We start from the raw sequence: 144,179 nt of genomic DNA, 5'->3' as shown, positions 1-144,179 counted from the left end.
AAGGTGAACCTACGCCACAGTCTGAGGTCCTGAGTGATCTGGAACAGACTTTTCATCAAGGATATCTCTGTACTTTGCTCCATTCATCTTTCCCTCGATACTGACTAGTCTCCCAGTCACCGCCACTGAAAAACAACCACACAGCATAATGCTGCCGCCACCATGCTTCACCGTAGGGTGCCAGGTTTCCTCCAGCCCTGGCGATTGGCATTCAGGGCAAAGAGATCAATCTTGTTTTCATCAGACCAGAGGATCTTGTTTCTCATGGTCTGAGAGTCCTTTAGGTGCCTTTTGGCAAACTCCAAGTGGGCTGCCATGTGCCTTTTACTGAAGAGTGGATTCTGTCTGGCCACTATGCCATAAAGGCCTGATTGGTGGAGTGCTGCAGAGATGGTTGTCCTTCTGGAAGGTTCTCCTATCTCCACAGAGGAACTCTGGAGCTCTGCCAGAGTGACACACACACACTACAGTCTCCTCCAGACTGGATAAGTCCACACCAAGGTTAATACACAGGGCTTTCGGAAAGCATTCAGACCCATTGACTTTTTCCACATTTCATATACGGAGGTGAAGCCTGGGGGTGATATACAGAGGTGAAACCTGGGAGTGATATACAGAGGTGAACCCTGGGGGTGATATACGGAGGTGAACCCTGGGGGTGATATACGGAGGTGAAGCCTGGGGGTGATATACGGAGGTGAACCCTGAGGGTGATATACGGAGGTGAAGCCTGGGGGTGATATACAGAGATGAACCCTGGGGGTGATATACGGAGGTGAACCCTGAGGGTGATATACGGAGGTGAACCCTGAGGGTGATATACGGAGGTGAAGCCTGGGGGTGATATACGGAGGTGAACCCTGGGGGTGATATACGGAGGTGAACCCAGGGGGTGATATACGGAGGTGAAGCCTGGGGGTGATATACGGAGGTGAACCCTGAGGGTGATATACGGAGGTGAAGCCTGGGGGTGATATACAGAGGTGAACCCTGGGGGTGATATACGGAGGTGAACCCTGGGGGTGATATACGGAGGTGAACCCTGGGGGTGATATACGGAGGTGAACCCTGAGGGTGATATACGGAGGTGAACCCTGGGGGTGATATACGGAGGTGAACCCTGGGGGTGATATGAAATCTTCTCAATACGCATTGTAATTCTCAACTTCCATGAAAACCATATTATTACCGGCCAAAGACGTACAAAGACGGTATTTCAGGAAGATCTTATGGTGGGATTGATTTTACATTGTATTGGGGTAGAATAGGGTAAAACGTGATCTCAGACTGGAACAACCCTGGGAAAGCTCATGCCTCCTACAGAGTTAGCTAGATCAGCTCTGACACTTCTCTCAGAGGCATTCATCCAGGCCAGGACATTTCAATCCTATCATTGTTTCATTACTGGCCTGTTGTCATTAGATTTACCTCATAAATCACGCTCCACTTAAACATGTGTTTCCCCTCAACCCTCTGATGTTACAGGGGCACACTGAGTAAAACTCAACCTTCTGATGTTATAGGGGCACACTGAGTAAAACTCAACCTTCTGATGTTACAGGGGCACACTGAGTAAAACTCAACCTTCTGATGTTATAGGGGCACACTGGGTAAAACTCAACCTTCTGATGTTACAGGGGCACACTGAGTAAAACTCAACCTTCTGATGTTATAGGGCACACTGAGTAAAACTCAACCTTCTGATGTTACAGGGGCACACTGGGTAAAACTCAACCTTCTGATGTTACAGGGGCACACTGGGTAAAACTCAACCTTCTGATGTTACAGGGGCACACTGGGTAAAACTCAACCTTCTGATGTTATAGGGCACACTGGGTAAAACTCAACCTTCTGATGTTACAGGGGCACACTGGGTAAAACTCAACCTTCTGATGTTATAGGGCACACTGGGTAAAACTCAACCTTCTGTTGTTATAGGGCACACTGAGTAAAACTCAACCTTCTGATGTTACAGGGGCACACTGGGTAAAACTCAACCTTCTGATGTTATAGGGCACACTGGGTAAAACTCAACCTTCTGTTGTTATAGGGCACACTGAGTAAAACTCAACCTTCTGATGTTACAGGGGCACACTGAGTAAAACTCAACCTTCTGATGTTACAGGGGCACACTGAGTAAAACTCAACCTTCTGATGTTATAGGGCACACTGAGTAAAACTCAACCTTCTGTTGTTATAGGGCACACTGAGTAAAACTCAACCTTCTGATGTTATAGGGCACACTGAGTAAAACTCAACCTTCTGTTGTTATAGGGCACACTGAGTAAAACTCAACCTTCTGATGTTATAGGGGCACACTGAGTAAAACTCAACCTTCTGATGTTATAGGGCACACTGAGTAAAACTCAACCTTCTGATGTTATAGGGCACACTGAGTAAAACTCAACCTTCTGTTGTTATAGGGCACACTGAGTAAAACTCAACCTTCTGATGTTATAGGGCACACTGAGTAAAACTCAACCTTCTGTTGTTATAGGGCACACTGAGTAAAACTCAACCTTCTGTTGTTATAGGGGCACACTGAGTAAAACTCAACCTTCTGTTGTTATAGGGCACACTGGGTAAAACTCAACCTTCTGATGTTATAGGGCACACTGAGTAAAACTCAACCTTCTGATGTTATAGGGCACACTGAGTAAAACTCAACCTTCTGATGTTACAGGGCACACTGAGTAAAACTCAACCTTCTGATGTTACAGGGGCACACTGAGTAAAACTCAACCTTCTGTTGTTATAGGGCACACTGAGTAAAACTCAACCTTCTGTTGTTATAGGGCACACTGAGTAAAACTCAACCTTCTGATGTTATAGGGCACACTGAGTAAAACTCAACCTTCTGATGTTACAGGGGCACACTGAGTAAAACTCAACCTTCTGATGTTATAGGGCACACTGAGTAAAACTCAACCTTCTGATGTTATAGGGCACACTGAGTAAAACTCAACCTTCTGATGTTATAGGGCACACTGAGTAAAACTCAACCTTCTGTTGTTATAGGGCACACTGAGTAAAACTCAACCTTCTGATGTTACAGGGGCACACTGAGTAAAACTCAACCTTCTGATGTTATAGGGGCACACTGAGTAAAACTCAACCTTCTGATGTTATAGGGCACACTGAGTAAAACTCAACCTTTGATGTTACAGGGGCACACTGGGTAAAACTCAACCTTCTGATGTTATAGGGCACACTGAGTAAAACTCAACCTTCTGATGTTACAGGGGCACACTGGGTAAAACTCAACCTTCTGATGTTACAGGGGCACACTGAGTAAAACTCAACCTTCTGATGTTATAGGGCACACTGAGTAAAACTCAACCTTCTGATGTTATAGGGCACACTGAGTAAAACTCAACCTTCTGATGTTACAGGGGCACACTGAGTAAAACTCAACCTTCTGATGTTATAGGGCACACTGAGTAAAACTCAACCTTCTGTTGTTATAGGGCACACTGAGTAAAACTCAACCTTCTGTTGTTATAGGGCACACTGAGTAAAACTCAACCTTCTGTTGTTATAGGGCACACTGAGTAAAACTCAACCTTCTGATGTTACAGGGGCACACTGGGTAAAACTCAACCTTCTGATGTTACAGGGGCACACTGAGTAAAACTCAACCTTCTGATGTTATAGGGCACACTGAGTAAAACTCAACCTTCTGTTGTTATAGGGCACACTGAGTAAAACTCAACCTTCTGATGTTACAGGGGCACACTGGGTAAAACTCAACCTTCTGATGTTACAGGGGCACACTGGGTAAAACTCAACCTTCTGATGTTATAGGGCACACTGAGTAAAACTCAACCTTCTGATGTTATAGGGCACACTGAGTAAAACTCAACCTTCTGATGTTACAGGGGCACACTGGGTAAAACTCAACCTTCTGATGTTATAGGGCACACTGAGTAAAACTCAACCTTCTGATGTTACAGGGGCACACTGGGTAAAACTCAACCTTCTGATGTTATAGGGCACACTGGGTAAAACTCAACCTTCTGTTGTTATAGGGCACACTGGGTAAAACTCAACCCTCTGATGTTACAGGGGCACACTGGGTAAAACTCAACCTTCTGATGTTACAGGGGCACACTGGGTAAAACTCAACCTTCTGATGTTATAGGGGCACACTGAGTAAAACTCAACCTTCTGATGTTACAGGGGCACACTGGGTAAAACTCAACCTTCTGTTGTTATAGGGCACACTGAGTAAAACTCAACCTTCTGATGTTACAGGGCACACTGAGTAAAACTCAACCTTCTGATGTTATAGGGCACACTGAGTAAAACTCAACCTTCTGATGTTATAGGGCACACTGAGTAAAACTCAACCCTCTGATGTTACAGGGGCACACTGAGTAAAACTCAACCTTCTGATGTTATAGGGCACACTGAGTAAAACTCAACCCTCTGATGTTACAGGGGCACACTGAGTAAAACTCAACCTTCTGATGTTACAGGGGCACACTGAGTAAAACTCAACCTTCTGATGTTACAGGGGCACACTGAGTAAAACTCAACCTTCTGATGTTATAGGGCACACTGGGTAAAACTCAACCTTCTGATGTTACAGGGCACACTGGGTAAAACTCAACCTTCTGATGTTACAGGGGCACACTGAGTAAAACTCAACCTTCTGATGTTACAGGGGCACACTGAGTAAAACTCAACCTTCTGTTGTTATAGGGCACACTGGGTAAAACTCAACCTTCTGATGTTACAGGGGCACACTGAGTAAAACTCAACCTTCTGATGTTATAGGGCACACTGAGTAAAACTCAACCTTCTGTTGTTATAGGGCACACTGGGTAAAACTCAACCTTCTGATGTTATAGGGCACACTGAGTAAAACTCAACCTTCTGTTGTTATAGGGCACACTGAGTAAAACTCAACCTTCTGATGTTATAGGGCACACTGGGTAAAACTCAACCTTCTGTTGTTATAGGGGCACACTGGGTAAAACTCAACCTTCTGATGTTATAGGGGCACACTGGGTAAAACTCAACCTTCTGTTGTTACAGGGGCACACTGGGTAAAACTCAACCTTCTGATGTTATAGGGCACACTGAGTAAAACTCAACCCTCTGATGTTACAGGGGCACACTGAGTAAAACTCAACCTTCTGATGTTACAGGGGCACACTGAGTAAAACTCAACCTTCTGTTGTTATAGGGCACACTGAGTAAAACTCAACCTTCTGATGTTATAGGGCACACTGAGTAAAACTCAACCTTCTGTTGTTACAGGGCACACTGAGTAAAACTCAACCTTCTGTTGTTATAGGGCACACTGAGTAAAACTCAACCTTCTGATGTTATAGGGCACACTGAGTAAAACTCAACCTTCTGTTGTTATAGGGGCACACTGAGTAAAACTCAACCTTCTGATGTTATAGGGCACACTGAGTAAAACTCAACCTTCTGATGTTATAGGGCACACTGAGTAAAACTCAACCTTCTGTTGTTACAGGGGCACACTGAGTAAAACTCAACCTTCTGATGTTACAGGGGCACACTGGGTAAAACTCAACCTTCTGATGTTATAGGGCACACTGGGTAAAACTCAACCTTCTGATGTTACAGGGGCACACTGAGTAAAACTCAACCTTCTGATGTTACAGGGGCACACTGAGTAAAACTCAACCTTCTGATGTTACAGGGGCACACTGGGTAAAACTCAACCTTCTGATGTTACAGGGGCACACTGGGTAAAACTCAACCTTCTGATGTTATAGGGCACACTGGGTAAAACTCAACCTTCTGATGTTACAGGGGCACACTGAGTAAAACTCAACCTTCTGATGTTACAGGGGCACACTGAGTAAAACTCAACCTTCTGTTGTTATAGGGCACACTGGGTAAAACTCAACCTTCTGATGTTATAGGGCACACTGAGTAAAACTCAACCTTCTGATGTTATAGGGCACACTGAGTAAAACTCAACCTTCTGATGTTATAGGGCACACTGGGTAAAACTCAACCTTCTGATGTTATAGGGCACACTGAGTAAAACTCAACCCTCTGATGTTATAGGGCACACTGGGTAAAACTCAACCTTCTGATGTTATAGGGCACACTGAGTAAAACTCAACCTTCTGTTGTTATAGGGCACACTGGGTAAAACTCAACCTTCTGATGTTATAGGGCACACTGAGTAAAACTCAACCTTCTGTTGTTATAGGGCACACTGAGTAAAACTCAACCTTCTGATGTTATAGGGCACACTGGGTAAAACTCAACCTTCTGATGTTACAGGGGCACACTGAGTAAAACTCAACCCTCTGATGTTATAGGGCACACTGAGTAAAACTCAACCCTCTGATGTTATAGGGCACACTGGGTAAAACTCAACCTTCTGATGTTACAGGGGCACACTGAGTAAAACTCAACCTTCTGATGTTATAGGGCACACTGAGTAAAACTCAACCTTCTGATGTTATAGGGCACACTGAGTAAAACTCAACCTTCTGTTGTTATAGGGCACACTGAGTAAAACTCAACCTTCTGTTGTTATAGGGCACACTGGGTAAAACTCAACCCTCTGATGTTATAGGGCACACTGAGTAAAACTCAACCTTCTGTTGTTATAGGGCACACTGGGTAAAACTCAACCTTCTGATGTTATAGGGCACACTGGGTAAAACTCAACCTTCTGATGTTACAGGGGCACACTGGGTAAAACTCAACCTTCTGATGTTATAGGGCACACTGAGTAAAACTCAACCTTCTGATGTTATAGGGCACACTGGGTAAAACTCAACCTTCTGTTGTTACAGGGGCACACTGAGTAAAACTCAACCTTCTGTTGTTATAGGGCACACTGAGTAAAACTCAACCTTCTGATGTTATAGGGCACACTGAGTAAAACTCAACCTTCTGATGTTATAGGGCACACTGAGTAAAACTCAACCTTCTGTTGTTATAGGGCACACTGAGTAAAACTCAACCTTCTGATGTTACAGGGGCACACTGAGTAAAACTCAACCTTCTGATGTTATAGGGCACACTGAGTAAAACTCAACCTTCTGATGTTACAGGGGCACACTGAGTAAAACTCAACCCTCTGATGTTATAGGGCACACTGAGTAAAACTCAACCTTCTGATGTTATAGGGCACACTGAGTAAAACTCAACCTTCTGATGTTATAGGGCACACTGAGTAAAACTCAACCTTCTGATGTTATAGGGCACACTGAGTAAAACTCAACCTTCTGATGTTATAGGGCACACTGAGTAAAACTCAACCCTCTGATGTTATAGGGCACACTGAGTAAAACTCAACCTTCTGATGTTATAGGGCACACTGAGTAAAACTCAACCCTCTGATGTTATAGGGCACACTGAGTAAAACTCAACCTTCTGATGTTATAGGGCACACTGAGTAAAACTCAACCTTCTGATGTTACAGGGGCACACTGAGTAAAACTCAACCTTCTGATGTTATAGGGCACACTGAGTAAAACTCAACCTTCTGTTGTTATAGGGCACACTGAGTAAAACTCAACCCTCTGATGTTATAGGGCACACTGGGTAAAACTCAACCTTCTGATGTTACAGGGGCACACTGAGTAAAACTCAACCTTCTGATGTTACAGGGGCACACTGGGTAAAACTCAACCTTCTGATGTTATAGGGCACACTGGGTAAAACTCAACCCTCTGATGTTACAGGGGCACACTGGGTAAAACTCAACCTTCTGATGTTACAGGGGCACACTGAGTAAAACTCAACCTTCTGTTGTTATAGGGCACACTGAGTAAAACTCAACCTTCTGATGTTATAGGGCACACTGAGTAAAACTCAACCTTCTGTTGTTATAGGGCACACTGAGTAAAACTCAACCTTCTGTTGTTACAGGGCACACTGAGTAAAACTCAACCTTCTGTTGTTACAGGGGCACACTGAGTAAAACTCAACCTTCTGATGTTATAGGGCACACTGAGTAAAACTCAACCTTCTGTTGTTATAGGGCACACTGAGTAAAACTCAACCCTCTGATGTTACAGGGGCACACTGGGTAAAACTCAACCTTCTGATGTTATAGGGCACACTGAGTAAAACTCAACCTTCTGTTGTTATAGGGCACACTGAGTAAAACTCAACCTTCTGATGTTACAGGGCACACTGAGTAAAACTCAACCTTCTGATGTTATAGGGCACACTGAGTAAAACTCAACCCTCTGATGTTACAGGGGCACACTGGGTAAAACTCAACCCTCTGATGTTACAGGGGCACACTGGGTAAAACTCAACCTTCTGATGTTATAGGGCACACTGAGTAAAACTCAACCTTCTGTTGTTATAGGGCACACTGAGTAAAACTCAACCTTCTGATGTTACAGGGCACACTGAGTAAAACTCAACCTTCTGATGTTACAGGGGCACACTGGGTAAAACTCAACCTTCTGATGTTATAGGGCACACTGAGTAAAACTCAACCTTCTGATGTTACAGGGCACACTGAGTAAAACTCAACCTTCTGATGTTACAGGGGCACACTGGGTAAAACTCAACCTTCTGATGTTACAGGGGCACACTGAGTAAAACTCAACCTTCTGATGTTACAGGGGCACACTGAGTAAAACTCAACCTTCTGATGTTATAGGGCACACTGAGTAAAACTCAACCTTCTGTTGTTATAGGGCACACTGAGTAAAACTCAACCTTCTGATGTTATAGGGCACACTGAGTAAAACTCAACCTTCTGTTGTTATAGGGCACACTGGGTAAAACTCAACCCTCTGATGTTACAGGGGCACACTGGGTAAAACTCAACCTTCTGATGTTATAGGGCACACTGAGTAAAACTCAACCTTCTGATGTTACAGGGGCACACTGAGTAAAACTCAACCTTCTGATGTTATAGGGCACACTGGGTAAAACTCAACCTTCTGATGTTATAGGGCATTCTGAATGAGACTCAACACTCTGATTAAAGCTTTGGGACAGAATAAAGTATTGCACTGATCAAACCCCTGGAACCAATCAGAATAAAGTAGTGCACTGATCAACCCCCTGGAACCAATCAGAATAAAGTAGTACACGAATCAACCCCCTAGAACCAATCAAAATAAAGTAGTGCACTGATCAACCCCCTAGAACCAATCAGAATAAAGTAGTACACTGATCAACCCCCTGGAACCAATCACATGGTAAACTATATTCCCCTCCCCCGTATTCTTTATTTTTCTTTATCCCTGTCTTTTACTGCCGCATTAAACTTTTTTGTCACTTTCTGATCAGCTGTAAGACATTTTTACGATTAAGAAAAATGCAGATTAGTCACTCTTTTTAATCTCTGTCTTTCTATCTATAACCAACATTTCTCTCTCTCCTAACCCATAACCACACTTCCTGCCATCCTCTCTCTATCTCCCCCTCTACCACACCTCCTACCTTCCTCGCTCCCCCCGCTACCACACTTCCTGCCTTGCTCTCTCTATCTCCCCCTCTACCACCCTTCCTACCTTCCATTTCTCTATCTCCCCCTCTACCACCCTTCCTACCTTCATCTCTCTATCTCCCCCTCTACCACCCTTCCTACCTTCCACTCTCTATCTCCCCCTCTACCACCCTTCCTACCTTCCTCTCTCTATCTCCCCCTCTACCACCCTTCCTACCTTCCATTCTCTATCTCCCCCTCTACCACCTTTCCTACCTTCCTCTCTATCTCCCCCTCTACCACCCTTCCTACCTTCCTCTCTCTATCTCCCCCTCTACCACCCTTCCTACCTTCCTCTCTCTATCTCCCCCTCTACCACCTTTCCTGCCTTCCTCTCTCTATGTCCCCCTCTACCACCCTTCTTACCTTCCTCTCTCTATCTCCCCCTCTACCACCCTTCCTACCTTCCTCTCTCTATCTCCCCCTCTACCACCCTTCCTACCTTCCTCTCTCTATCTCCCCCTCTACCACCCTTCCTACCTTCCTTTCTCTATCTCCCCCTCTACCACCCGTCCTACCATCCTCTCTCTATCTCCCCTGTCTACCACCCTTCCTACCTTCCTCTCTCTATCTCCCCCTCTACCACCCTTCCTACCTTCCACTCTCTATCTCCCCCTCTACCACCCTTCCTACCTTCCACTCTCTATGTCCCCCTCTGCATCGTCTCACTCCATCTGGCCAGAGTGATCTGAGGCTAAAGAGGTCTGCTGTGTAACTTCACTGAGATGAACATGATAAGGACATGCAGCTATAGGAGAGTACAGAGAGAGCGAGAGCAGAGAGACAGCAAAGAGAGAGAGAGAGAACAGAGAGTGAACACAGAGAGAGCAGAAAGAGAGAGAACAGAGAGAGAACAGAGAGCGAACACAGAGAGAGAGCAGAGAGAGAGAGAACAGAGAGAGAACAGAGAGCGAACACAGAGAGAGAACAGAGAGAGAGCAGAGAGAGAGCAAGAGCAGAGAGAGCAAGAGCAGAGAGAGCAAGAACAGAGAGAGCAAGAACAGAGAAAGAGAGAGCAGAGAGAGCAAGAGCAGAGAGAGCAAGAGCAGAGAGAGAGAGAGAGCGAGAGAGAGAGAGAGCAGAGAGAGCAAGAACAGAGAAAGAGAGAGCAGAGGGAGCAAGAGCAGAGAGAGCAAGAGCAGAGAGAGAGCAGAGAGAGAGAGCGAGAGAGAGAGAGAGAACAGAGAGCGAGAGAGCCAAGAGAGTGACTGACCCAAAATTAAGGAATGCTTTGACTATGTACAGACTCAGTGAGCATAGCCTTACTATTGAAAAAGGCTGCCGTAGGCAGACCTGGCTCTCAAGAGAAGACAGGCTACATGCACACTGCCCACAAAATGAGGTGGAAACTGAGCTGCACTTCCTAACCTCCTGGTATGACCATATTAGAGACACATATTTCCCTCAGATTACACAAACCCACAAAGAATTTGAAAACAAATCCAATTTTGATAAACTCACAAATCTACTGGGTGAAATACCACAGTGTGCCATCACAGCAGCAATATTTGTGACCTGTTGCCACAAGAAAAGGTCAACCAGTGAACAACAAACACCATTGTGAATTCACCCCATATTGAGAGAGCAGAGAGAGAGAGCAGAAAGAGAGAGAGAGAGCAGAGAGAGAGAGAGAGCAGAGTAGAGAGAGTAGAGAGAGCAGAGAGAGAGAGAGAGCAGAGTAGAGAGAGTAGAGAGAGCAGAGAGAGCAGAGAGCAGAGAGCGATAGAGAGAGAGCACAGTGAGAGAGCAGAGAGCGAGAAAGTGAGAGAGCAGAGAGAGAGCAGAGAGAGTGAGCAGAGAGCAGAGAGAGAACAGAGAGAGAGAGATAGAGAGCAGAGAGAGAGAGCAGAGAGCGAGAGAGAGAGCAGAGAGCAGAGAGCGATAGAGAGAGAGCACAGTGAGAGAGCAGAGAGCGAGAAAGTGAGAGAGCAGAGAGAGAGCAGAGAGAGTGAGCAGAGAGCAGAGAGAGAACAGAGAGAGAGAGATAGAGAGCAGAGAGAGAGAGCAGAGAGCGAGAGAGAGAGAGAGAGAGCAGAGAAACATTTTTCTCTGTAAAGAGAGAATCTGAATGAAAGTGACTAAAGAGGGCCTGAGACTCTTTTTTTTCAACCTGTGGGACGTATAAATTATGAATGGAAAATTGCGTTGGTTAAATCATGTGTGTCTGTAAATGTGTATCTCAGTCAGTAGGACTGTTTGTATTGGATTGTAGGCAGAGACTTGGCGGAGCCAGCACACATATTTAACTCACAGATCAGTCAGAAATATAGCACAGTCTAATCTTATGTAGAAATCACAACCCATCACTGTGACTCCTCTTGCGTGTTGAGCCTCTGTTGCTGAGTCCTCTTTAATGTCCTCTCTCTGACTCCCGGTCTTTGCAGGAGAAAGGGGGGACAGGCATTGTAGCTCGTCTGTAGGGGGACCAGGGTGGGGTCTACGTTGAGAGGGAGCCAAGTGCGACATGTGTTTCTGATCTTAACTCTCATGAACGTGGGCGCAATGACCCAGAACGAAGGAGTAAATGAAAGCTTCCCCCTCCACCTGTCCTACTCCCCCTCTCCTCCCCAGTGGTCCTCTGGGGTCTAATGGTCAATAAAAACAGCTCAGACTATTACAAACATTAACGGACATCAAGGACGTTCTGGTAGTGGTGCTGGTTCCTCTCTTCTTCTTTCTCTACTCTTTCTCTCTCTCCACCCACTGGGCACAGACGTCAATTCAAAGTACGTGGAAACAACATTGATTCAACCAGTGAGTGGCCAGGGGGGGATCGCTCTTTCTTAATATTTCACTTTGCCACACTTCCGTCTCCTCTCTCTCTCTTTCTCTCTGATTTCATTTATTTATATTTTTCTCCTCTACATTTCTACGCCACAATAATCTCCCCAGATTTCTCCCTCTCTCCTCCATCTCCCTCTCTCCTCCATCTCCCTCACTCCTCCCTCACTCCTCCATCTCCCTCTCTCCTCCATCCTCCCTCTCTCCTCCATCCTCCATCCCTCTCTCTCCTCCGTCCCCCTCTCTCCTCCATCCCCCTCTCTCCTCCATCTCCATCCCCCTCTCTCCTCCATCTCCCTCTCTCCTCCATCCCCCTCACTCCTCCATCCCCCTCTCTCCTCCATCCCCCTCTCTCCTCCATCTCCCTCTCTCCTCCATCTCCCTCACTCCTCCATCCCCCTCTCTCCTCCATCTCCCTCACTCCTCCATCTCCCTCTCTCCTCCATCTCCCTCTCTCCTCCATCTCCCTCCTCCATCTCCCTCTCTCCTCCATCTCCCTCTCTCCTCCATCTCCCTCTCTCCTCCATCCCCCTCTCTCCTCCATCCCCCTCACTCCTCCATCTCCCTCTCTCCTCCATCTCCCTCTCTCCTCCATCCCCCCTCACTCCTCCATCTCCCTCTCTCCTCCATCCCCCTCTCTCCTCCATCTCCCTCACTCCTACATCTCCCTCACTCCTCCATCTCCCTCTCTCCTCCATCTCCCTCTCTCCTCCATCTCCCTCACTCCTCCATCTCCCTCTCTCCTCCATCCCCCTCTCTCCTCCATCTCCCTCACTCCTACATCTCCCTCACTCCTCCATCTCCCTCACTCCTCCATCCCCCTCTCTCCTCCATCCCCCTCTCTCCTACATCTCCCCTCACTCCTCCATCTCCCCTCTCTCCTCCATCTCCCCAGTGTTTCTGACCTCTATGCTCCACTCTATCCTTAAAACGGTGTTCCTGATCTCTACCTTCCACTTATCCTTTAAAGACTGTGTCTCCTCACCTCTACGTTCCACTTATCCTTTAAAGACGGTGTTTCTGACCTCTACGTTCCACTCCATCCCCCAAGACAGTGTTTCTGACCTCTACGTTCCACTTATCCTTTAAAGACTGTGTTTCTGACCTCTACGTTCCACTTATCCTTTAAAGACTGTGTTTCTGACCTCTACGTTCCACTTATCCTTTGAAAGACTGTGTTTCTGACCTCTACGTTCCACTTATCCTTTGAAAGACTGTGTTTCTGACCTCTACGTTCCACTTATCCTTTAAAGACTGTGTTTCTGACCTCTACGTTGGAGCTACAACCTGAGATAAAGTGTTAAAGCCATTACCACGTCCCCAAAGCGATACAACAGGTGAGGCTGGAGCTTTCCTCGGGAAAGAGGCCATTTGGAATAAATTCTGAGTGATGGAAAACTCCAGTGTTGACTTTATGGCTATTTATGACACAGACGGAGATAACTTTCCATATTCAGGATGGGATGAGAGGGGAATTTGGGTTCTCTCTAACATCATCTCCTCCAGCCCTCCAACCAGCAGATGAGATAAGGTTGTTTACTTTCAGTAAAATGAATGAAACTGATTTGTTTAGTTGCAATTCTTTATCCTTCCTTCCTTGTGTACTGTGCCTCTCTGGTGTTGGAGATATTAGCTGGGCCGTTTCTTGGGGGTGGCGTAAAATTACACTCATTGTCAAGGGGATTCCTAGTGGAAAATATAGTACGCCTGAATAAACAAACAGTAAGACAATAAACAGTAAGCAATCAGCATGAAATCCAATTGTCACGCCCTGATCTGTTTCACCTGTCCTTGTGATTGTCTCCACCCCCCCTCCAGGTGTCGCCCATCTTCCCCATCATCCCCTGTGTACTTATACCTGTGTTCTCGGTTTGTTGGTTGCCAGTTTGTCAAGCTTACCAGTGTTTGTCCTCTTCAGCTCCTGTCTTTTCCCCATCCTCTCTTTTTCTCATCCTCCTGGTTTTTGACCCTTGCCTGTCCTGACCCTGTACCCGCCTGCCTGACCACTCTGCCTGACCCTGATCCTGAGCCTGCCTGACGTCCTGTACCTTTGCTCCTACTCTGGATTATCGACCCCTGCCTGCCTTGACCTGTCGTTTTCCTTCCCCTGTTGTTACATTAAACATTGTTACTTCACACAGTCTGCACTTGGGTCTTACCTTGATATCTGATACCCATGAGGTTTATTAATGCTTGTGTCTTGTACTGTGTCTTGTACCGTGTCTTGTATTTAGAGAAACGAATAAAAAAAGAAAACAAGAGAATGTTTGATTATGGCCATTTTATTACCAGATTTTTTAAATTTAATATATTTCTGATTTATTTTAAGTGTGAGTTTATTTGGTAATTGCAAACATCATGAAAATAATCATCTCAAAATCCCCCGGAAATATTTTTCACAAGCAGGAATTTGGAGAAGAAAGCTGTTTTCAATCACTAGGATAAAAGCATTACCTTACAAGTCAGTTACTACAAAAGAAGCCATGTCTCAACTGTATCCCTGCACAGACCAAACTACCCCAGCATGGTTTGTTACTTAAATGACCTCAACCTCTCCAGCTAGTGTTTGTATTTCACCATGACCCATCGTTGGCCCTTCGTATCATCACAGGACCAGATATGAGTGTATCAGCCTGCTGTAATGCCAGAACTCTGTCTTTTAAGACACACATGGTGCTAAAACAGATCAGAAGAGATTCTCTTTCACCGTCCTCTTTCCAGCCTGGCTGTAAACGCTGACATTCCTTCGTGTTTAGAGGCTGACTCAGTTTATCCTCAATTCAACAAGAGAGAGGGTGTGTCTGTCTGCTCAGGGATGAAAACAAATGAATACCTTGAGTGACCTTGGGGATATACAAAAGGGAAATTGGGAATTGCATCATTTTCAGAGATGTTTTGGTTCATCCTCTTCAGAGTTGTCTTGGTTCATCCTCTTCGGAGTTGTCTTGGTTCATCCTCTTCGGAGTTGTCTTGGTTCATCCTCTTCAGAGTTGTCTTGGTTCATCCTCTTCAGAGTTGTCTTGGTTCATCCTCTTCAGAGTTGTCTTGGTTCATCCTCTTCAGAGTTGTCTTGGTTCATCCTCTTCAGAGTTGTCTTGGTTCATCCTCTTCAGAGTTGTCTTGGTTCATCCTCTTCAGAGTTGTCTTGGTTCATCCTCTTCAGAGTTGTCTTGGTTCATCCTCTTCAGAGTTGTCTTGGTTCATCCTCTTCAGAGTTGTCTTGGTTCATCCTCTTCAGAGTTGTCTTGGTTCATCCTCTTCAGAGTTGTCTTGGTTCATCCTCTTCAGAGTTGTCTTGGTTCATCCTCTTCAGAGTTGTCTTGGTTCATCCTCTTCAGAGTTGTCTTGGTTCATCCTCTTCAGAGTTGTCTTGGTTCATCCTCTTCAGAGTTGTCTTGGTTCATCCTCTTCAGAGTTGTCTTGGTTCATCCTCTTCAGAGTTGTCTTGGTTCATCCTCTTCAGAGTTGTCTTGGTTCATCCTCTTCAGAGTTGTCTTGGTTCATCCTCTTCAGAGTTGTCTGGGTTCATCATCTTCTTGGTTCATCCTCTTCAGAGTTGTCTTGGTTCATCCTCTTCAGAGTTGTCTTGGTTCATCCTCTTCAGAGTTGTCTTGGTTCATCCTCTTCAGAGTTGTCTTGGTTCATCCTCTTCAGAGTTGTCTGGGTTCATCCTCTTCAGAGTTGTCTGGGTTCATCCTCTTCAGAGTTGTCTGGGTTCATCCTCTTCAGAGTTGTCTTGGTTCATCCTCTTCAGAGTTGTCTGGGTTCATCCTCTTCAGAGTTGTCTGGGTTCATCCTCTTCAGAGTTGTCTGGGTTCATCCTCTTCAGAGTTGTCTGGGTTCATCCTCTTCAGAGTTGTCTGGGTTCATCCTCTTCAGAGTTGTCTGGGTTCATCCTCTTCAGAGTTGTCTGGGTTCATCCTCTTCAGAGTTGTCTGGGTTCATCCTCTTCAGAGTTGTCTGGGTTCATCCTCTTCAGAGTTGTCTGGGTTCATCCTCTTCAGAGTTGTCTGGGTTCATCCTCTTCAGAGTTGTCTGGGTTCATCTTTTGTCTCCTCTTCAGAGTTGTCTGGGTTCATCCTCTTCAGAGTTGTCTGGGTTCATCCTCTTCAGAGTTGTCTGGGTTCATCCTCTTCAGAGTTGTCTGGGTTCATCCTCTTCAGAGTTGTCTGGGTTCATCCTCTTCAGAGTTGTCTGGGTTCATCCTCTTCAGAGTTGTCTGGGTTCATCCTCTTCAGAGTTGTCTGGGTTCATCCTCTTCAGAGTTGTCTTGGCTCATCCCCTTCAGCGGTGTCTTGGCTCATCCCCTTCAGCGGTGTCTTGGCTCATCCTCTTCAGCGGTGTCTGGGTTCATCCCCTTCAGAGTTGTCTGGGTTCATCCCCTTCAGCGGTGTCTTGGCTCATCCCCTTCAGCGGTGTCTTGGCTCATCCTCTTCAGCGGTGTCTTGGCTCATCCTCTTCAGCGGTGTCTTGGTTCATCCTCTTCAGCGGTGTCTTGGTTCATCCTCTTCAGCGGTGTCTTGGTTCATCCTCTTCAGCGGTGTCTTGGTTCATCCTCTTCAGCGGTGTCTTGGTTCATCCTCTTCAGCGGTGTCTTGGTTCATCCTCTTCAGCGGTGTCTTGGTTCATCCTCTTCAGCGGTGTCTTGGTTCATCCTCTTCAGCGGTGTCTTGGTTCATCCTCTTCAGCGGTGTCTTGGTTCATCCCCTTCAGCGGTGTCTTGGTTCATCCTCTTCAGCGGTGTCTTGGTTCATCCCCTTCAGCGGTGTGTTGGCTCATCCCCTTCAGTGTTGTCTTGGCTCATCCCCTTCAGTGTTGTCTTGGCTCATCCCCTTCAGTGTTGTCTTGGTTCATCCTCTTCAGTGGTGTCTTGGTTCATTAAAACTCTAAATTGTGCATCCACATGAGATGAGATTTGTAATATGTAACATGGTCTAACTTCATCAATTCAATAAGAGATGTATAACATGGTCTGACTTCATCAATAAAATAAGTTATTTTTTAAATGGTCTGACTTCATCACAAGAGTAAGATATTGGTTTTAGAGTGTCTGACTCATTGGACAGCTGTCACAAACACAGTGTTGCTTCAAGCATGTCATAATAGCAAAGCCAGGAGCAGCTGGGGAGAGTGTCTATATTTCCACTACATTCAGCTCCAGAGGACAGAGCCTCTATTATACAACTGTGACATTGATTTGGGAGCGACTTATGGATGATGGAAAATGATGGTGATATGCTTGACCATCAACATCCATACTAAAGTGGAAAACTAAACCCCCAGATGTGTCTGTAAAGGAGACTGCAAAGTGTACTGTAAATGGGACTGTAAAGTTGCCTGTAAAGAAGACTGTAAAGAAGACAGTAAAGAAGTCTGTAAAGGGGACAGTAAAGGAGACTGTAAAGTGAACGGTAAAGGGACTGTAAATGGGACTGTAAAGTTGCCTGTAAATGAGACTGTAAATAAGACTGTGAAGGAGTCTGTAAAAGAGAATATGAAGGGGACTGTAAAGGGGACTGTAAAGGACACAGTAAAGGTCACTAACGGGGACTGCAAAGGAGCCTGTAAAGTGAATGGTAAAGGGACTGTAAAGATGAATGTAAAGAGGACCGTAAACGGAACTGTCAACAGGACTGTAAACGGGACTGTAAAGGAGAGTGTAAAGGAGACTGGTAAAGGAGACTGTAAAGTGAATGATAAAGGAGACTGTAAAGGGGATTGTAAAGGAGACTGTACAGTGTACTATAATGCAGACTGTAGAGGAGACTGAAAAGTGAATGGTAAAGGGGACTGTAAATGGGACTGTAAACGGGACTGTAAAGTTGCCTGTAAAGTTGCCTGTAGAGGAGAATATTAAGAAGAATGTAAAGGGGACTGTACAGTGTACTGTAACGGAGACTGCAAAGTGAATGGTAAAGGGGACAGTACAGTGTACTGTAACAGGGACTGTAAAGGAGACTGTACAGTGTACTGTAACAGAGAGTGTAAAGTGAATGGTAAAGGGGACTGTAAATTGACTGTAAATGGGACTGTAAAGTTGCCTGTAAAGTTGCCTGTAAATGAGCCTGTGAAGGGGACTGTAAAGGAGAATATGAAGGGGACTGTGAAGGGGACTGTAAAGGGGACTGTGAAGGAGAAGTGCAGTGTGCTGTAACAGAGACTGTAAAATGAATGGTAAAGGGGACTGTAAAGGAGGCTGTAATGGGGACTGTAATGGACACTGTAAAGTTAACGGTAAAGGAGACTGTGAAGGGGACTGTAAAGGAGAATATAAAGGGACTGTAAAGGGGACTGTAAAGGGCTGTAAAGGACACTGTAAAGGCGACTGTACAGTGTACTGTAACCGAGACTGTTAATGGTGAATGGTAAAGGGACTGTGAAGGGGACTGTAAATAAGACTGTGAAGGAGTCTGTAGAGGAGAATATGAAGGGGACTGTAAAGGGGACTGTAAAGGACACTATAAAGGACACTAAAGTTGACTGTAAAGTGAATGGTAAAGGGACTGTAAAGAGGACTATAAAGAAGACTGTATAGGGGACTGTAAAGGGGACTGTAAAGGGGGACTGTAAAGGGGGCTGTAACGGGGACTGTAGAGAAGACTTTCTTGTGAATGGTAAAGGGGACTTTAAAGGGGACTGTAAATGGGACTGTAAAGTTGTCTGTAAATGAGACTGAAGGGGACTGAAAACGAGAATATGAAGGAAACTGTAAAGGGGACCGTAAAGTGAATGGTAATTGGGACTGTAACGGGGACTGTAAAGGAGACTGTAAAGTGAATGGTAAAGGGGACTGTAAAGAGAATGGTAAAGGGACTGTAAATGGGACTGTAAACTTGCCTGTAAATGAGACTGTGAAGGGGACTGTAAAGGAGACTGTAAGGGAGAAAGTAAAGGGGACTGGTAAAGGAGACTGTAAAGGAGGCTGTAAAGTGAATGGTAAAGGGGACTGTAAATGAGACTTTACAGTGTACTGTAACAGAGGCTGTAGAGGAGACTGTAAAGTGAATAGTAAAGGGGACTGTAAAGTTGCCTGTATATGAGACTGAAGGGGACTGAAAAGGAGAATATGAAGGAGACTGTAAAGGGGACTGTGAAGGGGACTGTGAAGGGAGACTGTACAGTGTACTGTAACGGAGACTGTAAAAGAGACTGTAATGGGGACTGTAATGGAGACTGTAAAGGAGACTGTACAGTGTACTGTAAAGGAGTCTGTAAAGTGAATGGTAAAGGGGACTGTAAAGGGGACTGTAAAGTTGACTGTAAAGTTGCCTGTAAATGAGACTGAAAAGGAGAATATGAAGGAGACTGTAAAGGGGACTGTGAAGGGGACTGTGAAGGAGACTGTACAGTGTACTGTAATGGAGACTGTAAAAGAGACTGTAATGGGGACTGTAATGGAGACTGTAATGGAGACTGTAATGGAGACTGTAATGGAGACTGTACAGTGTACTGTAAAGGAGTCTGTAAAGTGAATGGTAAAGGGGACTGTAAAGGGGACTGTAAAGTTGACTGTAAAGTTGCCTGTAAATGAGACTGTGAAGGGGACTGTAAAGGAGAAAATGAAGGAGTCTGTAAATGGGACTGTAATGGAGACTGTAAAGGAGGCTGTACAGTGCACTGTAACGGAGACTGTGAAGTGAATGGTAAAGGGGCCTGTAAAGGGGCCTGTAAGGGGACTGTAAAGGGGACTGTAACGGAGACTGTAACGGAGACCGTGAAGGGGACTGTAAAGGAGAATATGAAGGAGACTGTAAAGGGGACTTTAAAGGACACCGTAAAGGAGACTGTACAGTGTACTGTAATGGAGACTGTAAAGTGAATGGTAAAGGGGAACGTAAAGGGGACTCTTAAGGGGACTCTAAATGGGACTGTAAAGGAGACTGTACAGTGTACTGTAACGGGGACTGTAAAGGGGATTGTAAAATGAATGGTAAAGGGACTGTAAAGGAGACTGCAAAGGAGACTGTAAAGGAGACTGTAAAGGGGATGGTAAAGTGAACGGTAAAGCGACTGTAAATGGGACTGTAAAGTTGCCTGTAAAGTTGCCTCTAAATGAGACTGTAAAGGAGACTGTAAAGGAGACTGTAAAGTAAATGGGTCTGTAAATAGGACTGTACATGATACTGTAAAGGGGACTGTAAAGGGGACTGTAACAGGTACTGTAAAGTGAATGGAAAAGGAGACTGTAAAGGAGACTGTACATGGGACTGTAAAGGAGACTTTACATGAGATTGTAAAGGGGTCTGTAAAGGGGACTGTACTGTGGACTGTAAATAAGACTGTAAATGGGAATGTAAAGGAGACTGTAAAGTGAATAGTAAAGGGACTGTAAAGTGGACTGTAAATGGGACTGTAAAGGAGACTATAAAGGAGACTGTAAAGGAGACAGTAAAATGAATGGTAAAGGGACTGTTTAGGGGACTGTAAAGGAGACTGTAAACGGGTTCTGTAAATGGGACTGTAAAGGGGACTATAAAGGGGACTGTAAATGAACCTTTAAAGGGGACTAAAGGGGATAATAAAGAGGAATGTAAAGGGGACTGTAAAGGAGACCTTAGCAGTATACTGTAAAGGGGACTATAAAGGAGACTGTAAATGAGACTGTAAAGGGGACTGTAAATGAGACTGTAAAGGGGTTATCAGTAAGTGGTCATCTGGGGTCATCATACCTGCTTCAATGGCCTCTCCAGTAACCCAGGGCCTGGTTTGAGGATTATGTTGCATTGTGTTTTGGCCTCTTTATAGGGGGGAATAGAAGAAAGTTGTGATGGACATAGATTTCCCTGCTGACTCTGTTGTGCAGGAGACATGTTGCTGTTGAGTTTAGTGTTGGGATTGGAATCAATCCGTAGGAATACAAGACCCTGGTGGTATTCAGACTCAATGGACTAAACAAATAATCTTCCCTCACTTGATTTTTGGAAAGGTGAACTTGGATATTATTCCATTGGTTAAGCTTGTTTTTTTAATGTTAGTCAAAGTGAGGGCCTTCTCAGTGTAATCCACAGCAAACATGTTTACAATCAGTTTCTGCGTATTTTGATGAAATAGTCAGTCACTCACACGTAAACCATCAAAGGGAGACTATGAGAACAGGAAATATGAGCGATGGTTTCATGTCTGTCGCTTGATAGATTTCTAATGTCACATCAGCTAAAGCTCAGACAAACAGATGATCCCTTCAACCCATCACCTCTTTAACCACATCAGGACTGAAACAGATGATCCCTTCATCCCATCACCTCTTTAACCACATCAGGACTGAAACAGATGATCCCTTCATCCCATCACCTCTTTAACCACATCAGGACTGAAACAGATGATCCCTTCATCCCATCACCTCTTTAACCACATCAGGACTGAAACAGATGATCCCTTCATCCCATCACCTCTTTAACCACATCAGGACTGAAACAGATGATCCCTTCATCCCATCACCTCTTTAACCACATCAGGACTGAAACAAATGATCCTTCGTCAGGACTGAAACAAATGATCCCTTCATCCCATCACCTCTTTAACCACATCAGGACTGAAACAGATGATCCCTTCATCCCATCACCTCTTTAACCACATCAGGACTGAAACAGATGATCCCTTCATCCCATCACCTCTTTAACCACATCAGGACTGAAACAGATGATCCCTCGTCAGAACTGAAACAGGTGATCCCTCGTCAGAACTGAAACAGGTGATCCCTCGTCAGAACTGAAACAGGTGATCTAGAGGAGGAGAGGGATATGTATGTGCTTCAGGGGGTTGATTGGCTTGTGACTCACCCCTACATCCCCCTTAATCTTAGCAGAGCTCTGCATTAATTCACCGATAAACTCTGCCTTAATTCACTGATGCCGTGATACATTATTGCCCACAAGGGAAGGAGGAAGGGAAGGTAGAACGGAGAGAGGAACGGGATAATATTAAGTCCTATCTGTCCTGTGGAGTATTGATCCTGATGGAACGGGGTAATAGTAAGTCTTATCTGTACTGTGGAGTATTGATCCTGATGGAACGGGGTAATAGTAAGTCCTATCTGTACTGTGGAGTATTGATCCTGATGGAACGGGGTAATAGTAAGTCTTATCTGTACTGTGGAGTATTGATCCTGATGGAACGGGGTAATAGTAAGTCTTATCTGTACTGTGGAGTATTGATCCTGATGGAACGGGGTAATAGTAAGTCTTATCTGTACTGTGGAGTATTGATCCTGATGGAACGGGGTAATAGTAAGTCTTATCTGTACTGTGGAGTATTGATCCTGATGGAACGGGGTAATAGTAAGTCTTATCTGTACTGTGGAGTATTGATCCTGATGGAACGGGGTAATAGTAAGTACTATCTGTACTGTGGAGTATTGATCCTGATGGAACGGGGTAATAGTACGTCTTATCTGTACTGTGGAGTATTGATCCTGATGGAACGGGGTAATAGTAAGTCCTATCTGTCCTGTGGAGTATTGATCCTGATGGAACGCGGTAATAGTAAGTCTTATCTGTCCTGTGGAGTATTGATCCTGCACTCTGCCATGGTGAATCTCTCATGTGATTACTCAGACTGGACATGTAAGCAGTGGTGTAAAGTACTTAAGTAAAAATACTTGAAAGTACAACTTAAGTAGTTTTTTTTGGTATCTGTACTTTACTATTTATTTACAACTTTTACTTTTACTTCACTACATTCCTAAAGAAAATGATGTACATTTTACTCCATACATTTTCCCTGACACTCAAAAGTACTCGTTACATTTTGAATGCTTAGCAGGACAGGAAACTGGTCTAATTCACACACTTATCAAGAGAACATCCCTGATCATTCCTACTGCCTCTGATCTGGCGGACTCACTAAACACATGCTTCGTTTGTAAAATATGTCTGAATGTTGGAGTGTGCCCCTGGCCATCCGTAAATTTCAAAAACAACAAAATTGTGCCGTCTCGTTTGTTTAATATAAGGAATTTGAAATGATTTATACTTTTACTTTTACTTTTGATACTTAAGTATATTTCAACCCAAATACTTTTAGACTTTTACTCAAGTAGTATTTTACTGGGTGACTTTCAATTTTACTTGAGTCATTTTCTGTAACCTACCTGTTGGGGCTACAGGTTAGCAATGAACCCCGAGTCGGGATTGCTAACAAGGCTGGAAATTCAAAACATCAAAAATCTAATAATTTCAATTTCTCAAACAATCAACTATTTTACACAATTTAAAAGATAAACATCTCCTTAATCTAACCACATTGTTCGATTTTCAAAGAGGCTTTACAGGCAAAAGCATAAAGTTAGATTATGTTAGGACAGTACATAGCCACAAAAGTACAAACATCCATTTTCAATTCAAGGTCAGGCGTCACCAAAAGCAGAAACCAGCTAGAATTATGCACTAACCTTTGTCAATGTCCATCAGATGACACTCCTAGGACATTATGTTATACAATACATGCATTTTTTGTTCCATCAAGTTCATATTTATATCCAAAAACAGCATTTTACAGTAGCGTGAAATTCAGATTTTTTTCTTCTCTGAAATGCTTCCGGTGAACATAACAAAATTACTATTCGAAAACATTGGTAAATTATAATATTGTCATTCAAAGAATAATATATTATCATCTCGTAATTGCTACCGAATGGCCAGATCTCAAAATAACTTTACTGGGAAATCACATTTTGCAATAAACGGGGTGCTATGCTAAGAACAATAAGCTATGCTATACAGTTAGCATCATCTAATATCGATAATAACATTGTAAATATCCCCTTACCTTTGATTATCTCCATCAGAAGGCACTGCCAGGTATCCCAGGTCCGGAACAAATGTGGTTTCTTTTGAAAAAGTTCATAATTTATGTCCAAATAACACCAAGTAGTTAGCGTTCATTATGCTCCCACAAAACGTGGTGGGGGGGGGTTGTAAATCACGCCGAAAAGCAAAAAAAACTAGTAAATAATCTATTTACGTTCGTTCAAACATGTCAAAGGTTGTTTAGCATTAATCTTTTGGTCCATTTTTAACGTTAAACATCAGTAATATTTTCACACAACCTATCCTATGTCTTGATAAACAATTAATGACAAACTCACGCTTCTCAGATTTATGCGCAGGTGCAAAAAAATGAAGTGATGACATGTCAACTTCCTTGCATTCTAATTTGCTCTCTGTTTATCATAGACGCTTCAAACAACTTTATAAAGATCGTTGACATCTAGTGGAAGCCGTAGGAGTTGCGAAATTAATCCTTTCTCACTATGGTATCTATAAAACAATGACACTAAATAGTACAGTCACAAAATTCACATTTTTTTAAATCTATTTTTCACAGGTTTTTGCCTGCAATATGAGTTTTGTTATACTTACAGACACCATTCAAACTGTTTTAGAAAATTCAGAGTGTTTTCTATCCGAATGTGTTAATAATATGCATATCCTAGCTTCTGAGTTGGTGTAGGAGGCAGTTAAAAATGGGCACATATTTTTTTCAAAATTTCTCAATACTGCCCCCGAGCCCCAACAGGTTTTAAGGTATCTTTACTTTTACTCAAGTATGACAATTGGGTACTTTTTCCACCACTGCATGTAAGGGCATCAATGTGACTACTCAAACTGGACATGTAAGAGTATCATTTCACAGTAGTCAAAAAGTTAAAGAGCACTGTACAGTAATGCCATTATTGATGTACCCATAAAGAAAACATTCCTTACAATATGGCTGAACTCAATCAAACTGCTAAGTGAATGAAGTCCAATAGAACAACAACATTATGATGGAAATAGACTGTGGTAGTAGTGTGTTTTAACAGAGTTGATATTTTACATATGTGTGTTGCCTCTGTTGAATCTGTTCTGATTTGTTAGAGCTCTTGAAGCACCATGATTCAACCCTGTTTTTTTTTCTTTCTCCATTGATATTACTCATTCACAAACCTCAGCATGAGTAGCTGCCTGTGGTCAAGTGAAAAGTGAATGTTTAGCCTTGAGTGGGGAAGCATGGATGTAAGGAGAGAGCACAACACCTGTTTACTCAGAGGAAAAGGGTCATCCTGGTTCTTAAAGCGGTAGTTCTCAGCGTTGGGTCAGTGCCTCTGTGAGCGGTACAGAAGCTCAGGACGGTACAGAAGCTCTTCAGGAACAGGGTTGGAGTTTAAACCTCCAGGACGGTACAGAAGCTCTTCAGGAACAGGGTTGGAGTGAAAACCTACAGGAAGGTAGCTCTTCAAGGACAGGGTTGGAGAGCCCTGCTTCAGACAGACAATTCTGTTAGGAATATAATATAATGATAGCGTTCTTATTAGGCAACAAAATGACATCACTTCTGAAAAGGATACAAATTAAAGTGTCTGTTGGCTGAGACAGCAAGGTCTCTTAGACAGACGGTCTACAGACCTATCCACAGCTTACGGCCAAGGTGCCCTCTTGCAATAAGGACAAGAGCATTAAATGATTGTCAGGATATGACACTGATACCAAAATAGTATCTGTTCATAAAGGATGATATGGCTCAGCTTTAGTCAAGTGGAACATGTTTAAGACCACATTTGGCCGAGAATCTTACACTTCGTTTAACATCTTGAATCAGTCAGGATAGATTCCTCTGTGTGCTTAATAATGTTATGTCATTTACCAAGGTCAATCTGCTGGAAAACACATTTTACTTCTTTCAATGGAGCTTAAGAGTCCTTTAGAGTCCTTTTGGGAGAGTTCTCTCACACACAATGTGCTTTAATGTGAGGTTCACTTGTGAGGGGCAAGGACTGTTATTAGTACCAGATGACAAAAAGAGTTTCAGTATGGTGAGAAGGAAAATAGACAGTACATCTCCCAAAGAATCACCCTACACCATTAAACAGAAACACGATCCATGTAAGGAGCCAGTATTTGCCCACTGTGCCATTTTCCATCATGGTTACTGTTATTGTAGCCTCTGTCAATGAGTTCTAAGAAGTCTATTCTCTTTCGCGAGACCAATTCAATTTCTCAATATAAACACAACATCTAAAGTATAGGTTTCATGAGCTCAAATAAAAGATCCCAGAAATGTTCCATACTCACAAAAAAAGCTTTATTTCTCTCAAATGTTGTGCACAAATTTGTTTACAACCCTGTTAGTGAGCATTTCTCCTTTACCAAGTGAATACATCCACCTGACAGGTGTGGCATATCAAAAAGCTGATTTAACAGAGTGATCATTACACAGGTGCACCTTGTGCTGGAGACAATAAAAGGCCACTCTAAAATGTGGAGTTTTGTCGCACAACGTGATGCCACAGATGTCTCAAGTTTTGAGGGAGATTGCAATTGACATGCTGACTGCAGGAATGTCTACCAGAGCTGTTGCCAGATAATTGAATGTTCATTTCTTTACCATAAACCTCCTCCAACATCATTTTAGAGAATTTGGCAGTACGTTCAACTGGCCTCACAACCGCAGGCCACATGAATGGCGTTGTGTGGACGAGCGGTTTGCTGATGTCAACATTGTGCCCCATGGTGGCGGTGGGGTTATGTCATAAGCAACGGACAACGAACACAATTGAAATTAAATGGCAATTTCAATGCACAGAGATACCGTGACGAGATCCTGAGGCTCATTGTCATGCCATTCATCCACCGCCATCACCTCATGTTTCAGCATGATAATGTACGGCTCCATGTCGCAAGGATCTGTACGCAATTCCTGGAAGTTGAAAATGTCCCAGCTCTCTTCGTCCGTACACTCACCAGACATGTCACCCATTGAGCATGTTTGGGATGCTCTGGATCTACGTGTACGACAGGGAATTCCAGTTCCCGCCAATATCCAGCAACTTTGCATAGCCATTGAAGAGGAGTGGGACAACATTCCACAGGCCACAATCAACAGCTTATGCAAAGAAGATGTGTCACGCTGCATGGGGCAAATGGTGGTCACACCAGATACTGACTGGTTTTCTAATCCATGCCCCTACATTTTTTTAAAGGTATTTGTGACCAACAAATACATATCTTTATTCCCAGTCTTGTGAAATCCATAGATTAGGGCCTAATGAATTTATGTCAATGGACTGATTTCCTTATATGAACTGTAACTTAGTAAAATCTTTGAAATTGTTGCATGTTGCGTTTTTATTTTTGTTCAGTGTAATATACAATATGTTCTCTACCCCCTATCAGTCTCCAAACCAGAATGGCTGTGTGTCTACAGTCTAAGGGAAAACAGTTTCACACAATGTATTCAGTTCATAAACAGAGAAAGAGAGAGATTAAAAGAAGAGAGAAAGAGGAATATAAAGAAAAACAGGTTCCCTGGTTTTGCTCCTGATGTATTCCATGTGAAGGGGCATGGTAGGCAGTCATTCCCTGAGTTGACCTCTCACCATGTGAGGATTCAGGAGGAAGCTGCAGGCATCAGGGGTCAGATGTGACAGCCAGGTTGTGCTGTGTTGATACAAAGATAAACACTGTCTTGTCTTATAACTACAGACTGATGAATGTGACTGTGTTTAATAAATGTCAACTGTAATAATAATCGAATAATACAAATAAGAATATATTAATAATATATGCCCTTTAGCAGACACTTTTATCCAAAGTGAATTACAGTCATGGGTGCTTACATTTTACGGAAGGGTGTCCCCAGCGGGAATCAAACCCACAATCCTGGTGTTGCAGCACCATCCAACTGCCATGTACCAACTGCTATCAGACTGCCAACACTGTTATCAGACTGCTATCATACTGCTATCAGACTGCTATCAGGCTGTTATCATACTGCTATCAGTGTGCTATCACTGTTATCAGACTGTAATCAGACTGCTATCCGACTGCTATCAGACGGTTATCATACTGCTATCAGGCTGTTATCATACTGCTATCAGAGTGCTATCATACTGTTATCCTTGTGCTATCAGATTGCTATCATACTGTTACCCGACTGCTATCATACTGCTATCAGACTTTTGTCAGACTGCTATCAGACTGCTATCAGACTGCTATCAGATGGTTATCATACTGCTATCAGGCTGTTATCATACTGCTATCAGAGTGCTATCATACTGTTACCCGACTGCTATCATACTGCTATCATACTGCTATCAGACTTTTGTCAGACTGTCGTCAGACTGTCGTCAGACTGTCGTCAGACTGTCGTCAGACTGTTCCAGCAAAAGAAAACAGATAATAAATAGGTTTCTACCTACAGAAATGTAGTCTTGCATCTCAATCATGGCATGTTTCTAGTGCAAAGGGGTATTCCTACACATTAAGATAAGTTAATGAAACATAATAATGTTTTCGACTGCATTCTTCAATATTTTCATGGGCTTTGTATGAGTAGAAACGACAGCATGAGTTGTCTTAGATTATAGCCCCATCTGCTGGTAATATAGAATACTTGTTTGAGGAGGTGTGTATTGACAGAAATACCCGTGTTCAGGTATCAGGGCCACATTATGTTCTGTCTGTCAGATTAATCACTTGATGATGAATTGAGATGAAGTGAATTAGCTTTGTCTTCACTGGGAAATGAAGGTTCCTGTGTAGTAAATGCCTCAGAGATAGACAGTGAATGCAGTAAGAGGAAACCGTACCTCATAAAATAACGTTTTACTATCAGAGGCTGAAAACAAAGAGCTTGTCTGCTGTTTCTCAGACCCAGTACAAGATATACAACATATTCAGTGTAAAGGTAATATTTAGAAAAATAATCCCATTTGGCCTGATGACTTAATATGAAACCCATCCATATTACTGCAGTGGCCTGTTGTTTTTCATTACTCTAACAAAGAACTTCTCTTGCCCTGAGTTTGGATAGAGAGCACGACACCATAATTTAGAATAAAGGACATGCAGCCTGCAGTCCAGTTGAGTTGCCCAGTGGTGGAAAAAGTACCCAACTGTCAAACTTGAGGTAAAGATACCTTAGAATAGAAAATGAATCAAGTAAAAGTGAAAATCACACAGTAAAATACTAAACTCAGCAAAAAAATGAAACATCCCTTTATCAGTACCCTGTCTTTCAAAGATAATTCGTGAATATCCAAATAACTTCACAGATCTTCATTGTAAAGGGTTTAAACACTGTTTCTCATGCTTGTTCAATGAACCATAAACAATTAATGAACATGTACCTGTGGAACGGTCGTTAAGACACTAACAGCTTACAGATGGTAGGCAATTACAGTCACAGTTATGAAAACTTAGAGGCCTTTCTACTGACCCTGAAAAACACCAAAAGAAAGATGCCCAGTGTCCCTGCTCATCCGCGGGAACGTGCCTTAGGCATGCTGTAAGGAGGGATGAGGACTGCAGATGTGGCCAGGGCAATACATTGCAATGTCCGTACTTTGTCCTAAGACAGGGCTACAGGGAGACAGGACAGACAGCTGATCGTCCTCGCAGTGGCAGACCACATGTAACAACACTTGCACAGGATCGGTACATTCGAACATCACACCTGTGGGACAGGTACAGGATGGCAACAACAACTGCCCAAGTTACACCAGGAACACACAATCCCTCCATCAGTGCTCAGACTGTCCGCAATAGGCTGAGAGAGGCTGGACTGAGTTCTTGTAGGCCTGTTGTAAGGCAGGTTCTCACCAGACATCACCGGCAACAACGTCGCCTATGGGCACAAACCCACCTTCGCTGGACCAGACAGGACTGGCAAAAAGTGCTCTTCACTGACGAGTCGCAGTTTTGTCTCTCCAGGGCTGATGGTCGGATTCGCGTTTATCGTTGAAGGAATGAGCGTTACACTGAGGCCTGTACTCTGGAGCGGGATCAATTTGGATCCGTCATGGTCTGGGGCGGTGTGTCACAGCATCATCGGACTGAACTTGTTGTCATTGCATGCAATCTCAACGCTGTGCGTTACAGGGAAGACATCCTCCCTCATGTGGTACCCTTCCTGCAGGCTCATCCTGACATGACCCTCCAACATGACAATGCCACCAGCCATACTGCTCGTTCTGTGTGTGATTTCCCGCAAGACAGGAATGTCTGTGTTCTGCCATGGCCAGCGAAGAGCCCGGATCTCTATCCCATTGAGCACGTCTGGGACCTGTTGGATCGGAGGGTGAGGTCTATGGCCATTCCCCCCAGAAATGTCTAGGAAATTGCAGGTGCCTTGGTGGAAGAGTGAGGTAACATCTCACAGCAAGAACGGGCAAATCTGGTGCAGTCCATAATGCAGCTGGTGGCCACACCATATACTGACTGTTACTTTTGATTTTGACCCCCCCCTTGTTCAGGGACAAATTATTCAATTTCTGTTAGTCACATGTCTGTGGAACTTGTTCAGTTTATGTCTCAGTTATTGAATCTTGTTATGTTCATACAAATATTTACACGTTAAGTTTGCTGAAAATCAACACAGTTGACAGTGAGAAGATGTTTCTTTTTTTGCTGAGTTTACTTGAGTAAAAGTCTAAAAGTATTTGGTTTTAAATATACTAAATGTAATTGCAAAAATATAGTAAAGCATCAAAAGTAAAAGCATAAATAATTTCAAATTGCTTATATTAAGCGAAACCAGAAGGCAATTTGCATTGACATTTTTATTTACGGATAGCCAGGGGCACACTCCAACACTCAGACATCATTTAGAAGCAAAGCATTTGTGTTTAATGTGTCTGCCAGATCAGAGGCAGCAGTTATCTGTCCTGCTAAACATTCAAAATGTAACCAGTACTTTTGGGTGTCAGGGAAAATACATGGAGCAAAAAGTACATTATTATCTTTAGGCATGTGAAGTGAAGTAAAAGTTGTCAAATATATAAATAGTAAAGTACAGATACCGCAAAAAAAACGACTTATGTAGTGCTTTAAAGTATTTTTACCTGAGTACTTTACACTACTGGAGTTGTCATGCGTGTTCATTAGGGCAGCTGATAGTTACTCTCCCTTCACTATTACACTGAAACGGCCTTTAAGCCAGCCACACCACGCCGCTAAACCAGTTCAGAGGAACTTTAATTCCACCTGGCATCCTGGATAATGAAAGCGTTAAGCCCTTTTGTGTGTGTTTGGCACATGGGATCCGTGTGTGACAGGATACTATGAAGATGACTGCGGTGGACTCTGTCATACATGTCTGTTAAGCACACGCCTTGTTGTAACAGTTGACGCCAACCTGCCGGAGACTGATATCAGCTGTGGTGGGTTGGCTACAGGTAGCTACACGCCTTGAGGTATGCTGATTCAAGCTTTTACATGCTGGCCTGGTAGTCAACCCTGAGGCTCAGTCCTACTGTTTCACTAATGATATGCTGCAGCTGTGAAAATCCCAGGCTTTTCAACTAAATCAATGTGAGAGTGGTTAGTTCTCTCTCTACCCCTGGAATTCAGAAAACACCACAAATGAACTGTGTACTCGGGTACTTCAGAGAAAAGCACTCCATCCAGGGGTGCGGCACTGCGGTGACCCTGTTCTCTACTCAACTGTGTTTGCCAAAGGCTGTAGTGTAGGTCTTCTCGCCCACTCCGATTTCGCTCCAGTACAGTTCCAGTAGCACACACTTCACTAGCTCAGGGTGCGCCCGTCCCAGCATGCATTAGTAGTCTACTTGTGTGCTGCTATAGCCCCTTGCTTTTAGCTACTGTCATGGAGTTCGCTAAATATTTTCATAAAGAAACTGATAAAACACACAGGTGCTAAATCAAGGTGACTTACAAAGATGAGGACCAAGAGCAAAAGAGGGGGTGCAGTGATGTAGTGTCCACAGCTGTCACAAGTGTCGATGAAGGGGGACCAAAACGCAGCGGGTAAAGTGATCATCTTCTTTTATTATTTAAATAAAGTGAACACTTAAACAAAAATAACAAACCGACAATAAACAGTTCCGTAAGGCACATAGGCTATACCGAAAACAACCACCCACAAAGACACAGGAAAAACAGGCTGCCTAAGTATGGCTTCCAATCATAGACAACGAAAGACACCTGCCTTTGATTGGAAGCCATACTTGGCCACACATAGAAAAAGAAACATAGAAATGGAAAACTAGAACCAAAAATCCCCTAGAACCAAAAAACCCCAAAATACACAAAACAAACAACCCCTGCCACGCACTGACCAACTACAATTACAAATGACCCCTTTTACTGGTCAAGACGTGACAACAGCTAAAGAATTATTGTGGAATCTGAAAAGACACCTATCCCGAAAGCATGGCGATGTACTATATGCTAACAGAAAGGAACAAGGTGGGTAGCTAGCTAAGTGTGTCATTGTAGCAAAGTACAATATATTGTATGGCTGTCTGCTCAATTGTATACACCTGTCAGCAACAGGTGTGCCTGAAATAGCCAAATCCACAAATGTTAAGGGTTGTCCACATACTTTTGTATATATATATATATATACAAAAGTATGTGGACAACCCTTAACATTTGTGGATTTGGCTATTTCAGGCACACCTGTTGCTGACAGGTGTATACAATTGAGCAGACAGCCATACAATCTCCATAGACAAACATTGGCAGTAGAATGGCCTTACTGAAGAGCTCAGTGACTTTCAACGTGGTACCTTCATAGGTTGCCACCTTTCCAACAAGTCAGTTTGTCATATTTCTGCCCTGATAGAGCTGCCCTGGTCAACTAAGCGCTGTTATTGTGAAGTGGAAATGTCTAGGAGCAAGAACAATGGCCAAACAAGCTCACAGAATGGGAGTGGTGAGTGCCGAAGCACGTAGCATGTAAAAATTGTCTATCCTCGGTCGCAACACTCACTACCAAGTTCCAAACTGCCTCGGGAAACAACGTCAGCACAAGAGCTGTTCGTTGGGAGCTTCATGAAATGGGTTTCCATGGCTGAGCAGCCGCACACAAGCCTAAGATCACCATGCGCAATGCCAAGTGTCGGCTGAAGTGATATAAAGCTTGCGGCCATTGAACTCTGGAGCAGTGGAAACGTGTTCTCTGGAGTGAGAGAATATGGCAGTCGAACGGACAAATCTGGATTTGGCGGATGCCAGGAGAACACTACCTGCCCCAATGCCAAGTGTGAAGTTTGGTGGAGGAAGAATAATGGTATGGGGCTGTTTTTCATGGTTCTGGCTAAGCCCCCTTAGTTCCAGTGAAGGGAAATGTTAATGCTACAGCATACAATGACGTTCTAGACGATTCTGTGCTTCCAACTTTGTGGCAACAGTTTAGGGAAGGCCCTTTCCTGTTTCAGGATGACAATGCCCCTTGAGAAAATCGAGGTCCATAAAGAAATTGTTTGTTGAGATTGGTGTGGAAGAACTTGACTGGCCTGCACAGAGCCCTGACCTCAACCCCATCTAACACCTTTGGGATGAATTGGAACACCGACTGCGAGGCAGGCCTAATCGCCAAACATCAGTACCTTACCTTACTAATGCTCTTGTGGTTGAATGGAAGCAAGTCCCCGCTACAATGTTCCAACATCGAGTGGAAAGCCTTCCCAGAAGAGTGGAGGCTGTTATAGCAGCAAAGGGGAGACCAACTCCATATTAATGCACGTGATTTTGGAATGAAATATTAGTCGAGCAGGTGTCTGCATACTTTGGTCATGTAGTGTATTTATAAACCAAAAAATCAGATCTCTTAAAAGTTTTGTTAATTTTTGTTCTATTATCTATACAATAGGCCATCATTGATTTTGGCTTAATATTTATTTTATTTTAAATGAAACCTTTATTTACCTAGACAAGTCAGTTAAGAACAAATTATTATTTACAATGACGGCCTACACCGGCCACACCCGAATGACGTTGGGCGAATTGTGCACCGCCCTATGGTTCTCCCAATCACGGCCGGTTGTGATACAGCCTGGATTCAAACCAGGGTGTTCTGTAGTGACGCCTCAAGCACTGAGCTGCAGTGTCTTAGACTGCTGCGCCACTTCAGAGCAATCTGCCAGGCATATTATATCTTTCAAGGAGCTTTCTATTTTCAAAGTGTTATTTTCACTAAAAACCTTTAGGCTGACCTACAGAAAAATAAAAAACAACTCTGCATCCCTGCCCAGCCTGGCAAGTGGTGTTTAGCCTCCCCAGTGGCTCTGCAAGCGAGGAGAGGATATTGTCCACTGCTGGCCGGCTCTCCAGGAACCATTGCATGTGCCTGAAGCCACAGACTGGCCAAACTCATGTTTCTGAAAGTGAATTCAGAGGCACTTTTAGAGCCTAATAATGCATTTTTTTTGTTAATTTTAAGTTAGTCACAGCCTATATGAGCAATTTATTGACAGAGGCCCTATTTTTCTCCATTAAGTAACACTGTATTACAGACCCTATGTTTCTATATTAAGTAACACTGTATTACAGACCCTATGTTTCTATATTAAGTAACACTGTATTACAGACACTATGTTTCTACATTAAGTAACACTGTATTTGTCACAAGTTTCTTCATCTTCCGATGATATAGAGAAATCGTCGTCTGAGAACGTGGACCAATACGCAGTAGAGTTGGTGCTCATCATCTTAATTTATTAAATGACGTTGAACACGAGAAAACAAGAAAACAACAAGAACGACAATTTTGCAGGCTATATAAAACGCAGTGCAAAATCAATCTCCCACAAAAGACAAACACACCCTCATATATGGGACTCTCAATCAAAGGCAAATAGACAACACCTGCCTTCAATTGAGAGTCCCAACCCCAATGAACCCAAACATAGAAACAGACACACTAGACTCAACATAGAATACATGAAAATCAAACAGTGCCCAAAAACCCCAGAATACCTAAATCAATTGCCCTACAACAAACACACCACCCCTAACCACATAAAACAAATACCCTCTGTCACGTCCTGACCAAACTACAATACCAATTAACCCTTAGACTGGCCAGGACGTGACAGTATTACAGACCCTATGTTTCTATATTAAGTAACACTGTATTACAAATCCTATGTTTCTACATTAAGTAACACTGTATTACAGATCCTATGTTTCTACATTAAGTAACACTGTATTACAGACCCTATGTTTCTACATTAAGTAACATTGTAGTACATATAACGTACTATAAATTGCTCATATAGGCTGTAACTAAACTTGAAATATAAAAATAAATGCATTATTAGGCTCTAAAAGTGCCTCTGAATTCACTTTTAGAAACATGAGTTTGGCCAGTCTGTGGCTTCAGGCTCATACAAAATGGTTTTATTACAACAACATATTGATTAGATGCTGAGCAGCATGGTGTGTCACACTCAGAAATACTTCATCATTTATTCATGCTTTAGCCTTGAAATAATTGAAATAATAGGCCTAAATATTATAGCCTAAATAATTTGTTTTCGTTCCTTCTTAGGCTACCTGTCTGGTTCCTATATACAGCGCTTATTTGATGTTTAATATGACATGAAGCCTATTTGAAATGATGAGCTTCTTACAGTCACCTTTTCATGTTGTTTATTAAAACAAAATACCATATATTTTGGTTTAAATACTCATGGGGGGCTCACGCGCCTGTCATCAATATCTTTAAAAAAATAATAATTTAAGACAGTGTTACTTAATATTGAAACATAGGATCTGTGATACAGTGTTATTTAATATAGAAACATAGGGTCTGTAATACAGTGTTACTTAATGTAGAAACATAGTGTCTGTAATACAGTGTTATTTAATATAGAAACATAGAGTCTGTAATACAGTGTTACTTAATATAGAAACATAGGGTCTGTAATACAGTGTTACTTAATGTAGAAACATATGATCTGTAATACAGTGTTACTTAATGTAGAAACATAGTCTCATGGGCGTCGTAAGGATTGGACCAAGGCGCAGCTGGTAAAGTGCTCATCTTCTTAATTTATTTAAAGAAAACACTTAAACAAAATAAACAAACTGACAAAACATTTCCATAAGGCACACAGGGTATACAGAAAACAACCACCCACAAAACACAAGTGAAACAAACCCCAACTAAATATGGCCTCCAATTAGAGGCAACGACAACCAGCTGCCCCTAATTGGAGGTCCTACCAAAAACCCAACATAGAAATAGAAAACTAGATTTAAACATAGAACCTAAACCAAAACACCGAAACACACAAAACAAACATCCCCTGCCACGTCCTGACCAAACTACAATGACAAATAACCTCTTTTACTGGTCAGGACGTGACACATAGGGTCTGAAATACAGTGTTACTTAAAGTAGAAAAATAGGGTCTGTTCTACAGTGTTACTTCATGTAGAAACATAGTGTCTGTAATACAGTGTTACTTAATATAGAAACATAGGGTCTGTAATACAGTGTTACTTAATATAGAAACATAGGATCTGTAATACAGTGTTACTTAATGTAGAAACATAGGATCTGTAATACAGTGTTACTTAATATAGAAACATAGGGTCTGTTCTAGTGTTACTTAATATAGAAACATAGGGTCTCCCTGTAATACAGTGTTACTGTCACGGCTGTGTGTAGGAACGGACCAAGGCGTAGTGTGAATAACGTTCCACATATTTTACTATACTGTGAAACTATACAAGACATACAATAAACCATAAACATAAACAACAAACTGTGATGAAGAGGTGCTACATGCACTTACTCAAAATAATCTCCCACAAACAAAGGTGGGAAAAACAACTACTTAAATATGATCCCCAATTAGAGACAACGATGACCAGCTGCCTCTAATTGGGGATCATCCACAAACCCCAACATAGAAAAACAGAAACTAGAACCAAACATAGAAAAATAAAACTAGAATAATCCCCCCCAGTCACGCCCTGACCTACTAATTGGGGATCATCCACAAACCCCAACATAGAAAAACATAAACTAGAATAATCCCCCCCAGTCACGCCCTGACCTACTCTACCATAGAAAATAAGAGCTCTCTATGGTCAGGATGTGACAGTACCCCCTTGCAAAGGTGCAGACTCCGGCCGCAAAACCTGAAACCAAAAGGGAGGGTTGGGGGGTCGTCTAGTGTTGGTGGCGGTTCTGGTGCAGGACGAAGAACCTTCTCATCCTGCGGATCCTCCCGCATCGGAGGCGGTTCTGGTGCGGGACGAAGAACCATCTCATCCTGCAAACCCGCCAGTATCGGTGGAGGCTCCGGACCGCGGACCGTCGCTGGAGGCTCCGAACCGCCGACCGTCGCTGGAGGCTCCGGACCTCGGACCATCGCTGGAGTCTCCGGACCGCGGACCGTCGCAAGAGGCTCCGGACCGCGGGCCGTCTCAGGAGGCTCCGGACCGTAGGGACATGAGTTCCTCACTCGACTCCCTGACTGGCTCTGGTTCACCCCTCGGCTCCGCCGACCACTCTGTATGCCCCCCCAAAAAAATGTTTTGGAGCTGCCCCTCGGGCTTCCGTTGTTGCCGTGCTAATTCCTCGTAGCGTCGCTGTTCTGCTCTCGCGGCCTCTATCTCCTCCTTCGGACGGTGATACTCCCCTTCCTGCCTCCAGGGTCCTTTCAGGGAAGCAAGATTTCCTCCCAGGTCCATTCCTCTTGACCACGCTGCTTGGTCCTCTGGTGGTGGGAGATTCTGTCACGGCTGTGTGTAGGAACGGACCAAGGCGCAGCGTGAATATCGTTCCACATATTTTATTATACTGTGAAACTATGCAAGACATACAATAAACCATAGACAAAAACATCAAACCGTGACGAAGAGGTGTTACATGCACTAACTCAAAATAATCTCCCACAAACAAAGGTGGGAAAAACAACTACTTAAATATGATCCCCAATTAGAGACAACGATGACCAGCTGCCTCTAATTGGGGATCATCCAAAAAAAACAACATAGAAAAACAGAAACTAGAACCAAACATAGATAAATAAAACTGGAATAAACCCCCCCAGTCACACCCTGACCTACTCTACCATAGAAAATAAGAGCTCTCTATGGTCAGGACGTGACAGTTACTTAATATAGAAACATAGGGTCTGTAATACAATGTTACTTAATATAGAAACATAGTGTCTGTAATACAGTGTTACTTAATATAGAAACATAGGGTCTGTAATACAGTGTTACTTAACCCCTGTGCGGACATCCAGCGAAAAATCATATCGTCATTAGCATAACAAAATTTAATATTTTTTGTTTTTTTTTTTTTTTATTGTCTCGTTTTATAGATACACCTCTCCTGAATCGAACCACGTTGTCCAATTTCAAAAAGGCTTTACAGCAAAAGCAAAACATTAGATTATGTTAGAGGAGTATATCGTAAAAGTAGCCACATAGCCATTTTCCGACCAACCACATGCATCACAAATAACCAAAAAACAGCTAAATGCAGCACTAACCTTTGACAATCTTCATCAGATGACACACCTAGGACATCATGTTACACAATACATGCATTCTTTTGTTCGATAAAGTTCATATTTATATATAAAAACAGCATTTTACATCGGTGCGTAACGTTGACTAACTCTTTTCCCTCAAATGCATCCGATGAAACAGAGCTACAATTTACTAAATTACTATTCGAAAACATTTTTAAAATGTAATATTGTCATTCTAAGATTTATAGATGAATATCTCTTGAAAGCACCTGTAATGCCAGATTTTAAAATTAACTTTACTGGGTAATCATACTTTGCGATGAAAGGGGATGCGATACTCTGAATAATAGGCTAACGTTACAGGTCAGCGCCATCTTGGAACAATCACATATCACATCTAGTCTTGTATACTATTGTCAATAATCCCTTACCTTTGGTTGTCTTCATCAGAAAGCACTTCCAGGATTCCCAGGTCCACAACAAATGTATTTTCGTTCGAAAAAATTACTCCTTTATGTTCCAAGAGCTTGTTCTTGTTAGCGCGTCTGAAGGCTGATCCAAATGCTCCGTCGGCCGCGGGACAGCCATTTCGAGAAAATGCATTTTTTTTCCATTTAGGTTCGTTCAAACATGTCAAACGTTGTATAACATAAATCTTCAGGGCGTTTTTCAACAAGAGAGCCAATAAGATTCAAGGAGGATGATTGCATTGTGTTTCAAAACGTTTCGAAAGGGGAGGGTAACCAGGGGCGCCGGCGTCATAATGGTGATGGCCCTCTCCCTGTGACCACGATCCAGAGCGTCTCATTTATTCAGTTTTAACAGTAGGAGTCTCAAATCACTTTGTAAAGACTGGGGACATCTAGTGGAAGCAATAGGAAGTGCTCAATGAACCATAGCTCACGGTGTGATTAATAGGCAACGTGATGAAGTTGAGTTCGCAATTCAGAATTCCACTTCCTGTTTCCATCTGTCTCGGGGTTTTGACTGCCATATGAGTTCTGTTATACTCACAGACACCATTCAAACAGTTTTAGAAACTTTAGGGTGTTTTCTATCCACAAGTATTAATTATATGCATATCCTAGCTTCTGAGTTTGAGTAGTAGGCCGTTTAAAATGGGCGCGAATGTTTTTCAGAATGCGCTGTGGCGCCCCCTATCCTAGGCGACCGTCAAATTAAAATAGAAACATAGGGTCTGTAATACAGTGTTACTTAATATAGAAACATAGAGTCTGTTCTACAGTGTTACTTAATATAGAAACATAGGGTCTGTTCTACAGTGTTACTTAATATAGAAACATAGGGTCTGTTCTACAGTGTTACTTAATGTAGAAACATATGGTCTGTAATACAGTGTTACTTAATATAGTAACATAGGGTCTGTAATACAGTGTTACTTAATGTAGAAACATAGGGTCTCCCTGTAATACAGTGTTACTTAATATAGAAACATAGGGTCTGTAATACAGCGTTACTTAATATTTTTTAATACATTTTTAGTTTGACCTTTATTTAACCAGGTAGGCCAGTTGAGATCAAGTTCTCATTTACAACTGCGAACTGACCAAGATAAAGCAAAGCAGTTCGACACAAACAACACAGAATTACACATGGAATAAACAAAAATACAGTCAATAACACACTAGTCTATGTACATTGTGTGCAAATGAGGTTAGATAATCGAGGTAAGTCAATAAATAGGCCATAGTGGCAAAATAATTACAATTTAGCAATTTAAACACTGGTGAAGAAGAAGAAAAATCAATAACACTATGGGCATGAGGTAGTTGGATGGGCTAATTACAGATGGGCTATGTACATGTGCAATTGAGAAACATATGGCCTGTAATACAGTGTTACTTGGTGTATAATCATAGGGTCTGTAATACAGTGTTACTTGATGTAGAAACATAGGGTTTGTAATACAGTGTAAGCGACTACTCCGGCAGGGAGGTGAGCGACTACTCCGGCAGGGTGCCCAGACCACTGCGGAGTACGCCCTCACTGGGGCTGTGTTCCTATTGCGGCCAGGAGGGGCACAAGCTTCAGCTGTGTTTGGTGCTTTCCAACCCGTGGTCGAGAGAGATGGCCTCATAGTCATCCATCTCCCAGGGTAGGCGTAAGTATTCCATCATCATCGCTTTCCGCCAAACCCTTCCTGGTTTCCATTTCACTGGTTGACTGTCCCTCATGTATTTTCTCCACAGCTCTAGTGGACTCCGGTGCCACAGGGAAATTCATCGACCAGGCCCTCGCCTCCTCCCTGAACATCACCTCGTACCCACACTCCTCTCCTTTTCCGGCCCAAGCCCGCACATCACAGAACCACTCACCATCACCGTGGGACCCCTGCACCATGAAAGCCTTCCATTCCTCACAACCGAGGCACCTGTACATAAGGTAATCCTCTGCCTCCCGTGGCTCCAATGCCACGACCCCATCATCTCCTGGTCGAGGATGGAGATCACTGCCTGGCAACCCGGATGTCGGAAGACCTGCTTTCCCTTACCCTGTGGTTCAACGTTGGTTGAGAGTCCTGTGGTTGCCGAACATCCCAGAGATTTACCAGGATCTTCGGAACGGTTTTCTGCAAGACCCAGCCACCTGTCTCCCTCCTCATCGCCCTTGGGACGGTGCCATCGACCTGCTAGCAGACTCCGCGCCTCCGCACAGCCACTTCGAGCCCCTGTCGGCGGCTGAAACCAAGGCCATGGAGGAGGACTACATCCAGGAGGCTCTCCAACAGGGTTTCATTCACCCATCCACCTGCCCTGCGTCAGCAGGCTTCTTATTCATGGCCAAGGAGGGAGGTCTACGTCTGTGCATTGACTACAGAGGTCTCAATTCCATCACCACCAAGTACCACTACCCTCCCCCATTGGTGCCAGCTGCCATCGAACAGCTCCACGGGGCCTTTTTTTTTTTTTTACAAAACTGGACCTACGGAGTGCCTACAATCTCATCCACATTCAGGAGCGGGATGAAAGAAAAACGACCTTCAGCACGATGTCTGGGCACGACAAGTACTTGGTGATGCTTCGTCAGTGTTCAAGGCATTTGTGAACCAGGTGTTCCGGGAAATGCTTGGGCGTCAGGTGGTCGTGTATATCGACGACATCCCAATCTATTCACATGTCTTATTGGTATGCAACTGTTATGAATGTTGTATTGCCAATTTAGTTTTATATTTAAACACCACTTGTACAGGACACTGCAACAAAATTTCCCCATGGGGACAATAAAATCAGTAGGTAAGTAAGTAATACAGGACATGTTTTGCAATGTTTTCCTTTGATGACTACAGACGGCACACTGTATAGATCCTTTGAGGAACATTCAATCTGATTCTATGTGATGACTGACAAGTGCGATGCCAGAACAGAAGACTGAGATTGTTCTAAAAGAGTGTAGTGGAGGGTCCAGTGTGCTGTGCTGGATGGATGTGATTACCACAGCTTAACATTCCTGCTTTACACCCCAGGATAAAGACCTCTGGCTCTGGCTACATGTGTGGCTACATGTGACCACATTGTGCTGAGGGACTCCTGCTGGGGGGACCTTCATTATGGTAGGTAGATCTCTCCAGGCATGTTCCCTGACTACACACACACACACACACACACACACACACACACACACACACACACACACACACACACACACACACACACACACACACACACACACACACAGTGTTCAACCACAGGATTCATTAAGGAGTACCAGTAAAAAGTTTGGATAGCTTCTCATTCAAGGGTTTTTATTTTTACTATTTTCTACATTGTAGAATGATAGTGAAGACATCAAAACTATGAAATAACACATATGGAATAATGTAGTAACCAAAAAAGTGTTAAAGAAATAAAAATATATTTTAGATTTTAGATTCTTCAAGGTAGCTACCCTTTGCCTTGACATCTTTGCACACTCTTGGTATTCTCTCAACCAGCTTCACCTGGACTGCTTATGTACATACATTCAAAAATATGTTTTAAATGCATGTACATATCCCTCTGTGCACCTTCTGTGACTTCTAGGATGATTTTAACCCACTGACCCACAAAATACTCAAAGTTTTCTCCATCATTGTAAAAGCCAAGTTATTTTCTGAAGACGATTATTTCATCATATTTATTTCATCATATTTCATGTGATTAGTGATTAATTTACATCTCTCCGTTATGTTATGGTCAACCCTGTTACGTGAACTGAACTCTCTTTTTAATATGTTGAACCTATTCCTTTTTAAATATTTATTTGAAAAGAAACATTGAACGTCTTATAGTCAAATCATGAGCCATCCTCGCGCTCTCACCCAGCTTGAATGAAAAGTCGTTTTGAGTAAAACTAGCCTATTAATGCCAAATAATACAGCCATAATAGACAATGACAGGCGCATGGACCCCCAGAGCTCGTGGGCCACTGCAGGGGTGTCCAATATGCCAGTGCTTGTTGGGCAATATTTTTTTGTAATTTAACCTCTCTGGGCTAGGTGGGATGTTAGCGTCCCACTCTATTCAACAGCCAGTGGAATCGCGTGGCGCGAAAGTGTTCCACAAGGATGCTGGCCCATGTTGACTCCAATGCTTCCCACAGATTTGTCAATTTGGCTGGATGTCTTTTGGGTGGTGGCCCATTCTCGATACACACAGGGGAACTGTTGAGTGTGAAAAACCCAGCAGCGTTGCAGTTCTTCACATCAAATCTAATTGTATTTATCACATGCGCAGAAGATAACAGGTGTAGACCTTACCATGAAATGCTTACTTACAAGCCCTTAACCAACAATGCACTTCAAGAAATAGAGTTAAGAAAATATTTAGTAAATAAATGAAATACATTTTTTTATCTGAAAGTAACACAAGAAAATTACATAACAGTAACAAGGCTATTTACAGGGGGTACAGGTACCGAGTCAATGTGCAGGGGTACAGGTTAGTCGAGGTCATTTGTAATGTGACTATGCATAAATAATAAACAGCGAGTAGCAGCAGTCGTCTGGTAGGCTCACGTCACTGGGCAGTTCATGGCTGGGTTTCCCTTTGTAGTCCATAATAGTTTTCAAGCCCTGCCACATCTGACGAGCGTCAGAGCCGAGGTAGTTGGATTGAATCTTGGTCCTATATTGAAGCTTTACCTGTTTGATGGTTCATCTGAGATTATGGCGGCTTTTCTTAAAAGCGTCCGGATTAGTCTCCCGCTCCTTGAAAGCGGCAGCTGTAGTCTTCAGCTCGGTGCGGATGTTGCCTGTAATCCATGGCTTCTGGTTGGGATTTGTACGTAAGGTCACTGTGGGGACGATGTCGTCGATGCACTTATTGATGAAGCCGGTGACTGAGGTGGTATACTCCTCAATGACATTGAATGAATCCCGGAACATATTCCAGTCTGCGCAGCAAAACAGTCCTGTAGCATCTGTGTCATCTGACAAATTCCATATTGAGCGAGTCACTGGTACTTCCTGATTTCGTTTTTGCTTGTATGCAGGAATCAGGATGATAGAATTATGGTCAGATTTGCTAAATGGATGGCGAGGGAGAGTCTCTGTGTGTGGAGTAAAAGTGGTCTAGATTATTATATTTCTTTGGTTGCACATGTGACACAAACCGGTGCGCCTGGCACCTACTACCATACCCCGTTCAAAGGAACTTACATTTTTTTTGTCTTTTCCATTCACCCTCTGAATGGCACAGATACACAATCCATGTTTCAAGTGTCTCAAGGCTTTTTAAACCTGTCTCCTCCCCTGCATCTACAATGATTGAGATCAATAAGGGATCATAGCTTTCACCTGGTGTCACGGTTGTCGTTGGGAAAGGAGGACCAAAATGCAGCAGGTATGCGGTTGCTCATCTTGAACTTTTATTAGAGTCAAAATGAACACCAAAATAACAAAACGAACTCACGATCAACTAACAGTCTTCTCAGGCTCACACACGCTAGACAAGAAACAATCTCCCACAAAAACCTACACCAAACAATTACCCATATATAGGACTCTCAATCAGAGGCAACGAGGAAGCACCTGCCTCCAATTGAGAGTCCCAACCCCCCCATTAACCTAACATAGAAATACACTCACTCGACTAAACATAGAAATACCTAAACATAGAACATAAACCAAAACCCGGAAATAATAAATCAAACGCCCTTCAACAAACACACCACCCCGAACCACATAAAACAAATACCCTCTGCCACGTCCTGACCAAACTACCATAACAATTAACCCTTATACTGGTCAGGACGTGACACCTGGATTCACCTGGTCAGTCTATGTCATGGAAAGAGCAGGTGTTCCTAATATTTTGACCTTTAGGGACTATGAAGAGACCTTTAGTTGCATGCCTTGTGGAATATCAATGTCTGTCAGAGCTGTATGTTAGCTGCTTGAATGGACAGTGTGGAGATTTTAACATTAATATCTAACAAAAAATGAGAAGTGGCGATCTCTGACATTTGCTCTCTTGGAACATTGCAGGGCAAGACGTGCTGTTCTGTTCTAGGCCAGCTTCAGCTTTATGTGATTCACCATATAATAGTCAAGATAAAACTAGAGCCTATAGGACTTGTTAGGTCAGTTGTGGTGTTAGAATGCTGAGCATCTTGACAACAATTGAATCATTATGCTTTCACCGTGACAATTTACAGTTCAAGGTGACACCGAATAGTTTAATTTTCTCAACTTGTAAAGTCTCATTATTCATAACCAAATCCAGCTTAGGTTTAGAGCTCTTAGTCTTAGATTTATTGAGGACTAGTTTATTGCGGCCACCCATTCTGAGCGGACCACTCGATGAATACAGTCTATACTTAGGTCTCCCAGAAAATAGACCTCTCCATTAGCATCACATACATCAAGGATCATCAACTAGATTCAGCCTTGGGTCGATTTGTTCTTTAGTGGATGATCATGGGGCTGGAATATAATTACAAATAATTTGTAAACTGCAAACTGACTGCAAGAAGTCCAAACAGATAATATTTGACTAAAACAATCATTTCAAACCTTGATTACATTTGTGAACGATCACATATATTATGTGTTGGAATACTTTGGAACAGATTCCCCAAATTAAAGTCACTTGGAACTAATTTGCTGGTGTGTTTAGTCTTTTTTCCAACAATTCAAAAAAAAAATATATATACTGTCTTTTCCAAAACATGGGAGGCCAAATAAAATCACCCGTGGGACAAATTCGTCCTGTGGGCCGCCAGTTGGGGAATCCTGACGTACATCTATCAAACATTTCACACTTATTATCCACATACTGACTGTTAGCACTTGGTGGCTGATAGAAGCACCCCAATAGAATAGGATTTAGATATGGCAGGTGAACATGCATTTTAGCAAAGATACCAATATATCTACATGTATTTTAAATACATTTTACGTGACGTTAAATATATTTAAATGTATATTTGGGTTACTACAATCCCACTCTGACCTCTAACTATAGCTCTAACTCTCACCACTTTGACAATCATAAGCCCATATGCCTGTTCGCGTCCGACAGCCCCTTCCTGTATCCTGCTCTAGATGTAGGTCTTTCCAAAAGCATTTGAAGCTCAGTGGATGAGTGCTGACTGAGGCCGATAGATAACCTGCTAGTTATACTGACTCTGCTTGTCTCGATGTGAGTCAGATACACACTCACTCAGCAGGAGACTCTGTCTGTGCGAGTCAAACACACTGACTCACTCAGCAGGAGACTCTGTCTGTGGGAGTCAAACGCACTGACTCACTCAGCAGGAGACTCTCTCTCTCTCTCTCTCTCTCTCTCTCTCTCTCTCTCTCTCTCTCTCTCTCTCTCTTTGTCTGTGGCACTCAGAAAGTCTCAAGGATTCTTTTCTCATCTTGCCAAACATTCAGACATATCGTTTTTTTTCTGCCTGAGTCATTGTGTTACGTACACACACACACACCCAAAAATAAACACAGGGTGTCGAGCCTCATGTCGCAGCCTAAATAAAGTTACTAGCCCGGCAGCCTTGCACACTGACAGGTCCCCTGCTGACAAGGCGCAGGAGGAAGAGAGAGTAGAGAAGGTACATAAAAATATAACACCCTAAGGTCAACATCTATTTAGCATAATACAAAAATCCCCATAAACATCGTTCCATTTAAGCTCTCAATCCACTGCATGTTGTACTTCCGCATCTGCAGTGAAAAAGGACAGAGCTAGAGTTGTGTTTGTCAGACCATGAGACATCCCGAAAATCGGTCTTCTCACAAAATTGTCTGTAGCATCTGAACAATCTACAAACTATTTAAGACCCCCTTATGAGACTCTCACGATGGTGTTCTCCGTTTTGCTCTACGACCCCCAAATGCGTCTTGGGATTCGTCTGAAGTCGGTAAAGCCAATCTGCCAACTTCTGTCTGTACTGTAGCATCCGAAGAGTTTGGGCTACACACTAATATGACTCCTTTGTGGAAAGGTGAGACTCTCACAAACATGCCCGTTGTTTTGCTCCACAGGCCTCATAAGACTCGTCTGACGTTATATATGGAGACTGTTTAGTGACAAAAATAAGGGGTTAAATACATATAAGAAATATTTCGGGATCTTTCTTACATCTATCAGATATAGGACAGACACTTTAGAATAAAATATTTTTTTATGGGGACTACCTGTTGTTCCATGTAGTGAATGAATCTATTATTCAATGCATTTGTATGGGATAATAGCGATAAGGCCAAATAAAAATGATCATCAAACTATTTCTTTCTTTATTTTTTTGATACTTCAAGGGGTCTTAACTGTCAAATACCAAAATGATCCTTGGTCTGACCTTCTTAAAACAATTCCATATAGCTTGGTAGAACCATCCACCGGCTTCGACAGGGCTAAAGAGGGTTCTGTGAAGAAGCAGAGACAGACATCATGTCAGGGGAGTTCCGAGCAGTCAGAATCATTTGTTTCTGAGACAGCGGTTTCACCAACGATTTGGTGTATTTGTTATGTACTGTATGGTGCAGGTCCTTTTTTAAAGGTGTATTTATAATGCAATACAAGCTCAATACATTTTCCCCCCAATAAAATCCCAATTATAACTATAACCGTGCCCATTTGCATGACAATGTACTGTAACCCAAAATTCCGTAATGGACACAGCCACCTCCTACTCTCCCTGCCCCACCCTCCTCCTCTCCTAGTGGTTGAGCAAGGCTTGATCTCTGATGGCAGCAGGCACGTCCCTTCTCCCCCGCACCGTCCAATTACTGACTCCTACTCTGGGTAAGATGGAGAACAGCGAGTAGGGAAGAACACTCTCCGGGCGCCAACCTTCACACATGTCCAATTATAGTACAATTTGACACACGCAGACAGAAGCATACTCACGCAAAGAGACAAGTCAGACTCAAACATTAAAACACACACACACACACACACACACACACACACACACACACACACACACACACACACACACACACACACACACACACACACACACACACACACACACATGTAAAATCCTTAAGAACACCCGATGTGCACAATTTGTTACATAGTAAATTCAGTTATCCATGCAAATATGTGAGTGTGTTCTCAAGTTGATCAGTAAGTAGCTTACTGCTTGACTGCAAGGACTTATCAGGCCTCACAGTAATGCAATTCCACTGGTATGTACATATGGACTGAGGGAGCGGGACCATAGTGCTGGGACAAAGGTCACAGTTCAAGTTGAATGGCATGCATAAGGACAAGTAGTCCTTCAAACATCAGAAGTTATCTGTGACAAACTGTAGAAAGTATGTAAAAAAAACATGAAGGATGATATTTTGGTCTCTTAAATGATATGCTATGTCTGTGATAAATTAATGTCCATGAAGATTTAATCTGAGATTGTCCCTTTAGGTTTTGAAAGTTTATAAATTAAAATACACTATGTATAAATCTGTATGTGGACACCCACATACAGATTTGGCCATTTCAGCCACACCCGTTGCTGCCAGGTGTATAAAACCCGAGCACAGAGCCATGCAATCTCCATGGACAAACATTGGCAGTAGAACTGCCTTACTGAAGAGCTCAGTGACTTTCAATGTGGCACCGTCATAAGATGCCACCTTTCCAACAAGTCAGTTTGTCAAATGTCTTCCCTGATAGAGCTGCCCTGGTCAACTGTAAGTGCTGTTATTGTGAAGTGGAAACATCTACGAGCAACAGCTGCTCAGCTGCAAAGTTGAAGGCCACACAAGCTCACAGAACGGGACCGTCGAGTACTGAAGCACTGTTCGTCATGAGCTTCATGAAATGGGTTTCCATGGCCGTGTAGCGGCACACAAGCCTAAGATCACCTTGCGCAATGCCAAGCGTTGGCTGGAGTGGTGTAAAACTCGCCGCCATTGGACTCTGGAGCAGTGGAAATGCATTCTCTGGAGTGATGAATCACGTTTCACCATCTGGCAGCCCAACGGATGAATCTGGGTTTGGAGGATGCCAGGACAACGCATAGTACCAACTGTAAAGTTTGGTGGAGGAGGAACAATGGTCTGGGGCTGTTTTTCGTGGTTCGGGTTAGGCCCCTTAGTTTCACTGAAGGGAAATCTTAATGCTACAGGATACATTGACATTCAAGATGATTCTGTGCTTCCGACTTTGTGTCAACAGTTTGGGGAAGGCCCTTTCCTTTTAAAGCCTGACAATGCCTACGTGCAGAAAACGAGGTCCATACAGAAATGGTTTGTCGAGATCGGTGTGGAAGAACTTGACTGGACTGTATGAAGCCCTGACCTCAACCCCATCGAACAACTTTGGGATGAACTGGAACGCCGACTGCGAGCCAGGCCTAATCGCCTGACTTCACTTGTGACTGAAAGGAAGCAAGGCACCACAGCAATGTTCCAACATCTAGTGGAAAGCCTTCCCAGAAGAGTGGAGCAGCAAAGGGGGGACCAACTCCATTTTAATGATTTTGGAATGAGATGTTTGAGCAGGTGTCCAAATACTTTTGGTCATGTAGTGTATTTTAAATGGGAAATAGGATGCCTGTGCAGGACATTCATTTCTTTGGACTAATAAATGATTGATACGCACACATTGATTATTACAGAATATAACTTAAAAATGCCTCATGAGCTTAGTTCAACTGTTGGACCCCGTCAGAACCCAAAATATAAGCTTGTTTTACTCCAAATGTTTGTAAACAGCATAAATGTAAACGAACACTGTATAGCCTCAAAACATGGTTACAACTCTATTTTTGATATCATGGATGGGCAATCTTTACATCCATTGGTCTGTCTATTAATTTGGGAGGTCATATCTCTCCAGCCCCATCCCTAAGCTTTATAGCGAAACAGGGGCAGGAAAAAAAGCTTTGTTGTTGTTTAAATTAAAGGTTCTCGTTTTAACAAAAACATTCAAACAAAACATTTAAGAATAAACATCAAGCATTATACAGATTATCATATATCAATGCAAAAAAATAACAAGTATATTACAGGGTTATATTTGTTGTGTGTGAAGGGAGAGAGCGAGAGATCAGAGAAATGCTCAACCAGGATAGGTTTCTACTAGTAAATCTTCCCCATTTAGCCTGGACAGGTTTCCTGAAGCCACAGGCAGCAAGCCAAGTCTCTCTCTTTCTCTCGCCATCTGCCCATTTGCTTATGTAGGCTACATAGTCTCGATAACCTGACCCTAGGCAACAGTGACTAGGCAACAGTGACTAGGGTCTGGTTTCAATGACAGACTCTTGGCAACTTCGACAGGAAAATAAAAAAGATTGAGGTGGGTCCTCTTCAGACAGAAGTCTCCCAAAAAAATCAAGCAGCCTGGCCTCAGAGCCATACGAAATATACTTTACGGATTTCTGAGCACCTCCAAGACATATTATACCTACTAATGGTTGATCAGGGAGGATGGGTGGGTATAATCCGTGACAGTCTAGCGATCCAAAGGTTGCATGTTCAATGTTGCGTCTGGGACAACAGTAGCATTTTAGTTTTTACGTACAGAATAATACTAATTGCCCTGAGACCACGTTGAATCACGAGGCAGACATGCCAGAACGTTGTAATTTGAAACCAAAGTTTGCAAGCAAAAACCTTTGCAGTGGTTTTAGTGAAGGTTGTTGATGCAAACTAGGCACTATGGAAATGCACTCATTGAAAATAACCCCTGTGAGGTCTGTCTTGCTAGCTACTATTTTGTCTTGTTGTTTTTGGTCTGTTGGGGTGATTAGCCTCTTCAGTAGTTTCACCAGAGTTAGCTCAACTTAGCTAGCTACTGTACCGGAGATAAATGACTGCTTTTACTGTAGCTGAATGGCTGTTCTTCGGTCAACTCCTAGTTGGTGGATGGTGTGGGAAGAAGGCCACAACCTTGGAAATGTAGCTAATGCAACACAGAAATCTCCAGCATAGAACGGCAGGTTCTGTGCGTTACAGTGGAACTGACAACATTTTAACTACTTTGCAGACATGAAACAAACAGACAATCATAATATCAGTGAAAAACATAGCATTCCCAGTTTATGCTACAAAACCAACCGTATTAGAGGTTTTAAAAATAGGTTCTACTCAAAATTATATCACATAGTAAGCCATTGTTGTTAGAATAGATGGATGCAGTTCAATGCATGATTTAATATAACTAATTAACCAATACATTTTTTGGTAGTCTAACAAATATTGCTATCAGGTTGTCACAGCTGGCCTGGTACATTGTTTGCTGCCTCCAGCCATTCGGGATGCACTGTTTCAGTTTTAATATATTGGATAAACAACGGACTAATGTGACTAAGGCTGGGAATATTAACACAATCAAACTAGCAAGGTCAATGAGCACAAGTCAGTCATATTGTGGCTAATAGGCTAGCTTATCTATTTATGTAGCTATTTATTTAGTAAGCAAAAAACGTGGAGCCTAACGTTAGCTAGCCTGTTATGGCTAGGGGGCAGTATTTTCACAGCCGGAGAAAAAAAACGTACCCGATTTAATCTGATTATTACTCCTGCCCAGAAACTAGAATATGCATATAATTATTAGCTTTGTATAGAAAACACTCCAAAGTTTCTAAAACTGTTTGAATGGTGTCTGTGAGTATAACAGAACTCATTTGGCAGGCCAAAACCTGAGAAGATTTCATGCAGGAAGTGGCATGTCTGACAAGGTGTCGTTCTTCTTGCCTCTGTTTATTGAAGACTGAGGATCTCTGCTATAACGTGACACTTCTTATGGCTCCCATAGGCTCTCAGAAGGCGGCAAAAAGCTGAATCGTGGCTTTGCAGGCTCTGGTTGAAAAAAAGTAGCGCGTTTGGGTAGTGGCTGGTTACAGTACTGTGAGACTCAGGCGCGTGCCCGCGTCGACCGAATGCTTTGTTTTCTTTTGTCTGTTTACCTAAACGCAGATTCCCGGTCGGAATATTATCGCTTTTTTACGAGGAAAATGGCATAAAAATTGATTTTAAACAGCGGTTGACATGCTTCGAAGTACGGTAATGGAATATTTAGAAATCTTTTGTCACGAATTGTGCCATGCTCGTGACCCTTATTTACACTTCGGATAGTGTCTAGAACGCATGAACAAAACGCCGCTATTTGGATATAACGATGGATTATTTTGGACCAAACCAACATTTGTTATTGAAGTAGCAGTCCTGGGAGTGCATTCTGACGAAGACAACAAAGGTAATCAAACTTTTGTAATAGTAAATCGGAGTTTGGTCAGGGCTAAACTTGGTCGGTGTCTAAATGGCTAGCCGTGATGGCTGGGCTATCTACTGAGAATATTTCAAAATGTGCTTTCACCGAAAAGCTATTTTAAAATCGGACATATCGAGTGCATAGAGGAGTTCTGTATCTATAATTCTTAAAATAATTGTTATGTTTTTTGTGAACGTTTATCGTGAGTAATTTAGTAAATTCACCGGATGTTTGCGGGGGGTATGCTAGTTCTGAACGTCACATGCTAATGTAAAAAAGCTGGTTTTTGATATAAATATGAACTTGATTGAACAAAACATGCATGTATTGTATAACATAATGTCCTAGGGTTGTCATCTGATGAAGATCATCAAAGGTTAGTGCTGCATTTAGCTGTGGTTTGGGTTTATGTGACATTATATGCTAGCTTGAAAAATGGGTGTCTGATTATTTCTGGCTGGGTACTCTGCTGACATAATCTAATGTTTTGCTTTCGTTGTAAAGCCTTTTTGAAATCGGACAGTGTGGTTAGATCAACGAGAGTCTTGTCTTTAAAATGCTGTAAAATAATCATATGTTTGAAAAATTGAAGTTTTCGGATTTTAGAGGAGTTTGTATTTCGCGCCACGCCCATCATTGGATATTGGAGCAGGTGTTCCGCTAGCGGAACGTCTAGATGTAAGAGGCTAGCTAACTAACTAGCTAATACGAGAATGTCATGTCATTGGACGAGTCGGTAAGTGACCAACCACTTTCCCCCTTATCGTTTTTCGGTGGCTACAGCTAAAGATACAGATTTCATTTGGTTAGCTGGAAAGAAATGTGAATCACTTTGCTAGCTAGCTATTCTAAACTTGAACAACAATCCACAGTTAACACATCTCTTAGTTGTCAATCAAATTGACGGCCAACTACAAACTGAAAACGTTTGAGAGGATTTATCTGCTGTTCCCTCGTTAGATTTTAGCTCATCTCACTGGTTAACATTAGTTGTTGATCTTGTTGTTGATGTGCGTAGGCAACTGAGGGAGGGAGAGAGCCTACCTTTTTCATGGTTGTTTGATCAATAGGACTGTAAAGTTCCCAAATGTAAGAGGAGTCCTGTGGTACATATTTGCAGAAATCCATCCAGGTGCATTGTGTGGCTTTTAGCTAATGTTTTTTAATGATCTAAAGCCGTGCTGTTGCTACTGCCTGTAAACACACAGTCCAGTTCATAGTGAATGATGACAGGCCCTACTGCCTGTAAACACACAGTCCAGTTCATAGTGAATGATAACAGGCCCTACTGCCTGTAAACACACAGTCCAGTTCATAGTGAATGATGACAGGCCCTACTGCCTGTAAACACACAGTCCAGTTCATAGTGAATGATGACAGGCCCTACTGCCTGTAAACACACAGTCCAGTTCATAGTGAATGATGACAGGTCCTACTGCCTGTAAACACACAGTCCAGTTCATAGTGAATGATGACAGGCCCTACTGCCTGTAAACACACAGTCCAGTTCATAGTGAATGATGACAGGTTCTACTGCCTGTAAACACACAGTCCAGTTCATAGTGAATGATGGCAGGTCCTACTGCCTGTAAACACACAGTCCAGTTCATAGTGAATGATGACAGGCCCTACTGCCTGTAAACACACAGTCCAGTTCATAGTGAATGATGACAGGCCCTACTGCCTGTAAACACACAGTCCAGTTCATAGTGAATGATGACAGGCCCTACTGCCTGTAAACACACAGTCCAGTTCATAGTGAATGATGACAGGTCCTACTGCCTGTAAACACACAGTCCAGTTCATAGTGAATGATGACAGGCCCTACTGCCTGTAAACACACAGTCCAGTTCATAGTGAATGATGACAGGTTCTACTGCCTGTAAACACACAGTCCAGTTCATAGTGAATGATGGCAAGTCCTACTGTAAACACACAGTCCAGTTCATAGTGAATGATGACAAGTCCTACTTCCTGTAAACACACAGTCCAGTTCATAGTGAATGATGACAGGCCCTACTGCCTGTAAACACACAGTCCAGTTCATAGTGAATGATGGCGTGACCGTGTGGAAAATGCCTTATTTGCTAATGTAGCTCTGATTGGCTATGGCGTACCTGTCTGTGTGATGTCCGGTCCTGGACAAGACTGACACGTTTTTGTTCGGTTTAATTTACTGCAGCGTCTATTATGCACGTTCCTACTCTATATTGCTATAGAATTTTCACAAATGCCTTACCCTACATCATTCCCAAACATTATATGAAAATTTGAAAATGACCATATCTAAGCGCTCGCTTCTCCGAAAATCAAAAAATAAGGCATCATATTGTTCCTGGGGTTGTATATGGCTCCCGAGTGGCACAGCGGTCGAAGGCACTGCATCTCAGTGCAAGAGGTGTCACTGCAGTCCTTGGATCGAATCCAGGCTGCATCACATCTGGCTGTGATTGGGCGATACTGTCACGCCCTGAGAGAGACGGTTTATTTCTCTATTTTATTTGGTCAGGGTGTGGGGTGGGCATTCTATGCTTTATATTTCTATGTTTTGGTCAGGTATGGTGTCCAATCAGAGGCAGCTGCCTATCGTTGTCTCTGATTGGGAACTATACTTAGGCAGCCCTTTTTCCCTCCTTGTGTTGTGGGATCTTATTTTTGTACTGCTTGTAAAGCCTGCAAGACGTGACGGTCGTTATCAATGTTTATTATTTTGTTGTTAGTGTTCTGATTTAAAAAAATACAACGATGAACACTTACCACGCTGCACCTTGGTCTACTCCTTTTGACGATCGTTACAGATGCACAATTGGCCCAGCGTTGTCTGGGTTTGGCCAGGGTAGGCCGTCATTGTAAATAAGAATTTGTTCTTAACTGACGAGCCTGGTTAAATGTTTTAAATAAAATATGCACATATTTGAATCAGATTTCATATGGCTAAAATGCTGCCAGTTCCACTTTAAACTGAGACAAACACAGCTGTCATCAAGGCAAGGGTGGCTGCTTTGAAGAATCTCAAATTAATTTTGACTGGTTTAACACATTTTTGGTTACTACATGATTCCATATGTGTTATTTCATAGTTTTAATGTCTTCACTATTATTCTACAATGTAGAAAATAGTAAAAAAATTAAAAACACTGGAATAAGTAGGCGTGTCCAAAACTTTTGACGGGTACTGTAAGTATCCAGACTCTTGACTCAGTACTTTGTTGAAGCACCTTTGGCAGCGATTACAGTCTGGAGTCTTCTTGGGTATGACGCTACAAGCTTGGCACACCTGTATTTGGGGAGTTTCTCCCATTCTTCTCTGCAGATCCTGTCAAGCTCTGTCAGGTTGGATGGGAAGCGTCGCTGCACAGCTATTTTCAGGTCTCTCCAGAGATGTTTGATCGGGTTCAAGTCCGGGCTCTGGCAGGGCCATTCAAGGTCATTTAGAGACTTGTCCCGAAGCCACTCCTGCATTGTCTTGGCTGTGTGCTTAGGGTCGTTGTCCAGTTGGAAGTTGAATCTTCGCCCCAGTCCGAGGTCCTGAGTTCTCTGGAGCAGGTTTTCATGAAGGATCTCTCCATACTCTGCTCCGTTCATCTTTCCCTCGATTCTGACAAGTCTCTCAGTCCCTGCCGCTGAAAAACATCCCCACAGCATGATGCTGCCACGACCATGCTTCACTGTAGGGATGGCGCAAGGTTTCCTCCAGATGTGACGCTTGGCATTCAGGCCAAAGAGTTCAATTTTGGTTTTATCAGACCAGGGAATTTGTTTATCATGGTCTGAGAGTTCTTTAGGTACTTTCTGGCAAACTCCAAGCGGGCTGTCATGAGCCTTTAACTCTTAAGGATCAGACCCATTTTTTTTTTCAATTTTCGCCTAAAATGACATACCCAAATCTAAGTGCCTATAGCTCAGGACCTGAAGCAAGGATATGCATATTATTAATACCATTTGAAAGGAAACACATTGAAGTTTGTGTAAATGTGAAACTAATGTAGGAGAATATAACACATTAGATCTGATAATAGATTAATGCAAAGAAAAAACATGAATAGGCGCAATTCAGATTTTGGCCAGCAGTGTATGTGCAAAGTTTAGACTTATCCAATGAACCATTGCATTTCTTTTCAAAATGTTGTATCAAGTATGCCCAAATGTGCCTAATTGCTTTATTAATACATTTTGAAGTTCATAACTGTGCACTCTCCTCAAACAATAGCATGGTATTCCTTCGCTGTAATAGCTACTGTGAATTGGACAGTGCAGTTAGATTAACAAGAATTTAATTTCTGCCTATATCAGATATGCCTATGTCCTAGTAAATGTTCTTGTTACTTACAACCTCATGCTAATCACATTAGTGCACATTAGCTCAACCGTCCCACGGGGGAGGACACCGATCCAGAAACTGAGGAGTGGCTTCCGTTTGGCCACTCTACCATAAAGGCCTGATTGGTGTAGTGCTGCAGAGATGATTGTCCTTCTGGAAGGTTCTCCCATCTCCACAGAGGAACTCCGGAGCTTCTTCGTTATCTCCCTGACCAAGGCCTTTCTCCCCCGAATGCTCAGTTTGGCCCGGGCGGCCAGCTCTAGGAAGAGTCTTGGTGGTTCCAAACTTCTTCTATTTAAGAATGACGGAGGCCACTGTGTTCTTGGGGACCTTCAATGATGCAGAAATGTTTTGGTACCCTTCCCCAGATCTGTGCCTCAACACAATCTTGTCTCGGGGGCTCCATGGACAATTCCTTCAACCTCATGTCTTTGTTTTTGCTCTGACATGCACTGTCAACTGTGGGACTTTATATAGACAGGTGTGTGCTTTTCCAAATCATGTCCAATCAATTGAATTTACCACAGGTGGACTCCAATCAATTTGCAGAAACATTCTTAAGGATGATCAATGGAAACAGAATGCACTTGAGCTCAAATCTTTGTCATTATGGGTTATTGTGTGTAGATTGACGAGGAAAACATTTAATTTAATCCATTTTAGAATAAGTCTGTAACATAACAAAATGTGGAAAAAGGGAAAAGGTCTGAACTTTCCGAATACACTGTAGATCAAATTTGTTTACAACTTATATGTGACGACTGAGCAACTCCACAAATGTAACCCAGTCATCGGTAGGCCTAGTCCTACTCCCAGTCTCAGTTCAGTGACAACACTTCCCCATGCCGAGCTCCATCGCCACACCGGGGGTTATCCGGAGGTTCTCCCGGTCTCAGAGGAGGTTATATATAAGATGTCACCCCGGCAGACCACTTTTCCCTGAGTGCTGCAGCAAAGAAATGCTGATGTGCTGCTCCCAATGATGTATATAAATCCTGAATTGCTAACGCTATGCATTGGCCAATGAGAGTCTTTTGAAACCACCAGTCGGCCATATTGGCACTACCCAGAAGAAGCAGTTCTCTGTAGGATGAATTGAATCCTATTAAATGTTAGGATAAAATTACATGTATTTAACTTTTTTTTAAATTGTTGTATACTTTAAAGTCCAATGCAGCAGTTTTTTTTTTGTCAATATCAAATTATTTCTGGGCAACAATTAGGTACCTTTAAACAATGTGATTGTTTCAATTCGAATGGTAAAAAATAAACAAAAATGACTATTTCTCAAACAACAATTTGCTAGGACTGTCTGGGAGTGGTCTGAGTTGGGAGGGGCAAACTGAAAACTAGCTGTTATTGGCAGAGAGGTTTGGATCCCTCTTTCTGGGCCATTAAATACCCACCTCAGAGGAAGATGCTGCACCTATTTAGAGTAATTCCTGTCCTAGAGAGGAAATTCTCATTTAGGTTCCACCTCGAAGACTGAAGCAGGCTGCTAATACATATTCAGGAATTGGGGGTGGGAATGATGTGGTGATTTCCAAGGGTATCAGAGAAATAACAACAAATAGAGCACTGACTGACAGCTGTCAGTGTAACTAATTAGCATGCTAAGCTAACCGTAGCCAGCTAATGAAAGTTATTAGAGCACCATTTCAGTTAAGACAGGCATACCATAAATCAGGTGAACATTTTTATTTCAGAAAAAGAATACCTCAGCTGAATCCTGTCTGTAGTAGCTGTTGTCATGTTGAGGCTTGATGTTTGTCTGACTCTTGCCACTTCATAATTCCAGTGAAACCGTGTTGGATTCCAGACATCATTCATATTTGGACGTGCAGATGGACATGATCAAATGGCTAGATTTTTAGTTCTCTCTGTTATAATTTCAGCAAGCTAGATAGCTATACATCACTGCATTACATAGATTACGCAGCGATACATTAATCCATTATCTAAATTGTTCAGTGATATATTAACACTTTATCTAAATTGCAAATCAACCATAGACAGAATGTTGAACGGTTTAGACTGAAACTTATTGAATTACATCGTTGTACAACATCATGGTTCTGGCCATCATCTTTCAGCTCCAAAAATAGGATTTCTACTTGTGTGTGCGTTTAAGGAAAAAAAAATATATATATATATATAAAAGATTTGTTTAGCTAACATAATGCATACTTTAAAATTATATTAAGTTGTCTGTAATAGAATAAACATGGAAAAAAACGAATGTAGACATTCAAATAAATGCAATAAATGCATTTCCATAGCTTCCAAAATATTTTGGTTTTATGACGGTGGGGGAGGGCCAAGATGGACGCGCGGTGGCTTCAAAACAGCGTCCCATGTGACTCACCTAGCATACATAAATTGTTGGCTGCGTCCATCTCGCCTGGGTGGAGAGTGCTGACACCACATCTTGTGCTTCGGGCTGAAGAATGTGTATAATTGTGAAATTATTGTCTACAAATCGGAATCCTTAACACTTTGCATTCTACGCCGATATAATAACCTGCAACCTGCGAACAAATATAGAGGGCATCGCAGTGGTGAAAGTTGCGCCGTCGCAGCAAGTTTTGGTGCTGTCGCAGCAAGTTTTCTGGCTCATGTTTCTCACCCGGTTGGGGACCAAGTGGAGTGAGGGAGGGGTAAGGGGAGGGGGGTGCTAACCCTTCAGTTCGATCGTTTCAACCCACCCGCGCGCATTAACACATTGTTCTATTTCCATGGGTGTGAAGGACAGGGAATCATACGACACAACCGCCCGCTGTGCGCAGGCAGTGATAGTCACGGTGAAAAGCTATGATCATGCTCGCTTATAATGATCAGATAACTCTTGCACGTGCTTTCATATCTGGCTGGCTCAGTTCCAAAATTAATACAAGATTACGCTTTGCTCAGACTTAAGTGACTTGATAATAAGCAAAACTGACATAGTTTCTTTCTGCACCCTGCCATCAATAGTTACGGACTCCTCGTAAAATGCAGTTGAAAGGCATATTTTTACTCCTTTCTTTAGGAGCGTTCACCTCTTATTATGTTTATCAGCCCATTCCAGACAAGATAGAGGAGAGATGGAAACTCATGTTGACCGACTGTTTCTTCAGAAGTCTCAGCCACCTGGTAAGAATAATGCAAGAATGGATTTTACAATGAGCTAGAATATTAGTTTTTTGATTCAGAAAATATTTGATGCAGACTTATCCTGTTCATGTGTTTTAAATATTGTTGTGAAGTTACTATTATAGCGGGATCGTACACAAAACTGCGCTTCTCGGGTGTGCGTGGGAGTCATGCATAAAATATCATTATTGGCATAATTACATGTATGGTTTTAAGATGTTATTGTTTGACTAGAATTACGTGGTTATTGGCCAATCCTTTGGCACGGTAAATAGACTTGGTAAATAACCTAGTAGGCTATAGCCTAGTAAATGAATTCCGCTGAGGTTGATGTGTACATACAGACATGCTGAATGACAGTTACACCAGATTATGTCAAACGCTAATCCAGGTATTGTAGTCTTGCTCACCTGTTCTAATTATAGACCCTATTAAGAAAAGCGATGGGGTATTTATGAACGGAAGAACACCAGACTGTTTATAACCCAGCATTCATGACACCAGAGGTGTTTATCGATGTAGATATGATATAATTCAACATTGTATTTATTCTTTCAAATGATAAAATATAAAAAATGTGTTAAACCAGGCTAAATTCCTTCTAACTAGAATTATTCATTATTATTATTGTTTTGTTGAAAAATGCTCAATATCCCCATTGTAACTGCTTATTAAGCAAACAATATTTCACTCAGTCCAGGTTAAGTGAGAGAAGTGAAACAAATGTATTTTGATCATGTGGGTCAAGGGATGAACTTCCCCTGGTATTCAGTCACATATTTTTATTCAATTTTGACAATTGAATTATCCACGGTCATGCCTGTCTCTGTCCAAGAGCAATATGCCTTTTCTGGTGCATATTTGTCCGGTGCATGGCACGCATATAAATACAGTACCAACAGGCAGTGGCGGATTTAGGTATAGGCGACATGGGCGGCATCTTGCCCGGGGCAGCATGGGGCGCCCGTGACATTTATATGATTGGTTTTCTATCACTCATTTGCACGTCATGTCAATGATATCATGTCACCGTGTGGGACTGTGGGTCAATTAACCTTGTCAGAGTGGGCGTCCTAATTCTAGTTTGTGAGCTCGGCAGGCTACTGCCTGGGAAGGTCTCCTACTCAGAAGTACGAGATGGGTAGGGGTCGGGGTAGGTTGACCTCAGGTCTCCCCACTGGAATCCCGAGGTAGGGAACGGGGTTAGGTTGACCTCAGGTCTCCCCACTGGAATCCCGAGGTAGGGGGAGCGTGGGTAGGTTGACCTCAGTTCTCCCCACTGGAAGCCCGAGGTAGGGACGGGGGTAGGTTGACCTCAGGTCTCCCCACTGGAAGCCCGAGGTAGGGGGGGCGGGGGTAGGTTGACCTCAGGTCTCCCCACTGGAAGCCCGAGGTAGGGTGCGGGGGTAGGTTGACCTCAGGTCTCCCCACTGGAAGCCCGAGGTAGGGTCCGGGGGTAGGTTGACCTTAGGTCTCCCCACTAGAATCCCGAGGTAGGGGAACGGGGGAATCTATCAAATACCACACCTCTAACTTTGTACAGTACTAATGCAATTAGTAAAATCAGTCACATGACGAAATGCTACCAAATGAACCACAATTCATTCATAACACTGTGAATATATAGTTTCACAGACATATTGTTGCATTTTTTTTCTGGTTTGTGCGAAATCGATTAGAATAAAATACAACCAGTCTGCACCAAGGTGAATTGGTTTAGTCTTGACTTGGTTGACAGTGTTGGGGGATGTCTAATGCATTGATGCTCGAGTGCGAAATCAACACAAATTAGTTTCTATTTGTCTTTGCTACTTCTTTTTGATATTTATATTTATATAGTTTTAAATGTTATGATCATTAATTTCTGTTGTTCCAAATGTCTGAATAAAAATTACAGTTAGTGCAGAATGGTGCTTTCTTTTGGTGGAGGGGGCGCTGAAGGAGGGGGGGGGTTTGCCCAGGGAGCCATACAAGCTAGAACCGCCACTGCCAACAGGGAACCTTGATTGAATGGATTTATGAGGAAAAGTAGTGTAAAAACTCAGAAAAGGCAAACGTCATTTGAAATCATCTACACAGGTTTACTGGGACCTGGTTGCACGGATAGACGCACAGGACCCTTTCTCCTCTTATAAATGCTCAGAGCAGAATAGGTCAGCTCTGAGACCACCCTCTGGCTAGAAAGTTACAACATTACGCTAGACATGGAGCTAGCAGCTTACCCTCCCCAAATCCTTATACTGTAAGGAGGTAACACAACACTTTAAGATCAGTGGATTTAGGGGCGACATCATCCTACTCTGGGGAGCACAGGGGGGTCCCCCACTGGGGACCAGTACGGGGGAAAAAAATGTATGAAATATATGCATTCACTACTGTAAGTCGCTCTGGATAAGAGCGTCTGCTAAATGACTAAAATGTAAAAAATGTAAAAATGAGTGGATGAGGAGATCTCAGTAGTCAGCTGATTGGCCCCAGTCAACCCCATTTTTCTATTGGTATTGGAATCATAAAGGATCCTATAAGACAAAACCATATAGGATAGAATCTCATAGAGTCCAATAGGACTGGTTCCAAAATCTGATAGAACATTTCTGTTGGATTCTAATTGTAATCAAATTGGATTTTTGTTTCGGAATCCTATAGGTTCCTATCAGATATCAATGTTTTTTTTTTCTCCTATAGGATTTCTATTAACGTTGTCAATGGGAATCGTATAGATATTTACATTATATTCTAAAGGATTTATCTTCTAAACTTGGCTATACATTATAGTTAACTTGGCTGCTTAAAATATGAGGAACCCACCCTCCAAACCTCTTAGACAATTATCTATGAAGGTGAAACTTGAACTATAATAACACCATAAGCAACCAATATTGTACTGTCACCCTTGCCACTTGTGATTGTGACCATATAGTGGGGAACCGCCGGCAATGTCCCCTCTACCATCCCCCCAAGGTCCAGAGGGGAGACAGGTAGGGAGGGAGACGGGGTGGAACAATCCCTGGAAGGGAGGAGGGGAGTGGGGGACGGAGGGGGAGGAGACAGGTAGGGAGGGAGACTGGGTGGTACAACCCTGGAAGGGAGGAAGGGAGTGGGGGACGGAGGGGGAGGAGACAGGTAGGGAGGGAGACGGGGTGGAACAACCCTGGAAGGGAGGAGGGGAGTGGGGGCCGGAGGGGAGGAGACAGGTAGGGAGGGAGACCGGGTGGTATAACCCTGGAAGGGAGGAGGGGAGTGGGGGACGGAGGGGGAGGGGAGGAGACAGGTAGGGAGGGAGACTGGGTGGTATAACCCTGGAAGGGAGGAGGGGAGTGGGGGATGGAGGGGGAGGAGACAGGTAGGGAGGGGACCGGGTGGTATAACCCTGGAAGGGAGGAGGGGAGTGGGGGACGGAGGGGGAGGAGACAGGCAGGGAGGGAGACGGGGTGGTACAACCCTGGGTATGAAGGAGTGGGGGTGGGTCCATTATCTTCAGGTTTTTATTTTCCTCTCCCAAACCCAACATAAAGAGAGTGAAGGCAGCATTCTCTGTTCCTCTAACTACATAAAGAGAGTCAAGGTAGCATTCTCTGTTCCTCTAACTACATAAAGAGAGTCAAGGTAGCATTCTCTGTTCCTCTAACTACATAAAGAGAGTGAAGGCAGCATTCTCTGTTCCTCTAACTACATAAAGAGAGTCAAGGTAGCATTCTCTGTTCCTCTAACTACATAAAGAGAGTGAAGGCAGCATTCTCTGTTCCTCTAACTACATAAAGAGAGTGAAGGCAGCATTCTCTGTTCCTCTAACTACATAAAGAGAGTCAAGGTAGCATTCTCTGTTCCTCTAACTACATAAAGAGAGTGAAGGTAGCATTCTCTGTTCCTCTCCCTAAATAAAGAGAGTGAAGGTAGCATTCTCTGTTTCTCTAACTACATAAAGAGAGTCAAGGTAGAAAATTTTCTGTTCCTCTCCGTACATAAAGAGAGTCAAGGTAGCATTCTCTGTTCCTCTCCGTACATAAAGAGAGTCAAGGTAACGTTCTCTGTTCCTCTTCCTACATAAAGAGAGTCAAGGTAACATTTTCTGTTCCTCTTCCTACATAAAGAGAGTCAAGGTAACATTTTCTGTTCCTCTTCCTACATAAAGAGAGTCAAGGTAGAATTTTCTGTGCCTCTCCCTACATAAAGAGAGTCAAGGTAACATTCTCTGTTCCTCTAACTACATCATTTTTATTTTTTTATTTTTTTTATTTCACCTTTATTTAACCAGGTAAGCTAGTTGAGAACAAGTTCTCATTTACAACTGCGACCTGGCCAAGATAAAGCAAAGCAGTGTGACACAGACAGCAACACAGAGTTACACATGGACTAAACAATAAACAAGCCAATAACACAATAAACAAGTCAATGACACAGTAGAAAAAAAGAAAGTCTATATACAGTGTGTGCAAAAGGCACGAGGAGGTAGGCAATAAATAGGCCATAGGAGTGAATAATTACAATTTAGCAGATTAACACTGGAGTAATAAATGAGCATGTGATGATGTGCAAGTAGAAATACTGGTGTGCAAAAGAGCAGAAAAGGAAATTAAATAAAAACAGTATGGGGATGAAGTAGATAGATTGGGTGGGCAATTTACAGATGGACTATGTAAAGGTAACATTCTCTGGTCCTCTCCCTATTCATCCCCCTCCATGTGTTTTGTACACTGCTGCTACTCACTGTTTATTATCTATGCATAGTCACTTAAGCCCTACCTACATGTACAAATGACCTCTAACCTTGTCATGTCCTGACCATAGTAAGTTGTTATTTTCTATGGTAGAGTAGGTCAGGGCGTGACAGGGGGTGTTTGTCTATGTTTTGTATTTCTATGTTCAGTTTCTAGTTTGGTATTTCTATGTTGGTTTTGTTTGGTATGATCTCCAATTAGAGGCAGCAGGTTGTCGTTGTCTCTAATTGGAGGTCATATTTAAGTTGATGTTTGTCCCACCTGTTTTTGTGGGTGATTAATTCCTGAGTAGTGTGTTTTCTCTCTGCGTCACGGTTTGTTGTTTTGTGTATTCAAGTATTTAGTGTTTGCATTTTCTTTCACGGTAAATAAACTATGTGGAACCACGACCACGCTGCATTTTGGTCCGATCCTTTGAACAGCCGTGACAGAATCACCCACCAAAAAAGGACCAAGCAGCGTGGTAAGGAGTATCTGGAGGAATGGACTTGGGAGGAGATTTTGGATGGTAAAGGACCCTGGAGGCAGGCTGGGGAGTATCGTCACCCGAGGGAGGAAATCAAAGCAGCAAAAAGGGAGCGACGATACTACGAGGCTCTATATGCACCGAGAGGCAAGGCTGAGAGGAAGCCCCAAAAATATTTTTTGTGGGGGGCACACAGGGAGTTTGTCGATGTCAGGGTGGAGACCTGATCTAACTTCCCGTGCTTATCGGAGAGAGCCAGTCCGGAGTGTCCTGTTCCTGCTCCCCGCACTAGCCCTGAGGTGCATGTTACCAGTCTGGCGCCACCTAGGCCAGTACCACGCATCAGACCTCCAGTGCGCATGCCCAATCCGGAGTGTCCTGTTCCTGCTCCCCGCACTCGCCCTGAGGTGTATGTTACCAGTCTGGCGCCACCTAGGCCAGTACCACGCATCAGGATTCCAGTGCACATTCCCAGTCCAGAGCTTCCGGCGACAGTTCCCCGTCCAGAGCTTCCGGCGACGTTTTTCAGTCCGGAACCTACTGAGACGGCCTACAGTCCGGAACCTACTGAGACGGCCTACAGTCCGGAACCTACTGAGACGGCCTACAGTCCAGAACCTACTGAGACGGTCTACAGTCCGGAACCTACTGAGACGGCCTACAGTCCGGAACCTACTGAGACGGCCTACAGTCCGGAACCTACTGAGACGGCCTACAGTCCGGAACCTATTGAGACGGTCTACAGTCCGGAACCTACTGAGACGGCCTACAGTCCGGAACCTACTGAGACGGCCTACAGTCCGGAACCTACTGAGACGGCCTACAGTCCGGAACCTACTGAGACGGCCTACAGTCCGGAACCTACTGAGACGGATCTCAGCCCGGAACCTCCAGCGACGCTCCCCAGTCCTGAGCCTCCAGCGACGCTCCCCAGTCCGGAGCCTCCAGCGGCGCTCCCCAGTCCGGAGCCTCCAGCGACGCTCCCCAGTCCGGAGCCTCCAGCGACGCTCCCCAGTCCGGAGCCTCCAGCGACACTCCATAGTCCGGAGCCTCCAGCGGCGCTCCCCAGCCCGGAGCCTTCAGCGGTGGCCTGCAGCCCAGAGCCTTCAGCGGCGGCCTGCAGCCAAGATCCTCCAGCGGCGGCCTGTAGGCCAGAACCTCCAGTGGTGGTCTGTAGCACAGAGCTTCTGGTAATGATTTACAGTCCGATTCCTCTGATAATGATCCAGAGGCCGGTGTTACAGAAGCGGAGGGATCTGCGGGCGGAACGGAGGTCACGCCCTGAGCTGGAGCCACCTCCGTTGCTGGAGGATCGGAGGGAGAGGAAGGTTCTGTGTGTAACACTATAGACTTTTGTCACCCACCCTACCCTCCCTTTGGTTTTTGTTGTTGGGGGGGGTTGTTGTTTGGGGTGGGTGTTCGTTTTTGTTTTGTGTATGTGCAATCGTAGTCCGCACCTTTGGGGAGGGGGGGTACTGTCACGTCCTGACCATAGTAAGTTGTTATTTTCTATGGTAGAGTTGGTCAGGGCGTGACATGGGGGGGTTTGTCTATGTTTTGTATTTCTATGTTCAGTTTCTAGTTTGGTATTTCTATGTTAGTTTTATTTGGTATGATCTCCAATTAGAGGCAGCAGGTTGTCGTTGTCTCTAATTGGAGGTCATATTTAAGTTGATGTTTGTCCCACCTGTTTTTGTGGGTGATTCATTCCTGAGTAGTGTGTTTTCTCTCTGCGTCACGGTTTGTTGTTTTGTGTATTCAAGTATTTAGTGTTTGCATTTTGTTTCACGGTAATAAACTATGTGGAACCACGAACACACTGCATTTTGGTCCGATCCTTTGAACAGCCGTGACAAACCTGTACCCCAGCACACTGACTCGGTACCGGTATCCCCTGTATATAGCTGTATATACCGGTATCCCCTGTATATACCGGTATCCCCTATATATTGTTATTGTTATGTTATTGTTATTATATTAGTTTAGTTTATTTGGTAAATATTTTCTTAACACTTCTTGAACTGCACTGTTGGTTAAGGGCTTGTAAGTAAGTGTTTCACGGTAAGGTCTACACTTGTTGTATTTTAGCGCATGTGACAAATACAGTTTGATTTGATTATCCTAACATAAATATGGTAAAGATGACATTCTCTTTTTTTCTATGCATAGCTGACTATTATATATGAAATAAAATAAATGGCTATATCTTTGTTTTACTGTACTTAAAAACATATTTAGTTATAGGCAAATGTAAAGATGCTGTGCATTCAAAATATTGTGTTATTTTAACATTGATTCCGTTGAAGTTGATGTGTACATGCAGACATGCTGAATGACAGTTACAGCAGATTATGTCAAACGGTAATCCAGGTATTGTAATCCTGCTGATCTGTTCTAATTATAGACCCTATTAAGAAAATCGATGCTGTATTTATGGACGGAAGACCACCAAATTAGACGCCAGCATGACACCAGAGATGTTTTATTTATGTAGACACAATATACAGTGCTACATTTAACACTTTCTGACTTGACCATCTCAAATAAACTAACACCCCAAGAGTGTTGGGTTCCTAACGCCGTAAATTCCAATTTAAATGATCACTTTAGAGTTGATGCAATTACACTTTCTCATACCACTGTGTTAGGGTAAAACTAGGATGTTGAAGTATGGGGTTGTCAAAAAAAAAAAGATATGTATTTTCAAAAATAATGACATTTTTTATAAGACTTTCACTTAGGCAGGCAGTCACTTGGTGAAGGGTACAGGACTGAAAGCCATTGAATATAATAATTATGTCTCTGTCACTAACCAACACAGCCATGGGTGGTACTGGCACCTCTGAAAATGTTGGTACTGGCACCCTTTTAAATACATATGCAAATAAGGCTTTACACGCTAAAGTGTTAAACAATACCCCCAAAAAACGAATTACTGTAACACCACAGGTGTTAATTCCCTAACACTGAAATCTGCAAGTCACAATATGCTGGCTTGCAAAGTGTTATATAATTCTTATTGGAATCCAGCCAGAGATAGGATAGCCAACAAGTTGAACTTTTAATCAACCGCAACTGCAGTTAGAGTGACTGTCAAGGAAGGGAATGTTGATAAATGAGACTTCTTAACCATCTAAACTGGAACAACCATTTCAATAACGTGTGGAAAACGTCCAACCACTTACAGATAGGATTAGTTTAGAAAAATGTATATTATTTATCATTGTGTATGTCACAAAAGGTGCCGTGTTGAATTGACCAAACTGCAGCGGGTATGTGGATACTCATAGTTTTTTAAATAAACAAAAGTAAAGCATCCACAGGGAAAAACAATAAATGATACTCATGACAGCAACAGTTTTGCAGGCTATACAAAACGCAGTGCAAAAACAACTACCCACAAACACAAAGACAAACACACCCTATTATATAGGACTCCCAATCAAAGGCAACTCAACACACCTGCCTTCAATTGGGAGTCCCATCCCAATTAACTATACATAGAAAACGAACCTAGAACCTATACCCACAACTAACTAACTAAACATAGAAATACATAAACAGAGAGCAGTGCCCGAAACCCCCGGAATACATAAATAAAACGACCTACTACCTACACTACCACCCCAAACCATATAAAACAAATACCCTCTGCCACATCCTGACCAAACTCCAACAACAAATAACCCTTAACTGGTCAGGACATGACAGTACCCCCCCTAAAGGTGCAGACCCCGGAATGCACCTAATAGAAAAAACAAACCCCCAAACAAAAATGATCCTCCTAAACAATAAGGGAGGGTGGCTGCCGTCAACGACGGCACTGTGCTACACCCTCCCTCCCCAACCCACCTATCCTGGGGGTGGCTCAGGTGCAGGACGTGGACCTCGCTCCACCTTCCGCGTCGCCCACTTCGGTGGCGCCGATAGCTGCGCCGGGCAGACGGGCAACTCGGGCTGACTCTGGCAGACGGACCACTCGGGCTGGGCCGGAGGTCATGCGGGCCACTCGGGCTGGGCCGGAGGACATGCGGGCCACTCGGGCTGGGCCGGAGGACAGGCGGGCCACTCGGGCTGGGCTGGAGGACAGGCGGGCCACTCGGGCTGGGCCGGAGGACAGGCGGGCCAATCGGGCTGGGCCGGAGGACAGGCGGGACAACACTCAAATATAACACTCATAATACTTTTTACCTCAACACCGAGATTTTAACACCCGCAAATTTGCTTTAGTGTCACGGTTGTCGTAAGGATTTGACCAAAACGCAGCGGGAATATGTATACTCATCTTCTTTTTATTTTGAAGAAGGAGAAACAACTAAATACGTATACAAAAAAAGAACAAAACAAAACAGTCCTGTCAGGTGCACAAACACTAAACAAGGAACAACTACCCACAAAATCCCACAGAAAAACACCCCTCTTAAATAGGACCTTCAATTAGAAGCAACTAGGAGCAGCTGCTTCCAATTGAAGGTCAACCCCATTAACTAAACATAGAACTAGACATACTAGATAAACATAGCCCAACAAACCCCGAAACACTCTAAACAAACACCCCCTGCCACATCCGGACCAAACTACAATAACAAATAACCCCTTTACTGGTCAGGACGTGACATTTAGGAGGAGAAAGGGTCTGTGCCACCTGGTTTGGGTTGATGATTTCAAATGACTTTTTTTTCTTTCGGAGTTCTTGTGCTACCTTTCCAAGTGCTGAGCGATTAACCAACATTTCTGTTTTTAAATTTTTTTTAAACAACTAATTGACCATGTCGGTTCAATTATTTGAATTCCATTTCGTTCTGTTTTTTTGTTTGAGCTCAATACGCTGTTTCTCTAGAGATAAATTGGATCAAGGCCGAACTGTGCAATGCAGTTGGGAGTTGTAGTTTCCAACAGGCCAATATTCTACATAGTTTAGCTCAGAAAATGTGGTAATTAACTACAATGACCATAATCCATTACGCGCCTACTTGTCCGGTCTGTATGCAGTAGACCAGCGAAGGAGATAAGAACTCATGATCAAGAGGGATAGAGAGGAATTGCTTCGCGAGGTATCTCTACCTGAAAATACATGATCTGATCGGTGATATTCGGCAGTCATAAAAGTACTGAATGCCTTATTTACATTGAAGAACAACAAAAATAGTGATTTTGTCAGACAGCATAGGCAGCAGCTCTACAGAGATGAGATGATGACTTGGAATGAAATAATAAAGTCATCAAATAAAACAAATTTAATATACACAAGACTGAAATATTTAATTAAAGTAAAGTCATGTAAATAAATGATGGTTAATAAGTGATAAGCAGTTATGGACAGTCACTATCATCATGGGACTTTTATTCATAGTTTGATTCTGTGTTGTTACAGCATTCAACCCACATAATTCATAGTGCATTTCATGTCAATTTTTTTTATTTTTATATATATATATATATATTTAACTGGACCGACGTCAAAAAGCACAAATCGTTAACGTTTCTACCAAAATCAATCCAATCAATGTTCTCTGTTGATATTTATATGGGTGCCATTCACCGGCCAAAATATGTCAGAAAAGGCTTGACCTTTTGCGAGACAGGCATGACCGTGGATAATGAAGTTGTCAAGATTTAATACAAATCGCTGATTGAATACCTGAGGAAGTTTACCCCATCATACACATGCTAATTTTTTTTATTTAGGTCAATTCTCTCACTCAACCGAGACAGAGTGAAATATTGTCTGCTTTATAATCAATTTATACTGTATAATAATTTGGAGATAATATTTTAGTTGATTTTTCTAGACTGGACAACATTTTTATCTGGACCCAGTTCAATGGGGATATTGAGGATTAAACAATTATAATAATGATGAATAATTCTAGTTGCAAGCTTCCAGAAGAATAGGTCAGCTCTGAGACCACCCTCTGGCTAGAAAGTTACAACATTACGCTAGACATGGAGCTAGCAGCTTACCCTCCCCAAATCCTTATACTGTAAGGATGTAACACAACACTTTAAGATCAGTGGATTTAGGGGCGACATAATCCTACTCTGGGGAGCACAGGGAGTGGATGAGGAGATCTCAGTAGTCAGCTGATTGGCCCCAGTCAACCCCTGGCCCAGCCCTGAGCCCAGTTGAATAACACAGCTTAACTGTTTCTCTTAAGGTTTAACCTTAAGTAATAATTATCCCTTACCTAAGGGAATAGTTTAAAGACGTTTTATGCAACTGGGTCCTTAGCCTCCCCACCACAGCATGTGATGACTGGGCCTCTGTTGGACAGCTGGGGCTTCTGTTGGACAGCTGGGGCTTCTATTGGACAGCTGGGGCTTCTGTTGGATAGCTGGGGCTTCTGTTGGACAGCTGGGGCTTCTGTTGGACAGCAGGGGCCTCTGTTGGACAGCTGGGGCCCTCTACTGTAGATTCCCTCTGGTGGACAGCTGGAACCCTCTACTGTAGATCCCCTCTGGTGGACAGCTGGAACCCTCTACTGTAGATCCCCACTGGTGGACAGCTGGAACCCTCTACTGTAGATCCCCTCTGGTGGACAGCTGGGGCCCTCTACTGTAGATTCTCTCTGGTGGACAGCTGGAACCCTCTACTGTAGATTCTCTCTGGTGGACAGCTGGAACCCTCTACTGTAGATCCCCTCTGGTGGACAGCTGGAACCCTCTACTGTAGATCCCCTCTGGTAGACAGCTGGAACCCTCTACTGTAGATCCTCTCTGGTGGACAGCTGGGGCCCTCTACTGTAGATCCTCTCTGGTAGACAGCTGGAACCCTCTACTGTAGATCCTCTCTGGTGGACAGCTGGAACCCTCTACTGTAGATTCTCTCTGGTGGACAGCTGGAACCCTCTACTGTAGATTCTCTCTGGTGGACAGCTGGAACCCTCTACTGTAGATCCTCTCTGGTGGACAGCTGAGACCCTCTACTGTAGATCCCCTCTGGTGGACAGCTGGGGCCCTCTACTGTAGATTCTCTCTGGTGGACAGCTGGGGCCCTCTACTGTAGATCCTCTCTGGTGGACAGCTGAGACCCTCTACTGTAGATCCCCTCTGGTGGACAGCTGTGGCCCTCTACTGTAGATTCTCTCTGGTGGACAGCTGGGGCCCTCTACTGTAGATTCTCTCTGGTGGACAGCTGGGGCCCTCTACTGTAGATTCTCTCTGGTAAACAGCTGGAACCCTCTATTGTAGATTCCCTCTGGTGGACAGCTGGGGCCCTCTACTGTAGATCCTCTCTGGTAGACAGCTGGAACCCTCTACTGTAGATCCTCTCTGGTGAACAGCTGGAACCCTCTACTGTAGATCCTCTCTGGTGGACAGCTGGAACCCTCTACTGTAGATTCTCTCTGGTGGACAGCTGGAACCCTCTACTGTAGATCCCCTCTGGTGGACAGCTGGGTCCCTCTACTGTAGATCCCCTCTGGTGGACAGCTGGAACCCTTTACTGTAGATTCCTTCTGGTGGACAGCTGGGACCCTCTACTGTAGATTCTCTCTGGTGGACAGCTGGGTCCCTCTACTGTAGATTCTCTCTGGTGGACAGCTGGAACCCTCTACTGTAGATTCTCTCTGAAGCTCACAAGACTCAGGGGAAAGCCCTTTAATCCCCTGCTTGTTCCTCTCCTGTTTAGATTGCATTGTTATGTAATGATCATCTGATTCCCTCAGATTTGAAACAGACTCATTTTTCTTTATTTTTATCGATCCATATCTCTCTTTCTCTCTCTCCCTCTGTTTTTGTCCACCCTCACAACATCCCTCATAACTGTATGCCATTTTCTTTCTCTCTATCCCTGCATCTCTCTCTACCTCTCTGCTCCAACATACCTCTTCATCTCTCTCTGCAGGCAGACTTCAGTGAGCTGGTGGGGTTGAAGGACTACATGGGGGTGATGATGTTCATCACGTTCGCTGAGCGGGTGGTGCCCGTGTCAGACCAACGTGTGCACGTCACAGAGGAGCTGTTTGATGGGGTGGAGGTGGTGGTGTACCAGCCCAAACTGCAGGGCGGCGACACTGAGCTGAGGAGAGCAGTCATATACCTGCATGGAGGAGGATGGTGCCTGGGCAGCGCCAGTGAGTAGCCATTAGGTGCTTGGTAATTAATCCATCTACCAAGCAAGCAATTAGTCAAGGCTTATATCTATACAGTATATTTATCCATCCATCCACTGATCCATTCACCCACATCCATCCATCCACTCATTGCTGCGGGTGATTCTTTGATCCACCTCTATGCAGACGATACCATTCTGTATGCATCTGGCCCTTCTTTGGACACTGTGTTAACAAAGCTCCAAACGAGCTTCAATGGCATACAACACTCCTTCAGTGGTCTCCAACTGCTTTTAAATGCTAGTAAGACTAAATGCATGCTCTTCAACCAATCGCTGCCTGCACCTGCCCGCCCGACTAGCATCATTACTCTTAACGGTTCTGACTTAGAATATGTGGACAACTACATATTGGCTAGACTGTAAACTCTCCTTCCAGACTCATATTAAGCATCTCCAATCCAAAATTAAATCTAGAATCGGCTTCCTATTTCGTAACAAAGCCTCCTTCACTCATGCTGCCAAATATACCCTCATAAAATGGACTATCCTTCCCATCCTTGACCTCGGCGATGTCATTTCCAAAATTGCCTCCAACACTCTCTCAGCAAATTGGATTCAGTCTATCACAGTGCCATCTGTTTTGTCACCAAAGCCCCATATACTACTCACCACTGCGACCTCTATGCTCTCGTTGGCTGGTCCTCGCTACATATTCGTCCACAAACCCACTGGCTCCAGGTCATGTATAAGTCTTTGTTAGGTAAAGCTCCGCCTTATCTCAGCTCACTGGTCAACGTAGCAACACCCACTCATAGCACTCGCTCCAGCAGGTATATTTCACTGGTCATCCCCAAAGCCAATTCCTCCTTTGGTCGTCTTTCCTTCCAGTTCTCTGCTGCCAATGACTGGAACGATATGCAAAAATCACTGAAGCTGGAGACTCATATCTCCCTCACTATCTTTAAGTATCAGCTGTCAGAGCAGCTCACAGATCACTGCACCTGTACACAGCCCATCTGTAAATAGCCCATCCAACCATCTACCTCATCCCCATATTTGTTTTTGTTTTTCTGCTCTTTTGCACACCAGTATTTCTACTTACACATCCTCATCTGCACATCTATCAATCCAGTGTTAATTGCTAAATTGTAATTACTTCGCCACTATTGGCCTATTTATTGCCTTACCTCCTTACTTCATTTGCACACACTGTATACAGATCTTTCTATTGTGCTACTGACTGTACGTTTGTTTATCCCACGTGTAACTCTGTTGTTTTTGTCACACTGCTTTGCTTTATCTTGGCCAGGTCGCAGTTGTAAATGAGAACATGTCCTCAACTGGCCTACCTGGTTAAATAAAAGTGAAAAAAATAAAAATAATAATAATTCATCCATCCATCCATCCATGCACCCACCCGTCCACAATGTAATGTCGGAGAGGTTCAGTGGGCTGAATGTCAGCACTGGGAATCCAGACAAGAAATAACCAAAGGCCCCAGCGATATGGGGGAGGGGAATGGGCCGGGTATATGCAAATTAAAGCTGCAATATGTCACTTTTGGGCGACCTAACCAAATTCAGATAGAAATGTACGTTATAGATCTGTCATTCTTATTGAAAGCAAGTCTAAGAAGCGGTGAATCTGTCCTTTGTGCTCTATTAGCACCACATCGGTAGCCATGGAGTACTTTGAAAGGCGGGTCATGGCTCACATCAACACCATCATCCCGGAAACCCTAGACTCACTCCAATTCGCATACCGCACCAACAGATCCACAGGTGACGCAATCTCAATCGCACTCCTCACTGCCCACCTGGACAAAAGGAACACCTACAGTATGTGAGAATGCTATTCATTAACTACAGCTCAGCGTTCAACACCATAGTGTCCTCAAAGCTCATCACTAAGCTAAGGACCCTGGGACTAAACACCTCCCTCTGAAACTGGATCCTGGACTTCCTGATGGGCCACCCCCAGGTGGTAAGGGTAGGCAACAACACATCTGCCACGCTGAGCCACAACACTGGGGCCCCTCAGGGGTGCGTGCTTAGTCTCCTCCTGTACTCCCTGTTCACCCACGACTGAGCGGCCAAAGCACGACTCCAACACCATCATTGTAGAAGACTCCAGTCACCCAAGTCATAGACTGTTCTCTCTGCTGCCGCACGGCAAGCGGTACTGGAGTGCCAAGTCTCCAAAAGGCTCCTTAACAGCTTCAACCACCAAGCCATAAGACTGCTGAACAATTAATCAAATGGCCACCAGGACTATTTGCATTGACCCCCCCATTTCTTTTGTACTCTGCTGCTACTTGCTGTTTATTATCTATGCATAGTCACTTCACCCCTACATACATGTACAAATTACCTCAACTAACCAACCGGTGCCCCCGCACACTGACTCGGTACCGGAACCCCCTGTATATAGCCTCGTTATTGTTATTTTATTGTGTTTATTTTTTTATTTTTTATTACTTTAGTTTATTTAGTAAATATTTTCTTAACTCTATTTCTTGAACTGCATTGTTAAGGGCTTTAACTAAGCATTTCACTGCAATTATTTGTATTCGACAAGTGACAAATATGATTTGATTATTTGCTTCTCCGTCTTAAGTTTCGTTTTTGTATCTTTTACTTTCAGTTTTCTACACCAGCATCAAAATGCTGAAATACAATATGTTTACTTACAGTACCGGTCAAGTTTTAGAACACGTACTTATTCAAGGTTTTTTCTATATTTTTACTATTTTTTACATTGTAGATTAATAGTGAAGACATCAAAACTATGAAATAACACATATGTAATAATATAGTAATAAAAAAAAGTGTTAAACCAATCAAAATATATTTTATATTTGAGATTCTTCAAATAGCCACCCTTTGCGTTGATGATAGCTTTGTACACTCTTGGCATTCTCTCAACCAGCTTCACCTGGAATGCCTTTTCAGCAGTCTTGAAGGAGTTCCCACATATGCTGAGCACTTGTTGGCTGCTTTTCCTTCACTCTGCGGTCCAACTCATCCCAAACCATCTGAATTGAGTTGAGGTCGGGTGATTGTGGAAGCCAGGTCATCTGATGCAGCCCTCCATCACTCTCCTTCTTGGTCAAATAGCCCTTACACAGCCTGGAGGTGCGTTTTGGGTCATTGTCCTGTTGAAAAACAAATGATAGTCCCACTAAGTGCAAACCAGATGGGATCATGCACACAGTCTATAAGTTATAACATTATTTCCCAGTGGAATAGATGGTACAATGGTTCTCTACACTTTACCTGCTTGTTTTGTCACATAAACTGAAATTAGGCAAACTATTCACATTTTAGCAACCAGGAAATGGCAACGCGATTTCTGCATAGTCCATCTTTAAATACTGTAGTATTTACTATAGTTAAAAAAAAGATTTTTGCAGGCATTACTGTAGTATGTACAACAGTGTTTTTTGTTGTTGCAGATAGCACGGTAGTATTTACTGTAGTATTCTACAGTTTACTATCGAATTCATATACACTCTGTTCACCCTCCACCTCTCCTGAGGAACATACACTCTGTTCAAGCTGTTCAACACACAGACCGTGGTAACCCCCTGGTAACCAAAGGCAATTATTTGACATGCGACAAGTGTCATGTTGTGCCTGCAATCTGCTGTGTGTGTGTGTGTGTGTGTGTGTGTGTGTGTGTGTGTGTGTGTGTGTGTGTGTGTGTGTGTGTGTGTGTGTGTGTGTGTGTGTGTGTGTGTGTGTGTGTGTGTGTGTGTGTGTGTGTGTGTGTGTGACTTGCCATGACTACAAGCCTATTGAGCATGAGATGCGCAAGATACTGCTCAAGATACTATTGAGTACTTTGTAGCTCTTGACGATGTAAGATGCTATTAGATAATATTGTCTTTGACGGCTCTCTCTTCTCTCTCCTCTCTTTGTGTAGGAATGGGACCATACGACCTCCTAGCTAGGCAGATGGTCATTGATCTTAACTCTGTGGTGGTGTCTGTAGAGTGAGTATATATTTGATGTACTGTATATCTGACACACGTTTGGTATCAGTGTTCCATATGTTATACTGTATATCTTGTCTAACAGGCTGCTGTGAAAGGACAGATAGGCAGAAGATGAACATCTGGTTGTTTACATTTGTAAAAGTGTGAAAAAGTACTTTAACATTTTTTTTGGAATACATACAGAGACTTCAGAAAGTATTCATACTCCGTGACTTATTCCACATTTTGTTGGTGTCTCACCCATCTACACACAATACCCCATAATGACAAAGTGAAAACATGTTTTTATACATATTTGCAAATTCATTGAAAATGAAATAGAGAAATATCTAATTTACACAAGGGGCGGCAGTGTAGCCTAGTGGTTAGAGCGTTGGACTAGTAACCGAAAGGTCGCAAGATTGAATCCCTGAGCTGACAAGGTACAAATCTGTCGTTCTGCCCCTGAACAAGGCAATTAACCCACTGTTCCTAGGCTGTCATTGAAAGTAAGAATTTGTTCTTAACTGACTTGCCTTGTAAAATAAAATAAAAATAAAACACGAGTCCATACTTTCTAGAAGCATTCTTCACGCTCTGTCAAGTTGGTTGTTGATCATTGCTAGACAGCCATTTTCAAGTCTTGCCATAGGCCACTCAAGAACATTCAATGTCATCTTGGTAAGCAACTCAAGTGTAGATTTGGCCTTGTGTTTTAGGTTATTGTCCTGCTGGAAGGTGAATTAGTCTACCAGTGTCTTTTGGAAAGCAGACTGAACCAGGTTTTCCTCTAGGATTATGCCTGTGCTTATAGCTGTATTCCGTTTCTCTTTATCCCCAAAAATACAACTGAATGTATTCAACTGAAATGTGTCTTCCGCATTTAAGCCAACCCCTCTGAATCAGAGAGGTGCGGGGGGCTGCCATAATCGACATCCACGTCTTCATCGCCCAGGGAACAGTGGGTTAACTGCCTTGCTCAGGGGCAGAACGACATATTTTTACCTTGTCAGCTCGGGGATTCAACCCAGCAACCTTTCGGTTACTGGCCCAATGCTGAAGAGTTGTACTCAGCAATGTGTTGGATTTGGCCCAAACATGACATTTTGTACAAGCATTTCACTACACCACAAGCATTTCGCTACATCCGCAATAACATCTGCTAAATATGTGTATGTGACAATACAATTTGATTTGATCAAATTTAATTTGATCTGATTTGTATTCAGGACAAATGTTTATTTCTTTGCCACATTTTTGGCATTATTACCTAAGTGCCTTGTTGCAAACAGAATGCATGTTTTGGAATATTTGTATTCTGTACAGGCTTCCTTATTTTCACTCTGTCATTTAGGTTAGTATTGTGGAGTAGCTACAACGTTGTTGATCCATCCTCAGTTTTCTCATATCACAACCATTAAACTCTGTAACTGTTTTAAAATCACCATTGGCCTGAGTGGTTTCCTTCCTCTCCAGCAACTGAGTTAGGAAGGATGCCTGTATCCGTGTAGTGGCTGGGTGTATTGACACACCATCCAAAGCCTAATGAATAACTTTACCATCCTCAAAGGGATACTCAGCATCTGCTTTTTATTTTATTTACACAATCGGTACCCTTCTTTGTGAAGCATTGAAAAGCTATCCTGGTAGTTGAGGCTGAATCTGTGCTTGAAATTTACTACTTGATTCAGGGACCTTACAATTTTCTGTATGAGTGGGGTACAGAGATGGTGTAGTCATTAAAAAAATCATGTTAACCAGTATTATTGAACACAGAATGAGTCCATGAAACTTGTTTAGGCTTGCTCTAACAATGAGGTTAAATACCTATTAATTCAAGATATTTCAGCTTTAAATTATTTAATTAATTTCTATTCTGTACTTTGCTGCAGCCTTTGATTCATTTCTACAAACATAATTCCACTTTGATATTTTGGGGTATTTTGTGTAGATCATTGACACAACATATCAATATCTGATCCCGTTAGCGGGATCAAAATCCAGCGAAAAATCATATCGCCAATTAGCATTAAAAAATTATCATAATTTTTTACAAAAATTAAAAATATTTTTTTTTTTTTTTTTTATAGATACACCTCTCCTGAATCGACCCACGTCGTCCGATTTCAAAAGGTTTTACAGGAAAAGCAAATCATTAGATTATATTAGATGAGTCCATCGTAAAAAGCAGCTTCATAGCCATTTTCCGACCAACCACTTCCATCACATATTATCAATAAACAGCTAAATGTAGCACTAACCTTTTACAAACTTCATCAGATGGCACCCCTAGGACATCATGTTATACAATGCATGCATTCTTTTGTTCAATAAAGGTCATATTTATATATAAAAACAGCATTTTACATCTCTGTCTGACGTTGACTACCTAATTTCCCCTCAAAAGCGTCCCGGTAAACAATGCTACGTTTCAATAAATTGCTATACTATAACGATTTTTTAAATGTATATTGTCAATCTAACATTTATAGATGAATATCTCTTGAGAACACCCGTCATACCAGATTTTAAATTAACTTTACTGGGTAATCACACTTTGCGATAAAAGGAGATGCGATACTCAGAAAATCAGCTAATATACAGTGCTCGGCGCCATCTTGGATGCAACAGTATGAACCATCTCATCTTCAATAATATTGTCAATAATCGCCTACCTTTAGTTGTCTTCATCAGAAAGCATCCCAGGTCCACAACAGATGTATTTTCGGTCAAAAAGTCCATACTTCACGTTCCATTAGCCTGATGTTGGTAGCGCGTCCTATGGCTCTCTCCAAACGCAGCTCTGCACTTCATACTGAAAGCAATCCTCGCGCATGTAGGTTCGTTCAAACATGTCAAACGTTGTATAAAATAAATGTTCAGGGCCACTAACACCAAGAGAGCCAATAAGATTCGAGGGGGATGATTTCATTGCCTTTAAAACCGTTTCCAAAGGTGGGGGCAGACATGGCCGCCGAGCGTCATAATGGTGATGGCCCATCCCCTGTGACCAATTTCAAACTCCTGTCATTCACTGAGTTTTGACTCTATAAGGCTCAAACCACTGTGAAAGGACTGGCGACATCTAGTGGAAGCAATAGGAAGTGCCAAAATATTCCTAAACCCCTGTGTTTTTCAATGGGATAGGTTAGAACTCAATACAACACATCAGGTATCCACTTCCTGTCAGAAAATGTCTCAGGGTTTTGCCTGCCAAATGAGTTCTGTTATACTCACAGACACCATTCAAACAGTTTTAGAAACTTTAGAGTGTTTTCTATCCATATATAATAAGTATATGCATGCCCTATCTTCTGAGTTTGATTAGTAGGCCGTTGAAAATGGGAACGATTTTTTTTCAAAATGCGCTGTGGCGCCCCCTATCCTAGGGTATCCTCAAGAGGTTAATGAATTTTAAATTCAGGCTGTAACACAACAAATGTGGAAAAAGTAAAGGGGTGTGAATACTTACTGAAGGCACTGTAAATACATGCACTCATGCAAGCACAGAAACACACATATATGTGTGTTTATATGAATCTCAACAGGTGTTTTAATTTGGTAATGCGTTCCACATTGACACATTGTTTGACTGTTTCTCTTTTGGCTTGTTATCTAAAAATCACTTTCCTTTTATAACAAATGCACACACACACACACACGTGCTATCTTTGGCTCAGAGAGCAGCAGTAGCTGAACATGTTGTGATACACCTGTGTGTCTGTCTGGATAGAGAAATATAGTAGCTATCCTCACACTGAGCTGACAGGCTTTTATTACTGTCTCACCAGGCTTTTATTACTGTCTCACCAGGCTTAAAAAATATATATATTTTACCAGGCAAGTCAGTTTAGAACAAATTCTTAATTTCAATGACAGCCTAGGAACAGTGGGTTAACTGCCTTGTTCAGGGGCAGAATGACAGATTTTTACCTTGTCAGCTCAGGGATTCGATCTTGCAACCTTTCGGTTACTAGTCCAACGCTCTAACCACTAGGCTACCTGCCGCTTATTACTATCTCACCAGGCTTTTATTACTGTCTCACCAGGCTTTTATTACTGTCTCACCAGGCTTTTATTACTGTCTCACCAGGCTTTTATTACTGTCTCACCAGGCTTTTATTACTGTCTCACCAGGCTTTTATTACTGTCTCACCAGGCTTTTATTACTGTCTCACCAGGCTTTTATTACTGTCTTACCAGGCTTTTATTACTGTCTCACCAGGATTTTTCTGTCAAATCAACATCTTCACCCTCAGTAGCAGCACTGTCACGTCTTTATTTCTCCATCTCGTTCTCATCTACCCCCTATTTCTCTTTCAGAACCTTTTACTATCCCCTTTAATCTTTTTCATGCCCTCTCTCGCTCTCTCGCTCTCTTGCTTTCTCAAAGTGAGAGAGAAGAAGCACTTTTTACACAACATTACATCTGTGATTCCCTCTGTGAAAGTATGGCTGCATGTGTGTGGGGGTACTGTATGTGTGCAAACTGAAAGCCAAATTCCTGCCAACAATGTGTCGATGTTCCAATGCTAAAATGTTTTTATATATTTGTTTGATAACGTTAATGGGCTGAGTCATATGACTGTATTATACAGTATCATTATATGACTTACCTTTCATCTCTAAACCAGCTAATGAAAACAATGCTCTTGTATCAGCTAGCCTCTGGTCCCTGATTAGATTGATCCCATACAGTACACTGATCATACCCGGATTAGGATGTTTTGCTTTAGTAATGTCAACACAACATGACAAGTTAGAAGTACTGTAGTGAAGTTAACACCTGGGCCACAACCAGTGAGTCAGAGGTGCTTGATGTCTATACTAGTAGTATGTATAGAGATTAGTCACTATGTCCTTATTGTTGAGTTTGTATAGAGATTAGTCACTATGTCCTTATTCTTCTACCCCCAGTTGGCTTAGGTAACATATTGACTTCCATAGTGTACATGACATTTATAGATTTGCATATTGTTATCATTTAACTGTAGCTACCTCAGCTGTTACAGACACCAGTTTTCAGGTGAGAGGACGTTGACCTCTGACCCCTCCCTTGTGTCCACCCAGGTACCGCCTGGCCCCAGAGCACCACTTCCCTGTCCCGTATGAAGATGTGTACCGGGTGGTGAAGCACTTCCTCCAGAGGGTGGTCCTGGCACAGTACACTGTAGACCCAGGACGCATCGCTGTGTCTGGGGACAGCGCCGGGGGAAACCTGGCTGCAGCCGTGTCCCAGCAGGTTAGCTGTTAGTGTGTGTGTGTGTGTGTGTGTGTGTGTGTGTGTGTGTGTGTGTGTGTGTGCCCAGTAGGTTAGCTGTTATTGTGTGTGTGTGTGTGTTAGCGGCAGTATTATCTATCCACTGTTGTTTTAATTAGCTGAGATTAGGAGGAGCCATCCAAGACTGCAGTACAGGACAGAACAGTAAGTTGTGTGTGTGTGTGTGTGTGTGTGTGTGTGTGTGTGTGTGTGTGTGTGTGTGTGTGTGTGTGTGTGTGTGTGTGTGTGTGTGTGTGTGTGTGTGTGTGTGTGTCTGTGTCTGTGTCTGTGTTGTGTCTCTGTGTGTGTGTGTGTGTGTGTGTGTGTGTGTGTGTGTGTGTGTGTGTGTGTGTGTGTGTCTCTACAGCTACAGCAGGATCCAGAACAGCAGCTGCAGCTGAAGGTCCAGGCCCTGCTCTACCCTGTGCTACAGGCTCTGGACCTCAATACCCCGTCCTACCAGCAGAACCAGAACATGCCTATCCTGCCCCGCACCCTAATGGTGCGCTTTTGGAGCGAGTACTTCACCAGTGACAAGACCTTCTTCAGAGCCATGATGACCAACACTCACAACAGCCCAGAGTCCGCTGCTCTGCTCAAATTCGTCAACTGGAGTGCCTTCCTGCCAGAGTCCTACCGGGGGGAGTACAACTACAGCGCTCCGGTCGTGGCGTTGTCGGCTGGAGGGGCGGGGTCGGACGGGCCATCGCGCTCCATCGCTGACCCCCGGGCCTCGCCCCTTCTGGTCCCAGACGCTGCTTTACGCTCGCTACCCAAGGCCTACGTTCTGACGTGTGAGTATGACGTGCTGCGGGACGATGGGGTGATGTATGCTGCGCGCCTGCGACGCGCCGGTGTGGAGGTGACGCACGAACACTACGCCAGCGGTTTCCACGGCGCCCTCATGTTCACGGTGTGGCCAACCGACTTCCTGATTGGACGCACGATGACGGAAAACTTCATCAAATGGCTGCAGCATAACTTGTAGAAAGCAGAAGAAAAGTTACGGTCTTTCAATGTTCATTCCTGTTTCCCCTAGCAACTCAATAGCTGTTGTTTAGGTGCTGCTTAGATTTTTGTCTGTTTGGTTGTTTATTCAGTGACAGACAGTGTTTTTGTTTATGCTTGCAAATTGAGGGGTTTTCCACTCTATGGCACTGCGTCCCAACAACAATACCAGATTCCAGTCAAAAACAGGTTTGTCTGGATTTTCTAATCACCAAGGCAACCAATGAGGCAGAACATAAGGCAAAACAACTGATACCAGATACAAGACATTTGATGAAGCCAAGTGTTCTTCATTTGATTTCTGACATATCCATCTGATACTGCAGCTGAATCTCATCACATTTCAAAGTGTTTAAGGTTAAGTTTTGTCATTAACTTCCTGGTGGCATGATGCTTGCAACACCAGGGTTGAGTGTTTGATTCCCATGGGGGACCAGTATGAAAATGTAAGTGTTCATTACTTACTGTAAGTTGCTCTGGATAAAAGTGTCTGCTAAAATTACATAAAAAAGGTTAGGTCGTTAACTCCTAAGGTTTAGGATAGGGTTAAAACAAAAATCTCAAAAACAACTATCTACCACTGGATTCAAAGTTGCAACCTTTGGAATCAGAGGCAGATGCTTGTGCCCATCTGAAGTCCCTGTCCACAACACTCTAGCAAAACTGAAACCTACTTGAAGGTAACAGTGCTCAATGTTGCCCCTAGTGGTCGGTGTCCGGTTTCCACGAATACTGACTTGTATCACTTGTTATTTAGTTGTGTAAAGTACTTCAGTAAAAATGCTCTAAAGTACTATTTAAGTAGTTTTTTTTCACAACATTTACTTTTACTTCACTACATTCCTAAGGAAAAGAATGTACTTTTTACTCCATACATTTTCCCTGACACCCAAAAGTACTCATTACATTTTGAATGCTTAGCAGGACAGGAAAATGGTCCAATTCACACACTGATCAAGAGAACATCCCTGGACATCCTTACTGCTTCTGATCTGGCGTATTCATTTAAACACAAATGCATCGTTTGTAAATGATGTCTGAGTGTTGGAGTTGTCCCCTGGCTATCCGTAAATAAATAAAAATACAAGAAAATTGTGCTGTCTTCTTTGCTTAATAAAATAGTAAAAAAGTACTTGAGAAAAAGTCTAAAAGTATTTGGTTTTAAATATACTTAAGTATAAAACATAAATGTATTGCTAAAATATACTTAAGTATCAAAAGTATAAGTATAAATCATTTAAATTTCCTAAAATGATTTATAATTTAACTTTTGATACTTAAGTATATTTTTGCAATACATTTATGTTTTATACTTAAGTATATTTTAAACCAAATACTTTTAGACTTTTTCTCAAGTAGTATTTTACTTTAACTTTTAATTGAGTCATTTTCTAGTAAGGTGTCTTTACTTTTACTCCTACTTTAAGTATTAGAATTGGGTACTTTTTTCACCACTGCTGTTATTGAGGACCAGTAAAGAGTACTTGTGTTCTTCAGTTTAGTTCTCATCCCATACAGACGCTGTAGGCCCAGTTATCATGTGAGGTGTACTGAGCCTCTTCACGTGTCCCCCCCCACCCCACCCCACCCAACCTTTCTCTCTCTCTCTTTCTTTCTTTCTTTCTTTCTTTCTTTCTTTCTTTCTTTCTTTCTTTCTTTCTTTCTTTCTTTCTTTCTTTCTTTCTTTCTTTCTCTCTGTCTAACTGGGTCTCAATCCTCCTGCCTTGTGACATGGAAGGACCAACATGAGAAGGGGAGGGAAACGAGATAAAACCCCTACAGTATGTCAGGTTTGGAGTGTTTCTAGTCTGAGTGTGTAGCTGTTATTTTCAGGCTTTGAGGTTTAACAGAGCTGCAGTCAATTGAATGCAGTTTAAAGTAGTAGCTTTGATCTTACTGTCGAGCTAATGGTCTCCCTACCGGTCTCCCTATGTTTCCTTAGAAAGCCTCCTCAGCTCAACTGACACTCCTCCCCACCAATGGCAGATTTGTCACAGAATAATGTTGTTGGGGAAATATAGCTCAGTGTTCATTATCATGGGATTAGCCTTTTTCAGAAAAAGTGTTTTGATGACTGATAATCTAATCTCATTTTGTTTCAGTATTCTCCTTACAAATTCTTGTAAATATCATGACTTGTTGTTTTTCATGTGAAATACTGAGAATTAAAGACATGCGTAATTTTGTTATGTTTTCTCACAATAAAATGAACCCACCTTTGACAGTCTGCTGCCCATTCTGTCCCAGATAATGACTGTCTGGATAATGTGTGTGTTTGTGTGTTTCTTGTAACAGTGATTTGTCACATCAATCCTGAAAGATTGAGAGAGAGAAAGAGAGTGAGAGGTATAGAGGGAAAGAGAGAGATAGATGGAGAGAGAGATATTGCTTCTGAGAAGTTATAGCTGCTTGACTGAAGCATTTCCTGTGGGATCAGTAGTTATGGGTTCAGAGAGAGGAGAGAGAGAGAGCGCAGGAGGGAGAGAAGGAGAGAGAGCAGGAGGGTGAGAAGTAGAGAGGGAGAGGAGAGCGAGAGAGGAGGAGGGAGAGGAGAGAGCAGAAGGGAGAGAAGGAGAGCTGGAGAGAAGGAGAGCTGGAGAGAGAATGCAGGTGGGAGGGAATAAAGAGGAGAGAGAGTTGGAGGGAGGGAAGAGGAGAGAGGAGAAAGAAAGCAGGAGGGAGAGAAGGAGAGAGGAGAGAGAAAGGGAGAGAAGGAGAGAGGCGAGAGAAAGCAGGAGGGAGAGAGAGCTGGAGAGAGAAGGAGAGAGGCGAGAGAGAAAGCAGGAGGGAGAGGAGAGAGAGCAGAAGGGAAAGAGCTGGAGGGAGAGAAGGAAAGAGGAGAGAAAGAAGCAGGAGGGCCAGAAGGAGAGAGAGAGTGTGTGTGTGTGTGCGTGAATGCGTGCGTGTGTGTTTGTGTGTGCGTGAAAACCATAGTGATTTTTGATTAGAAGCCAAAAGAAAAACTGTCAAATAATGTGTCAAATAATGTGCCAAGTAATGTGTCAATGTGGAACGCATTACCAAATTAAACACCTGTTGAGATTCATATTAACAGGCCAGAGAATCAAGGTGTTCCTATTATCCAGTAAATCACAGGAAACTGCTCCAGACAACCAGCAGAGATGATGATTAATTACTTCACACCCGTCATGTTTACGGAATGTCTCCTTCGACCTCCATTTTCAGAGAAATGGGTCATCTCCCTAAGGGGACTTCCAGAAATGCACAGCCCAGCTTAGACCATGTCCTCCTAGGCATAGCATGGACTACTTTCTCTCCATTCTTGGAGAGGTAAAGGTCTCACAAAATAGAATTTGTCCACCTGGTTCTTTCCCCTGCTGACTATGACTACTAAAACCCTCGGACCCGGGGGGCAACAGCTCGGAATAGACTACTCCATTCAGTGGTAGGTGTGTGTGTGTGTGTGTGTGTGTGTGTGTGTGTGTGTGTGTGTGTGTGTGTGTGTGTGTGTGTGTGTGTGTGTTGCACAAGTTCTTTGCCAGACATGTTCCTCTATTACTGCACATCAGCACCAATCCCATAAGAAAACTTGTTCCGAGATTGTTCCCATTTTATGGATGGATAATGAAAGCAATGTGATTTGGAAAACAGTTGATAAACTCTGGTATTTTCAAAGAATGAATCATAGACAAACACCCCTAAGCCAGTGTACTCACATACAGCACACAAACACACAGGCCAGTGTATTGAATTTTACAGAGAGGAGAAAGATGGCCTTTGTCTAGAAAAACCTTGTCTGAAAAGGCCTTTGTCATGTGCAGTACACAATTATGCAGACACAGTGCATTTTAATCACAGATAAAGACAGTAGGTTACTGAAGATAAACAATAGGGGTGAGGTTGGTCGGGGTGGTCACATGAAGTAATCGTCTAGCAGCCCAAACGTTGTGTGTTCGAATCACGTCATGGACAACTTTATCATTTCAACAACTTAGCAACAATTTATTATATTTTAACTACTTTGCAGGCTGTAATCCTAACCTTAACCCTTTATCAAGTTACTTAGTATGTTACCTATCCTTAGCTATAACCTTAACCCCTAACTACGAAACCTAACCCTAACCTTAACCCCTAACCCTAACCTTAACCTTTAGCCTAGCTAACTTTAGCCACCTAGCAAGCCTGGCTAACTTTAGCCACCTAGCTCACCTAGCTAACGTTAGCCACAATAAATTGGAATTTATGTAATCTAGGTCATGAAGAAAGAAAACCATGAAATACACACGAAATGAGAGAGCTTCAAATCCTCTGTGTCCACATCGCTAAGGACCTATCCTGATCCAAACACACCAACACAGTTGTGAAGAGGGAAGGACAATGCCTCTTGGAGGCTGAAAGAATTTGGACTGGGTCCTCAGATTCTCAAAAAGTTATTCAGCTGCACCATCGAGAGTATCTTGACTGGCTACATCATCGCTTGGTATGGCAAATGCTTGGCAGACTGTAAGGCGCTACAGAGGTTGGTGCGTTCAGCCCAGTACATCACTGGGGTTGAGCCACCTGCCATCCAGGTCCTCTATACCAGGCGGTGTCAGAGGAAGAACCTAAAAATTCTCATAGACTCCAGTCACCAAAGTCATTAACTGTCCTTTCTTTATTTAGCCCATTTTTTTCTTACTTTTTTAACTCTGCATTGTTGGAAAATGGCTCACAAGTAAGAATTTCACGGTAAAGTCTACACCTGTTGTATTCGGCGCATGTGACAAATTAATTTTGATTTGATTGATTTGATTTGAAATGCATAATGAATGCATTTATTTTTCGTGTGCCTGTCACGATTTTCTATAAATCTAGTTTGTTTCTACTGTATTTCACAATGAGCTGTGATAGTGTGTTGAGACGGGAACAGCTGAATAGGGAAACAGCTTGAGTCGTATAAAATAGAATATACAGTGGTTCCTGAATTAAACGTTTCGAGCTTATGCCGCAAGTTTTTGGTAGACGGTAGCAGATGGTGGTAAATTGCGTCATTCTGTCATTGTGCCACAAGAGGGAGTTTTAACGTTGATCTATCGGTAGTCTAAACTGTGGCACAAATTGGGGGATTTTTCACACCTAACCCAGCTATTTGACTATCCATTTGTAAATTAATGGTGTGAATGTTTCAGTCCGAGAGTCTCTCTTCTCTTGTACTAGAGTCCTACATCAGGCAACAACAACAAAAAAATCAGTTGGCAGATGGTCCCGGAATTGAAAGAGAACTTGGTTAAATTCAATGAAACAATTACACTTGACATGTGGACTGACCATTTTCGAAAAATAGGATACTTGTGCCTTACAGTCCATTACATAAAGGAAGAGTGGGTGTTATCCACTGCTGAGTGGGACAGTGCAGCTCAAAACTGCAGATAACATCAGGCCAGCTACTGTCTGTGATTTATTTAGAATTCAAGGCACACTAACCAGCATGGGTACCACAGCATTCTGCAGCAATACACCATCCCATCTGTTTTTTTCCTTAGTGGGACTATACATTTTTTTTCAACAGGACAATGACCCAAAATACATCTCCAGGCTGTGTAAGGGCTGTTTGACAAAGAAGGAGAGTGATGGAGTGCTGCATCAGATGACCTGGCCTCCACAATCACCCAACATCAACCCTATTGAGATGGTTTGGGATGAGTTGGACCGCAGAGTGAAGAAAAAGCAGCAAACAAGTACTCAGCATATGTGGGAACTCCTTCAAGACTGTTGGAAAATAATTACAGGTGAAGCTGTATGAGAGAATGCCAAGAGTGAGTGTGCAATGCTGTCATCAAGGTAAAGTGTGGCTACTTTAAAGAATCTAAAATGTAAAGCATATTTTTACTTGTTTAACCTGTTAGGGCTAGGAAGCAGTATTGACACGGCTGGATAAAAAACATACCCGATTTAATCTGGTTAACACTCCTACCCAGTAACTAGAATATGCATATACTTATTACATATGGATAGAAAACACCCTAAAGTTTCTAAAACTGTTTGAATGGTGTCTGTGAGTGTAACAGAACTCAAATGGCAGGTCAAAACCTGAGAGATTCCTTTACAGGAAGTGGCCTGTCTGACCATTTCTTGAACTTCTTTTCCATCTCTATCTTTTACTAAGGATCTCTGCTCTAACGTGACACTTCCCACGTCGTCCATAGGCGCTCAGAGCCCGGGAAAAAACAGAATGTCGTCATTCCAGCCCCAGGCTGAAACACATTATCGCCTTTCTCAAGTGGCCGATCAAGGGACTCTGGGCTTATGCGCGTGACCCGACCGCCCCCGCCTTTGTGATTTTTTCCTCTGTTTGCCGAAAAGGAGATTCCCTGTCGGAATATTATCGCTTTTCTACGAGAAAAATGGCGTAAAAATTGATTTTAAACAGCGGTTGACATGCTTCGAAGTACGGTAATGGAATATTTAGAATTTTATTGTCACGAATTGCGCCATGCGCGCGACACTTCTTTACCATTTCGGATAGTGTCTGGAACGCACGGACAAAACGCCGCTATTCGGATATAACGATGGATTATTTTGGACCAAACCAACATTTGTTATTGAAGTAGCAATCCTGGGTGTGCATTCTGACGAAGACAACAAAAGGTAATCAAACTTTTATAATAGTAAATATGATTATGGTGAGTGCTAAACTTGCCGGGTGTCTAAATAGCGAGCCCGTGATGCCTGGGCTATGTACTTAGAATATTGCAAAATGTGCTTTCACCAAAAAGCTATTTTAAAATCGGACATATCGAGTGCATAGAGGAGGTCTGTATCTATAATTCTTAAAATAATTGTTATGCTTTTTGTGAACGTTTATCGTGAGTAATTTAGTAAAATGTTAGCGAATTCCCCGGAAGTTTGCGGGGGTATGCTAGTTCTGAACGTCACATGCTAATGTAAAAAGCTGTTTTTTGATATAAATATGAACTTGATTGAACAAAACATGCATGTATTGTATAACATAATGTCCTAGGGTTGTCATCTGATGAAGATCATCAAAGGTGAGTGCTGCATTTAGCTGTCTTCTGGGTTTTGGTGACATTATATGCTGGCTTGAAAAATGGGTGTCTGATTATTTCTGGCTTGGTACTCTGCTGACATAATCTAATGTTTTGCTTTCGCTGTAAAGCCTTTTTGAAATCGGACAGTGTGGTTAGATTAACGAGAGTCTTGTCTTTAAATAGCTGTAAAATAGTCATATGTTTGAGAAATTGAAGTAATAGGATTTTTAAGGTTTTGAAAATCGCGCCACAGGCTGCAAGTGGCTGTTACGTAGGTGCCCATAGAGGTTAAACAAATCTACTTTGAAACCAAAGTATACACCTCACACACATGGTTATGGGGATTAAGAAAGGAAGACTCCTGTACCATGTCAGATATAGAGTTGAAATGTATTACATTTTATGTTTGCATCCCAATATTACACTTTATATACATCACAGAAGAATGAAGTATAACAAAACCGTTTGACATAGAAACATTTTATTTTTTTCATTATGAAATTACTAAAAATACTAATAACATTTAACTCATGAGGCCACCAGGGAGTGCTTTGGTCTTTCGACTGCAGGAAAGCGGTATGAGCATTGCTTGCCAGCTACACTATGAAAAGTATTAACAAAATTGAATTGCACTGTAAGGTCATCATCACAGCGATTGATGTGTTTCACTGCACCATCATTTAGGCCAACTGCATTTTCTCTAATGGAGAAATAGCCTGGAGAGGGCTGAAGCCAAGCAGGAATGCTGAGCTGTGGGGGAGAGATGTGGTTCATAATAATGCTATTATCTGTCTAGGGATGGGCTTGTGTTTCAATTCCTTTCAAACAGAAAACAGTGGAAAAACAGAGCGATGTAGGACACAATAAGTGTGTGTGAGTGTGTATGTTTGTGTGAGTGAGTGTGTGTGTGTGTGTGTTTATGTGAGTATGTGTTTGTGTGTAAGTGTGTTTGTGTGAGAAAATAACATAATTATTTAACCAAGGTTGCAATCTGAGCCTACTGCAATATTTACATCAACGAATTGGCCACTATTATAGAAAAATCCTCAACCCCCGGTGTTAGTCTTCACAATTCAGAGGTTAAATGCCTGCTCTTTGCAGATGACCTATGCCTGCTGTCACCCACAGCACATGGCCTACAGCATAGCCTGGAATTGCCAGACCTGGGCCCTGGCAGTAAACCCCAAAAATACTAAAATAATGGTTTTTCCAGAGAAGATCCAGATCTCAGGGAATTAGACCAAAGTTCTCAATTGGTACAAAACATATAGAGTAATGTACACACTACAATTACTGAGGTTAAAATATATAGAGTACTGTACACACTACAATTACTTAGGTTTAACAATAAGCTCAACTGGACACCTTAATGAGGCAGTGAATGAGCTGAGAGAGAAAGCACGCAAGGCATTCTACTTCATTAAAAAAACAAATTCAAATTCAAATACCTATAAAAAATTGGGCTAAAACTAATTTCATGTGTCATTGAACCAATTGCACTTCATGGCAGCGAGGTGTGGGGTCCACTTGCAAAATAGGATTTTACCAAATGTGACAAACACCCCATTGAAACCCTGCATGCAGATTTCTGTAAGATTCTCCTACATGTCCAGAGGAAACCTACAAACAATGCATGCAGGGCAGATTTAGGCCAATATCCACTAATAATAAAAACTCAAAAAAGATCAATTACATTTTGGAAACATCTAAAATACAGTGACCCCCTCTCATATCATTACCAAGCCCTGCAATGCCAAGAGCTGATCAAAGAAAAGAGTCCCCTCATCCAGCTGGTCCTGGGGCTGAGTTCACAAACCTGTTCTACTGACACACTGAAGCCTCAGGACCAGAACATCCAATCAATCAGAATAAACCAAATTATAACACAGTCAAAACAAAGCTACATTGCTTATTGGGAAACACAAGCACAAGCACAAAGCAAAATGCAGTGCTATCTGGCCCTAAATCAACAGTACAACGTGGCTAAATATTTGACCATGGTTACAGATCAAAACCTTAGAAAAACCTTGACAAAGTACAGGCTCAGTGAGAACAGCCTTGCCAATGAGAAGGGTAGACACAGGAAAACCTGGCTCCCTGTAGAGGAAAGGCTGTGCAACCACTGCACAACAGCAGAACCTGAGACAGAGTTGCATTTCCTAAAAAAAAACTGAAATATAAAACAATTAGAGAGTGTCATTTCCCCAAATTTGAAACCCTTATTCAAGGTTTCACAGACCTCTCTGATGAGGATAGGCTACCCGTCCTGTTGGGGGAGGACGCAGAGAGCTGTGGGTTGGCTACATTGCTGCCTGCCATAAGATGAAGGACAGTGAATGACAGACCAACCAACTTGCACATGTCCTCTATATTGTTATTGTTCAATGTTATTGTTGTTACTGTTGTCCCATTGACAATTTTGATTGTTATTTGTTTAATATTGTAATTATCCAAAGTAAGCATTTGGCAATATGTACATTGTTACGTCATGCCAATAAAGCAAATTGAATTTGAGAGCGAGAGAGAGAGAGAGAGAGACAGTTCTACCACTGCCGGCTAGAGGTCATGATCATATGAGCTCCTGCATTTTCAGCATTTTCTTAAAGAAATATAGATTTAGAGTTAGATATGTGACGACCCTCCCACTCTGTCTGCCGTATTCTCTCTCTTTGTTCTTGTTTCCTTATTAGGATGCCGGTGGGCGGAGTTGGGAGGGTCGTCAGCTACATGGCAAACACCTGGGCCCGGGTGTGTCCCAGGATAAAGAGACCTCTTCCACATTGATTGGGGAGACTCTCTCCATGCAGTCACCTTGTTGTTTTTGGTTGTGCTAGTTGTGGCTTTTTGGTTGTTTGCTTTGGCACCCTTCAACACCCTGCACTATTACATTCAGGCATGCAAAACACTCACTTACACTACTGATTACACACACACCATTGTTAATTACTTAGTTTACTTTAGTTAATAAATATATATTTTGATACTCCTTGTCTCCACGTTGTCTCCCTTTTGTTGCGAACTCTGAGCCGGTTCGTAACAGATAAACTTGGATTTTTTGTCAGGAACATATACAGGATGCTACCCTCTACAACATAACCTTCATTATGTCACCAGGACATATACAGGATGCTACCCTCTACAATATAACCTTCACTATGTCACCAGGACATATACAGGATGCTACCCTCTACAACATAACCTTCACTATGTCACCAGGACATATACAGGATGCTACCCTCTACAACATAACCTTCACTATGTCACCAGGACATATACAGGATGCTACCCTCTACATACAACATAACCTTCACTATGTCACCAGGACATATACAGGATGCTACCCTCTACAACATAACCTTCACTATGTCACCAGGACATATACAGGATACTACCCTCTACAACATAACCTTCACTATGTCACCAGGACATATATAGGATGCTACCCTCTACAATATAACCTTCACTATGTCACCAGGACATATACAGGATACTACCCTCTACAACATAACCTTCACTATGTCACCAGGACATATACAGGATGCTACCCTCTACAACATAACCTTCACTATGTCACCAGGACATATACAGGATACTACCCTCTAAAACATAACCTTCACTATGTCACCAGGACATATACAGGATGCTACCCTCTACATACAACATAACCTTCACTATGTCACCAGGACATATACAGGATGCTACCCTCTACAACATAACCTTCACTATGTCACCAGGACATATACAGGATACTACCCTCTACAACATAACCTTCACTATGTCACCAGGACATATATAGGATGCTACCCTCTACAATATAACCTTCACTATGTCACCAGGACATATACAGGATACTACCCTCCACAACATAACCTTCACTATGTCACCAGGACATATACAGGATGCTACCCTCTACAACATAACCTTCACTATGTCACCAGGACATATACAGGATACTACCCTCTACAACATAACCTTCACTATGTCACCAGGACATATACAGGATACTACCCTCTACAACATAACCTTCACTATGTCACCAGGACATATACAGGATGCTACCCTCTACATACAACATAACCTTCACTATGTCACCAGGACATATACAGGATGCTACCCTCTACAACATAACCTTCACTATGTCACCAGGACATATACAGGATACTACCCTCTACAACATAACCTTCACTATGTCACCAGGACATATATAGGATGCTACCCTCTACAATATAACCTTCACTATGTCACCAGGACATATACAGGATACTACCCTCCACAACATAACCTTCACTATGTCACCAGGACATATACAGGATGCTACCCTCTACAACATAACCTTCACTATGTCACCAGGACATATACAGGATACTACCCTCTACAACATAACCTTCACTATGTCACCAGGACATATACAGGATACTACCCTCTACAACATAACCTTCACTATGTCACCAGGACATATACAGGATGCTACCCTCTACAACATAACCTTCACTATGTCACCAGGACATATACAGGATGCTACCCTCTACAACATAACCTTCACTATGTCACCAGGACATATACAGGATGCTACCCTCTACAACATAACCTTCACTATGTCACCAGGACATATACAGGATACTACCCTCTACAACATAACCTTCACTATGTCACCAGGACATATACAGGATACTACCCTCTACAACATAACCTTCACTATGTCACCAGGACATATACAGGATACTACCCTCTACAACATAACCTTCACTATGTCACCAGGACATATACAGGATACTACCCTCTACAATATAACCTTCACTATGTCACCAGGACATATACAGGATGCTACCCTCTACAACATAACCTTCACTATGTCACCAGGACATATACAGGATGCTACCCTCTACAACATAACCTTCACTATGTCACCAGGACATATACAGGATACTACCCTCTACAACATAACCTTCACTATGTCACCAGGACATATACAGGATACTACCCTCTACAATATAACCTTCACTATGTCACCAGGACATATATAGGATGCTACCCTCTACAACATAACCTTCACTATGTCACCAGGACATATACAGGATACTACCCTCTACAACATAACCTTCACTATGTCACCAGGACATATACAGGATGCTACCCTCTACAACATAACCTTCACTATGTCACCAGGACATATACAGGATGCTACCCTCTACAACATAACCTTCACTATGTCACCAGGACATATACAGGATGCTACCCTCTACAACATAACCTTCACTATGTCACCAGGACATATACAGGATACTACCCTCTACAACATAACCTTCACTATGTCACCAGGACATATACAGGATACTACCCTCTACAACATAACCTTCACTATGTCACCAGGACATATACAGGATACTACCCTCTACAACATAACCTTCACTATGTCACCAGGACATATACAGGATACTACCCTCTACAATATAACCTTCACTATGTCACCAGGACATATACAGGATGCTACCCTCTACAATATAATCTTCACTATGTCACCAGGACATATACAGGATGCTACCCTCTACAACATAACCTTCACTATGTCACCAGGACATATACAGGATACTACTCTCTACAATATAACCTTCACTATGTCACCAGGACATATACAGGATACTACCCTCTACAATATAACCTTCACTATGTCACCAGGACATATACAGGATGCTACCCTCTACAATATAATCTTCACTATGTCACCCGGACATATACAGGATACTACCCTCTACAACATAACCTTCACTATGTCACCAGGACATATACAGGATACTACTCTCTACAATATAACCTTCACTATGTCACCAGGACATATACAGGATACTACCCTCTACAATATAACCTTCACTATGTCACCAGGACATATACAGGATGCTACCCTCTACAATATAATCTTCACTATGTCACCAGGACATATACAGGATGCTACCCTCTACATACAACATAACCTTCACTGTGTCACCAGGACATATACAGGATGTTAACCTTCACTCCAAATCAAAACTCAAAACCTACAACCTGATTTTTGACGGAATGACCTGCAAGGCTTACAACTACCAAGGATAATATTCTGGAAAACATCAGAAACCTGAAAACACCATCCAACCTGGACCTGAGTGAGTAATGTTTAGTCTGAAGCTATATTTTATTTCCTAAAGCCAAGAAGAAAAATACATGACATGACTATTTAAGGACTGAATGAGTCACGTCCTGACCAGTATAAGGGGTTATTGGTTATTGTAGTTTGGTCAGGACGTGGCAGGGGGTATTTGTTTTATGTGGTTCGGGGTTTAATGGTATATGTATTTATGTAAGAGGGGTGTTTGATTTATGTGTTCCTTGGTTTTTGGGTAATGTTCTTGTTTTGTATTTCTATGGTTTTCTATGTTGTGTATTTCTTTGTGTTGGCCTGGATTGGCTCTCAATCAGGAACAGCTGTACATCGTTGTTGCTGATTGAGAGTCATACTTAGGTAGCCCTTTTCCCCCTGTCCCTTTGTGGGAAGTTGTTTGTGCATTGCTGTGCGTAGCATGCATTACTGTGCGGTTGATCGGTTTCTTTCGTTTGTGTTCAATAAAAGTCATAATGAGCACTCAACCTGCTGCGCCTTGGTCCCTTTCATACGACGACTGTTACAGAATGCTAAATTAAAGCTGCCAAGCTTGATACAACTTAAATTAGCATTGACGTGTCAAGTGAGAGGTGTCAAAGTCCTTTAGCCCAACAATGGCAGGAGAGTCAAACAGGCTACTCCAACCAAATGGAGAGGCCTTAGAAGTTGCCTCCAGCTGTTCAGAGGTCATTAAAATACAGTAGCCTTTTCATGTAAAGAATGATAAGGCAAGAAAAGATCACAAAATGAAGCTCCTTATGGAAAATCAAGAGACACTTTTTGCTGACTATTATAAAAAATGGGAACATCAGCAACCTCATCTTCCACACAAACCATCCCCTGGCACAGTGCTATATTAACCAGACCATCCCCTGGCATGGCACAGTGCTATATTAACCAGACCATCCCCTGGCATGGCACAGTGCTGTATTAACCAGACCATCCCCTGGCATGGCACAGTGCTATATTAACCAGACCATCCCCTGGCATGGCACAGTGCTATATTAACCAGACCATCCCCTGGCATGGCACAGTGCTGTATTAACCAGACCATCCCCTGGCATGGCACAGTGCTATATTAACCAGACCATCCCCTGGCATGGCACTGGGCTGTATTAACCAGACCATCCCCTGGCATGGCACAGTGCTGTATTAACCAGACCATCCCCTGGCATGGCACAGTGCTATATTAACCAGACCAACCCCTGGCATGGCACAGTGCTATATTAACCAGACCATCCCCTGGCATGGCACAGTGCTATATTAACCAGAACATCCCCTGGCATGGCACGGTGCTATATTAACCAGACCATCCCCTGGCATGGCACAGTGTTATATTAACCAGACCATCCCCTGGCATGGCACAGTGCTATATTAACCAGACCATCCCCTGGCATGGCACAGTGCTATATTAACCAGACCATCCCCTGGCATGGCACAGTGCTATATTAACCAGACCATCCCCTGGCATGGCACAGTGTTATATTAACCAGACCATCCCCTGGCATGGCACAGTGCTATATTAACCAGACCATCCCCTGGCATGGCACAGTGCTATATTAACCAGACCATCCCCTGGCATGGCACAGTGCTATATTAACCAGACCATCCCCTGGCATGGCACAGTGCTATATTAACCAGACCATCCCCTGGCATGGCACAGTGCTATATTAACCAGACCATCCCCTGGCATGGCACAGTGCTATATTAGCACACTACCCCTTTGTTAAGAGAGGGGTTGGAAACTCAGGATACTTGACAACGAGGACTCTGAGTCAGCTAATATAAATCTCTATAAGTCTGGAACAGTAATGGTACAGGGCAACCCCAAACAGTTTCAGCAGGACTTCAGCACAACAACACTCTCTTAACTAGACCTGGAGAGCTGGAGGTGGAGAGAGGCATATCTCCACTCTGGAATGTAGTGAGACAACATCTACAGGAGAAAGAGCAGGAGCAGGAGAAGAACAGAGCACTAGAGGAGAGGATCAGACTGCTGGAGGAGAGGGTGAGAGGGATGGAGGGAGAGGATCAGACTGCTGGAGGAGAGGGTGAGGGGGATGGAGGAGAGGATCAGACTGCTGGAGAAGAGGGTGAGAGGGATGGAGGGAGAGGATCAGACTGCTGGAGGAGAGGGTGAGGGGGATGGAGGAGAGGATCAGACTGCTGGAGGAGAGGGTGAGGGGGATGGAGGAGAGGATCAGACTGCTGGAGGAGAGGGTGAGGGGGATGGAGGAGAGGATCAGACTGCTGGAGGAGAGGGTGAGAGGGATGGAGGGAGAGGATCAGACTGCTGGAGGAGAGGGTGAGGGGGATGGAGGAGAGGATCAGACTGCTGGAGGAGAGGGTGAGGGGGATGGAGGAGAGGATCAGACTGCTGGAGGAGAGGGTGAGGGGGATGGAGGGAGAGGATCAGACTGCTGGAGGAGAGGGTGAGGGGGATGGAGGAGAGGATCAGACTGCTGGAGGAGAGGGTGAGGGGGATGGAGGAGAGGATCAGACTGCTGGAGGAGAGGGTGAGGGGGATGGAGGGAGAGGATCAGACTGCTGGAGGAGAGGGTGAGGGGGATGGAGGAGAGGATCAGACTGCTGGAGGAGAGGGTGAGGGGGATGGAGGAGAGGGTGAGGGGATGGTGGAGAGGGTCAGACTGCTAGAGGAGAGGTTGAGGGGGATGGCGTGTGACAGAGAACAACCCGCTAGAGAGGTGGCCACTCCCGCAGAGAAGCCAGCAGAACAGCCCACCTCAGCTCCCGACAAAAGTCTCAACATTACAGCAGAACAGTCCACACCAGACCCTGACCATAGCATCGACATCACAGCAGAACAGTCCACACCAGACCCTGACCATAGCATCGACATCACAGCAGAACAGTCCACACCAGACCCTGACCATAGCATCGACATCACAGCAGAACAGTCCACACCAGACCCTGACCATAGCATCGACACCACAGCAGAACAGTCCACACCAGACCCTGACCATAGCATCGACACCACAGCAGAACAGTCCACACCAGACCCTGACCATAGCATCGACATCACAGCAGAACAGTCCACACCAGACCCTGACCATAGCATCGACATCACAGCAGAACAGTCCACACCAGACCCTGACCATAGCATCGACATCACAGCAGAACAGTCCACACCAGACCCTGACCATAGCATCGACACCACAGCAGAACAGTCCACACCAGACCCTGACCATAGCATCGACATCACAGCAGAACAGTCCACACCAGACCCTGACCATAGCATCGACATCACAGCAGAACAGTCCACACCAGACCCTGACCATAGCATCGACATCACAGCAGAACAGTCCACACCAGACCCTGACCATAGCATCGACATCACAGCAGAACAGTCCACACCAGACCCTGACCATAGCATCGACACCACAGCAGAACAGTCCACACCAGACCCTGACCATAGCATCGACATCACAGCAGAACAGTCCACACCAGACCCTGAACATAGCATCGACATCACAGCAGAACAGACAAATGAAGAACCCCAAGCTCAGGGGATCTCACCCCTTCTGTTCTGTGACTGCCTCAAAACCAAATGTTTTCCTGGCCCACCACTCCCCCCTGGACTTGAACAGCCTCTATGACCAGGTCCACCTATACAAGGCAGCAGTGCCCACCTTCGCCCGGACTCTAAAGGACATCACTCTCAAACGTATCCCCAAAACTTCACACAGGAGCAACAGATCAATAGACACCCCGCCCAAACCAGCGAGACACTCTCCCAGACCTGCGGGACCCCCCCTGGACCTACACATAGAGGACCCACGCCGAGAGGACCTACATCCAGACCACAACACCACCAGCCACATCCACACCCCCACCCCACCCTATCAACACCCGCCCAAGTCAAGCATGCCCACACCCCATTTAGGCCCCCTCAGATCAGACCTATGCCCTTCCTGCCCACCCCATGCACCCCACCCCCGCAAAGAGGGCCTCAACGTGGAAGTCACACATACGCCCAGGCCGTGAGCGGGCAAACATGCCCAACCCCACCCTTACACTAGCCCAAGCTAATGGAATGTACCAGATGCTCAGCACGCTCTGCTCACACTTCCTGGCCTGAGGCCAAACCACACGACCAACAACATTGGACACTTTATGGAACACAAAGCCTTCACTATCTCATCCTGGAATATCCAAGGCCTGAGGTCATCTGCCTTTGGCCTAAAGAGCAGGAACTTGGATTTCACCAAAGACATCGCTAATACAGACATTGTCATCCTGCAAGAAACCTGGTATAGAAGAGACGGACCCACTGGTTGCACTCTAGGTTACAGAAAGCTGGTAGTCCCATCCACCAAACTACCAGGTGTGAAACGGAAGGGACTCAGGGGGTATGCTAATTTGGTATAGAGTAGACCTAACTCTATTAAATTAATCAAAACAGGAACATTTTACATTTGCCTAGAAATTCAAAAGGAAATTATCTTAACAGGGAAAAATGTCCTCCTGTGTTCTACCTATATCCCCCCACTAGAATCCCCACACTTTAATGAAGACAGCTTCTCCATCCTGGAAGGGGAAATCAATCATTTTCAGGCCCAGGGACATGTACTAGTCTGTGGCGACCTAAATGCCAGAACCGGACAAGAACCTGACACCCTCTGCACACAGGGGGACAAACACCTACCTGGAGGTGACAGCATTCCCTCCCCCTGTATGTGTCACGTCCTGACCAGTAAAGGGCCTATTGGTTATTGTAGTTTGGTCAGGACGTGGCAGAGGGTATTTGTTGTACATGTTTTTGGATTTGTGTTTATATAGAGGGTTATTTTGTGTAGAGTGTTTCTGGGTTTAGTGGTGTATCTATGTCGAAAGGGTATTTGATTTAAGTGGTTCGGGGTTTATTAGATATGTATTTATGGAAGATGGAGTGTTTGATTTAGATATTCCTGGTTGTTGGGTATGGTCTTGTATTGTAATTCTAGGGGGCTGGTCTAGTGTTGTATTTCTGTGTTGACCTGGTGTGGCTCTCAATCAGGAACAGTTGTACATCGTTGTTGCTGATTGAGAGTCATACTTAGGTCGCCTGTTTTCACCTGTTAGTTTGTGGGAGATTGTGCTTGTTTAGCTGTGTGCCTGACAAGACTGTCCAGTTTGTTTGTATACATTTATTGTGTTTCCCTTCGTCACCTAATAAAAAGAAGATGAGTATATATTTTCCCGCTGCGTCTTGGTCTTTACCCTACAGCACCCAGGGGGACAAACATCTGCCTGCAGGTGACAGCATTCCCTCCCCCATATGCCCCCCTAGGCACAACTATGACAACATAACCAACAAAAACGGGTCACAACTCCTGCAGCTCTGTCGCATGCTGGGTATGTAGATAGTCAATGGTAGGCTTCGAGGGGACTCCTATGGTAGGTACACCTATAGCTCATCTCTTGGCAGTAGTACTGTAGACTACTTTATCACTGACCTCAACCCAGAGTCTCTCAGAGCGTTCACAGTCAGCCCACTGACACCCCTATCAGACCACAGCAAAATCAGTCTACTTGAACAGAGCAGTACTCAATCATGAGGCATCAAAGCCAAAGGAACTGAGTAACATTAAGAAATGCTATAGATGGAAGGAATGCAGTTTGGAAACCTACCAGAAAACAATTAGGCAACAACAAATTCAATCCCTTTTAGACAATTTCCTGGGTAAAACATTCCACTGTAATAGTGAAGGTGTAAACCTGGCAGTAGAAAATCTAAACAGTATATTTGACCTCTCAGCTTCCCTATCAAATCTAAAAATCTCAAATAGAAAACCGAAGAAAATGTACAACAATGACAAATGGTTTGATGAAGAAAGCAAAAAATCTAAGAAAGAAATTGAGAAACCTGTCCAACCAAAAACATAGAGACCCAGAAAACCTGAGTCTACGCCTTCACTATGGTGAATTACAAAAAAATACAGAAATACACTACGGAAAAAGAAGGAACAGCACGTCAGAAATCAGCTCAATCTAATTGAAGAATCCATAGACTCCAACCACTTCTGGGAAAATTGGAAAACACTAGACAAAAAACAACACGAAGAATTATCTATTGTGGCAAAGAAGGGGGTCGAGTGATAAATGGCAGATATGTGAGGGCAGAACTAATAAACGGGCTCTGCCCGATCACTAAAATGGCCACCCCGATCAGAACTACAGATCACAAAATGGCCGACTGCCAAAACTACAATTACCAGAAGCAAGGGGAACCCTCAGAAGGTGGAGCCGACCCACAGATAAAAGGTCAAGAAAAACCAGGAAGAGAGAGAGAGGGCGGGAAGGATCTATCAACCATAGAGAAAGAGACAATCTACATTGGCTGGATTTACCGTGTACGAGCTGGACTGTTTTGGACTTACCTGTTGGCGTTTAGACCTGGACCTACCGAGAACCAGATTTGTGTACCGAACCCTGCTATCCTTGACCTTACCTGCGGCCTGGGTGGACCAGGGCAGCGAAACAAACACACAGGTACTGTCATGTTCGAAAGAACTTTCATTCTGGGCTGACTTTGGTGACAATTTTCCCACTTAATTTGTGACAAACGCTCCTAACTTTGAAGAAGTTTGCCACACTATCCAAAATGGAGATGTATGGGTAAACCACTTCTCCAATCTTTTTGGCTCTATAACAAAGAACAAAGAGCAAAAACATATACATGATCAAATGCAAATCTTAGAATCAACTATTAAAGACTACCAGAACCCACTGGATTCTCCAATTACCTTGAATGAGCTACAGGACAAAATAAAAACCCTCCAACCCAAAAAGGCATGTGGTGTTGGTATTCTCAATTAAATGATCAAATATACAGACAACAAATTCCAATTGGCTATAATAAAACTCTTTAACATCATCCTTAGCCTGTTAGGGCTAGGGGGCAGTATTGACACGGCTGGATAAAAAACATACCCGATTTAATCTGGATACCACTCCTACCCAGTAACTACAATATGCATATACTTATTACATATGGATAGAAAACACCCTAAATTTTCTAAAACTGTTTGAATGGTGTTTGTGAGTATAACAGAACTCAAATGGCAGGTCAAAACCTGAGAGATTCCTTTACAGGAAGTGGCCTGTCTGACCATTTCTTGAACTTCTTTTCCATCTCTATCATTTACTAAGGATCTCTGCTCTAACGTGACACTTCCCACGTCGTCCATAGGCGCTCAGAGCCCGGGAAAAAACAGAATGTCGTCATTCCAGCCCCAGGCTGAAACGCATTATCGCCTTTCTCAAGTGGCCGATCAAGGGACACTGGGCTTAGGCGCGTGACCCGACCGCCCCCGCCTTTGTGATTTTTTCCTCTGTTTGCCGAAAAGGAGATTCCCTGTCGGAATATTATCGCTTTTCTATGAGAAAAATGGCGTAAAAATTGATTTTAAACAGCGGTTGACATGCTTCGAAAGTACGGTAATGGAATATTTAGAATTTTATTGTCACGAATTGCGCCATGCGCGCGACACTTTTTTACTATTTCGGATAGTGTCTGGAACGCATCGAACAAAACGCCGCTATTCGGATATAACGATGGATTATTTTGGACCAAACCAACATTTGTTATTGAAGTAGCAGTCCTGGGTGTGCATTCTGACGAAGACAACAAAAGGTAATCAAACTTTTATAATAGTAAATATGATTATGGTGAGTGCTAAACTTGCCGGGTGTCTAAATAGCGAGCCCGTGATGCCTGGGCTATGTACTTAGAATATTGCAAAATGTGCTTTCACCAAAAAGCTATTTTAAAATCGGACATATCGAGTGCATAGAGGAGGTCTGTATCTATAATTCTTAAAATAATTGTTATGCTTTTTGTGAACGTTTATCGTGAGTAATTTAGTAAAATGTTAGCGAATTCCCCGGAAGTTTGCGGGGGGTATGCTAGTTCTGAACGTCACATGCTAATGTAAAAAGCTGGTTTTTGATATAAATATGAACTTGATTGAACAAAACATGCATGTATTGTATAACATAATGTCCTAGGGTTGTCATCTGATGAAGATCATCAAAGGTGAGTGCTGCATTTAGCTGTCTTCTGGGTTTAGGTGACATTATATGCTGGCTTGAAAAATGGGTGTCTGATTATTTCTGGCTTGGTACTCTGCTGACATAATCTAATGTTTTGCTTTCGTTGTAAAGCCTTTTTGAAATCGGACAGTGTGGTTAGATTAACGAGAGTCTTGTCTTTATATAGCTGTAAAATAGTCATATGTTTGAGAAATTGAAGTAATAGGATTTTTAAGGTTTTGAAAATCGCGCCACAGGCTGCCAGCAAGCGTCCCACCTAGCCCATAGAGGTTAGCTCTGGCATCTTCCCTAATATTTGGAACCAAGGACTAATCACCCCAATCCACAAAAGTGGAGACAAATTTGATCCCAATAACTACATTGGGATATGCGTCAACAGCAACCTTCGGAAAATCCTCTGCATTATCATTAAAAGCAGACTCGTACATTTCCTCAGTGAAAACAATGTACTGAGCAAATGTCAAATTGTCACCTGCCAAATCAGTTCTGTTATACTCACAGACATTATTCGGAGTGTTTTCTATCCAAATCTACTAATTATATGCATATCCTAGCTTCTGGGCCTGAGTAGCAGGCAGTTAACTTTGGGCACGCTTTTCATCCGGACGAGAAAATACTGCCCCCTGTCCCAGAGAGGTTTAAGACACTAACAGCTTACAAACAGTAGGCAATTAAGGTCACAGTTATGAAAACTTAGCCATATAATAAAGAGGCCTTTCTACTGACTCTGAATAACACCAAAAGAAAGATGCCCAGGATGCCTTAGGCATGCTGCAAGGAGGCATGAGGACTGCAGATGTGGCTAGGGCAATAAGTTGCAATGTCCGTACTGTGAGACGCCTAAGACAGGGCTACAGGGAGACAGGACGGGCAGCTGATCGTCCTCGCAGTGGCAGGCCACGTGTAACATCACCTGCACAGGATCGGTACATCACACCTGCGGGACAGGTACAGGATGGCAACAACAACTGCCCGAGTTACACCAGGAACGCACAATCCCTCCATCAGTGCTCAGACTGTCCGCAATAGGTTGAGAGAGGCTGGACTGAGGGCTTGTAGGCCTATTGTAAGGCAGGTCCTCACCAGACATCACCGGCAACAACGTCGCCTATGGGCACAAACCCACTGTCGCTGGACCAGACAGGACAGGCAAAAAGTGCTCTTCACTTACGAGTCTCGGGTTTTGTCTCACCAAGAACGATGGTCGGATTTGCGTTTATCGTCGAAGGAATGAGCGTTACACCGAGGCCTGTACTCTAGAGCGGGATTGATTTGGAGGTGGAGGGTCTGTCATGGTCTGGAGCAGTGTGTCACAGCATCATTGGACTGAGCTTGTTGTCATTGCAGGCCATCTCAATGCTGTGCATTACAGGGAAGACTCCCTCATCTGGTACCCTTCCTGCAGGATGATCCTGACATGACCCTCTAGGATGACAATGCCACCAGCCATACTGTTCGTTCTGTGAGTGATTTCCTGCAAGACAGAAATGTCAGTGTTCTGCCGTGGCCAGCGAAGAGCCCGGATCTCAATCCCATTGAGCATGTCTGGGACCTGTTGGATCGATGCGTGAGGGCTAGGGCCATTCCCCCCAGAAATGTCCGGGAACTTGCAGGTGCCTACGTGGAAGTGTGGGGTAACATCTCACAGCAAGAATGGGCAAATCTGGTACTGTCCTTGCAGTACTTAATGCAGCTGGTGGCCACACCAGATACTGACTGTTACTTTTGATTTTGACCTCCCCCCTTCGTTCAGTGACACATTATTCAGTTTGTCACATGTCTGTGGACCTTGTTCAGTTTGTCTCAGTTATTGAATCTTGTTATGTTCATACGAATATTTACACATGTTAAGTTTGCTGAAAATAAACGCAGTTGACAGTGAGAGGATCTCTCTCTCTCTCTCTCTCTCTCTCTCTCTCTCTCTCTCTCTCTCTCTCTCTCTCAAACATATGTTAACATTGCCAAAGCAAGTGAGGTAGATAATATACAAAGTGAAATAAAGACTAACAGTAAACATTACACATAAAGAAGTTTCAAAAGAATAAAGACATTACAAATGTCATATGATGTATATATACAGTGTTGTAATGATTTACAAATGGTTAAAGTACACAAGGGAAAATAAATAAGCATACATATGGGTTGTACTTACAATGGTATTTGTTCTTCATTGGTTGCCCTTTTCTTGTGGCAACAGGTCACAAATCTTGCTGCTGTGATGGCACACTGTGGTATTTCACCCAGTAGATATGGGAGTTTATCAAAATTGGGTTTGTTTCTAATTCTTTCTGGATCTGTGTAATCTGAGGGAAATATGTGTCTCTAATATGGTCATACATTGGGTAGGAGGTTAGGAAGTGCAGCTCAGTTTCCACCTCATTTTGTGGGCAGTGTGCACATAGCCTGTCTTCTCTTGAGAGCCAGGTCTGCCTTCGGCGTCCTCTCTCAATAGCAAGCCTATACTCACTAAGTCTGTACATAGTCAAAGCATTCCTTAAGTTTGGGTCAGTCACAGTGGTCAGGTATTATGCCACTGTGTACTCTCTGTTTGGGGCCAAATAGCATTCTAGTTTGCTCAGTTTTTTTGTTAATTCTTTCCAATGTGTCAAGTAATTATCTTTTTGTTTTCTCATGATTTGGTTGGGTCTAAATGTGCTGCTGTCCTGGGGCTCTGTGTGGTGTGTTTTTGAACAGAGCCCCAGGACCAGCTTGCTTAGGGGACTCTTCTCCAGGTTCATCTCTCTGTAGGTGATGGCTTTGTTATGGAAAGTTTGGGAATCACTTCCTTTTAGGTGGTTGTAGAATTTAACAACCGTTCCACAGGTGCATGTTCATGGTCCATTGAACAAGCATGGGAAACAGAGTAAACCCTTGACAATGAAGATCTGTGAAGTTATTTGGATTTTTGCTAATTATCTTTGAAAGACAGGGTCATGAAAAAGGGACGTTTCTTTTTTGCTGAGTTTATATAGAGAGAGACTGAGAGAGAGACTGAGTGATAGTGTTACTTCATGTTAGATCCCTCACTTCCAAGGCAGTTATAGTCAATGAACGAATCACTGATCATAATCTTGATGTGATTGGCCTGACTGAAACATGGCTTAATCCTAATGAATTTACAGTGTTAAATGAGACCTCTCCTCAAAGGAGTTGTTGCTAACATTTTCGATAGCGAATTTCAATTTACAAAAAAAGACTGTTTTTGTCTTTTGAGCTTCTAGTCATGAAATCGATGCAGCCTACTCAATCACTTTTTATAGCTCCTGGGCCGTATACTCCGTTCCTCACTGAGTTCCCTGAATATCTATCGGACCTTGTAGTCATGGAATATAATAAAAATTTTTTGGTGACTTTAATGTTCAAATGGAAAAGTCCACAGACCCACTTCAAAAGGCTTTCGGAGCCATCATCGCCTCAGTGGGTTTTGTCCAACATGTCTCCTGTCCTACTCACTGCCACAGTCATACTTTGGACCTAGTTTTGTCCCGTGTAATAAATACTTTGCATCTTAATGTTTTTCCTCATAATTCTGGACTTTTGGACCACCATTTTATTACGTTTGCGATCGCAACAAATAATCTGCTCAGACCCCAACCAAGGATCATCAAAAGCCATGCTATGAATTCTCGGACAACCCAAAGATTCCTAGATGCCCTTCCAGACTCCCTCCACCTACCCAAGGATGTCAGAGTACAAAAATTGTTTAACCACCTAACTGAGGAACTAAATTTAACCTTGCGTAATACCCTAGATGCAGTCGCAACCCCCAAAACAAAAGATTATTGTCATAAGAAACTAGCTCCCTGGTATACAGAAAAATACCCACCTTATCTCAGCTCACTTGTCACCATAGCAACACCCAACCGTAGCACGCGCTCCAGCAGGTATATTTCACTGGTCCTCCCCAAAGCCAACACTTCCTTTGGCTGAAAATTGGAACGTAAATGGCGCTACACCAAACTGGAAGTCTTCCGATTAGCTTGGAAAGACAGTACCGTGCAATATCGAAGAGCCCTCACTGCTGGTCGATCATCCTATTTTTTCCAACTTAATTGAGGGGAATAAGACCATCCAAAATGTATTTTTTATACTGTCGCAAAGCTAACTAAAAAGCAGCATTCAAGAAGAGAGGATGGCTTTCACTTCAGCAGTGATAAATTCATGAACTTCGTTGACGAAAAGATCTGGATCATTAAAAAGCAAATTACGGACTCCTCTTTAAATCTGAGTATTTCTCCAAAGCTCATTGTCCTCAGTCTACACAACACTGCCAGGACCTAGGATCAAACGAGACACTCAAGTTTTTTTAATACTATATCTCTTGACACATTGATGAAAATAGTAATGGCCTCTAAACCTTCAAGCTGCATACTGGACCGTACTCCAACTAAACTACTGAAAGAGCTATTTCCTGTGATTGGCCCTCCTATGTTGAACATAATAAACGGCTCCCTATCCACCGGATGTGTACCAAACTCACTAAAAGTGGCAGTAATAAAGCCTCTCTTGAAAAAGCCAAACCTTGACCCAGAAAATATAAAAAACTCTCGGCCTATATCGAATCTCCCATTCCGCTCCAAAATTTGGGAAAAAGCTGTTTAGCAGCAACTTACTGCCTTCCTGAAGACAATGTATACGAAACGCTTCAGTCTGGTTTTAGACCCCATCATAGCACTGAGACTGCACTCGTGAAGCTGGTAAATGACATTTTAATGGCGTCAGACCAAGGCTCTGCATCTGTCCTTGTGCTCCAAGACCTTAGTGCTGCTTTTGATACCATCTATCACCACATTCTTTTGGAGAGATTGGAAACCCAAATTGGTCTACACGGACATGCTCTGGCCTGGTTTAGATCTTAACTGTCAGAAAGATATCAGTTTGTCTCTGTGGATGGTTTGTCTTCTGACAAATCAACTGTAAATTTCAGTGTTCCTCAAGGTTCCGTTTTTTCACTATATATTTTACCTCTTGGTGATGTCATTCAGAAACATAATGTTAACGTTCACTACTATGCGGATGACACACAGCTGTACATTTCAATGAAACATGGTGAAGCCCCAAAATTGCCCTCCCTAGAAGCCTGTGTTTCAGACATAAGGATAACAGAGATGCTTGTTCTAGGTCCCAAGAAACAAAGAGATCTTCTGTTGGATCTGACACTTAATCTTGATGGTTGTACAGTCGTCTCAAATAAAACTGTGAAGGACCTCGGCGTTACTCTGGAACCTGACCTCTCTTTTGACGAACATATCAAGACTGTTTCAAGGACAGCTTATTTCCATCTACGTAACATTGCAAAAATCTGAAACTTTCTGTCCAATTATGATGCAGAAAAATGTATCCATGCTTTTGTCACTTCTAGATTGGACTACTGCAATGATCTACTTTTCGCACTAAATAAACTTCAGTTAGTGCTAGAATCTTGACTAGAACCTAAACGTTTGATCATATTACTCCAGTGCTAGCCAGTCTACACTGGCTTCCTGTTAAGGCTAGGGCTGATTTCAAGGTTTTACTGCTAACCTACAAAGCATTACATGGGTATGCTCCTACCTATCTTTCCGATTTGGTCCAGCCGTACATACCTACATGTACCCTCCGGTCACAAGATGCAGGCCTCCTTATTGTCCATAGAATTTCTAAGCAAACAGCTGGAGGCAGGGCTTTCTCCTACAGAGCTCAATTTTTATGTAATGGTCTGCCTATCCATGTGAGAGACGCAGACTCGGTCTCAACCTTTAAGTCTTCATTGAAGACTCATCTCTTCAGTAGGTCCTATGATTGAGTGTAGTCTGGCCCAGCGGTGTGAAGGTGAACGGAAAGGCACTGGAGTGACGAACCGCCCTTGCTGTCTCTGCCTGGCCAGTACCCCTCTCTCCACTGGGATTCTCTGCCTCTAACTCTATTACGGAGGCTGAGTCACTTGCTTGGGTTGAGTCATTCATGTGATCTTCCTGTCCGGGTTGGCGTGCCCCTCGGGTTCGTGCTGTGGGGGAAATCTTCGTGGGCTATAATCGGCCTTGTCTCAGGGTAGTAAGTTCGTGGTTGAAGATATCCCTCTAGTGGTGTAGGGGCTGTGCTTTGGCAAAGTGGGTGGGGTTATATTCTGCCTGGTTGACTCTGTCCCGGGGTATCGTCGGACGGGGCCACAGTGTCTCATCCTCCAGTATTTATGCTGCAATTGTTTACGTGTCTGGGGGCTAGAGAACCCTGACCTGTTCACCGGACGTTTTACTTTGTCCTGGACCTGCTGTTTTCAACTCTCTCTACCACACCTGCTGTCCTTAACTCTGAATGATTTGCTATGAAAAGACAAATGACATTTTACTCCTGAGGTGCTGACTTGTTGCACACTCTACAACCACTGTGATTATTATTATTTGACCCTGCTGGTCATCTATGACCATTTGAACATCTTGGCCATGTACTCCACCCAGCACAGCCAGAAGAGGACTGGCCCACCCCTCAGAGCCTGGTTCCTCTCTAGGTTTCTTCCTAGATTTCTGCCTTTCTAGGGAGTTTTTCCTAGCCACCGTGCTTCTACATCTGCATTGCTTGCTGTTTGGGGTTTTAGGCTGGGTTTCTGTATAGCACTTTGTGACTTCGGCTGATGTAAAAAGGGCTTTATAAAAACATTTGACTGATTGATTGAGAGAGCGAGAACAGGAGTGAGACAGATAAAGAGACTGTAACCCTTCAGCCCTGTCATCATTGGACCTATGTTATTGTAGACTGTTGTGAGTTTGATACTGTTACCCTCCTATTTGATTGTATTGACATTGACTGAAAATAATATATGAGATGTCTGTCTGCTCTACTTGACAGCAGTGGTGTAAAGTACTTAAGTAAAAATACTTTAAAGTACTACTTAAGTAGTTTTTGGGAGTATCTGTACTTTACTTTATTTTACTATTTATATTTTTGACAACTTTTACTTATACTTCACTACATTCCTAAAGAAAATGATGTACTTTTTACTCCAAACATTTTCCCTGACACCCAAAAGCACTCGTTACATTTTGAATGCTTAGCAGAATAGGAAAATTGACCAATTCACGCACTTTCCATCTGGTTTGCTTAATATAAGGAATTTAAAATTATTTATACTTGTACTTTTACTTATTTTAGCAATTACATTTACTTTTGATAATGTTGATAATATTTAAAACCAAATACTTTTACTCAAGTAGTATTTTACTTGGTGACTTTTACTTTTACTTGAGTCATTGTCTATTATTAAGTGAGAGACTTTGTTATTTCTTCAAAAAATATGATTGATTAAGAATTGAAATAAGGGAGCTGATCCACGACCACTCGTAGGTGATTAATTGAGAGCCCAATAATAAAGGTAATGCTGAGGTCATGTATAGTAGACCTAAAAAAAGGCTGGTTCCACCTCTCCCCGGCAAATCGGGGCATCACAAGCTACCTTGGGTTCATCTTGTGGCCATGTGTATCGAGTCAGTGAGATTATAGTGCACAAACAAGTGACTACTTTTTGCTCAAGCTAACCTCTGTTCTCTTCATATCTACACACAGCTGTGCCATTGAAATATACAAAAAGAACAGGATGTACTGAAAAACTATGGTCACTCTCAGAGGCTCTTTGTCTTTGGCCGCTTTACCAAATTTCTCAGAAGCAAAGATGATTGGAAACAATACAGGTCTATTCTGTTCCTCAAGTTTATCTCTATCTTTCACAGCTGTGATAAGGAGCGGACCAAGATGCAGTATTTGTGTTCCACATATTTATTTTAACTGTGAAACGTGATGCAATACATAAATACTTTAGCATAGTGAGTTGTATTGGGATTGTGCAACAGAACATTGTGTTGAGAGGCTTGGTGACATTTTGGATAGAGATTATGAGTGAAGAGTAATAGTTGAGCAGTTTTTGGATATTATTCAATTCAAATTAGTTTTTTCAAATTACAGGAGACAGAGGAGGTATATTATACATTGTTTTCTTGGTTTTAGAACTTTATTTTTGTTTCCAGTTAGTGCAAATGAATTAAATGTGCCTTGCTAACTTCAGTAGCCTGCTAGCTACCAGCACGAGTATGCAGTTTACTCATCCAGAATGGTAGAATGGCCAACTCTGCCAAAAATGTTGTGGACTTTTTGTTGAAGAACCCCTTTCATTCTCTGGGGTACACGGAAAGGGCGTGAATTAAAAGCAAGGGTCGACCTCTGCCTGAGATCAGTTTCATGAAGGATGAAAAGGTGAGGGAATTCAGAACCAACTGGTATTAAAAGTATAGCTGGTTAACAGGGAGCCTGTATTGCTGGACTTGCCTGCTTTTAGAGGACACGAGGAGAGGGAAAGTTCCGTTAACAAGGGAAACTACAAGAAGCTTGCAGAGTTAATTACACATTACGATGCTGTACTTGCTGAACATATCAAACTTTCAACTCTTTTCTGGGCAGTCGAAAACAATTCCAACTGATTTGATAGCTTCCATCGCATCATCCGTTAAAAGTTTGATTTAAGAGAGAGGTTGTCGCAGTGCATTTTATTTTTTTTGCGTACGCTGTGGTAGGCATTCCACTTTCCTTCGGTATTTATTTAGCAAGGATGATAACACATAATCACTCCGGACAGACACAAGCAAAAACTCATGACATAGGCTACACCTAAACATTAGAAATCTGACATGCTCTATCGGATGAAAACGAGACAATTTTTCAGTCTGATCAACTGTTAAAAATTGCCCTACCACTCTGGGACCTGCAATAGTCTGCTTGCAGTTGTCAGTTATCATCAGGTATGTGGACGATCAGGGCTTTATTCAGGAACGTTTCTTGGAATACTTTAATGTGTCAAGATACGCAGTCTGTGTTTGTCTTCATTAATTTTGAGACTATTTTACAGCCATTTAAAGACAAGACTCTCGTTAATCTAACCACACTGTCCGATTTCAAAAAGGCTTTACAACGAAAGCAAAACATTAGATTATGTCAGCAGAGTACCAAGCCAGAAATAATCAGACACCCATTTTTCAAGCCAGCATATAATGTCACCAAAACCCAGAAGACAGCTAAATGCAGCACTCACCTTTGATGATCTTCATCAGATGACAACCCTAGGACATTATGTTATACAATACATGCATGTTTTGTTCAATCAAGTTCATATTTATATCAAAAACCAGCTTTTTACATTAGCATGTGACGTTCAGAACTAGCATACCCCCCGCAAACTTCCGGGAATTCGCTAACATTTTACTAAATTACTCACGATAAACGTTCACAAAAAGCATAACAATTATTTTAAGAATTATAGATACAGACCTCCTCTATGCACTCGATATGTCCGATTTTAAAATAGCTTTTTGGTGAAAGCACATTTTGCAATATTCTAAGTACATAGCCCAGGCATCACGGGCTCGCTATTTAGACACCCGGCAAGTTTAGCACTCACCATAATCATATTTACTATTATAAAAGTTTGATTACCTTTTGTTGTCTTCGTCAGAATGCACACCCAGGACTGCTACTTCAATAACAAATGTTGGTTTGGTCCAAAATAATCCATCGTTATATCCGAATAGCGGCGTTTTGTTCGTGCGTTCCAGACACTATCCGAAATAGTAAAGAAGTGTCACGCGCTTGGCGCAATTCGTGACAATAAAATTCTAAATATTCCATTACCGTACTTCGAAGCATGTCAACCGCTGTTTAAAATCAATTTTACGACACTTTTCTCGTAGAAAAGCGATAATATTCCGACAGGGAATCTCCTTTTCGGCAAACAGAGGAAAAAATCCCAAAGGCGGGGGCGGTCGGGGTCACGCGCATAAGCTAGTGTCTCTTGATCGGCCACTTGAGAAAGGCGATAATGTGTTTCAGCCTGGGGCTGGAATGACGACATTCTGTTTTTTCCCGGGCTCTGAGAGCCTATGGACGACGTGGGAAGTGTCACGTTAGAGCAGAGATCCTTAGTAAATGATAGAGATGGAAAAGAAGTTCAACAAATGGTCAGACAGGCCACTTCCTGTAAAGGAATCTCTCAGGTTTTGACCTGCCATTTGAGTTCTGTTATACTCACAGACACCATTCAAACAGTTTTAGAACATTTTGGGTGTTTTCTATCCATATGTAATAAGTATATGCATATTCTAGTTACTGGGTAGGAGTGGTAACCAGATTAAATCGGGTATGTTTTTTTATCCAGCCGTGTCAATGCTGCCCCCTAGCCCTAACAGGTTAAGTGAGAGAGACTTTGTTATTTTTTTTCAAACAATCAATCTTTATTATCAAGAATAGCAATAAAGGAGCTGGTCAACGACCACCCGTAGGTGACTTGTTGAGAGCCCAATAATACAAGAAATGCTGAGGTCTTATATAGTAGACATAAAATTGCTTATCATAGCTAGTTCCAACCCTCCCCGGCAGATCGGGGCATCACAACATTGGTTAAATATGCCTACATGATTAATATTACAGACATACCATAATATTTTCCCAGACACTGTGTGTGTGTGTTTGTGTTTGTTTGTGTGTCCAACAGGATCTCACATTGCGGTCCCTGTCATTTGTTCTAGCTGTCTCACCAGGCTTCTGATCTTGGCCAATAGGAGATCTCTGAACTTGTCTCCCATGAAGAAGTAGAACACAGGGTTAATAACACTATGGACGAATGCCACCGGCCTGGTCAGGATGTATGCACTCTCTATATATATCTTGTGGCAGTCAGACAGCCCTGCCCAGGGATGCCGCGACGCTATCCTCACATTCCTCAACAAATGATAGGGCAGATACAGTACCAGAAACATGGCCGCTACAGCAGAGACCACCCGTACGGGCCGGCGGAACGATGTCCCCGTGCCCTGAATCACTTCCGCCTGGACACGGAGAAGCCGGTTGATGTGGTAGCTGAAGAAGCCAAGCCCCAGCAGAGGCAGCAGGTAGCCAGTCACCGTCAGGCCCATGCTGTATCCCAGCAAGTTCTCCATAACCCCCAGGCTCCCAAAGTCCTTACATAAGCTCCAGTTCCCTTTCTGCATGTCCTGGACCATGTAGAACATTAGGGGGGCCACCTGCATGTTAACTGCCACCCAGGTCATGAGAGACAAGCAGAGGGCCGCCTTGTTGGTCAACAGGAAGTGAAGTCGTGACGGGTGCCGTACGAGCAGGAAGCGGTCCATGCTGACCCACACCATGAAAAGGATGGAGGAGTAGAGGTTGGTATGGAGGATATAGCGGTTGATGATGCAGCCGAAGACGTTGTCTTCTGATTGGGCGTTGGCGTACAGGTAGGAGAGGCGTGGCAGCGTGCACAGAAAGATGAGATCAGAGACAGCGAGGTTGAACAGGTAAACATTGGTGCTCTTCCACTCTGGCAGGCAGAACACATAACCCAGGACCACCAGCAGGTTGCTTGGGAAACCCAGGGCAAACTCCAGGGCATAGGCGGGAGTCAGGTAGTACTCCAACAGGAAGTCATTTAGCATTGTACAGTTATACACCTGGAGAGGAGAGGAGAGGAGAGGGGGAGATGAGAGAAGAGGAGTGCTGGCACTAAAACCGCACTCAATGAGCTGTATACCACCATAAGCAAACAGGAAAACGCTCATCCAGTGGCGGCACTCCTAGTGGCTGGGGACTTTAATGCAGGAAAACTTAAATTGGTTTTACCTCATTTCTATCAGCATGTTAAATGTGCAACCAGAGGGTAAAAAATTCTAGAACAACTTTTCTCCACGTAAAAAACTCTCCCTTGCCCTCCATTTGGCAAATCTGACCATAATTATATCCTCCTGATTGCTGCTTATAAGCAAATATTTAAGCAGGAAGCACAAGTGACTCGGTCTATGAAAAAGTGGTCAGATGAAGCAAATGCTAAAGTTCAGGACTGTTTAGCTAGCACAGACTGGAATATGTTCCAGGATTCATCCAATGTTATTGAGGAGTATACCACCTCAGTCATCGGCTTCATCAATAATTGCATCGACGACGTCGTCCCCACAGTACACTACTGTTCAAAAGTTTGCAGTCACTTAGAAATGTCATTGTTTTTTAAAGAAAAGCACCTTTTTTGTCCATTAAAATAACATCAAATTGATCAGAAATACAGTGTAGACATTGCTAATGTTGTATATGACTATTGTAGCTGGAATCGGCAGATTTTTATGGAATATCTACATAGGCAACCTACGTAACAGCCAGTTGAATCCTGTGGCGCGAATCCAAGACTCTCGTTAATATAACCACACTGTCCGATTTCAAAAAGGCTTTACAACAAAAGCAAAACATTAGATTATGTCAGCAGAGTACCAAGCCAGAAATAATCAGACACCCATTTTTCAAGCTAGCATATAATGTCACAAAAACCCAGAAGACAGCTAAATGCAGCACTAACCTTTGATGATCTTCATCAGATGACAACCCTAGGACATTATGTTATACAATACATGCATGTTTTGTTCAATCAAGTTCATATTTATATCAAAAACCAGCTTTTTACATTAGCATGTGACATTCAGAACTAAATGAATCACCACCACACACTCGATCACATTTCTTGAAAGGTATTATTAGAATAGATAACAGAGTGAAGGGACTCCAAGAAAAAGGCAGAGCTGAACAGATTTTCTTTAATATCCAGTATTCAACATTCACTTTGGGATCTTGTAAAGTTTAAGATTCCCTCTGTAGAGCCGTTTGGTAACAGAGTGGCCTTTCACCAGGGAGATGGCAACCCTGAAAAAATTGACAACTTGAGAAATTGAAACTAATATTCCGGGGAATTTACTAACAATTTACTAAATTACTCACGATAAACGTTCACAAAAAGCATAACAATTATTTTAAGAATTATAGATACAGAACTCCTCTATGCACTCGATATGTCCGATTTTAAAATAGCTTTTTGGTGAAAGCACATTTTGCAATATTCTAAGTACATAGCCCAGCCGTCACGGGCTAGCTATTTAGACACCTGGCAAGTTTAGCCTTCACCAAAATCAGATTTACTATTATAAAAGTTTGATTACCTTTTGTTGTCTTCGTCAGAATGCACTCCCAGGACTGCTACTTCAATAACAAATGTTGGTTTGGTCCAAAATAATCCATCGTTATATCCGAATAGCGGCGTTTTGTTCGTGCGTCCCAGACACTATCCGAAATGGTAAATCAGGGTCGTGCGCATGGCGCAATTCGTGACAAAAAAATTCTAAATATTCCAATACCGTACCTTAAAGCATGTCAACCGCTGTTTAAAATCAATTTTTATGCAATTTATCTCGTAAAAAAAGCGATAATATTCCGACCGGGAATCTCCTTTTCGGCAAACGGAGGAAAAAACACAAAGACGGGGGCGACCAGTGCACGCGCCTAATGCCCATTGTCCCTTGATCGGCCACTTGAGAAAGGCGATAATGTGTTTCAGCCTGGGGCTGGGATGACGACATTCAGGTTTTTCCCGGGCTTTGAGAGCCTATTGGAGCCGTGGGAAGTGTCACGTTACCGCAGAGATCCTTTGTAATTGAATGAGATGTCAAAGAAAGACAATAAATGGTCAGACAGGCCACTTCCTGTAAAGGAATCTCTCAGGTTTTGACCTGCCATTTGAGTTCTGTTATACTCACAGACACCATTCAAACAGTTTTAGAAACTTTGGAGTGTTTTCTATCCAAAGCCAATAATTATATGCATATTCTAGTTACTGGGCAGGAGTAGTAACCAGATTAAATCGGGTACGTTTTTTATCCAGCCGTGTCAATACTGCCCCCTAGCCCTAACAGGTTAATGCTGGTCCGACCAATCGGATTCCACGCTTCAAGATTGCTTCAATCACGTGGACTGGGATATGTTCCACGTAGCGTCGGACAATAACATTGATGAATACACTGATTCAGTGAGCGAGTTTATTAGCAAGTGCATCGGTGATGTTGTACCCACAGCGACTATTAACCTGTTAGGGCTAGGGGGCAGCATTGACACGGCTGGATAAAAAACATACCCGATTTAATCTGGTTACCACTCCTACTCAGTAACTAGAATATGCATATACTTATTACATATGGATAGAAAACACCCTAAATTTTCTAAAACTGTTTGAATGGTGTCTGTGAGTATAACAGAACTCAAATGGCAGGTCAAAACCTGAGAGATTCCTTTACAGGAAGTGGCCTGTCTGACCATTTCTGGAACTTCTTTGCCATCTCTATCATTTACTAAGGATCTCTGCTCTAACGTGACACTTCCCACGTCTTCCATAGGCTCTCATAGCCCGGGAAAAAAGAGAATGTCGTCATTCCAGCCCCAGGCTGAAACACATTATCGCCTTTCTCAAGTGGCCCATCAAGAGACACTAGCTTATGCGCGTGACCCCGACCGCCCCGCCTTTGGGATTTTTTCCTCTGTTTGCCGAAAAGGAGATTCCCTGTCGGAATACAATCGCTTTCTACGAAAAAAATGACGTAAAAATTGATTTTAAACAGCGGTTGACATGCTTCGACGTACGGCAATGGAATACTTTGAATTTTATTGTCAGGAATTGCGCCAAGCGCGCGACACTTCTTTACTATTTCGGATAGTGTCTGGAACGCACGAACAAAACGCCGCTATTCGGATATAACGATGGATTATTTTGGACCAAACCAACATTTGTTATTGAAGTAGACGTCCTGGGTGTGCATTCTGACGAAGACAACAAAAGGTAATGACATTTTTATAATAGTAAATATGATTATGGTGAGTGCTAAACTTGCCGGGTGTCTAAATAGCGAGCCCGTGACGCCTGGGCTATGTACTTAGAATATTGCAAAATGTGCTTTCACCAAAAAGCTATTTTAAAATCGGACATATCGAGTGCATAGAGGAGGTCTGTATCTATAATTCTTAAAATTATTGTTATGCTTTTTGTGAACGTTTATCGTGAGTAATTTAGTAAAATGTTAGCGAATTCCCCGTAAGTTTGCGGGGGTATGCTAGTTCTGAACGTCACATGCTAATGTAAAAGCTGGTTTTTGATATAAATATGAACTTGATTGAACAAAACATGCATGTATTGTATAACATAATGTCCTAGGGTTGTCATCTGATGAAGATCATCAAAGGTGAGTGCTGCATTTAGCTGTCTTCTGGGTTTTGGTGACATTATATGCTGGCTTGAAAAATGGGTGTCTGATTATTTCTGGCTTGGTACTCTGCTGACATAATCTAATGTTTTGCTTTCGTTGTAAAGCCTTTTTGAAATCGGACAGTGTGGTTAGATTAACGAGAGTCTTATCTTTAAATGGCTGTAAAATAGTCATATGTTTGAGAAATTGAAGTAATAGGATTTTGAAGATTTTGAAAATCGCGCCACAGGCTGGCAGTGGCTGTTACATAGGTGGGACGAATTCGTCCCGCCGGTCCCATAGAGGTTAAAACCTTCCCCAAACAGAAACCCTGGATTCATGGCAGCATTCACGCAAAACTGAAAGTGCGAACCACTGCTTTTAATAAGGGCAAGGCGACCGGAAACATGACTGAATACAAACAGTGTAGCTATTCCCTCCGCAAGGCAATCAAACAAGCTAAGCGTCAGTATAGAGACAAAGTATAGTCACAATTCAACGGCTCAAACACGAGAGGTATGTGGCAGGGTCTACAGTCAATCACGGACTACAAAAAAGAAAACCAGCCCCGTCGCGGACCACGATGTCTTGCTCCCAAAAAAACTAAACAACTTCTTTGCTCGCATTGAGGACAATACAGTGCCACCGACACGGCCCACTACCAAAAACTGCGGGCTCTCCTTCACTGCAGCCAACGTGAGTAAAACATTTAAACATGTTAACCCTCGCAAGGCTGCCGGCTCAGACGGCATCCCCAGCCGCGTCATCAGAGCTTGCGCAGACCAGCTGGCTGGTGTGTTTACGGACATATTCAATCAATTCTTATCCCAGTCTGCTGTTCCCACATGCTTCAAGAGGACCACCATTGTTCCTGTTCCCAAGAAAGCTAAGGTAACGGAGCTAAATGACTATCACCCCGTAGCACTCACTTCCGTCATCATGAAGTGCTTTGAGAGACTAGTCAAGGATCGTATCACCTCCACCCTACCTGACACCCTAGACCCACTCCAATTTGCTTACCGCCCCAATAGGTCCACAGACGACGCAATCACACTGCACACTGCTCTAACCCATCTGGACAAGAGGAATACCTATGTAAGAATGCTGTTCATCAACTACAGCTCAGCATTTAACACCATAGTACCCTCCAAACTCGTCATTAAGCTCGAGACCTTGGGTCTCGACCCCGCCCTGTGCAACTGGGTCCTGGACTTCCTGACGGGCCAACCCCAGGTGGTGAGGATAGGAAACAACATCTTCACCCTGCTGATCCTCAACACTGGGGCCCCACAAGGGTGCGTTCTCAGCCCTCTCCTGCACTCCCTGTTCACCCATAACTGCGTGGCCATGCACGCCTCCAACTCAATCAAGTTTGCAGACGACACTACAGTGGTAGGCTTGATTACCAACAACGACGAGACGGCCTACAGGGAGGAGGTGAGGGCCCTCGGAATGTGGTGTCAGGAAAATAACCTCACACTCAACATCAACAAAACAAAGGAGATGATCGTGGACTTCAGGAAACAGCAGAGGGAGCAGCCGCCTATCCACATCGACAGGACAGTAGTGAAGGTGGAAAGTTTTAAGTTCCTCGGCGTACACATCACGGACAAACTGAAATGGTCCACCCACACAGACAGCGTGGTGAAGAAGGCGCAGCAGCGCCTCGTCAACCTCAGGAGGCTGAAGAAATTTGGCTTGTCACCAAAAACACTCACAAACTTTTACAGATGCACAATCAAGAGCATCCTGTCGGGCTGTATCACCGCCTGGTACGGCAACTGCTCAGCCCACAACCATAAGGCTCTCCAGAGGGTAGTGAGGTCTGCACACCACACCTGCCCTCCAGGACACCTACACCACCCGATGTCACAGGAAGGCCAAAAAGATCATCAAGGACAACAACCACCCGAGCCACTGCCTGTTCGCCCCGTTATCATCCAGAAGGCGAGGTCAGTACAGGTGCATCAAAGCTGGGACCGAGAGACTGAAAAACAGATTCTATCTGAAGGCCATCAGACTGTTAAACAGCCATCACTAACATTGAGTGGCTACTGCCAGCCACTTTAATAATAAAACATTTGATGTAATAAATGTATCACTAGCTTTTTAAACAATGTCACTTTATATAATGTTTACACACTACATTACTCATCTCATAAGTATATACTGTACTCTATACCATCTACTGCGTCTTTCCTATGCTGTTCGGCCATCACTCATCTATATCTTTTATGTACATATTCTTATTCATTCCTTTACACTTGTGTGTATAAGGTAGTTGTGAAATTGTTAGATTACTTGTTAGGTATTACTGCATTGTCGGAACTAGAAGCACAAGCATTTCGCTACACTTGCATTAACATCTGCTATCCATGTGCATGTGACAAATAAAATGTGATTTGATTTGATTTGATTGGACTTATCATGTGTAACGGCCGTCTGAAAGAGTAGACCAAGGCGCAGCATGGATAGTGCTCATCATGTATTTATTTCTGGTGAACACTTAAACAAAATAACAAAAACGACAGCCAAACAGTTCTGTCAGGTAATACTCACGAAACAGAAAATAACCACCTACCAAACCCAAAGGAAAACAGGCTACCTAAGTATGGCTTCCAATCAGTGACAACGATGTACAGCTGTCCCTGATTGAGAGCCAGGCTAAAACAAAGAAATACAAAAACATAGAAAAAAGGACATAGAATGCCCACCCTAGTCACACCCTGGCCTAACCAAAATAGAGAATTTAACCCTCTCTATGGCCAGGGCGTGACATCATGTCAACGTCATACTTTCAAAATCTTAGCTAGCAAGCTAGACAAGCAGTCATCCTCATGAATCAGGTCAACAATTGACTGGAAAATACTTTTCCATCCTTGTCATATGAAGAGAAATTATAGATTAAACGTATCGGTGCTCATCTGCCATTGAACATAAACATTACACAACAAGTTGCACATCGCAAGTTGAACAATGAGTGGTTTGAAAGGAATCATTGGCTAACTGCAAGCGTTGCAAAGCAATCACTACCCTGCAATTCAGTGTAGACGGTGTGTGGTCCAAGTCTGGGTTTAAGGGTCTCTTTTCCTAGTTTATTAAAAGGATAAACATTCACATGCAATGCCATGGGCTAGAAAAGGTTGAATACATTGGCCATGCTGTCAATCCAGCATGGCTTCTGCCGCGTTCAAAACAACTGGAAACTCAGAACTCATAAATCCTAGACTTCAGTGAGTTCAAGACAACCGGGAACTCTGGAAAAAAATTATCTCTGACTGGGAAAATACCTTTTGAACAGTCATCCAACTCAGAATTATAAGTTGGGAACTCAGGCCTCTGTTACACCTGCTCCCGCTCCCCCTCGCTGGCGCTTACGTGCTCCTGCTACCATCAGTACGCACACCTGCCTTTCCCCATCACACGCATCAGCGTATTATTGGACTCACCTGGACTCAATCACCTGTTTATTACCTCCACTATATTTGTCAGTTCCTCATCTCTGTTCCCCGCTGCTGCAATGATTGTCGAATGTTGTTGTTTTGCCCGTGTGCTGACGCTGTGCCGGTCTTGTTTCATGTCTGTTCCTTATTAACTGTTGACTCCCCTGCTACCTCCTTCTCTTCTCTGGCGTCGGTTCTTACAGCCTCTTTCTAGAGCTCCGACCTCAAGATAACTGAAGTCATGATTCGACCTTGTTTTTTTCTGAGTTCCCATTTGTCTTGAAAGCACCATAAATCCCGAGAATGCCAGACTTTGATGACAAAGTTTGGTGTAAAAAAAATTCACACCACCTTCCTGTTCAATTGTCAATAGAAACCACATTTGTTCAAGCAAGCTAAGTTTTTTAAAAAGGCAGTAAATGAGGCTGAATGAACTGTTTTGCTGTCAGACAAGGCTCCGCTGATAACCAGGTGTAGCGGTGGTACGGATTCACTGCATGGTTCTGAAAAGAAAGCTCTGCTGTTGGAACAGCTTTATGTAGGCCCTAACAGTTTGTGGGCACCGTTTGTCACCGTTATAGTGCAATTAATGTATTGTTTAGTGATGTGTAGTGCCTTTGCTGGCATGCATCAACAACAAAAATGTAGTTTCCACCACCAAGATTTACGTGCTAAAATAGCCACTGAATATTACCTCGACTTACCTGTTCCCCCGCACATTGACTCGGTACCGGTACCCCCTGTATACAGCCTCGTTATTGTTACTTTATTATTTTTCTTATCATCATTTGGTAAATATTTTCTTAGCTCTATTTCTTGAACTGCATTGTTGGTTAAGGGTTTGTAAGTAAGCATTTCACGGGAAAGTCTACACCTATTGTATTAGGCGCATGTGACAAATTTGATTTTGATTTGGTTTGCTTTTCTTATTCACACGTTAATGTGGTGGATCACTTACTGGACTTTTTACATTGACTCATTTCCTCATTTCCATGTTACTGGTGTTTACTTTGTGTCTCTTCTCTTCATCACTTGATCTGTGTATTACATTATTTTACATTGACTCATTTCCTCATTTCCATGTTACTGGTGTTTGTTTACTTTGTGTCTCTTCTCTTCATCACTTGATCTGTGTATTACATTGTTTTCCATTGACTCATTTCCTCATTTCCATGTTACTGGTGTTTACCTTGTGTCTCTTCTCTTCATCACTTGATTTGTGTATTACATTGTTTTACACTGCACTATGTTTATTTATTTTATACAGTACCAGTCAAAAGTTTGGACACACCAACTCATTCACAGGTTTTTCTTTATTTTTTACTATTTTTTACATAAGAGAATGCCAAGAGTGTGCAAAGCTGTCATCATTGGCAAAGGGTGGCTACTTTGAAGAATCTTAATCTTAAATATAAAACATATTTTGATTTGTTTAACACTTTTTTGGTTACATGATTCCATATGTGTTATTTCATATTTTTGAGGTCTTCTCTATAAGGAGAAATATGAGGGAAAACCCTTGAATGAATAGGTGTGTCCAAACTTTTGACTGGTACTGTATATCTAATAGGTCTGCAAATGTATTTGTCTGGTTATTTATAGAGAGGTGCACCTGTGTAATGATCATGCTGTTTAATCAGCTTCTTGATATGTCACACCAGTCAGGTGGATGGATTATCTTGGCAAAGGAGAAATGCTCACAAACAGGGAGGTAAACAAATTTGAGAGAAATAAGCTTGTTGTGCATTATTTCAGCTCATGAAACATGGGACCAACACTTTACATGTTGCGTTTATATTTTTGTTCAGTAATAAATAACATTCGGTCCTTAACCTCAACACTGTAGCTATTTCATTCACTAACCTTGACTCACTCTCGCATCTAGTGCATCAATAATACAAGTGCCGCATTCTATTATGTGTTAGTAGATACCATAGGCAGTGTACAAACGTCAATAAATACAGCCAACCTAACCTTCAACTTTCACAAACTACTGTACCAATCAGTACAGTGGGTCTCATAGAGATTTTATTTTTTATATAAACGTGTGATTTCACAGTGAAACATGACATAACATATTGGCATACATTTGATAAATAATTTAAGATATCTCAATCATCTCTTCTTTATGACATATTATTTAATTAACAGGTGTGTCTTACCATTGTTCTGTCTTGTGTGGTAGGAGTCTTTTGTAGGCAGTGAATGAAGCTACTGTATTTTGACTGCAAACAGGCTGCAAACTAATCAATACTGGCTGGCTGAGGAAAGTGCTGACTGTTTCAACAGAGAACACCTTTTTGCATTGTGGCTTTACAAGCAGACATGTTGGAACATGCAAACCAGTTAGGCTCAAATAAAACTTATCATAGATTAATTTAGTAAATATGTTTCATATGTTGTGGTTTTGGCTTGCTAATGAATCAGGTTACATAGATATTTGCATTTGTCCTTGTGCCATTCATTCTGTATGAGGAGTTATCAAGATGGTCTCATTGTTAGCATATTAAAGCATATATCTTGATATATGCTAGCATGCATCGAAGGATATGACACACATGGAAGTTGGTGTTATTTTGCAACCTACAGTGTTGCACTTGGAAGGCAAAGATTCCAATCAATGACGCAGCAGCCATCAATGACCCAGCAGTGCATGGCATATTTTGGCAACAGATGTAGTAAGGTGCACTAACCACATAGTCTACTTGGAAACAGAGAGAGCATGAAACATTTACAGATGCAGTGAAATATATTGGCACCTTTACATGTTCCACTATTTATTTTTAAATACGTTGAAATGGAAAAATAAAATAAAAACATTTGGTGTTTAAAATGTGTATTTGTTTAATTTACAACCGCACAGGACAAACAAACAAACATACATGAAATTGACATTTTTCACATCAACTTCAAAATTGTCCTGTACTAAATAATTCTAAATTGTAATTAATTTGGTTGGAGGCAATTTTGATCTTTTACTGTGCACTTTAACTCACCTGTGGTTAGTTGCAGGTGCCTACAGGGTAGAAATAGCAATTCAACCAGTTAAGAATAAGTACAAAATACAGAATATTCTTCTCCACTGCACTACATTGTAACTTTTTCTGAAGATAGAGTGAGATACATGAAAACCATCTCCCATCAATGACCCAGCAGTGCATGGCATATTCTGGCAACAGAGATGTAGTAAGGTGCACTAACCACATAGTCTACTTGGAAACAGAGAGAGCATGAAACATTTACAGATGCAGTCAAATATATTGATACAGTATGTAGTGACTGATGCTGGAGATGAGAAGCTGGTACGGGAAGTGAACATTTATTCACGAACAGACAGGTAGAAACTGTGTTAGCACAGGGGTAGACAACGGCAAATGACAATTAATGCTGGGGAGGGGGGGGCAGGTGTGCGTAATGATGGTAGTAAGAGTGTGTAATGCTGGGGAGGGGGGGCAGGTGTGCGTAATGATGGTAGTAAGAGTGTGTAATGCTGGGGGGGGCAGGTGTGCGTAATGATGGTGGTAAGAGTGTGTATTTCTGGGGAGGGGGGGCAGGTGTGCGTAATGATGGTGGTAAGAGTGTGTAATGCTGGGGGGGGGCAGGTGTGCGTAATGATGGTGGTAAGAGTGTGTAATGCTGGGGGGGGGGCAGGTGTGCGTAATGATGGTGGTAAGAGTGTGTAATGCTGGGGGGGGGGCAGGTGTGCGTAATGATGGTGGTAAGAGTGTGTAATGCTGGGGAGGGGGGAGCAGGTGTGACAATATATGTATTTAGCTTTTTCTGCAGAGAGAGGGAGAGGTGAAAATATGTGTGTCCTTAAACCACCTGTTGTAGGAGTGACAGTTGTTTATGTCAGAGTCTAAGCCTCTAGATGGTGATATCTGCTAAGTTTACAGATGCATTTTTTTATTATTGTAATAATGTACAACTGAGTGTACAAAACATTAAGAACACCTACTCTTTCCATGACATACTGACCAGGTGACTCCAGGTGAAATCTATAATTCCTGATTGATGTCACTTGGATTGTGTGTGTGTGCCATTCAGAGGATGAATGGGCAAGACAAAATATTTAAGTGCCTTTGAACGGGGTATGGCAGTAGGTGCCAGGTGCACCGGTTTGTGTCAAGAACTGCAACACTGCTGGGTTTTTCATGCTCAACAGTTTCCTGTGTGTATCAAGAATGGTCCACCACCCAAAGGATATCCAGGCAACTTGACGCAACTGTTGAAAGCAGTCAACATGGGCCAGCATCCCTGTGGAACGCTTTTGACACCTTGTAGAGTCCATTCCCCGACGAATTGAGGCTGTTCTGAAGGAAAAAGGAGAGGGTGCAACTGAATGTTAAGATGTTCTTAATGTTTTGTACACTCAGTGTATTAATGAACAAATGCATGCCACGTACGAACACACAGACACAAGGGACATCCACATTAAACCACCCTCCCAAAACCACTCTGGTTTAGCTTCAGTCAAGGCTGCTGCATTTCTTAAAGGCCAAGCTAAAAAACTAAAGCCAAATGAGGAAATTCAGTACCCCTTGAAGCCGTCTTCATAAATCTCTCACCGGGATTTGATTACTTTACCAGTACTCCTTGTTCAGTCATGTTACCTAATTAGCTAGTGTTACGGGAATTTTCGAATCCCAATGATAATACTTAACAATCAATAAGCCTTGAATAATCCCCAAGGTTTGTAAGACACTGGGTTAATAATAATTAGGCAAGGACTCAGCATTCTGCAAAAGGTTTGTACAGTTTATTCAGAGAACGTTCTAAAGTCAAAAATTAGGACTCAGTCACACATATTCCTATCTTTAGACCACTCCCTTCTCAAACAACCAGTACTTTTCCACTCACCACAAAGAACCATAAAACTTGCCACATTCATCAGGGCTTTCACCTCCTCTCCCCCTTTATGACCCTCTTTGTTTGAAACCCTCCAATGAAAATCCATTACCTACTCTACAACTTCACTTTGTTTACATCCCTACTAAAGGATATAACCTCAAAGTTTTACAATCCTAACCGATCTCCCCATATCCTGATTTTATCTTCCCATCATTCTCAAACATACAACCCTATTCTATAATTTCAGAGTGGAACAGTTAAGTCATTTTCCTAACACATACAAATTATTCTAACACTAGCTAGCTAACAACCTGGTTACTTTACCAGTACCCCTTGTTCAGTCATGTTACCTCATTAGCTAGCTAGCTAACAAACTGGTTGCTTTACCAGTACACCTTGTTCAGTCATGTTACCTCATTAGCTAGCTAGCTAACAACCTGGTTGCTTTACCAGTACACCTTGTTCAGTCATGTTACCTCATTAGCTAGCTAGCTAACAACCTGGTTGCTTTACCAGTACACCTTGTTCAGTCATGTTACCTCACTAGCTAGCTAGCTAACAACCTGGTTACTTTACCAGTACACCTTGTTCAGTCATGTTACCTCATTAGCTAGCTAGCTAACAACCTGGTTACTTTACCAGTACACCTTGTTCAGTCATGTTACCTCATTAGCTAGCTAGCTAACAACCTGGTTACTTTACCAGTACACCTTGTTCAGTCATGTTACCTCATTAGCTAGCCAGCTAACAACCTGGTTACTTTACCAGTACACCTTGTTCAGTCATGTTACCTCACTAGCTAGCTAGCTAACAACCTGGTTACTTTACCAGTATATTTAAACATTGGGTTGCACAGAAAGAAAGGAAAAGGGAAAGCTTATTTAGAAGAAGAATGATCATAGCAATGAATGACAGACTGATCTCTTGCATGACATAGCTCACAAACTTGACGCTCTTAAAGAGACAGTGTAGATTTTTCAATGTAATACATCTCAATAGGGCTAGTGAGAGAAAGGTCGCTGGTTCGAATCCTTGAGCTGACTAGGTGAACAATCGGTGGATGTGCCCTTAACCCTAATTGCTCCTGTAAGTCACTCTGGATAAGAGTGTCTGATAAATGACTAAAATGGAGCATTTTTACACAATATAGAAACCTAATTACACAAATGACTTTGTATTTTCAATGAAAGGTATTTGTATCAACACTTAAGTTGGGAACAACAGTGCTACTAATGCCCTGGTCATAAGATGGACCATTAAGCTATTTAATTGTAACTATTTTTTAAAACAATTATCTGATGAAACATTGAATTTGGCCTTTATTGCTATTATCCCACAAAAACATATTGACTAATACATTCATATATGGCAATTAAAATAAATAAATCATAAGGACATATGGTTTGAGGTGTCTGAAATGCATCTGACAGATATAGGAAATTTGCATGTGTAAAATAAGTGTAGCCCTGGAGTAATAAAATGTAGCCCTGGTGCGGCAAGTACCCTAGTGGTTAAGAGCGTTGGGCTAATAACTTGAAACATTACTGGTTCAAATCCCAGACCCGATTAGGTGGAAAATCCATTCATGCACACTTGAGCAAGGCACTTAATCTCAATTGAATGTGTAAAATGCACTGGATAAGAGTGTCTGCTAAATGGTTCCCAAAAACTATATTCATTTTCATAAATGTTTTACTGCACAGTCATGGGTAAGCCTTCCCACGAGTCCTGTGAAGCTTGTGGGCCTTGTAGAGCAAAACACGTCCCTGTTCATGAGGGTCTAAAGCTTTCCATATTAGTTTGTAGTTCAAACCGGTCAGACTTTACTGATTTTTTGGGGATTATTATTGGTCAGACAAACAGCGCTATACTTCAGCCACCTTCCTACACAGATGCGGAAGGCTGCCATTGGTGGACGTGGTGGATTGAGACGCAGCCCATACAAAAACCAGGAAGTCTCTAACTTAATCAGATGTATTTTTATTAATAAACAGCGATTAAAATATTTAAAAAATGGTGATTGTGCCCGTGCGAGGACATTGTCTCTAGGGGGGAATACATGAGGGGGTTGGCTATAAAAACCAATAACAAAATAACTTTTCTATGAACCTTGGTCTGTTATCACTTTCTGTCTATGAACCTTGGTCTGTTATCACTTTCTGTCCAGGAACCTTGGTCTGTTATCACTTTCTGTCCAGGAACCTTGGTCTGTTATCACTTCTCGTCTAGGAACCTTGGTCTGTTATCACTTTCTGTCCAGGAACCTTGGTCTGTTATCACTTCTCGTCTAGGAACCTTGGTCTGTTATCACTTTCTGTCCAGGAACCTTGGTCTGTTATCACTTTCTGTCCAGGAACCTTGGTCTGTTATCACTTCTCGTCTAGGAACCTTGGTCTGTTATCACTTTCTGTCTATGAACCTTGGTCTGTTATCACTTTCTGTCTATGAACCTTGGTCTGTTATCACTTTCTGTCCAGGAACCTTGGTCTGTTATCACTTTCTGTCCAGGAACCTTGGTCTGTTATCACTTCTCGTCTAGGAACCTTGGTCTGTTATCACTTTCTGTCCAGGAACCTTGGTCTGTTATCCCTTTCTGTCTAGGAACCTTGGTCTGTTATCACTTTCTGTCTATGAACCTTGGTCTGTTATCACTTTCTGTCTATGAACCTTGGTCTGTTATCACTTTCTGTTCAGGAACATTGGTCTGTTATCACTTTCTGTCCAGGAACCTTGGTCTGTTATCACTTCTCGTCTAGGAACCTTGGTCTGTTATCACTTTCTGTCTAGGAACCTTGGTCTGTTATCACTTTCTGTCCAGGAACCTTGGTCTGTTATCACTTCTCGTCTAGGAACCTTGGTCTGTTATCACTTCTCGTCTAGGAACCTTGGTCTGTTATCACTTTCTGTCCAGGAACCTTGGTCTGTTATCACTTTCTGTCTAGGAACCTTGGTCTGTTATCTCTTTCTGTCTAGGAACCTTGGTCTGCTATCACTTTCTGTCCAGGAACCTTGGTCTGTTATCCCTTTCTGTCTAGGAACCTTGGTCTGTTATCACTTTCTGTCTATGAACCTTGGTCTGTTATCACTTTCTGTCCAGGAACCTTGGTCTGTTATCACTTCTCGTCTAGGAACCTTGGTCTGTTATCACTTTCTGTCTAGGAACCTTGGTCTGTTATCACTTTCTGTCTAGGAACCTTGGTCTGTTATCACTTTCTGTCTAGGAACCTTGGTCTGTTATCTCTTTCTGTCCAGGAACCTTGGTCTGTTATCACTTTCTGTCCAGGAACCTTGGTCTGTTATCACTTTCTGTCTAGGAACCTTGGTCTGTTATCACTTCTCGTCTAGGAACCTTGGTCTGTTATCACTTTCTGTCTAGGAACCTTGGTCTGTTATCACTTTCTGTCTAGGAACCTTGGTCTGTTATCACTTTCTGTCTAGGAACCTTGGTCTGTTATCTCTTTCTGTTCAGGAACATTGGTCTGTTATCTCTTTCTGTCTAGGAACCTTGGTCTGTTATCTCTTTCTGTCTAGGAACCTTGGTCTGTTATTTCTTTCTGTCCAGGAACCTTGGTCTGTTATCACTTTCTGTCCAGGAACCTTGGTCTGTTATCTCTTTCTGTCCAGTGTTGTATTGGGTTGACTGGGGTGGCTTTCCCTTGTCATCCTTAATCAACTTTTTCTTGAAACAAACCAATCGAGCTTCCCAGGAATTGAGCTTGAGCTTTATTTGAGCTTCCCGGGAAAATATTGACCTAGGAAGAAACAATAACCGATGGGGCGGGGCTTAGCTTTCGGTTGAATTGCACAACATGCGTTTATTAGCTTGTCTAATCACATTTAACTCTTGTTGGCCAATACAGAGAGATGAGCACCAAAGTTTAGTAGCTGTCAGTATGTAGACTACCCTTGTATTGCACCACAGTGCTCTCTGGTGTCAGGATACAGCAGATCCTATGATGATATAATGCCCTAGGAGTGGTTATAACTGCTTATAGAAAGTGTTATAATGGACTACAAGGTAGCCTGCTATCAATGCAGTCATACTGCAATATATATGTTTACCTCATAGGAAGGTGGAGAACAATGAGGTCCTGTAAGCAAATCAGAAACTAGTAAACAGTAAGTGGTAAAAAAAACACATTCTATAATTTACAGTGTTGGTTAAAGCTGGAGGTTAATGGTGTTTTTTTCACAAGGTCATGTTTCTAATGCATTATGATTGACTACAGCATTGTTCATGTAGATAATTTTATCCTCAGATCAACTCTCCAATTATGTGTCGTGGTGAGTAGGCAGAAGCTTTAGCGCTCACATCAACAAAACATCTCTCTTTCTATTAGATAGACACAATACATTACTTTCCCCCTCTCCAACCCCCCCTTGCCCTTGCCCTCCCCCTCTACGTTTCCCGTGGGTCAGGTTGCACGCACGCACGCACGCATGCACGCACACACACACACACACACGCGCACGCACACGCACACACACTGTGAGTTGGTGTCATTCCTTAATGGGTACAAATCTTACACCCGACTTGTAGCATTGTGAGTGCTCCCTTAATCCAGAAGAGGGCAGCATAAGCCTCCTGCTGCAGGTTGATATAGTGAACTAAAACAGATAGATACTATAGGGAACTAAGACAGAGAGATACTATAGGGAACTAAGACAGAGAGATAATATAGGGAACTAAGACAGAGAGATAATATAGGGAACTAAGACAGATAGATAATATAGGGAACTAAGACAGAGAGATAATATAGGGAACTAAGACAGAGAGATAATATAGGGAACTAAGACAGAGAGATAATATAGGGAACTAAGACAGAGAGATAATATAGGGAACTAAGACAGAGAGAGAATATAGGGAACTAAGACAGATACTATAGGGTACTAAGACAGAGAGATACTATAGGGAACTAAGACAGATAGATACTATAGGGAACTAAGACAGATAGATAATATAGGGAACTAAGACAGAGAGATAATATAGGGAAACTAAGACAGAGAGATAATATAGGCAACTAAGACAGAGAGAGAATATAGGGAACTAAAACAGAGAGACAATCTATCCTCTTTGTGTGAGTCTGTATGTGTGCTGCTCCATGTTCAGTAGCATATCCGCCAATAAAGGTGAAATGTGAGACTTTCATCATTCCTTGTCACGACTACTCCCTTTGGCCTTGTCCAGCTGATAACAGGGGGAGATGTGAGACTACTCCCTTTGGCCTTGTCTAGCCTCTTGAGGATACCCTAGGATAGGGGGCGCCACAGCGCATTTTGAAAAAAATTTGTTCCCATTTTCAACTGCCTACTAATCAAACTCAGAAGCTAGGACATGCATATACTTATTATATATGGATAGAAAACACCCTAAAGTTTCTAAAACTGTTTGAATGGTGTCTGTGAGTATAACAGAACTCATATGGCAGTCAAAACCCCGAGACCGATTGAACCAGGAAGTGGAATTCTGAATTGTGGACTCGACTTCTCATCTTTCCCTATTAATCACACCGTTAACAATGGTTCAGTGAGCACTTCCTATTGCTTCCACTAGATGTCGCCAGTCTTTTCACAGTGGTTTGAGCCTTATACAGTCGAAACTCAGTGAATGAGACGCATTGGAAATTGGTCACAGGGGATGGGCCATCACCATTATGACGCCGGCGGCCCTGTCTACCCCCACCTTTGGAAACGTTTTAAAACACTCTACAACCGTCCCCGTTGAATCTGATTGGCTCTCTTGGTGTTACAGGCCCTGAAGATTAATGTTTTACAACGTTTGACATGTTTGAACGAACCTAAAGGCGGGAAAATCTCATTTTATCCGAAACTGCAGCCCTGCGCACGTCGGAGAATTTGGAGAGAGCCCTAGGACGCGCTACCAACAGCAGGCTAATGGAAATGAAGGATGGACTTTTTCGACCGAAAATACATCTGTTGTGGACCTGGGATTCCTGGAAGTGCTTTCTGATGAAGACAACTAAAGGTAGGCGATTATTGACAATATTATACAAGATGAGATGTGACATGCGATTGTTCCAAGATGGCGCCGAGCTCGGTATATTAGCTCATTTTCTCAGTATCGCATCTCCTTTTATCGCAAAGTGTGATTACCCAGTAAAGTTAATTTAAAATCTGGTATGACAGGTGTTCTCAAGAGATATTCATCTATAAATGTTAGATTGACAATATAAATTTAAAAATCGTTTTCGAATAATAATTTAGGGAATTGTAGCACTGTTTCCCGGGACGCATTTGAGGGGAAAATAGTTAGTCAACGTCAGACGCCGATGTAAAATGCTGTTTTTATATATAAATATGACCTTTATTGAACAAAAGAATGCACGCATTGTGTAACATGATGTCCTAGGTGTGTCATCTGATGAAGTTTGTAAAAGGTTAGTGCTGCATTTAGCTGTTTTTTGGTTATTTGTGATGCAAGTGGTTGGTCGGAAAATGGCTATGTTGCTGCTTTTTACGATGGACTCATCTAACATAATCTAATGATTTGCTTTTCCTGTAAAACCTTTTTGAAATCGGACGACGTGGGTCGATTCAGGAGAGGTCTATCTATAAAACAAACAAAAAAAGATATAAAATTTTTTTGTTGTTGAAATTATTATTTTTTTTAATGCTAATTGGCGATATGATTTTTTGCTGGATTTTGATCCCGCTGACGGGATGAGATGCTGAAGAGGCTAGCTGATAAGAGGGGGAGATGTGAGACTACTCCCTTTGGCCTTGTCCAGTTGATAAGAGGGAATATGTGAGGCCCTGACAACTGAAGCATCACACCTTGTGCTGGGCTCCAAGAGATGAGGCCAGGGCGTATTGGGTGTGTCGCTACATACAACCTGGTTCATATCCAGGCTGTATCACAACTGTCTGTGATTGGGAGTCCCATAGGGCGCTGCACAATTGGCCCAGTGTCGTCCGGGTTTGACTGGTGTAGGCCGTCATTGTAAATAAGAATTTGTTCTTAACTGACTTGCCTAGTTAAATAAAGGTTAAATAAAAATAATTAGTCTAGTGCCTTGTTGTAAATAGGATGCATGTTTTGGAATATTTTTTATTCTGTACAGGCTTCCTTCTTTTTACTCTGTCAATTAGGTCATTATTGTGGAGTAACTAAAATGTTTTCTCCCATCACAGCCATTCAACTCCAACTGTTTTAAAGCCACCATTGGCCTCATGGTGAAATCCTGGAGCAGTTTCCTTCCTCTCCGGCAACTGAGTTACACGATCCAAAGTGTAAATAATAACATCACCATCCTCAAAGGGATATTCAAAGTCAGTTTTTGTTTTACCCATCTACCAATAGGTGCCCTTCTTTGCGAGGCATTGGTGTCATATGCGTCGTTGTAGGGAGCGGACCAAACTGCAGCAGGTATAGTGAACATCTTCTTTTTATTAGAAGGAAAAACCAAAACTACACTTACACAAAACAAACGACAAAAAAAACAGTCCCGTAAGGTGCTCAGACTATACAGGGAAACAACCACCCACAAACACAAGAGAAAATAAACCCACTTAAATATGGCCTCCAATTAGAGGCAACGACAACCACCTGCCTCTAATTGGAGGTCGTTCCAAAACCCCGACATAGAAATAGAAAACCCAGATAAACACATAGAAATAGAAAATATAGAACAACACCAAAACCCCCGAAACACACAAAACAAACACCCTCTGCCACGCCCTGGCCACACTACAATAACAAACAACCCCTTTTACTGGTCAGGACGTGACAACTGGAAAACATCCCTGGGTTTTAGGGTTGAATATGTATTTGAAATTCACTGCTTGACTGAGGGACCTTACAGATAATTGTGGGGTACAAAGATGAGGTAGTCATTCGAAATCAAACACAATTACTGCACACAGAGTGAGTCCATGCAACTTAGTATGTGATTTGTTAAACAACGTTTTACTCCTGAACTTATTTAGGCTTGCTATAACAAAGGGCTTGATTAAATATTGACTCAAGACATTTCTGCTTTTTAATTTTTTTTATTTGTAAAAATGTCACAAAACATAATTCCACTTTGACATTATGGACTATTGTTTGTAGGCCAGTGACCAAAAAATTCTAAAATCAATCCATTTTACATTCAGGCTGTAACACATTTTTTGGGAAAAAGTCTAGGGGTGTGAATATTTTCTGAAGGCACTGTACATTTAAGGTTAAGGTTACAATTAGGGTTAGGTGTTAGGTTCAGGAGTTAGAGTTAGGTTTAGGGTTTGGGGTTAGGTTCAGGAGTTAGAGTTAGGTTTAGGGTTTGGGGTGAGGTTTAGGAGTTACACACACACACACACACACACACACACACACACACACACACACACACACACACACAAACCTCTAAAAGGTAAAAGTCTAAGCCGTTGGGATGGGGAAGGGGGTCAACAAATGGAATTGTTTTAAGATGGTCATACCGTTGACCATTTAGCTATTTGACTGAAGGACCCCTTCAGGTATAAAAAATATATTGACAAATTATTTGATAAAATAAATAATTTGGCCTTTACTACTGTAGCCCAGAGAAATGCACTGAATAACGCATTCATAAATGACAAAAAAGACAGGTTTTTGAAGTGTTTTGTCCAATATCTAGAAGATATAAGAGAGGTCACCTACCTCCATACTTCGTATGGGTTACCTTCCCCCCCGGTCCCGTGACACATATGGGAGCCGTAGAGCAAATTGGAGAACACCATCGTGAGAGTCTCCCCTTTCCATAGAGGGGTCATACAGTTCAGATGCTACAGAGGTGTTCGTGAGAAGACCGATTTTTGGAATGTCTCATGGTCTGACAAGCACCTCTGTTGCACCAGCCACCTTCCAATGCAGATGCGGAAGGCCAGACATAGACGGATGTGTTGGATTGAGACGCAGCCCATGCAAACAAAACGGATATCTCTAGCTTAATTAAACCGATGGATTTTCATGGGGAATTTTATATTATGTTTCTTAGATTGACGCACAGGTGTGTCAACAGACTCTTCAGGATTTGACCTTTCATATCTCACAATACAATAATCAATACTTGTCAATTTTTATCACATCAATGCCCAAAACATAAAAATGATCAACATATTTAGACATGACATCAAATATTAACAAGTAAAGATATTAGACATTTACTACTACAGATGTGGGATCTTAATTAAATAAACGTCAGTTAGTGCTAAATACGGCTGCTAGAATCCTGACTAGAACCCCAAAATTGTATCATATTACTCCAGTGCTAGCCTCCCTACACTGGCTTCCTGTTAAGGCAACGGGCTGATTTCAAGGTTTTACTGCTAACCTACAAAGCATTACATGGGCTTGCTCCTACCTATCTTTCCGATTTGGTCCTGCCGTACATACCTACACATACGCTACGGTCACAAGACGCAGGCCTCCTAATTGTCCCTAGAATTTCTAAGCAAACGGCTGGAGGTAGGGCTTTCTCCTATAGAGCTCAATTTTTATGGAATGGTCTGCCTACCCATGTGAGAGACGCAGACTCAGTCTCAACCTTTAAGTCTTTACTGAAGACTTATCTCTTCAGTAGGTCCTATGATTAACCTGTTAGGGCTAGGGGGCAGCATTTGCACGTCTGGATAAAAAAAATGTACCCGATTTAATCTGGTTACTAATCCTACCCAGTAACTAGAATATGCATATACTTATTATATATGGATAGAAAACACTCTAAAGTTTCTAAAACTGTTTGAATGGTGTCTGTGAGTATAACAGAACTCATTTGGCAGGCAAAACCCTGAGACATTTTCTGACAAGAAGTGGATACCTGATGTGTTGTATTGACTTTAAACCTATCCCATTGAAAAACACAGGGGTTTAGGAATATTTTGGCACTTCCTATTGCTTCCACTAGATGTCACCAGCCTTTACAAAGTGTTTTGAGTCTTCTGGAGGGAGATCTGACCGAACAAGAGCCATGGAACGATGATGTCCCATTAGACACCTGGCGCGCGAGTTCATGTTGGGTACCCTCGTTCCAATACGTTATAAAAGAGTATGCATTTGTCCACCTTGAATATTATTCATGTTCTGGTTAAAAAAGGCCCTGAATGATTTATGCTATACAACGTTTGACATGTTTGAACGAACGGAAATATATTTTTTCCCCTCGTTCATGACGAGAAGTCCGGCTGGCTTAGATCATGTGCGAACAAGACGGAGATTTTTGGACATAAATGATGAGCTTTTTTGAACAAAACTACATTCGTTATGGACCTGTGATACCTGGAAGTGACATCTGATGAAGAGAATCAAAGGTAATGGATTATTTACATAGTATTTTCGATTTTAGATCTCCCCAACATGACGTCTAGTCTGTATCGCAACGCGTATTTTTCTGGGCGCAGTGCTCAGATTATTGCAAAGTGTGATTTCCCAGTAAGGTTATTTTTAAATCTGGCAAGTTGATTGCGTTCAAGAGATGTAAATCTATAATTCTTTAAATGACAATATAATATTTTACCAATGTTTTCTAATTTTAATTATTTAATTTGTGACGCTGACTTGACTGCCGGTTATTGGAGGGAAACGATTTCCTCAACATCAATGCCATAGTAAAACGCTGTTTTTGGATATAAATATGAACTTGATAGAACTAAAAATGCATGCATTGTCTAACATAATGTCCTAGGTGTGTCATCTGATGGAGATTGTAAAAGGTTAGTGCATCATTTTAGCTGGTTTTATGGTTTTGGTGACCCTGTCTTTGACTTGACAAAACATTACACACAACTCTTGTAAATGTACTGTCCTAACATACTCTAAATTTATGCTTTCGCCGTAAAACCTTTTTGAAATCGTAAAACGTGGTTAGATTAAGGAGATGTTTATCTTTCAAATGGTGTAAAATAGTTGTATTTTTGAAAAATTTGAATTTTGACATTTATTTGGATTCAAATTTGCCGCTCTTGAAATGCACCTGCTGTTGATGGAGTGCACCACGGGTGGCACGCTAGCGTCCCACCTAGCCCATAGAGGTTAAGTATAGTCTGGCCCAGGAGTGTGAAGGTGAACGGAAAGGCTGGAGCAACGAACCGCCCTTGCTGTCTCTGCCTTGCCGGTTCCCCTCTTTCCACTGGGATTCTCTGGCCTCTAACCCTTTTACAGGGGCTGAGTCACTGGCTTACTGGTGTTCTTCCATGCCGTCCATGGGAGGGGTGCGTCACTTGAGTTGGTTGAGTCACTGACGTGGTCTTCCTGTCTGGGTTGGCGCCCCCCCCTTGGGTTGTGCCATGGCGGAGATCGTTGTGGGCTATACTCGGCCTTGTCTTAGGATGGTAAGTTGGTGGTTGGAGACATCCCTCTAGTGGTGTGGGGGCTGTGCTTTGGCAAAGTGGGTGGGGTTATATCATGCCTGTTTGGCCCTGTCCGGGGGTATCATCGGATGGGGCCACAGTGTCTTCTGATCCCTCCTGTCTCAGCCTCCAGTATTTATGCTGCAGTAGTTTATGTGTCGGGGGGCTAGGGTCAGTCTGTTACATCTGGAGTATTTCTCTTGTCTTATCCGGTGTCCTGTGTGAATTTAAATATGCTCTCTCTAATTCTCTCTTTCTCTCTTTCTGTCTTTCTCTCGGAGGACCTGAGCCCTAGGACCATGCCTCAGGACTACCTGGTATGATGACTCCTTGCTGTCCCCAGTCCACCTGGCCGTGCTGCTGCTCCAGTTTCAACTGTTCTGCCTGCGGCTATGGAACCCTGACCTGTTCACCGGACGTGCTTGTTGCACCCTCGACAACTACTATGATTATTATTATTTGACCATGCTGGTCATTTATGAACATTTTAACATTTTAACATCTTGACCATGTTCTGTTATAATATCCACCCTGCACAGCCAGAAGAGGACTGGCCACCCCTCATAGCCTGGTTCCTCTCTAGGTTTCTTCCTAGGTTTTTGGCCTTTCTAGGGAGTTTTTCCTAGGGAGTTTTTCCTAGCCACCGTGCTTCTTTCACATACTTTGCTTGCTGTTTGGGGTTTTAGGCTGGGTTTCTGTACAGCACTTTGAGATATCAGCTGATGTACGAAGGGCTATATAAAAATAAATTTGATTGATTGATTAATTTGATCACTCTGTAACGGGTTGGCAGTCGTGGTGAAGGAATGAGGCACAAAACCAAAAAGAAGGGAAAACCAAAAAGGGAATCAGTGGTAGCTAATAGGCCAGTGACGACGACCGCCGAGCGCCACCCGAGCAGGAGGGGGCGCCACCGTCGGTGGGAATCGTGACAGTACCCCCCTCCTGACGCGCGGCTCCCGCAGCGCGCCGACACCGGCCTTGAGGACGACCCGGAGGGCGAGGCGCAGGGCGATCCGGACGGAGGCGATGGAAATCCTTCAACATGGATGGGTCCAAGACGTCCTCCGCCGGCACCCAGCACCTCTCCTCCGGGCCGTACCCCTCCCAGTCCACGAGGTACTGCAGGCCCCTCGCCCGGCGTCTCGAGTCCAGAATGGCCCGTATGCTGTACGCCGGGGACCCCCCGATGTCCAGAGGGGATGGAGGGACCTCCGGCACCTCATCTTCCTGCAGGGGACCAGCTACCACCGGCCTGAGGAGAGACACATGAAACGAGGGGTTAATACGGTAATAGGAAGGGAGTTGTAACCGATAACACACCTCGTTTATCCTCCTCAGGACTTTAAAGGACCCCACACACTGCGGCCCCAGCTTCCGGCAGGGCACGCGGAAAGGCAGGTTCCAGGTCGAGAGCCAGACCCTGTCTCCCGATACAAACACGGGTGCCTCACTGCGGTGGCGGTCAGCATTCCTCTTCTGCCGTCCACTGGCCTCCTTCAGGGAGTCCTGGACGGCTCTCCAGGTCTCCTTGGAGTGCTGTACCCAGTCCTCCAACGCAGGAGTCTCGGTCTGGCTCCGGTGCCATGGTGCCAGGACCGGCTGGTAACCCAAAACACACTGAAAGGGTGACATGTTAGTAGAGGAGTGGCGAAGTGAGTTCTGGGCTAACTCAGCCCAGGGAATGTACCTCGCCCACTCCCCTGGCCGGTCCTGGCAATACGACCTCAGAAACCTGCCCACCTCCTGGTTCACCCTCTCCGCCTGCCCATTGCTCTCGGGGTGAAAACCGGAGGTCAAACTGACCGAGACTCCCAGCCACTCCATAAATGCCCTCCAGACCCTGGATGTGAACTGGGAACCTCGATCAGAGACAATGTCCTCCGGCACCCCGTAGTGCCGTTAGACATGGGTAAATAGGGCCTCCGCAGTCTGCAGGGCCGTAGGGAGACCGGGCAACAGGAGGAGACGGCAGGACTTAGAGAACCGATCCACAACCACCAGAATCGCAGTGTTCCCCTGAGAGGGTGGAAGATCTGTCAAGAAATCTATAGACAGGTGCGACCATGGCCATTGTGGAACAGGGAGGGGCTGTAACTTCCCTCTCGGTAGATGCCTAGGAGCCTTACTCTGAGCGCACACCGAACAGGAAGAGACATAGGACCTCACGTCCATAGCCAAGGTGGGCCACCAGTACTTCCCCCTGAGACTCCGCACTGTCCTCGCCACACCAGGATGACCCGCAGTAGGTAGCGTGTGCGCCCATTGAATCAATCGATCATGAACACCAAGCGGCACATACATGCGACCCACGGGAACCTGCGCAGGCGCAGGTTCCAACACTAATGCCCGCTCGATGTCCGCGTCCACCTCCCATACCACCGGTGCCACCAGCCTAGACGCTGGAATGATGGAAGTTGGATCGATGGGCCGGTCCTCCGTGTCATAGAGACGGGACAGCGCGTCGGCTCTAGTGTTAAGGGAACCCGGTCTATAGGAGATAGTGAACCTAAACCGGGCGAAGAACATGGCCCACCTTGCCTGACGTAGATTCAGTCTCCTCGCTGCCCGGATGTACTCCGGGTTTCGGTGGTCAGTCCAGATGAGAAAGGGGTGTTTAGCCCCCTCAAGCCAGTGTCGCCACACCCTCAAAGCTTTTACCACCGCTAGCAACTCCCTGTCCCCCACATCATAGTTACGCTCCGCCGAACTGAGCTTCTTCGAAAAGAAAGCGCAGGGGTGGAGTTTCGATGGCGTACCCGAGCGCTGTGATAGCACGGCACCCACCCCAGCCTCGGATGCGTCCACCTCCACTATGAATGCTAGAGACGGGTCCGGGTGCGCCAACACGGGTGCGTCGGTGAACAGCGTCTTCAACTTCTTGAAGGCTCCGTCCGCCTCCGTCGACCATCGCAAACGCACCGGCCCCCCCTTCAGCAGTGAGGTAATGGGAGCCGCTACCTGGCCAAAACCCCGGATAAACCTCCGGTAGTAATTGGCAAAGCCTAAGAATTGCTCCACTTCCTTCACCGTGGTTAGAGTCGGCCAATTACGCACGGCCTTAACGTGGTCACACTCCATCACCACCCCCGTGGTGGAAATGCGATAACCCAGAAAGGAAACGGCTCGTTTGGAAAACACACATTTCTCAGCCTTAACGTATAGGTCATGCTCCAGCAGTCTACCAAGCACCTTGCGCACCAGGGACACATGCGCGGAGCGGGTGGCGGAATATATCAGAATGTCACCGATATAGACAATCACGCCCTGCCCGTGCAGGTCCCTGAGAATCTCGTCAACAAAGGATTGAAAGACGGCTGGAGCATTTTTCAACCCATACGGCATGACGAGGTACTCATAATGGCCCGATGTGGTACTAAAGGCGGTTTTCCACTCGTCTCCCTTCTTGATACGCACCAGGTTATACGCGCTCCTGAGATCCAGTTTTGTGAAGAACTTTGCTCCGTGAAATGATTCCACCGCCGTAGCGATGAGAGGTAGTGTGTAACTAAACCCCACCGTGAAAGCGTTTAGACCTCTGTAATCAATGCACGGACGCAGACCTCCCTCCTTTTTCTTCACAAAAAAGAAACTCGAGGAGGCGGGTGAGATGGAGGGCCAAATGTACCCCTGTCCCAGGGATTCCGTGACATATGTCTCCATAGCCGCCGTCTCCTCCTGTGACAAGGAGTACACGTGACTCTTGGGAAGCACAGCGTTAACCTGGAGATCTATCGCACAATCCCCCTGTCGATGGGGTGGTAATTTAGTCGCCCTCCTTTTACAGAAGGTGATCGCCAAAACGGCATACTCAGGGGAATGCGCATGGTGGACACCTGGTCTGGACTCTCCACCGACGTGGCACCTATGGAAACTCCTAGACACCTCCCTGAACACTCCTCTGACCACCCCTGGAGAACCCCCTGTTTCCATGAAATACGGGGATTGTGACCAGCCAGCCAGGGGACCCCCAGCACCACCGGAAACGCAGGCGAATCAATAAAGAAAAAACAAATGCGTTCCTTATGATTCCCCTGCGTTACCATGTCCAGTGGCACTGTAGACTCCCTGACTAGCCCTGACCCTAATGGTCGGCTATCTAGGGAGTGCATGGGGAAGGGGGGATCTATCGGCACCCGCGGAATGCCCAGTTTAAGGGCAAGTCCACGATCCATAAAGTTCCCAGCTGCGCCTGAATCGACTAGCGCCCTATGCTGGGAAGAGGGAAAAAATATAGAAAACAAAACAGGTAAGAACACGTGACCAACAGGGGGTTCTGGGTGAATCTGGTGCTGACTCACCTGGGGTGACCGAGAAGTGTTCTGCCTGCCCTCTCGACTCCCAGACTGGCTCCTCCAGCACCGGTCGGCCGTGTGTCCTCTCCGACCACAGCTGGTGCAGGAGGAGCCAGCTCCTCCGATGCCCCTTGGCACGGCCCCCCCTACCTCCATAGGGGTAGGGGCGGGGGTGCACGGAGGTGGAACGGGCAGGACCCTCTCCGAACGCCCGCGGGCAGCCAGCAGATTGTCCAAACGAATGAACATGTCGATGAGCTCGTCCAGGGATAGAGCGGTATCTCGACAGGCCAGCTCCCTGCGGACGTCCGCCCGGAGACTGCATCTATAGTGGTCTATGAGGGCCCTGTCGTTCCACCCCACCCCAGCAGCCAAGGTCCTGAACTCCAACGCGAAGTCCTAAGCGCTCCTCGTCTCCTGCCTGAGGTGTGACAGCCGTTCACCCGCCGCTCTTCCTTCCGGAGGGTGGTCGAACACGGCCCGAAAGCGACGGGTGAACTCTGGATAATGGTCCCTCGCCGAGTCTGGGCCATTCCAGACCGCATTAGCCCACTCCAGAGCTCGGCCCATCAGGCAGGAAACGAGGGCCCTCACGCTCTCCTCTCCTGAGGGAGCAGGTCTGACGGTGGCCAGGTACAGCTCGAGCTGGAGCAGAAATCCCTGGCACCCAGCCGCCGCCCCATCATACTCCCTCAGGAGCGCCAAACGAAGCGCGCCTGAGCCAGACGTAGTGGGAGGAGGAGGTGGCTGCATCGGAGGAGCCGGAGGTGGAGAGAGGTGACCACTTCTCTCCCATCGGTCCATCCTCTCCATCATCTGGTCCATCGCGGATCCTATGTGGTGGAGGACCGTAGTGTGGTGGAGGACGCGTTCCTCCATCGAGGGGACAGGGGTGGCCGCTGCTCCTGCTGATTCCATGCCTTTTCGTGGTGCGGGATTCTGTAACGGGTTGGCAGTCGT

General features: G+C 43.3%; 2 protein-coding genes across 2 annotated transcripts; one reads left to right on the top strand and one right to left on the bottom strand.

Annotated features, from left to right (window-relative positions):
* The first annotated feature begins 59,423 nt into the window (after positions 1-59,423).
* Positions 59,424-85,283, top strand: aaad (Arylacetamide deacetylase). The gene is given in 3 exon segments (NM_001140740.1): positions 59,424-59,579; positions 72,610-72,645; positions 84,844-85,283. Coding segments are annotated over 3 exon segments (204 nt in total). The 5' UTR covers positions 59,424-59,438; the 3' UTR covers positions 84,871-85,283.
* A 29,191-nt stretch (positions 85,284-114,474) lies between these two features.
* On the bottom strand, positions 114,475-124,984 carry LOC106581493 (succinate receptor 1). The gene is made up of 2 exons (XM_014163570.2): positions 124,911-124,984; positions 114,475-115,708 (listed from the first exon to the last, which is right to left on the bottom strand). The coding sequence occupies exons 1-2, from the start codon at positions 124,911-124,913 to the stop codon at positions 114,755-114,757; spliced, it is 957 nt and encodes a 318-aa protein (XP_014019045.2). The 5' UTR covers positions 124,914-124,984; the 3' UTR covers positions 114,475-114,754.
* Positions 124,985-144,179: the final 19,195 nt, after the last annotated feature.

Source organism: Salmo salar, chromosome ssa20 (genome assembly GCF_905237065.1).
Source record: "Salmo salar chromosome ssa20, Ssal_v3.1, whole genome shotgun sequence".
Classification (NCBI taxonomy): domain Eukaryota; kingdom Metazoa; phylum Chordata; class Actinopteri; order Salmoniformes; family Salmonidae; genus Salmo; species Salmo salar.
Note: the sequence above shows the minus strand (reverse complement) of the source record. Positions and strands in the feature narration are given on the sequence as shown.